General features: G+C 51.1%; 1 protein-coding gene across 4 annotated transcripts; it reads left to right on the top strand.

The window, feature by feature from the left end:
• The first annotated feature begins 20,818 nt into the window (after positions 1 to 20,818).
• Positions 20,819 to 103,825, top strand: Ptprf (protein tyrosine phosphatase receptor type F). Of its 4 annotated transcripts, XM_029475899.2 has the most exons (34): positions 20,819 to 21,010; positions 27,312 to 27,391; positions 34,679 to 34,814; positions 42,834 to 42,979; positions 43,141 to 43,282; positions 54,775 to 54,963; positions 63,177 to 63,287; positions 74,070 to 74,339; positions 75,605 to 76,186; positions 76,414 to 76,550; positions 76,998 to 77,142; positions 80,330 to 80,635; positions 81,222 to 81,415; positions 84,295 to 84,321; positions 85,580 to 85,697; positions 85,774 to 86,352; positions 87,026 to 87,123; positions 87,221 to 87,474; positions 87,560 to 87,653; positions 88,213 to 88,431; positions 88,768 to 88,922; positions 91,567 to 91,682; positions 95,012 to 95,109; positions 98,133 to 98,256; positions 98,369 to 98,544; positions 99,186 to 99,305; positions 99,549 to 99,703; positions 99,781 to 100,066; positions 100,152 to 100,330; positions 100,545 to 100,671; positions 100,904 to 101,029; positions 101,271 to 101,425; positions 101,531 to 101,666; positions 102,153 to 103,825. In XM_029475899.2, the coding sequence occupies exons 3-34, from the start codon at positions 34,724 to 34,726 to the stop codon at positions 102,219 to 102,221; spliced, it is 5,724 nt and encodes a 1,907-aa protein (XP_029331759.1). In that variant the 5' UTR covers positions 20,819 to 21,010; positions 27,312 to 27,391; positions 34,679 to 34,723; the 3' UTR covers positions 102,222 to 103,825. The 4 variants fall into 4 exon arrangements, with proteins under 4 accessions (XP_029331759.1, XP_021015177.1, XP_029331761.1 ...); XM_021159518.3 differs by lacking the exon at positions 84,295 to 84,321; XM_029475901.2 differs by lacking the exon at positions 80,330 to 80,635.
• The last annotated feature ends 19,998 nt before the right edge of the window (positions 103,826 to 123,823 follow it).

The following is a 123,823-nucleotide window of genomic DNA, read 5'->3' on the forward strand; positions in this document are numbered from 1 at the left end:
CCAGTCTGCAGCCCTGGCTCTGCAGCTGGGTGAATTTGAAGGGACATTGAAAAGAACACTCATGGGCCGGATGGTGATGGCACAAGCCTTTAATCCCAGCATTCAGAAGGCAGAGTCAGGCGGATTTCTGAGTTTGAGGCTAGCCTGGTCTACAGAGTGAGTTCCAGGACAGCCAGGGCTACACAGAGAAACCCTGTCTCGAAAAACCAAAAAGAAAAGAAAAGAACACTCACACAGAGTAAAGCAAGAGGGAATGTATTGGCTTCTGAAGTGGCAAGTCACCATGGTTTTAGCTTCAGACTTAGCTGGATCCAATTGCATAACTGTGACAATTTGTATATGCTTGGCCCAGGGAGTGACACTATTAGGAGGTGTGGCCTTATTGGAGTAGGTGTGTCACTGAGGAAGTGGGTTTAAGACCCTCACCCTAGCTGCCTGGAAGCCAGTATTCTGCTAGCAGCCTTCAGATGAAGATGTAAAACTCTCAGCTCCCCCTGCACCAGGCCTGCCTGGACACTGCCATGCTCCCAACTTGATAATGATGGACGGAACCTCTGAACCTGTAAGCCAGCCCCAAATATATGTTGTCCTTTATAAGACTTGCCTTGGTCATGGTGTCTGCTCACAGCAGTAAAACCCTAATGAAGACAGTAACCAATGAGAGGACACACTCTCTGTGAACCTGAATGTAGATGCCTCCCCTTGTTCCAGAAAGTCTGACACCATCCAGGAAAATTTGGTTAAACTGGCCTCTGAGCCAAATCTCACCCACCACCTTCCTTGTAGATACTTTCTTTGGAGCATTAGTCATGATGACTTGTTTATATATGGTCCACATATGCCACAAATGCTTTGTACCTATTTGCATATCATTTATTTTCATGGTACCGAGTGGTTGCAGCAGAGACCCTATATGCCACTCAGCTAAAAATATTCATAGTAGGTTCCTTATATCTACCCAGGCTCTTTTTGTCGACCCAGAGTTCAAACAGTATCATCAGGAGTCTACACTTAACCCTTTCTTGCCTGAAAGTTGTTATCAGGTCCCCTCCTCACCCCACTAAGCTGTTGTTCCCCCCACTCCCACTCGGGAGATAAATGAGTTCTGAGTGGACCAGAATAGCAGATATCCTCTCAACATCCATTTGTGTTCTGTGCAGCATCTCCCTGAGCTTCCATGGTGATCCTGAGACTGTCCCTGAGTGGCCCCTTGGTTGTCAAGGCCAGACAAGATCAGTAAGTGGACCTGGCTCCAGCTGACTCTCAGGATAGACAGCGTACTTCCAGCAGCATGAACAGGACGCCTGTGAGCCACCCCACTACCTGTTCCAATCTGGATATGGCGCTCTGAGAATGCTTAAAGACGTTCTGTTAAGTCCTTTGGGTCAGGGCAAACCCTTTGGGAACAGGATCTTCACCTTGCCAGGAGAAATTGTGATAGTAAAACAAACTTCATAAACTTCACAATGTCCCTGTAAGAAGGTCTCAAAACAGGAGGCTCGTAATTCTTGACCCCCAATGGACTGACTACCCACGGGCACAGGAGAAATCACTCCATCCCCTTCAGCCTGGCTTTCAAGGACAATGATCAAGTGCTCCAGTTCCTACGCGCATCCGTTTGGAGTGCCGTCCAATGGGCTGGTGAGTGAGCAGTGATCCCCATGTAGCACGCTGGGCGCAGGTGTCCAGCTTTATTTGGATAGTCTCTGCCATCTTGGACCAGAGGAACCGTGCCCTAATTAGCCCCAGCATCTGTTCCCTCCCCAAGGCCTGAACTCATCATGCGTGGACCTCTGTGCTGCAGGGCAGCCTTTTGAAACAGTACCAACTGTTTCCACCGTCCATTCATGATACACACAGCATCCCATGCAGGATCCAGTAACTAGGGCACTCTCAGACGTTCCCGGAGTAGGACTTTCTGGCTGCTGTGGAGCCTTTGTGTCTTCCCTGCCAAAAGGCCTTAATTCCTTTTACACCATCAACCACAACTCTACACCTTCCTACTGGGTCTCTTGGGTCCCCACCTAGGACAGTGAGGTAGATTTGGGTTATGATTCAAGGTTATAAATATAGCTTCTGAAGGTGGCCCTCCCTGCCAGCCAACCATCTTTTCCAGACCCCTTCCCCATGCCCAATAGCCTACACTCCCTCATGAGATGGCCTCAGCCACTCAAGGCCTTTGGAACAGAGCAGCTGCACCTCCAGATCATATGATAATAACAGGCCCAGGAGCTTACACCCTATGAGGTTTCTGATACCCAGTTCAGCCCTGGAAGTTGAAGAGTGTAACCCGGCACAGCTAGACGGGTGCTCCACACATCTTAGATGTAGCCCTTATCATATACACCAGAATTAAAAGCTCCAGTCTGTCTGTGGGTGTAGTTCAGGAGCAGAACACTTGCCTGCTATGCACAGGTTCCCCCACTCTAGTACCTGCAAGAAGAGGAGTGTGGGTGGGGGGAGCCCTCTCTCGTTATTAAAACACTGGACCTCACTGCTATGTGGGCTTCAATGAGCAAATACCACAATGTCATTGCATCTTTCAAACTAATAAAATACCACCTCTCATCTATTCCTCCTAAACCAGGGTTGGTCATCTGCCTGCACCCCTTCTATTAGTGAATGCCTTCTGTTTATTGCATACTGTCTGAAGGGTGTCTGATTCCCCACTCAGTCCTTCTTCCAGGCCCCGAAAGTGTGAGACACCGGCCTGCAAACCAGCTTATGTCATTTCTCTAGCTATAGCCTGGAAATGAGCACGCAATGGAGTGGGCCAATTAGATCCTTTTCTCAGAGTCTCTCCCTCTCCCCATCCAAACTGTCAAGAAAGTGCTCTCGTGCTCTGAGAGTTCAAGCCAAAGCTCCTAGTGGCCTTTCCCTGTCCACACGAAGGACTAATTTCACAGTAAGGAGAATGAGGAAGCCGGGTGTGGTGGACATGCCTATAATAATCCTGACATTTGAGGAGACTGGAGGATCAGGGGTTCAAAGCCATCCTCACCTACACAAGGAATTTGGGACTAGCCTGGATGACATGAAACATTTCTCAAAAAAGAAAGAAAGAAAAAGAAAGAAAGAAAACAAGCAAGCAAGCAAGCAAGAAAGAAAGGTTTGTAAAATAAAGAGAATGAAGCCAACAAGCAAGATAATCAAGAAAAGAAGCAGCGATGAGAAGTGCGGAGGGCAGAGGCGAGTGCCGAGTGTTCCTCCAGCACATGAACTGAGCCGTTGTGGGATAGCCACTTTTAAGACATTCCCTAAAACTTTATAATCCACCAATCTACCATTTTATCTTGGTTCTAAGGCTGTAGCTGAGATCACATGTTCCAATAGCAATAGATAAGAAAGAGATAAGGAACCCTGAGAAGTTAGTTATTGATACAGGGACTGCGGGAAGAACGTTGAACACTGGCCTGAATATAATTATTTTTGTGTAGCAAAAACTAGGAATGATTTGAATGGAGGGAGAAGGAGGTAGAAAGGGAGGGAGGGAGGGAGAGAAGGAGAGAGAGAGAGAGAGAGAGAAAGAGAGAGAGAGAGAGAGAGAGAGAGAATATTAACCATATGGAGTTAAGATCTTATTTCCAGTTACATCCCTTCTTATGTCTCGCTATCCTGATATTGAGTAATTTGTATGCAAGGAGCTCTCCTGTGATAGTCTACTCTAATTACAATATTTTATTGTTTTATAACCCTTAACCTTAAGACTATGATGCTTGTTGATTGTAGAAAATTGTATTTACACACTGTAAGTTTGTTATAGGAAATTGAACTTTCCGTCAACCTTGTAATATTTAACCCGCTGAGCGTGATGTCGCTGTTCTTATTTAAAGCGGCACAAGAGTGAGAGAGTTTCTCACTATTTGGGAAAACACTTGTAAGGTTTCTGCTTTCTATTTGCATAAATATGCAAGGACATAACTCAGGAGACAGAGTTCTTGCCTAGCATACACAATGCCCTAGGTTCGATCCCTGGCACCACATAAATTGTGTGGGATGGTATAAGCCACACTCTTGGCAGCTAGAGGCAAAAAGACTAGAAGTTTAAGGTCATCTTCAGACTGTGTTATAAGTTTGAGGCCAGCCTGGGATGCTTCAGAAATGGCCTCAACAATAATATTAAAATTAATTAATTAATTAATTAAAAGAAAAAGAAAGGTTCTGCAAGAAAAACAAATACTGATTGTAACAGACTCCTATTAAAACCCAATGTAGTAGCCGGGCGTGGTGGTGCACGCCTTTAATCCCAGCACTCGGGAGGCAGAGGTAGGCAGATTTCTGAGTTCGAGGCCAGCCTGGTCTACAAAGTGAGTTCCAGGACAGCCAGGGCTATACAGAGAAAACCTGTCTCAAAAAAACAAAAACAAAACAAAACAAAAAAAAACCCCACAATGTAGTTCCCAGGAGCAGGCAGCCTGGCAGTCTGAGTTCAATCCAGGGAAACCACATTGTACAAGGAGAAAACTAAAGCCTAAAGATATCTTCTCACCTTGGTGTGTTTGCGCCTCCCCTGCCCTGCGCAAAAGAAAGAAATGTGATTTAAGAACTTAAAGCACGATGCAGAATTTAAGCTGGTTTTTCTACTTATAAAAACAATACATTGTTCTCACGCTTCCAGAAATCACGGACAGAGTCCCCAGGTATACACGCACCTTCCAAGGAATGTGGCAAGGGTGCGCAGATGCCTAGTGTCCTGAAACTGTGCCCTTCCTGGTACGCCTACTCCAGACAACCTTATCATCGCCTCTAGCTTGGCACTAGCACTATTTCTAGGGCTCCAGGATGCTCCACGACCAGCTAATGAGAGTGGGGCTATATGGGATCGGAGTGAACCCAATCCTTTCCTGTGCCAGAGCCCATCTTTCAGAAACCCAGTGAGGCCCCACCCCTGCCCTGCCATCATTCTCCCCGCTCATGAGGGTGTAGCCCCCGACACCGGATCCCTGACCTGTGTGGATTTCAAGTGGCTTGGCTGTTTCTTCAAACATCGGAAAGTCCTAATCTTTTTCTATGAAAATAAAAAGCAGAAAGTCATACTATATCCTCGAAACCACCAGTGATTTAAAACATGTGGAATGAGTAATTCCCGTCACGGACTAGCTAATCCCAAGGTGGCCACAGTCCAAGAACGAACTTGGAGAGGGGCAGCGGATCACTACTAAGGGTGAGGACTGCTCACTACTCTTGTCCCAAATGACATCCCCACTGTGTCCACGCTGCTGTCAATCGCTGGATCCCTCTGCTGGAGGTTGGGGCTGGAGGGCTGGACGCCCCTCTCAGAAGATCCAGGAGCAGGCGTAAGGGTTGACACAGCTGCCACCATGAGCGGCTTCTCTCCCCAGCCACCACTCTTCATCCCTCAGTGTGTTCTTAGACACCCCTCAGACCCCATGAGGGAGCACATTGCCTAGATTCTGGTCACAGCTGATGGTAGCCATTCTCAAAACTTCTAGATGATTCTACTCTAAACATGGAAGAAAGTTTACTCTAAATAAACCATGCTACTAATGCTAACCAAAAGAGGAAAAAAAAAATCCTATCTAAAGGAGAGAAAAATGCATGAGGTCACTGCTGACTCCTGATTTGAAGGTACTTGACTCATGTGACAATGTCCCCAGAACTCTTGGCAGAAGTAGCTGAGCCCCAGTAGCACTCTGTATAAAAGCCTTTCCGTGACACCTCCCACAGGACTGGCAATGTCTATGTGCTCAAGATCAGAAGCAAAGGCCTTCTTCTACCCCCAGCCCTGCTCTCTGGTGTCAGGTATTTCTTTGCCCTTCTATGGGTCCCTGCTCTACCTCCTGTGGTACAAGCAGGCTCTGTGCCACCTGGCTTCACTCTAGAGGGGAGGGTAAGAGCAGGAGAGGGACCATTGGCTGGTAGAATATCACTGTCAAAGACACACTTCTTAAGTTTCCCCTTCCATCCCACAGGCCATGTGTCCTGTATGTTTGTCTCTGATCAGGGGGTCCAATGGCCACATGGTCCTGTGTTGTTGTGTATTAGTTTTTGTTCTTGTTATTTCACTCAAAAAATCTATGTTCCCAGGGCTGGCAAAATGGCTCAACACGTAAAGGTGCTTATGGCCAAAAGATCACCAGGCCTCACATAGTGGATGGAGAAAATCAGCTCTTGTCCTTAGCACACTCTATAAATAAATGTCATTTAAAATTTAAGATTAAAACCTATACTCTTGCTCTTCAGTACCCCCAGAGGCAGAGGTCAAACTTTCCCAGTTTCTAGCCATCCCCTCCTCCACGTCCGGCTCTCTACCAGCTCCCAGCTTCCCCTGCCAGGCTGGCTCTGCCTCTCTGTTTTGTGTATCAGCATCCTGCCAGCCAGAATATACCACTCAGCAAAAGAGAAGCCAGCCAAAGGGCGCTTTGCTCAACAAAAGCCCAGTCATTAGCTAAACAGCGAAACTAACCAAATATTGTTCCTGGAGTGTGTCCTGGTGGGTCTCAGCTTGTCCTACCACTCCATGCAAGCGCTGGAAAAAAGCTGGAATATATCCTACTTCAATCTCTGACCCACTAAGGAAAGGAAGGAAGGAAGGAAGGAAGGAAGGAAGGAGGGAGGGAGGGAAGGAGGGAAGGAAGGAGAGAAGAGAAAGGAAGAAAGAAGCCGGGCGTGGTGGCGCACGCCTTTAATCCCAGCACTCGGGAGGCAGAGGCAGGCGGATTTCTGAGTTCGAGGCCAGCCTGGTCTACAAAGTGAGCTCCAGGACAGCCAGAGCTATAAAGAGAAACCCTGTCTCGAAAAACCAAAAAAAAAAAAAAAAAAAAAAAAGGAAGAAAGAGAGAGAGAGAGAGAGAGAGAGAGAGAGAAAGCAAGCGAGCTAAAGTTTTGAGTCCTCTACTCCCAAATCCTTCTCTCTATTCTCAGTGTGTGATGTGCAAAAGACTATTTAGAAGTTATTGCTGAAAATGGGACAATGTTACTCTCTTGCTGACATTCCAGACCCAAACCTGTATTTGTTCTTTCGCCGCTCTCTCTCCATGCTCAGTGCAGTGAGCAGTGATTGGAGCTTTCTCCAGGGTCCTGTTCAAGATGGGAACCTTGAGCTCTTGTGGGCGAGTGCAAGACTTAGGGGGAGCCAGAAGACTCCACCTCTAACTTTAAACAAACAAACAAATGGTGCTGGAGGTCGGAGCCATGGCCTTAGGCCAATGCTGAACTACTGGGCTGTTACTCGACCACAGGAACCATCTCTTTCTAAATGTTTTTGTGTGCATTTGGTGTATGTGTATGATAGAGTGTGGGTGCGCGTGCAGAGTGGGAGGCGGTGTCAGAAGACAACACTCGGCCTGGTTATCTCTCTGCTTCTGTGTGATGGTTTCTCGCTCCAGGCTAGCTGGCCCACAAACTTCCCCCTAATCTCAGTGCTGGGATTACAGACGTGAAGCACTGCATCCAGCTTTTTATCGGGGTTGCTGGGCTTGAATTCATGCTTGCAGGGCAAGGACTTTTGCCTTCTGACCCATCTTCCTACCCCCCCCCCAATTGTTTTTAGTTTTATTGAATTGCAATTGCTCTCCATTTAAATAGCCACAGAAAGATAGTGTCTAATGTGGCAGCCCATCGGGGCTTAACTCCTTCTCTCCTCCGACAACAAGCCGCGAGCCACTCTGAGGCAGCTGAGTAGCTGAAGGTTATTCTTTGTTTTATTTTTAATCGTAGGCACCACAGCAAACCTCATTTTCAGTCTTGTTCCCTTTTCTCCTCTGGCTATAGGAAGCTCAGCGGTCCTCAGTTTGCACCTTTCCGTGTGTACCTTTGTGGGGATGGTTTTTATGCAGTGCTGGGGATTGACCCCAGGACCTTTGCACATGCTAAGCATGTTTTAAGACATCTCTATATTAAGGATATATATTATTACACTCAGTCCGTTTCTCTAAAAACCTTTTAATCATTCTGTTTTGATTTTGAAGACTTATTTTTATTTTTGTTGACCTTGTGCACGCGGGCACGCACAACATGTGTGGGTGCCTACAGAAGGCAGAAGTGTTGGACCTCCTAGAGACAGACTTAGGAGAGGTTGGCTGTGAGCCACCTGAACTAGATGCTGGGAAAAGAACGAAGTGCTCTGAAACCTCACTGAGCCACCCCCCCTGCTTCTGTATTTGTTCTGAGACAGGCTCTTGCTGTGTAGCCCAGGCTGACCCGAGACTTACCATGTAGCCTAGGCTAGCCTTGAATTTGTGGCAATCCCCACACCACTGTTCCAAGTGCTGGGGTTGTGGGGACTGCTGGTGTACACCACCACACCTGGCTTGTGTTATATTTTTCATGTTTACAGTACAATGATTTTTTGGTAAATTTATAAAGTAGTGCAGTAGTAAGCATAATTTAACTTAAAATTACCTGCATCACCCTAAAAGAATTTTCAGTCAGTCGCCAGCAATTACCACAGCCAACCACTGTCCACATCCTGCCTTTAAAATTTCTTCTTCTGGAAATTTCACAGAAACAAAAATCACACAATCTGCATGTCCCTTTATAAAGTCTAGTACATTTTTTAGCCAGTTATAGCAGGGCATGCCTTTAATCCCAGCTCTAAGGAGACAGAGGCAGGAGGACCTCTGTGAGTTCAAGGCCACCTTGGTCTACACAGTGAATTCTAGGACAACAGAGCTACATAATGAGACCGTGTCTCAAAAAACAACCAAACAAAATGTATTACACTTCTTTATTAGTTGTGTCTGTGTGTGTGTGTGTCTGTGTCTATGTGTGTGTGTGTGTGTGCATGTGTGTGTGCACATGAGAGTGGCTCCCAATACAGGTCAGAGGACAGCTTACAGACCTCAGTTCCCTCCTTCCATTGTGTTGGACCCAGGGAACAAACTCAGGTTACCATTTACAGCAAGTACCTTTACCTGCTAAGCCATCTCACCAGACGCCCTCCTTGATTTAAATCTGTCCCCCTTGAGGAGTGAGCCCAGGGTCTATTGCATGCCAGCCTTTGCATGCTGAACTTTACACATATCCCAAGCCCACCATAAGCCTTTTATGTCCCGTCTCTTCCTCTGAGTATGCGCCTCAGGTTCCTCTGTGGCCACCACTTGCTCGGCGCCTGCTCCTTTTATGGCTGAAGAGTGCAGTACGCTATGGATACGCTATGTTTTGTTTAGTGATTCACTGAGTCATAAACGTTTGGGTTGTTTCAACTTTGAGCCATTTCTGCCGCTTCTGCTCTGAGCATCAACGTTATCAGTTCCTCTATAGGCGTGGGCTTTGATTTCTCTGGAGCAAATACCTATAAGCGACATTGCAGGGTCGCATGGTAAAATTATATTAAAAACCTGACAAGCCGCCTTTCAAAGTGCTGCAGCGTTTCCCATTCCCATAAGCTATAAGCATGAGGAAGGCTCTGGTGTCTCCACACTCTCATCAATGCTTGCTATTGCCTGTCGTATTGATCAGAACCATTCTGCTAGGCGTGAAGTGCCGGCTCGATGCGGTTTTGATTCACACTCTTTCTTTTTACTGTGCCTGAGATTGCATCCAGAGCTTGTTTGTGTACAAGGCTCTACCAAGCAAGAGCCCGGCTCCTTTGCTCTGCATTTATCTAATGACTAATGTTGATACTAAACATCTTTTTTCTTCTTTCAGACAGAGATTCTCTGTGTCGCTCTGGCTGGCCTGAAATTCGCTCTGTAGACCAAGCTTTCCCTGAGAGATCTGCCTGCCTCTGCCTCCCATGGGATTAAAAGGCATGTGATACCACGCCCACCCAGTTGATGGGGTTTATTAAGTTAGATTTTGTAAAGTCTATTTTCTTTATTATTGTGCCTTCATTGTCAGAACTAGGAGCTCCTTGCCTAATCAAGGTCACGGACACTTGATCCCATGGCTCCGTAGGGTTTCGTAGATTTGGTTCTTGTGAATCTGACTCGTGAGTGAATTTTGGCACTAGTCTAAATTCACATTTTTGCATGTAAGTATCCAGCTTTCTGAGAGCCATTTGTTAAAAAGATTGTCCTTTCCACACCAAATTGCCTCGGCACCTTTGTAAAAAAATCAATTGGCCATAAATATAAGGGCTCCTTCCTGGACTCTGGATTCTGTTCCGTTGATTTGTAAGCTTGTCCTTAGACCCACACTCTTGATTACTGTCCTTGTATTTTTTTTTCTTTCTATGTCTTCATACACTTATCTTTAATTTTATTTAACTGGGAGAATATATCATTCCCAAATTGATATTAGCCTTTGGCAAAAATGTAATTGAGGCTTCCTAAAATCAAACCATCAAGGCCTCTCTCGCGAACATCACTACAAAGCCATTAAAGGGACTACAACCATATTCTTATTCAAACAAACCCCAAAGGGGATCAAGAAAGGAACAGACATCTACCCTTGCCACAATAATCGGATTTGCTGATTCTCAGGGAATAGGAAAGACACACTGCTAATTAGGAGGCAGTTAAGGAATTACTTCCCGTCTCACTATAGCTTTAGAATGTACTAGACTGAAGAAGTAATGGCTGTCTTTGAGCTACGAGTATGAAAGTATTTTATTTAGCAGGTTGAATAAAGAAGCCAGCACAAATAGCAGGCATTGAAAAGAAAGCCCTATACAGTGAGCCCACGCCCACTCGAAGCTCAGGGAACGGAGCGCTCTTCCCTACTAAAAAGCTCTGTGAAAAGTGGTCCCAATCCCAGTATTACTCAGTTTTTAGATCTACCCTGCAGATATGACCCGGAAAAGTGACTGGGGAAACGGAAGGGCTCTGGGGAAGAAGATATTTTGTTTTGCTGTTGTTTGATACAGCGTCTTACTCTATAGACATGCTGGCATATATATATATATATATATATATATATATATATATATATATCCCATGATGACTTCACAATTGTGGCAATCCTCCTGCCTCGGGCTCTCAAGTGCTAAGAGTTCAGGTCTGAGCTACCTGAGCTGGGAAAGAGATTTCTGAAAACAAAAAAATTCTCTGTTGTGGGGGTGGGGAGGATTGAAGGACTATAAGTAAGAGGATAGGCAGGAAGGCTGAGATAGTTCTGCAGCAAAGGGGCCCTGAGGACCTTGGTTCAATCCCTGGAACCCACAGGGTAAGTGGTTGAGCGTCTGTCTGGTGGAAGGAGAGGTGACTCCAGGAGAGATCCTATCCCCAGTAAGTTGTCCTCTGGCTTCCACAAGTACACGTAGGCAATGCATATCTCTCTCCAATCAAACAAATTCATACATTTAAATTTTAAAAGTCTTTAATAAAAAGAAGCCAGGAGTCTATAACTAGCTTTTACCCCAGCCCCTCTTATGGTTTTAAGACAGAGGTTTGCCATACCATTGAGACTGGTCTCCAGTTTGTGACAATCCTCCAGTCTTAGTCCCAAATGCTGTTATCACAGGTGTGAGTCACCATAGCCAGCCTTGTTTGACTTGAAATTCTTTTCTTTTTGGTCTTTGGAAAGTTCTGGTTATAACCCTGATGTCATATTCTGTCTTCATCGTGAGTTGTCTTTCAAGTTACATTATCGGGGTCCGGAGTGTAGCTCGGTTGACCTGGGGTTTCCTTAGCACTCAGGAATCCTCAGTACCACATAAAACCTGGTGTGGTAGTGTATGCCCATAATTTCTGTACTCTAAAGTGGAGGGATGGAAGGTCAGAAGATCAAGGCTAGCATGAGTTACATGAGACCCCTCCCAAAACCAATCAATTAATTAGTAAAAGAAAATGTGCACTTATCTTCTTTAAAGGGAGTCACCTGTGATAGCTCATGCTCGGGTGTCTGGTCTTGGAGAGGATAAAGGTGATGTGGTGAAGGGGAGGGGCTGCTAGGGCTCAGGGAAGGGAACAGTATTTTCTGTAGATGGAACGTCGTCAAGTTCCAGGTATTGGGCCACATCAAGAGGTGATTCTTGGGCTGGTGAGATGGCTCAGTGGGTAAGAGCACCCGATTGCTCTTCCAAAGGTCCAGAGTTCAAATCCCAGCAACCACATGGTGGCTCACAACCATCCCTAACGAGATCTGGCGCCCTCTCCTGGAGTGTCTGAAGGCAGCTACAGTGTACTTACATATAATAAATAAATCTTTAAAAAAAAAAAAAAAAAAGAGGTGATTCCTGCAGAGCTTAGGGTATACACACACACACACATATACATATATATATATATATATATACACACACACATACATATAATTTAATATATAATAATATATATAATTTAATTTTTATTTTATGTGCATTGCTGTTTTGCCTGCATATGTCTGTGTGAGAGTGTCAGGTCTCCTGGAACTGGAGTTTCCGACAGTTGTGAGCTGCCATGTGGGTGCTGGGAATTGAATCTGGCTCCCTGGAAGAACAGCCAGTGCTCTATCCACCCAGCCATCTTCCAGCCCAGCTTAGGCTATTTATACCACGGCGAATGAGTTCCTGACCGCACAGCTCAACCAGAAAAGCAGACTGGATCTCCTTCAATGATGAGAGCACTAAGAAGATATATGGCTGTCTAACTTTTGATCTTTTCCAAAAGTTCCCACCCTCAGTAGCATGCTCGATGCTATTGTCTAGACTTCCTTCTGGGTGGCTTGGACTGTTCACAACTTCCATGTGAAGCAACAAAGATAACACCCGAATTCTACGTTACTCCTGTTTTATATAAAATAAATTCATAATTACTTAAAAGACAGATTCTATTTCCCTGTTTAAGTTAGCCAAAACTCACATATATTGGGGAGAGTTTTTTCTTTGTGTGTGTGTGTGTGTGTGCCTCTTCACAAATACTGAGGTCAGAGGACACCTTTTGGGAATCAGTTCTCTTGTATTCTGGTCACCAGACTAGCATGGCAAGTGCTTTTACCGTCTCAGCTGCCCCATATGAAAATTTAAAGTGTAATTTATAATGAATATACTCCAATCATAAGCCAAACCTTTTTGGCAGGGATCAGCTCTCTTGAAGCTGGTCAGCACCTAGACACTGATGTCTCCTCCCCCTACCCTGAGCCTAGCAGCTCCCTCCTGCCCTTCCCCCCACCATCGCCTTTATCCTCCTCAAGACCCTCCCCAGAGCCTACGTTTTGATCTGTCTCATTTGTTTATTTGCTTGCTTGTTTGAGATGGGGTCTCTTTATGTAGTCAGGTTGGCTTCGAACTCATGATCTTCTTGCTCCATTTTGAGGAAGCCACCATGTCAGTGTACCTGAAGCCCTTTTGAAAAAAAAGAGGGAGGGAGGGAGGGAGGGAGGGAGAGAGAGAGAGAGAAAGAGAGAGAGAGAGAGAGAGAGACTCTGAAACTCAATAAATCTTGGTTGAGTGAAGGGACTGTGTGAGCCAGATGGCAGGAGCCTGAAGGGAGCAGGGCTTTTCCTTGAGGCTGCAGGAATAATGATCGGGGAGTGGCTTTGGGAGCGGGAAGGCTCTGCTTGGACTCTGCTCTGTGATTGTGGAATGGCAGCCCCCCACCCCCACCCCCTGGGACAGTTGCTGCTTTCTTGGTTAGGCAGGAACTGGAGGGAAGCTTATCTGTAGGGGCCTGAGAGTTTAAGGCATAAGGAAGGGAAAGTAGAGTTAGACAAGCGTAGGGCATGTGCCAGAGGAGGCCGACAGGGGTGAAGGCTGAGCTTCCGGTGGAGGGTAGTCAGGGTTATCCAGTATAGGAGACCCCGTGAGATGAGCTTGTAAAATGCTTCTCCAAGCTGATGCTATTAGAAGCCTGATTATGCTAATTCTAAAACCATCAAATAGCTTCTAAGCTCTAGAACCTAGGGTGTGCTCTGATTAAGTGCTTTACAAACACGATTTTGTGTCCCGCTTCCAATTCTGCTGTTTTATCCCCTTTCACAAAGAGGAAAGGAAGGCGTTAGCGAGGGGAAGTGATCTGTGCTGTGGGTGTTACTCAGACCTAGGTCAGCTGCTCTTTAAATGTCAGGCTCCCCTTGAGCCGCTGCTCTGTGCTCACTGAGTCTTGGGGGTGGAGGGTAGGATGGCATGGCAGTGGATGGAGAGTCCCTGAGAGCTAGAGCATCCAGCATCAAGTTTCTGTGCAGCTTCTGGAGGCCCCTCCTGGCGCCTGAATTCCTTCACCCGTGTTGCCTGGTACTCTCTTAAGTTCCGCTCCACTTTCCACAAAAGACCAGGAGCCTGCCTGCGGGGTGATGCTTGTCGTCCAGTGGAGAAGTGCTGACCTTATATGTACTCCTGGCTGTGGGTATGGCCCCCTGTGTCCATCGCTGGTACTCCAGTCTCCAGAGACGCTAGGTGTTCTCGCTCCCTTCTCTCTGCTGCGTGCACTTATTCCACTAGTTCATCCCTTCAAAAACCAAACCAAACCAGTGTCTCTTGGTTGCTTTAGCACAGACAGGAGACGTCAGGAAGGCTCATTCAGAGCTGGGCTTTTGCCATCCACACATGATGAAGAGGTGGGAGGCAAAGGAGCGAGGAGGACTGATGAGAGCATCATGAAGTGTTAGGCTTTGGGACCTAAATCAGCCGTGGAGGAGAAGGGAGGGAGGGAGGGAGGGAGGAAAAGAGGCAAAAGAGGCGGTGCATCGGGAGAGTACAGGGTCACTCGCAGAGGGACCTGATGTAACAGTGAGGTGCAGCAGGGACCAGGCCCAGTGTGTGCTGCTAAGAGGGGGCTTTCAGCTCGGGTGGTGGAGTGCTCCGTCAGGATGAATGAAACTTGGAGTCTGAGCCCCCAAACCGCATACACTGATGATCATTGTGGTACTGGCCTGTAACCCTAGCATTCAGGAGGCAGGAGCAGAAGGAGAAGTTGCAGGTTATCCTCAGCTGTAGAGAGAGTTTGTGGGCAACATGAAACCCAGGAAAAGACAGAAAGATGGAGGGGGGGAGACTGAGATGAGGAGAGGGAGAGAGAGGGAGGGGAAAGGGAGAGGAGGAAGAGGGAAAGGAAGGGGGAGGGAGAGGGAGAGATTGATTCACACTTCTTATAAGAGATGGACAGCAAGGTCAAAGAACTGTGTAATGGGAATGAAAGTAACTCAAGGTGGAGCGGGAAGCAGCCGGAGCTGCTGGGACACCCACCAAGCTAGACATGACACGGAGGTACAGCCATCTGACATCATTACAGGGACTGGGGAACCCATATAATGCCAGGTCAGCACTGGTGAGATGCGAGGCGGAGGCAGGGGAATCCCCCACAGCATAGAATGCAGCTAATGTGGCATATAGGTGAACAACAAGAGACTGTCACAAACAAGGCAAGGACAGACACTCGAGGTTGCCCTCTGGTTCCCATACGCTCACCTGCATTCCCGTCCACACATATGATGCACACGCACGCGCACACACACACACACACACACACACACACACGTTGTACACACAGAAAGTGATTCAGAAGAAGAAGTTAGTGGTCATCCAAACCTGACCCACAGCAGACCCAGAAGTGAACAAGAGGAAGAGTGAAGAAGGTTGCCAGGAGAGAGTGAAGAAGAGCCCAAGTCTCTCCCACTGTGGAGGGGGGCTGTGCCCGAGGGGGGTGTGGGCCTGAGGGATCGGGGTGGGGGAGTTTTGTTCAGGGCAGGAGAGGCTTGGGCATGACAGAGAACAGGAAGTGGCAAAGAGGAAGCAACGAATGGGGAAAGGAGAGCAAAGCCTCGAAGAAGTCAGAGCACCGGCTGGACAGCAACCTCCAGTCCCTTAGAAACCACGGGGATGGGCAGGAAGGAGCAGGTGTGGGTGGCCTCACTTGGCGATAAGGACATTAGGGAGTCCTGCTAGGGTGAGGTCATCATCAGCTTGTTTCATTGAGAAATCAGCTCCTGTATCATGCTCCACCACAGTGACTCACTGGCAAGGAAGCAGAGACATTAGCCAGGCTTTTGTGTTCTAGGGACTCAGCCTTTCTCTCCCATCTGTACCGGAGAAGGCGAACTGGTGATTGTGTCTTCTGAGCTCTTCTTGACGTCCATCCGTCGGAGGCATGCGAGAGGGCAGGTAAACAGCACTGTCTACCCCACCACCTTGGAAAGCAGCTGTCGGTGGCTGGGGGTGGGGGGGCGGACCACGCCAAGGACTAAAGGCTGCAGCTTTGTGAAAGGTGGAGCTGCCTAGAAAGAGCCTGGGATGAAGGGGGAATGAGGATGGGAAAGTGAGGCCTTGGAGAAGCGGACAGTGCATAGTGGGATACCCCATTACAGTGATGGCCACTGTTCGAGTATCTGTTTAAAGTTCTCCCTGAAAGGCTCAGGAGCACAGATGGACCAACTTTAATTCTTGCACTTTCAGTAAGGGGAGGGTAAAGGCAGCTGTGAGGGATAACAGAACTGCTGCTGATCTGGTGGGGTGGGGACTCAGGCTGAAATGTAATTCGATTTCAACCAACTAAGAGATGTACTGACGTCATGAACTTGAGGGGCATCCAGTGGGCCCAGGATCTGGACAAAGGGTGAATAGAGAGTGGGAACTGACATCTGGCGCTTCCCTCACCCTGCACCCTGGGGCTGGGACACAGCAGACACAGCACTGCTGCCAGGAGACATCACTTGGCCTTCACATATGAGCACAAGGACATGCCTCCCCTCCAGGCCTCGGAGCAGGGCAGCAGGGGCAGGTCTGCATGGACCCTGTGCTCAGAGTTTGACAATCTGGTCTGAGACTTGGCTTTGTTTCTTCATATGCCATCTAGTCCCACCCCCCTAAGACTATTCTCTCATCCTGTGGCCTCAGGGCCTGAGCCTCTGGTTTCATTCCCTTGAGTTTGTGGGCAGCCAGGTGCTATACACTCTGAAATTAGAACATAGGGGTCCCAGTGTTCTTCTGCCCAGCCTTCATATGTACTATACCAAATAGGGGCCAAAAGGTGGGTGAGAGATGGGACAGAGACCAATAGTTTGAGAGTCTGAGATGGCTGTGGTGGCCCCAGAATGTAGCTCCGAGTGACCCAAAGCAGAAGCCTAGCTGGTTTAACAGTGAGTGGGTCTGCTGCCTTCGGCCAGGGGGTGGGGGTGGGGCGGGGCTTCAGCCCTCCTACCTGTGAGCATCACAGCCACTAAACTGGGCAGAGGTACAGGACCACCAAATAAACCTCACATTACTGACATTCAGGGTGGTGAGCAGAAAAGACAGGTGGGCTTCTCTATCCATAGATGCCAAGACCACCGAAGATTGTGGGGTGACTGCCTAAGCCCTGGTGAGGGAAACTTTCTTTACCTAGTCATTCACATCTGGTGGCTCCTTGTGAACAGAAGGGAAAAATATCTTCACTGTTTTTTTTTTTTTTTTTTGGTTTTTCGAGACAGGGTTTCTCTGTGTAGACCCGCCTGTCCTGCAACTCACTTTGTAGACCAGGCTGGCCTTGAACTCAGAAATCCGCCTGCGTCTGCCTCCCAAGTGCTGGGATTAAAGGCATGCACCACCATGCCCGGCCGTTTTTTTTTTTTTTAATTAATTAATTAAGTGTATATGAAAGACTCCAAAACTCCCAAAGGGAGGCACTTACTCAAGCCTCGGGTCAGCCGCGTACCCAAGAAGACACTGAGACCGGTACTTAAGATGTATAGAGAGTAAGATTTAATACAGCAACGACAAGAAAGCAAACAAAAAGCACATATACCAGATATCTGGGGTCGGATCTCATGCAGCCTGCAAGGTGCAGAGGAGATTCGGCGATTAGCCCAAACTTTTCACAAGCTTTTATAGGTAGGAGGCAAGGGGGGGAGCAGGGCAGGGAAAATACAGGTTTTACGTCACTAAGTGATTCAACCAAGGGTTTTTCCAAAGTGCTTTTGCAACCGCGTCCCACACTTTGGCCATGTACTTGATTCATTGGGACTGAGGTTTTTACTCACACCCTTATCTCAAAAATGTCCCTGGCACAGTCCTTAGTTGGGAGGGGTTGGACTGGGTTCGTTCCAGGAAACCCTTATCTCAGAAATGTCCCCGGAACAGTTTTCATTTGAGAGGGGGTCTGACTCTGGTGTGAGAGTTCAGAATGTACTCTGGGGTGAGAAGTTCTGGTGGTCAGTAATTTTCCTCTTTCATATATGAGTACCTTGCTGCTGTCTTCAGACACCAAAAGAGGGCATCGGATTCCATTATAGTTGGTTGTGAGCCACCATGTGGTTGCTGGGAATTGAACTCAGGACCCCTGGAAGAGCAGTCAGTGCTCTTAACCGTTGAGCCCTCTCTCCAGCCCTTCACTGTTTTAATAAATACATTCCAGTCACCTGCTGAGTGCCGGTGCCCTTGTTGACCACTGGAACAAGGCAGTGGATGAAGCAGACACATCCCTCCTGTCCTTAGAGTCTTAGATGAGGGAAACATAAAGATGTAGATGTGGTGACAACTCACGAACCCAGCCCAAGGCTTAAGTGTGGCTTTCTGGAAGAAGCCAATGTCCCTCAGCAAGCATGAAGCTGAAGGGTGGGTTATCATATAACTATGTACAAGAGCGTTTAAAAATTGAGTTTGGCTTTGGTTGGGCTAATGTGGAGGTCAGAATTAACCAGTCTCTCCTCATCCCATCTGTCTCTCTGTCTCCTTCACGAAGTTTGCAGGACTGACGACCAATTGGGCAGGAGATCTATATTTCTGGTCCAGTGACTGAGTTCCTTGCCTGAGATGAACGGGGATAGACCTGAGACGGGAATTCTATCTATCTGAGGGACAACTGAGACATAGCATAGAGAAGGGGCTTAGTACAAGGAGCTGGAGCTCACATGAGGGCCAAGGGGTGGAAAGAGGCAGGAGAAGGAAAGACCTAGTACTGAGCCGTGGAAATGAAGAGACGACGCGGGCAAAGTAATTGGAGAACCTGTGGTCATGGAGGGCAGGGTAGGCCGGTAAAGCCAAGGGAAAGAGCTGTTTCCAGAAGTCAGCGAAAAGGAGGTCAAAAATTATATGTTTTTAAACTGGGGAACTAAACAGTCAGAGTTCTGAAAAACAGACAAAATATATTTAAAGATGCATAAAAAATTGCAGCAGCTCTCCCACAGCACAACAAAATTACCCGTGGGTGAAAAACCACTGCCTTAGGAGTATTCATTTTGATCTATTTGTCATCTGGGCCGAAGTGCCCAGATTCTCGGAAGCCAGGCCTATTGCCTTATCGTACACCAGGGGGCGCAAGCGTACTGCTTGTGACTGCAGCTCCAAGACAAAAGCTGCCTTGATTTAGCTGTTCCCCTGAACTTGATCCTCAACCCAGATCCCTAAACCTAGCAGGTAACCATTGAGAATCCAGGAGCCTCAATAGTCCCCAGATCTTGTTTTTATTTCTCATCTGATTTTAAATTCTCAGGAAAATCGGAGAGATGCTATGCAGAGATCAGAGCCTTCACAAAGGATCTCACCTGATCCAGGCAGCAGAGGCCAGAAGGGTCTCACCTCTCATCTTAACGGTGAAGCCTCGTGGTGTGGGATTGGGAACAGAAAATGGCTGGCGTGGCCTTGATGACTTTCTAAGTGATAGTTTCACGGGAGGAGCCTGAGGGCTTTGGTGCCAAGGCTGGCTCTTGTTTGGAGATCACCAAGTCCCTATAATCACAACTTGGAATATAAATCTTCAAGCAGGTTATTGGTTTAGTCCATAGCAGTCCCTAGCACTGCACACACTGGACACGGTGGCACGTGCATTTGAATATGACGTGAGGTCAGTGAAATTCAGATGCAAGAGGATGGTTTCAGGGTGGTGTGGCTGTGGACAAGGAGTCTGGAATTCAATGCTAAGGCTTATACTGAACAGATCTTGAGACTGGGGAATCATTTATATCTGCTAGAATTAGTGTAGATGTTGGGATATTGGTCAGCCTCTGGGTGGGGTTGACCTCAGATCAGAGCACAGGGGAAGAGCAGTGTAGAGATAAAGGTTCGTGTGGAGTTTCTGTAAAGCCAGTCCTATCTCAGGTTGCACAATTATTAGAGTTGGATCAGATTATTGTACTAAAAGATCACTAAGAAGGGAGAGGTACTGAGATCAGTGTCTGTATTAGGGTGTGTTCCCCACCTCCTTTGGTGACCCAGTTCCAATTTTTCTATTGGAATTGAGAGTTTCAGCGTTGGAGCACTCAGCAGAGGGCTTGAGTCTGGTTCCCGGCACCCACACTGGGTTCCTCACACCCTCCTGTAACACCACAGGGTGAACATGCATATACAAGCACACACACACACACACACACACACACACTGGTGCACACACATAAATAAATAAATGAATAAATAAATAAATAAAAAATCTTCTTTAAAAATCAAGAATCCCATCAGGGAAATGTTCTTGTCTGGGATAGAAATAAAGCAGAGACTAGAAGACATGAAAGCATTGGGCTCCGGTGTGAGGCAGCTGCCTTAGCGTAGTATTTTCTTCGGTGTAAGGATCTCAATATCTATACCGGACTCCATTCAGAACAAGGGTTGGGGCTGCTATCAATATCAAACTTAGGCCAGGTAGAAGAAATGAAGCCATTTTTTTTTTTGTGTGTGTGTGTTCGAATCTGTAATTGGAGTCCATATACTATAGGCATTCAGTTAAAAAAAAATTATTACTTTTTCTGATTGCTAGGCAAATTTTAGGGTCTGGACTCAACATTAGGTTTAAAGGTGGCTCTGGGTTGGATTGGCGGCAGGGGACCCTAGAGAAGTTCATGTGAGGATTTGGGAGGGTCTGGACTTTTGTGTCTAAGTTTGGTTCTATCCACGCTCGTTCCTGAGGTTTAAGCTCAATTTTGGTGTTCCAGGCGGTTTAGACTTGGGGTTGGTCTGCAGCCTCGTTGGGCCTACAGCTCCACTCCTCTACAAGCGAGAGTGCACGAGGGGAGGGGCGGCGCCGGGGACGCGCACGGCAGGGGCAGGGACGCGGGCGCGGGCGGGCGGGCGCGCGCGGCTGGAGCTGGCGCGGGAGCGGTGGCGGCGGCGGCGGCAGAGGCGGCGGCTCCGGCTCCAGCTCCGGCTCCGGCTCCTGCTCGGGCGGCGGTGGAGGTGGCGGTGGCGGTGGCGGTGGCGGGAGAGGGCGACGGCGGCGGCGGACTGAGAACGGCGGCCTCAGCGGCTCGAGGGGGGACATGCAGACCGACGGCCCCCGGAGAGGCGGTGAGTGACCCCCCGAGCCCCCTTCGGGCCCCTCGATGCGCGGCCCTTCCGCGCCATCCCCACCCTGCCCCCGCGTCCGTGGAGCTGAGCCGGGGGCGGGCCCGGGGGCGCCCGGAGGCCGGGCCGCGCCCCCACCTGCCGCGCCCGTGATCTCGTCCGAGCCCCCGCCGCACCTGAGCCGCAGCCCGCACCCCCCGTGCAAAGTTTCCCCGCGCCGGTGGGCGCCCGGTTCCCCATCCGCCGCGGTCGCGCACCGGGGGCGGCCTTCAGCCTCCCCCGCCGGCCCCGGGCGGGTCCAGGCCGCCTCCCCCGTCCCACGGCGCCCCCTCCCCGCCGGCGGAAGAGCCGCAGCCGACGCCGGGGCTCACGGGCAACCGGGCGCACGTGCGGCCCCGGGACGAGCGGGGCGTGAGTTGCGAACCCCCCTTCCCTGGTCTCCGTGCGGAGCGCGGCCCGGGGAGGGGCCGGCCGGGCGGTCCCAACCCCCACCTCGAGCGGCGCCCTCGAGGCCCCAGAGCGGCTCGTCCCGGGAGGACCGGTGCGCTCGGACCCGCTCCGAAAGTTCACTCAGTCGCCTCCCGGCGTCCCGCCCCGTCCCGTCCCGTTCGGGTGTGCCCGGTCCCCAGTCTCTGCGCCCGGGTTTTCGTCTCGGCGCCTTTCTCGGTTTCCCTAGGTGTCTCCGGCTCCCTGTGTCGCTCATTGCCTCCCGATCTTCCTCCCTGCGGTCCCAGCTTGTCCAGCCGTGGGTCTCTCTCCCTTCCCAGTCTCTCCGTTTCTCTCCCCGAGTATCGGATTCTTTCTCCCTGGTCTTCCTGTCCTCTTTCCCCAGGTCTCCGTGTTCCCTTTCTTCAGGTCTCCCTGTTCCCTCACCCAGGTTTCCATGTTCCTTCTCCCCGAGTCTCCGTGTTCCTTCTCCCCGGGTCTCCCTGTTCCCTCTCCCCGGGCCTCTGTGCCTCCATGTCTCTGTAGCTCCCTCCTTAGGTGTCTCTGCTTGGTGTCTCTGAATCCCCCTCTGTCAGGCCCCCTCCCCCACTTCTCCGGAATGCGGCCCCTCTGGTTCTTCTTACCCCGGGAGGGGGAGGGGCTAGCCCTTCTCCCCACTTCTCCCCCTCCCACTGCAGGGCCCCTGAGTTGGAGCAGGTGGGGTGGGAGCTCTACCTGCCTGTAGCTGTGGAATGGGAGGGAGGACCACCCTGAGAGCAGCCAGGGCCGGCCTGGATAACCAAGGGTTGTTGTTGAGGAAGACTCCACTTGTGCTGCTGAAGGGCCCAGGGTGGCATCCTGAGTGACCCGGTGCTGGCTCTGGCCTGGGAATACGGGGAAGTATTTTCTGGTTGGTAGGCCTGGGGAAGGAAGGACAGTCAGTGGTAGTTCCTGGATGAAGGGGCCAGTCTGGGATCCTCTGGGAGGTACCAGGAACCTGATAGGATCCAGGGGAGAGGTCTGACAGGAAATCGGGGGGCAGTGGAGGGGGGTTCTGTTTTGGCTCCGTTTTAACTCTTGCTTCAGGGAGCGTGAAAATCCCTGTTTTTACAGATTATGTGGATATATGCCTAGGGCTCCAACGACTCTTTAAGAACAAGCCTTCACTCTCAGCCAGGGCTCAGGCCACATACCCCATAGGCCCCACCTTCCCACCTGCCTTCTGGGTCTCAGCTCACCCTCCATTCTGCCAGTGCACTTCACCGTCCCTGGAAGGAGGAGCCCCCTTGCAGAAACCCGCTGTGCTTGCACACAGGGCACACCTGTCTGTGTGTGCGCCCTGCACACTCAGTCTCAGGCCTTGCTGCACACATGCTTTCTTGAACTTTCTAATACAGTTCCTTCTTGGTTTTGTTTCATTTGAGTCACCATGGTCCTCTTCCCTTCCTCTAATGGGGACAGTTTAATAGGATCCTTCTCTTCTTGCAGCCACATCCCCTTCCCTCCGTCCAGGCCCATGTGTTTAGGGCTATGGGAAGAGGACTTTAGTTCTGGGTGCCAGAGAAGCAGTTTGCTGGGGGTGGGGTGAGGTGGACTGCAGCAAGGCTAGGTTGGCTGGAAACCTTGCCTTGTGAGTTGTATTGATGTGTAGCAAGATACTGTCCCCGGTGCTTTGTGCTGTCTCTATACTTCTTCCCAGTCACCTGTACTAGAGTCAGTTTGAGGACCTCAGTGGGAGGAGGTAGCCCCCAGCCTGAACAACCTCTGGGCACCAGCGTGACAGGGCAAGGAGATCCTAGTTTTGCAGTCCTAGTTTTGCGGGTCCTAGTTTCAGTCCCCTGTAGAATGATAATCAAGACTAGGGTGGGCCTCAGGGCTGCTATGAGAAGCCAAGAGAACTGTGCAGCTGTGGGAGTGAGCAGGCACTTCGTGGGGAAGGAAAAGTGAGTCGGTAACCTGTTATTGATTGCTGTCTGTGTGCCAGGCACAGGCCTAGGCACTTTGGGCCTGGCAGTCTTGCTTCCTGTGGGACTAGCAGCTGTGTAGAAAAGGAAGCCTCTCTTAGCAGCTGCTGAGATGGGTGACAAAATCAGCTGTCACTCCAAGCCAAAGTGAGAGGATTGGAGCAGTTCCTGTGTGACAGGGCAGAGTTGCAGGTTCAGTGTGAGACGAGTCTCAGAGACTACGGAAGGGCTCTCTGAAGTGGGCTTTGACAGATCAGTAGGAGTTTGCCAGCTGAAAAAGAGAAAGGATGCTTTGGATGGAGGGAAGGGAATTAATATCAGCAGCACTGAAAATAATGCAGTGGCAGGCCTTACATTGCAGGCTGGAGGCCCTGGATTCAGTTCCCAGCACTGCAAAATTAATTAGTTAGTTAATTAAAAAGTTTAGATGGTATGAGTAAAGATGGAGAGATGTTATCTTTTGCGGTGTGTTCAGAGACATAGCAGCTCACAGGACCTTGGATGTTCTGTGAGGTACTTGTGACTTCTGAAAACCCAGAGGGGAGAGGCCAGGAGCTTAAGGTTCGGGTGGAGACCGTGGGTCATGCTACAGCCGATTTCTTTCCTAGAAGATGGTTCTGGGCTATGGAAAGTTCTGGGTGGAGACAGTATTCCAAGTGAGAAAGAAGGATGGCGCGGCGCATGCAGAAAGTCAGGTGAGAGAAAGCTAGTTTGACAGGGAGGAGCAGCAGGCCACGGAGAAAGCACAAGGACAGGACAGGGTGGTGGGTGGGATGTGGAGGGAGGGAGGAGCCCAGGCTTTGCTGAAGTCCCTGAAGTAGGGCCTGGGGAGGAAAGGCAAAGGCCAGGTGGATGTTGAGCTCAGGCCCCGTGGGTTGTCTCTGAAGCACTTGAGTTTGGGTGAAGGTGCAGCTCCTACAAGAGGATTTGGTCTGAAGATAATGTCTAAGCCAAAGAAGGACATCCGGAGTTCATGAGGGCTAGGAGTGACTTCTCTCAAGCGAGACAGCTGTCAGTAGTGGCCAGGAGCCCACATTATGAACAGCTGGAGTTCGACTTGACCTTGAACAACTTGCTAACCATCTCTGAACCTCATGTCTCAAACGGGCATGAGAAAACTGCATGCCCCGTTGGGTTGTTAGGCAGATTAAAGGTAAGCACGGCGTGTTTGGGCCAGGGCCTCACGTCCTATATCGGCCGCTCAGTGGTAGCAGTTGTTTTGATGTTTGTGCTGAAAATAAACTCTTCCCTCAGAATCCATCACTAAGTCCCAGAGTTGTCTTCGGAAGCACACACTGTCCAGACAGAGGCACCTGCATGGCTGCCCTGGGCTGGGGCTTTACAGGTGGGGTGCTCAACCAGGCAGGGCTTGTCCCCCAGCCTCCTGGTCACTGTGGGACTGTGTTTTGTACCAGTGTATTTGACCTTCAGGGCACAGGCAGGTGTGAGAAGGCTGGAGGTGGGGCCCTGGAGAAGAGAGTTCCTGAGGTGGATGGCGAGGGTTTCTGAGGAAGGGCATTTTCTGTGGTGGTCTAATGCCCTCTTCCTCCTAAGATTCTTTGTTCTGCTTTTGGCTCCAGGGTCCAGATGTACCAAATCTCTGTGCTCTGGGTCTGAGAGCTCAAGTTTATTTCCTTGGCTGTGTATTATCTGCCGCTTTCTGGGGACTGTTTGTGGTGCAGCCCCAGGCCTGCCTGGAGGTTGCTTCAGTCCCTGTCTGTGCTCTGGGTTTCTACTTGTTCCTGGTCCCACTGGTGGGCCGGGTTTCAGCCTGGCTGGCAGGTGACGCAAAGCCCAAGCAAGGCCAGCCAGGTTGATGCAAGGGCCTTCCTTCTACGCGATCTGATCCCTAAGCCTGGCCAGAGACCTTTCTGGGTTGAACTCGTCGAGATTCCTCACTGAAGTCATATCCAGTTAGACCCAGTCCGTCTTCCAGATGCCTATGTCAGTTTGTTCTCTGGGTAGCTGCCCATCCTGACTGGTCTAGCCTTTGTCCCCTTGTGGGTTTAGAGTAGCTGGTGGTGACTTGATAGTCTGGGTTGGGGCTCTTTGATCCTGGACTGGTGTGGTCCAGAGCACTGTTCTAGAATACTGCCGTGGGCTGTTCTGTGTTCCCTGGGGTCTTAGTAGCCTTGAGGTCCTGTGTGTTTCAGAGACCTGCCTCATGGCTCCTGCTTTAGGTAGGGCCTGTCCCTGTCATCAGGCAGGAGGTCTGGTGCTGCTGGCATGGGGCGTGCCACCATGTGGTGCCTTGAACACTACTCCTCTGCCTGGGTTCCTGAGCAACGGTGGTGCTAACAGCCCCATGGCAAGCATTGTGACGCTGGGCAGGCATCTCCAGACAAACGGGCCTTTGAGTTTGCAACTCAGGAGCTGGTTTCTCTGGCCAGACCTGCTTGGCAAGCCTGCTGCCGGAGAATGTTGTGGAGAAATGCAGTAGACTGGGGGAGTAGGAAGTCCATACTGACATGCTAAGGCCCAGGGCCTTTGGTTCTGGTCTGGCAGGGGGTGGCTGGGTCGGTAGAGGCTGGGTTGGTGAGATCTGGGTGAGGCAGTGTCTTTTAACCTACGAAGACTCCCTAACTTTCCAAAGGTGACCAGTCTAAAGTGAGGACAAAGGCTAGAGAGAGAGAGTTCAGCAGTTAAGAGCACTGGCTGCTCTTGCAGATGCCTGGGGTTTTGGTTCCCAGCACCTACATGGTGGCTCACGACCTTCCATAACTCCAGTTCCAGGAGATCTAATGCCCTCTTCTGAACTTGAGCCCCCCTCATATATTTACAGAGATGGTACACATATGTAATACAGGCAAAACACTCATACACATCAAGTAAATCTTTTAAAAAAAGGTGAAAGCAAGGACAGGTGTGTGTGGAAGTTGTTAGTCTGTGGACGGTGAGGAGCATCAGTCCTGGGTCGGTGAAGAACCAGGTGGCAGGACTGGGAGTGTGGGGTGAGGCTGCAGGATGCTCCCCGTGGGTACCAGCGGAGTAGCTGAGCTACTGATGAGATGATAAGGGGGTGGCTGAGCTCTGCCCCACCAGGGCTGTGCACAGTGCTAGTGAGACCTCAGTAATAGTTTTAGAAGGAAGGGGCGGGGCTCGGATGCGCCGTGCGTGCCAGTGGAGGAGGCATCCAGGGGCACACCTTCATTTTAGAAATTACAGAGAAGCAGAAAGTCAAAAATAAATATTGCTCCTGAAGCTTCTTTGAAGGCTGCTGTGTGTGCTGGGGCGTGTCCTCCAGGCTGGGCTGTTTCCTGGGAATTCACCTTCTCACCATGCATTGACTGAGCTCCTACTATGTGCTGGGTTCCCGCTGGGCACTGGGGGTAGTGAGTTGAGCCAGGCAAGTGTGCCCCATGTGTCTAATGAGCTTATTTTGATGACTCAGAGTCACGTCAGTAAATAAATAACGTTTGCGGCCACTGCTTTGAGGTAGAGTCCAGGCATGAACTTGACGATGTCATGGAAGGCTTCCCAGAGACGTGTAGGATCTGAACTCTGAATGCTAACTGGTCAGCATGGGCAGGGCAGGAGAAAGTAGGGCACACTGAAAGATGGGAAGAGGGTGCTCTTGTGGCTGGCAGGTGGGTTCCAGAGGTAGGTGGGTGACTGCTCTCCTCCAGGATCACTGTGGAATTCACACTCATGGTCTCACTTGGCCTTGAGTCACTCCTGGGTATAGGGAAGTGGACAGATGGGCAGGCACATAGTAGGTGCTTCAGGAACATCAAACAAATGCAGTGAAGTAACCAGATAGGTATTTTTACTAAATGGGGATCAGCCGGCACCCACAGATCTGTAGCCTGCTTTCCTTTCCCCTGCATAAACAGTTTCAAAAGTCTGTCTGTGTCGGTTTATATTCTGCCTTGATGAAATTCTCAATGTTTTCTCATCTTTTCATCCCTGTCCAGGAAGGAGCGGAGGCCCTGGTGCCCTGCCCTCAGTGCTGACTGCCCAGCGAGAGTGACTGGTATAAGCAAGCAGAGACCCGGTGAGTGTGCCCCAGTGTGTGGCCGGGGCTGCAGAGGTGGCTGTGGGCCGGGCTCAATGACATGGATTTTGCTGTGAGATCCATATAAAGTTGTGGATGGGATGTCCTGTGTGCACGTGGCTGAGAGACGCTAGGGTGGGATGAGGGAGAGAAGGGAGCTGAGCGTTGTTTAGGGAGGTGGGAAAGACAGACCACCACCATGAAGGGTGGCGGGGTGGGACGTGAGGGAGGGGAGCTGTCTGGCTAGTGTGGGGGACAGAGGTTGGTGGGGAATGATGAGGTTCATCAGCTGCTGTAGGTGTGAAATAGGCTTCCGGATGACACCAGAGTCTGCCTGCTTCTCCATTCCCCATGTTTCTGTATGGAAAACAGACTGCCTGTGAACTGAGGAGTATGGGAGGAGGAGCAGGGTACTCAGGGCGGTGGGCTGGAGCTGTAGGGAACAAGGTTAGGCAGTTAGTTAGGAGTCTACATGGTGGGTTTGGTTGTGAGGCCGGAAGGCTGTAGATGTCTGCCTCAGGGGGCTTTGGAAGAAGGAAAGTTTCTAAAGCAACAATGTTCTTACACTCTTCTGTCACTTCATTCACGGAACACTGGCAAGTGGCACCTCCTGCAAACTAGAGCAGCAGACAGAGCACGCCCCGTGGGCATGATTAGATCTGCATTTAAAGCTGGGCAGTGGTGGCCCGCACTTTAATCCCAGCACTTAGGAGGCAGAGGCAGGTGGCTCTCTGAGTTTGAGGTCAGCCTGATCTCCAGAGTGAGTTCCAGGACAGCCAGGGCTACGCAGAGAAACCCTGTCTCAAAAAAACAAGCAAGCAAACAAACAAAAATATCATTTAAAAAAGGATTGTTTTTATTTTATGTGTATGTTTGCCTACATGTATGCATATATTTCCATGTGTATGCCTGGCACTCGTGGCGGCAGAAGAGGGGCATTGGATCCATTACAGAGTGTTGTGAGCCACCATGTGGGTATTGGGAACTGAACCTGGTTCGCCAGCAGGAGCTTTAAAACACTCTTAACTGCTAAGCCATGTCTCCAGCCCCAGGTTTGCATTTTTTGTGAGCTAAAGGCACCATTGGCTTGTGTTCAGGATGAATTGGAAGGAAATGATGGAAGGCAGGGTGCCCACTGAGAGGATGGGAGTTAGTTGGGATAGATAACGGAGGGGCGAATTCAAACTCCCCACAAGTTGGGTGTTTAGAATGAAGAAAGGGCCTTCAAGGGTTTGCTGACCTGGATAACAGGGTGTCCTTGAGCTTGGTGGGCCTTTCTTTGTAAGCTTGAAGACAAGACCCATGCCTCCGGCCATCACCCTGTTCATTGGACAGTTCGAGATAGATGGTTAAACAGAGGAAGCCATGACAAAGATTGATGTGAGCAGAGTGAAGAGGCTCAGCAGGGAAATGTGCTTGCTGCCTGACTGTCCGCGTTCCCTTCCCAGAACCCAGTGGTAAACGTGGAAGCGGAGAGTTGACTCCACAGAGCTGTCCTCTGACCCCTGAGTAACCGCACACAATTAGAACGAAAACAAGAAATGGATCTGGTCTCGATGGAGAGGAATGTGGATGCTGTGGGTGGTCACACTTGGTGAAATGGGCAGTAGGGTTATGTGGAAGGACAGAAGGGGGCTGCCATAGGCAGGAAATGTCAGCTGGGGAGGACGGGGGTAAGGAAACCATGCGCCCTTCTGTCCGTCCTCAGGTGAGGGGGCTGATCTGCTTAAAAATCCAGAAGAGGCTGGGAAAGAAGAGCCCTTTGAGCTCTGGGATGCTGCTTGTTAATGGCTTGTCTGGAGGGTGGAGATGGGGTGTGTATGGATGGGGCCCCGCTCCTGGAGGCTGAGTTAATTTGGGGGTAGAGAGATGCTTTGAGAGTCTACAGACCAGGAAGGTGCTGATGTGAACATCAGGCAAGCTAGGATAGGACTGCCTGTGGTTGAAGGTGTAAGTGATTCTTAGGGGACTGTGTTCTAGAGCTGAGTCAGCCTGTAGGCCAAGGGCTTGTCATGTGTCAGGGTTTCTCAGTTGTGGTACTGTGACCTTTCTAGACAAGGTGATACTTCTTTGTGTGTCTGGTCTGATGTTGTAAGATGTCACAAGTATCCAGGGATTCCTCCCATTAGATCCTAGCTAATACCACCTACCTCTATCCCCAGTCCTAACATTCAGAGATGTCTCCAGATATTACCTCACGTCCCGTGGCAGGGCAGAGCCACCCTGGACTGAGAATCACTGGTTTGTATTGCCTCTTGTGATTTCACTAAATATCTATACAACCTGGAAACCTAGGGGGAGTCACTTGGAAGGTGTGTTTATGGATCACTTCAATCCGGTTCTGAAGTGGGCAAGAGGAGGCAGGAAAGATGGTGAACACTAATCTAAGGGATCCCTCCCCACACCCCCAAAAGGCTGAGGGGTTGTAGCTGTAGAAAGAAATCTACTTTGATTTTTGTTTGTTTCATAACGAGGCCCTTGTTAGGTTCTTGGCTGCCACTCACAGAGATTTTGACACCTGTGGTTTCCCCTTTGACTTCCCCAGACATACAGAAGCTGAGGGCTACAAAAAGGGCCTCAGTGTAGTTAGAGGATCCCTAACACTGGAGTGGGAGGGGATGTTGTTCCTGGCTGTTCACATGGAGTCTGGCAGCCCGGCTGGAGGAGGTAAGACAGTCTCAGGCTCTTTCCTGCCAGCCACCTTCTCTGGGCCTGGGTCAAGGACAAGGTTGTGATTTAGTCCCATCATAATCCAGCAGTTGGGTTGGTGAGAGTTGGACCCATTCTGGTTTTCCCTTCCCAAGTGTGACAAGGCTTCAGCGGCGGAGGCTGCAGTACCACTCGGTGAACTGTCCAGGGCATGACAAAAGGGCTCGGTTAGCTGCCGCCACAGGTTAGAAGATGAACAGCTCACAGTTCTTCCGCCCCATGTGCAGCTTGTCGCTTAAGCCCTGGCCAAGCACACTGTAAAACCCCGGATGCCCCCTCTTCTGCCCATGGCCATGTTTGGTCTCCAGTCTCCTGGGAGCCAGGGTCCTGGCCTGAAGAGGAGTGGTGAGGGAGGCTAGAGGAACAGGTGGTATTTGAAGACTAATTAATATTTGTGAATAATAATCCATGCCCACAGGAAACAAATCAACCTGTGTTTGCATATTCATGAGGGGGGCCTTTAGAATGATCCCAGATGTTTTCCATCCGGGAATCCCTGGGTCCTGGCGTCACATGGTCTCTTGGGGGTCCTCTTTGGCCTTGGCAGGGATGGCTAGGGTGGATCTCATGGAAGTGACACACATTTTCCATGAGACACATATGCGACTCCTGTGGCTTGGTGTGCCTGCTGATCCCTCTTTCCTCAGAGCAGTGGTTCCCAGGCTCTTTGGTTTCACACACAGTTCAGTTTCCAAAAGTGCTTACGGCCAGACAGGGGGTTAGCAGGTTTTTTTTTTTTGCCAAGTAAGGACATTATAAAAAAAAAAAACCAACAACAACTGCTATCTGCTGTCCCTATCACTTCATACAAGAAAGGATATTTTAGCACCAAGGACAAAATTTGAGAATAAAGGACATTTCTTCCTAAGAAAGGGCAGTTGGCAGCTTTACAGTGGTGTAGCAAGGAAAAGAGATATATCAAAGCCATTCTGAATGTAGAAAAATTACACTCAATTATATCCTATAATATCGTATGGCACATAATTGTTTTCCTGACCAAGTATGTCAGTTCGGTAGAACTGGCGGTCCTCGGTGCAATTCACAGATAAGCTTGAGTGTCCGAGGGTTTAGGCCTTGAGTCTATCTGAATTGTCCCGGGCACAAGCTCATCTGTCCATGCTGGTGGAGTGACTATCTGTTCCAAGTACCGCTGTGTTGGGTGGGTGCACGAAGCCATGGCAGTCCAGCAAGGCAGACTCGTTCTGCAGGGGACCTGGAGACCAGGGTGTAGGCAGGACCAACATCTAGACTTTTAAGCCCAAGCGTGGGACTCAGGGTGCTCACCTCTCTTCTGATGAGGGAGGAGGCCCTGGAGCTGGGAGCAGCCTTGAACTGCCTGACACCAGCATAGGCTCTGTGCCCAGAGTCCAGGGGTGGGAGTTGCTGAGAAGGAGAGGCCCTGACTCGGGAGACTGTGTAGTTGCCAAAGCAGTTCCCTGTTCGTCCCTGGGGTCTTCTGGTGTTTCTAGTTGTCTGTGGCCTTGCGTTTAAGGACCACTGGAAGCAGCTCTCTTTGGGGGGAGATGTCTAGATTTTTCAACTGAAAAAAGAACAAGGTTTAACTATATCCTGTGTATGAGTGTCTGCCTGCCTGTGTGTCTGTGTACCATGTGTGTGTCTGGTGCCCACAGAGGGCAGAGGAGGGCGTTGCATCCCCTGGAACTGGAGTTGGACAGTTGTGAGACGCCCTGTAGGTGCTGGGAAAACTTATGCAAGTCTTCGGGCAGCCTGTGCCTTTAACTCTGAGCCAACTCTCTGACCCCTGTTTTCACCTCGTCTGCCCATTTGCGACACCGTGGAAGTGTATACAGTGTTCTGAACACTCCCCCTGACATACATAGAGGATCTTGAATCCCCGAGTAAGAGCCGCCGGCCTTTGCTATGCTGGGAATTGGGCTCAGATAACACTTGTGGCCAGATTTTCACTTACCTGTTCTGGGAGTGAGACACTATGGTGGCTTTACTGAGAGGAGCTTTGCTCCCCTTTAATAGTTAATATCCACATCCCCATCCCATGTCTGTGACACCTCTGGACATCCCTGTGATGCCCTTATCAGGCAGCTGTACCCGCAGATGTCTGTACCCTCTGTGTACCCCCACATGATGTCTGGACCAGACGCTGTTACCATGATGTTTGCACCTGGGAGTTAACCATGCTGTGATTGCTGTACTAAGGCAGCTACAGAGGATTAAGGCTCTGTAATTGTACTGGGGAATTGTGCCCCATGATGACTGTGCTGTGCATTTTTGTACGGCGTAACATCTATTCTGTCTCATCCCTTTATGTCTGTACCAGGGAGATGTGTCCCCATGACACTGGTACTGAAGATTATGTCCATATGGTGTCTGTGCTGGGGGTGGGGAGCGTGCCTGGAGTACCTGAGCACAGAAGTTAAACTCCGGCTTTTGTGATGTCTCACCCACGAGACCTGCCTCGACCACTCTGCCTGACTTGTGGGGTGTCACACTTCTGAGTTGTAACCGTGGTAATGGTACCAAAGCAAGAGTCCTATCTGAATACAGTGTTCCCATGGTAACCTGGCCAAGGCAGTTCATCACCTGGTGTCCTCATAGCCACACTAAGATAACTATGGTGCTGTGATGAACAAGCCCAGATAAGACTTTAACAGAATTAGAACCCCTATCCTGACATGGCAGTGTGTGACCTCACTGTGGGCTGACCCACCTCAGCTCTGTGGTCCCTCAGAGGAACTCCTGGCCTGGAATTAGGAGTTCTGGACACTATGTCCTGTCCCTGTAGCGTTATGGCTCTTGCTGCTTATCCCTTGCTTACAGATTGGGTAAGCGTCTAAGACAGGGAACATCTCCCCTTCCCAATGGTCAGTAGCTCCTCACTCACTTCACAGCCCCACCTGCCTTACCTTTGCCCATTCACCTCATGATCGTGGCTATCCTAAGTTCAGATAAGGGTTCAAGTCCCAGGGAGGGGCAGAACTGTGCTTGAACTATCCCTCTTGTTCACCTGTCCTCTCATTTTGAAAATTCTCTTAGCCCTATAAGGGGCCCATTGGGTCCCAAGTTGTAGTGAGAAATTTGTGAGGTTTTTGTTTTTCAAAAATATAGAAATATTATGGGAATGTTTTTGTTTTCATCCCAGGTGTGGGGTAGGTGTGGCTTCAGACTGTCCACAGCAGCTGACTATGATTTGCCTCATGCTTTAGCAGGAGCATGATTTTTGCCAGTGGCAGATAGCTTCTGCGATTGTATGATATTTGGAATTTGGGGGTCTTTTCAGAGGGTATTAATTTGTGGAGAGGTGGGGTGGGTTGTTGGTTGGTGACTGTTTGTTAAGTAGTTGTGCGTAAAGAAGGAACGAGAAGACATTAGATATCCTGACTGTGAAGATTAAACTTGCCCCAAGAAGCTCAGCACCCCATTCAGCAGGAAGCTCTCTAGTGAGATTTTGCCCTTCCTCCTCTACCCTTTTTCTCTCTCCTATGTTTAGAGGATGAAAGGGTGGCAAGAAGGGCAGAAGAAAAAAACCCCACAAAATAGCAAAGGTCCAACTACACTAAGTTGTGTCCGGGATCACTCCTCCATTAGACCCTGTTGTATTTTCAGAGCATGGGTGAAGCCTGGCCATGCACCCGTGGCCTGTATGTAGCAGTGTGAGCAGAATTGGTGGGCCCTGCTGCATGTCACCTAAGCCCCCAGACAGGCAACGTGGCACAGGAACCTTTAGAAGCTCACCCTAGGTACATAGTGTGGCCACTTAAGGCTTCTGCATGGGTTTGCAGAGTGAGAAAGGCATGTAGACAGGAGGGTGAGCAAGGTCTGGAAGGCTTCGGTTAGCCCCAAGCACAGCCCTCCCCCATCTGCTCTGGACACCCGGAACAAGGGAAGAGGAAACATGGATGTTGAAGCTCAGGCTCTAGAATTCCAATCCACAGCCTCTTTATAGTTTGTCTTTGGGATAGGAAGGTGCCATGGGAATTAGGTAGGTTGAGAGTGACCGGGCAGGACAACTGTAACTTGTAGAGAGCAGTCCTGGCGAGCCCCAACGGGTTGTGGCTTTGGCTGTGAGCCTCTGACGACGTGGAACCAACTACTGCTAAGTCTGTGTACTGGGCTTTTCCTGAGTGTGCCGGGGTCTGGCCACTTGCTTTCTGAGGAAGGGATGCCCCAGGGACTAAGATGGCCCTGGACGGTGTAAACCTGCCTGGCTGCTCTCTGTTCCTGTCTCTGCCTTGGTTTTGTTTGGGTTTTGTCCCAACCTGTATGTATCTTTGACTCCATTTCCCTGCCCTCATCCCCTTAATGGTGTGAGCCGGAAACTCACAATCTGGAATGGACCTGCCTCGTGCTAGTTTCTAACTAGCTTTCTTCCTCATCCTGGCGCTTAGAGGATGCCCTGAAGGTCTCTGCACTCTTTCCATAGGATGGTTGACCTTCAGTGGTGAGGGAGTTTGGGTAAGCCATTGCATGGTCCAGTGTGGGACTGCTGAACTGTCTGAATATGGGCAGTGAGGGTGGGTGGGAGTGGGGTAGGGAGGAGCATGTGCAGTGGGGACTCCGGGGGACACAGGCTAATTGGCTCTGCCTTTCTCTCCATTACAGGTGGATTGTCTTAGGCTGTGGCTGGCTGTGGAGCTAGAACCCTGGATGGCTCCCGAGCCAGCCCCAGGGAGGAGGATGGTGCCCCTCGTACCTGCCCTCGTGATGCTTGGTTTGATGGCAGGTGCTCATGGCGACAGTAAGTCTGACTCCTCCTCATACAGATACATCATGTTGTTGAAAATCGACTTAGCTCCTAGCAGGTCTCTAGAATGCAATACGGGACCAGGTCCCAGGAAAAAGAAACAGGATGACCATAGAAAACCCTCTAGTCCTCCTGCCCTAGAGACCTGCACTGGGAAAGCACTCTTCTAGGGAGTACCTGCTCCTACTTCCTCTGAACATCCTGCTGAGCACCTGGGTATCCCGTAGGCTCTGCACAGTGGTGCATGTCTAAGCGTGACCCTGTTATATAGAGCTAGGGAGCCGTGTCTTCGATTCATGTGATCTTTGTGTGACGTGCATAGGCATGTACTTTGTCCACGTTGCAGATCTCTGTAGAAGGCCCGGAGCAGAAGGAAGCAGGGTACCCATGTGTGCAGGTCCAGGGAGGATTCAGAAGCAGTTACCCATATCCTTCCCTGAGGCAGGCCTGCAATCCCTGGAAAATAGGGAAGGACTGTGTCACTTGGCTTGCAGGAAGGAGAGAAGGGGCAGGGAATGAAACTGAGTCTGTGTGTTTGTGTGTTGGGGGGGGATGATTTGTCCCCTACTCCAATCCAACTCTGAACTTTGGTCTCTTCCCTGCTGCTGCCCTTCCCCCTGCCTGGCACTATAAGACTGGCCATAGCCCGCCCTGTCACCATGGTTACCACTGCTTGGTTACTGGTAGGAAGGCGGAGCACAGGACAGGCTTAGCCAATCTGCAGACTGGGGGGAGGGGCAAGGTCGGAGCTGAGGTCCCTTGGGGGGAAGGGGCTATTCCCAGCCTGTCCTGAACCCAGAGGCAGTCCAGGGCCAACCCAGGGGTCAGGCCCCAGGATAGCAGGCCATAGGGATCCCTCTATCCCCTCTGGGTCTCTAGACAAGAGCCTTGTCCCACCAGGGCTCTATCTAAATGGCTCATTAATAATTCAGGAGCCGGTCATAGAAGAGGGTGGCCCTGGAGCACCCCTCCCTTTGTCCTCAGAGGCTGGGCCCTGGATAAGGGAGAATGGGAGGGAGAGGGCCTTTCTCTGGAGAGTCTAGCCAGTGGGGTGCAGGGCTAGGGGTCTAGAAGAGAAGTCAGGTGGAAAGCCTTAGAAAGGGGGAGTGTGAAGGTGATCCTTAGCCCTGGCTGGGGCTGCAGAGGCAGCAGAGGGAAGTGAACTGGGGCCCAGCACCCTAGGTGTGTGACTGGCATTGACATGGTGAAGGACTGTTGTCACTCTTCTCAGATAGTCTCAGGGCCCTGACAGCAGGGGAGACATGCCACTGAGTTTTGAGAAACAGTGAGGCCTAGGAGAATAACTGCCTTCTCTATCTTCCCTCTGACCTAGCACACCCCAGCCTGCGCCCGTCCGTCCCACCATCCTGCCTGTCCCCTGGTTTTCTCTGTGACTGGCATTACTGTCCACCTGGTCACCAAGTCAGAAAGCTGGGCCTTCTGGCAGCTCCTCTCCCCCTTCCACCCCCCCACCCCCCACCCTGTGTGATCCGTCCCCAGGTTCTGTGGCCTCTAGCTTCTGAGTGTCTTTGGAATGCACTCTTCGCTCTCCCTGCCCCCTTCTGCCAAGCCTCCTTCGGCTTCTGCTTGAGTTTGAGTGTGCACCAGGGAACCTTCTGATGGTTCCCTGCCTCCAGTCCTATTCCTCTGAACCCGTTCTCTAGTCTACAGTGGGAATTGGGTTGTGTCTCTTTGCTCCTCAACTGCCTGGAGAGTGAGCTTTAGTGTCTGACTCTCTGCTACCCTACCCTCCACCTGCCCCGCTGTGCTCTCTCCTTTCGGCTGCACAGAGCTCTGTGTCCAGGCATCCTTTATGCCTTCTGTTTGCACTCTCGCATTCAGGTGTGATGGCGTGGGCCTGTATTCCTAGCATTTGAGAGGTGGAAGCAGGAGGATTAAGAGTTCTAGAGGATCTTGGCTCTGTAGTAAGTTGAAGACAAGCCTGGGCTACGGTGACTGTCTCCAAAAACAAACAAGGTGTGGAGGGGGTGTGTTTTCCCTCCCTTTACATGACCAGAACTGACTCAACTGTCACTGCTTCCTGTAGCAGTGTGGTCATGCCCTGGTCCTCTGCAGTCCTAATATGCTCTCGTGGCGCTTCGCCCTCAGTCTGTCTGCCCTGGCAGGCTGAGAGTTTAGACATTTCCAGCTCAGGGTCTAGAGGGGGTTGGTGAATAAGTAAAGGGGGCAGGACAGTCCTGACCACCATAGGAGTTGGGGTCAGTGAGGGGAAGCTGCTTTTAGGGCAGAGTTCCAGGATCTTCCTGCTGGCACCTTGGTAATTTGGTTACAGAGACCAGGCAGGGACTTGATGGTGGAAACCACGTGAAGAGGCTGGGACCCTGCCTCTGCTAAGGGTGAACCCTAAGGTGCTATGACTTGGGCACTGTCCCAGGCCAAGAGCCGTCAGCTAGGGGCTGTGGTAAGCCAACCTTAGGAGTCAGGGTCTGCCCTCCTAGCCTACCTTTAAATTACTCTCATTTTTTTTGAATCTCCCCCCATCGTGACCAGTCTTGGACTGAACTTGCAAGACTTCTCACTAGGGGCAAGCAGCCAGACATGGACAGGGCTGCTGCAGAAGGCAGGGCGGGTGCCCCCAGAGAATTGACGACCAGAGCAGTGAAGCGCAGAGCGGACAAATGTGTTTCTATAGGCCTCTTAACGAGACAAATGAATGGGGGCCCTGGCCTCAGAGGGGAGTGGAGAGAAGCAGGGGAGAGAAGCAGCTGCCAAGAGCTAGCCTGGAGGCCTAGCAGTGATGCCTAGTCAGTTCCAGTGGAAACCTGGATACGAAGGGATGTTGCTTGCATGCACGGACCCTTCTGGAACCTCCCTCACCTCATCTCTCCAACCCAGGGTATTGTGCCTTCTTGGGAGGGAAGATAGAGATGGATGTGGGCATAGAGGTGGTCTTGGTCCAGCCCTCAGGCAGAGGTTTCTGCTGACCTCATGTGGTAGGTGCTAGGAGAGAAAGAATCTGCCTAGACCCATCACAAGACAGAACCCACCGAGCTGGGCACACGTCTGTGAGCTAACAGATCAGTGGGGGCAGGTTGGGGCAGCGCTGGCACAGGCAGCAGCCTGATTATCTTGAGAGGCTTCCTGGAAAAGAGGGCCCCTGAAGATGAGTGGGCATTTGCTAACATAGAGGATTGCCCAATGAAGGAATGAGGCTGGCAGAGTCATGCCCCTGCCCTGGCCTTCTGAGCTTACGAGAGAGCCAGAGTGAGGCCTGAAGACAGCACAGGCCAGCGACGGGATCCCCCAAGACCAGGTGTACGTTGGGTCCTGGCTATGACCAGGTTATTTGCAGGCATTAACGCTGAGCAAGGTGCTTGGTAGCTGAAGGGGTCAGTGATATGAAGCAGAGATGCAGGAAACTGAAGAGTATATGTATGTGTGTTGCCATCTCTCCTTCTCCAAAGCCCCTATCTTGGAACATGGCAGGGCCCTCCCCCTCATGTTTATGGGTGGCCCGTCTAGACCCTGCCCTCTGGAGCTTCCGGCACAAGTGCTTTCTCTGAGCCTGTTTTCCTATTGCACAACAGGGGTAATCACTCCTACCTGTAAAGGTTAACCGAGGTCACATGGGCAAGGCACCTGGCACCTATTAAGTTCTCCCCCTGTTGCAGTGCCTCCTGGAGCCAGGATTGCCCTTGAGTGGATAGGGCTGGGGGAGGCTGCCAGGAGCAGTCACAGGAGCTCATTAAGTCCCCAGCTCATTGAGTCTCCAGCTCAGAGCCACTCAGGGCCTGGGAAATCACCTCTCCAGCAGCTCCCCTGCCCTCGTGGCCCTAAAGTGCTGTGTGTGCCTCCTCCGTGTGCAATGCTGTTTGTGTGCCTGTGTGCATGTGCTTCTCAGGGGAGGCACAAAATAGCAATCAGTCTCCCCATGGAGGAGCCTTGGAGGTGGCCCAGTTTAGCCGTCTCTGGAGTTGCATGTCTGCATGTCTCCAGGGGCTGTGCCTCCCTTTAGCCCAAGCCAGCCCCTCTCTCTGGTAACTTCCTCTCATGTACAGGGTCAGCGGTTGACATGTAAAGCATGGCCCAGGGTATCCTACTGTGAGTAGCTGCCCACGGGGTTGGGTGACACAGCAGGTAACTGTGACACAAAGCTGCTCCTTGCTTGTTCAGATGACACCCTGTTTTCTGGTTCAGAAGTTTTGCTCATAGACCAACAAGATGGCTCAGCAAGTAAAGGCACTCAACCACCCATGGCGCGTACACACACACACCACCATCACCATCACCACCACCACCATCACCACCACCACCATCACCACCACCACCAGCACCACCACCACCAGCACCACCACCACCACCACCAGCACCACCACCACCACCAGCACCACCACCACCACCAGCACCACCACCACCACCACCACCACCATCACCAGCACCACCACCACCACCACCATCACCAGCACCACCACCAGCACCACCACCAGCACCACCACCACCACCACCAGCACCACCACCACCACCACCACCACCACCACCAGCACCACCACCACCACCACCACCACCACCACCACCACCAGCTGATAAGGCCCAAGGCAGGGTGGCCGCAGTAGCCTGGCTTTGCCTGCCTGCCTGCCTGGCACCCCAGCTGGCAGTGGGGTGTGGGCCAGGCTTCCACAGTCTGGAAGAGGGGCTAATAAAGGATGCAGGGTACACACAGAGGCAGGCCTGGATTGTGAGCAGGCTCAAGCTAAGTTCTCAGCCGAGTGCTTGCTTGGCCTCTGGCAAGTGCATACAAAACAAGATCCTTGCTGGAATGGAAAAAGGGGGAATTTAGAGAAGCTAGCAGGAGCAAATTTGGGGAGACAGGGTAGAAACAAGATTTGACTGTGATCTCTGAAAGTCTCCTGAGGAACAGCAGGAAGATCCAAGGCCAGCTAGGGCGCTGGAAGGAGGAAGAGCCAGGTGGCCCGGGCCTCTGCAAGGTACCCTTAGTAGGAAGCAAGGTAGGGCCTAGGCATAGAAGGGGCCCCTGTCCTAGGCAGCCTGGGACTGGAGGAGCAATGCCAGCCTGATCCTGGGCAGCACCCTGGCTCTTCTCCAGTCTCCAGGGAGAGGAGTAGTTGTTCCTCCCTGATGGCCCCAGGCCTTGGGCACAGGCCAGCCCCCACACAGCTTCCAGGTTTGTTCCTGCTGGCTGCTCCGAGCTACCTGACTCCTGCCCAGCCTCGGCTCTTTGTTTGGCTCAGGAGGCCCCACCCCACCCCACCCCACCCCAGCACACTCCTAGTCTTTCTGGTTCTTCAGGTTCCAGCCTCTGGTTTCACTGGAGACACGTTGAGGCAGGACCTGGAGGGGCACTTATTCCCTGGGTTTCTCTCTTGCCTAGAGGGAAGGAGTACGTGAGGCCCCAGCCTTCTACACTCCTCTCTCTCCTTCCTCTGTCCTCTTCTTCCTGGTCTGCACCCCTGGGTGTCAGGAACTGGGTCAGACAGTGGGACAGGGCAGAAGACAGGATAGACATGGAATCTGCTCAGCCCAGGGTCATGGTCTGTTTGAGAAGCAACTATTAAACCCCCAAAAGGTGGGAAGGCATTAGCTTCCTGTGTACCCTGAAACTGTGGGCATACTGTGGGAGGCAGAGCGAGTTTAATGGGGGGTGGGGGGTAGGGAGGGTTAGGGGATAGTTTTCTGAGACGATGATGTTCAGAGGTGACTTAGGATGTTAGTGGGTAAGGGGTAGTCGATGAGGCCCTTAGCAGAAGGTGCAGCTTACGCAAAGGCCCTGAGGCAGCATTGCTTATTCAGGGCTCTAAAGCCAGGACTCTGGGGAGCATGGTTGGGTCAGACCTGGCCGAGCTTTGTCTGCAGTGAGAGGAGCTTGCTCTTTGTAAAGAGCAGTGGGAGGCCTTTGGAGAGATTTGATCAGGAGGAGGCTTGTTCTCTGGCTTCATAATAGAGAATAGAGGAGGTGGGGTGGGGGTGACAGAGGCAGGGCCATCAGCCTGTTCAGCCAGCCGAGCCACCATTTGTCCCATGGAGGAGAGGCAGAGCTGGAAGCTACTGGGGTGGGGGAGGGGTTAAGAGATAACCTCAGTAGACCCTGGAGGAGGGGGCTTCCTCTCAGGCAGGTATTGTCACTGTTGAGTGACAGGCTTTGTAAATTCTACAGACTAGGAAAGATCCACACCTCTCTCCAGAGGCTGGGGTGGGGGTGGGGGTGTGGTGTGGTAGAGGCAGAAAGGAGTTCAGAACTTTTGGGTCACCTGCATGACTTCCCCGCCCCTGCACTGGGCCCTCTGAGTTGCTCAGCCTCCCCCTCCCCAGGAACAGATTGTGGTGGGTCCTGAGTTTTCTTCCTGGGGAGGACACAGGTTATTTAAAGTGAGTTTAGGATTTAGAATGTAGAGTGAACCCCAGCTCTACCCCAGAACACTGACTCACTGGTCCTTGTTCCTTCCACCGCTTGGATGTCTTTCCCTATCTCTAAAATGAGGGTGATTATGGATCCACTGACCCACAGGGCTGCTGATGTTAACAAGTGACTGCCTGCCCTGGGTGAAGGCCTGCCACTGACACATGTCCTAAAAAAAAAAAAACAAGACCAAAACAAAACCAAAAAAAACCAGAATTGGTGCTGGAGAGCTGGCTCAGTGGTCAAGAGTGCTTGCAGCAAATGATCTTGCAGAGACCTGGGTTTGCTCCCCATCACCCACATCAGGCAGTTCACAGCCACCTCCAGCTCTAGAAGATTTAATGCCCCCTTCTGGCCACTGTGGGCATTGCACACACGTGGTGCACATACAGACAAGCAGGCACGTATACATAATACAGATAAAACTCCAAGAGTTTCCAAACCTTCCTCCAGTTGGCATCTCTTTCCTAGTCACAGCGTGCTGTGACAGTCACCTGTGCCCCTCCCTTACCTCGGCTACTCTTCTGCTTTTGTCTGACTTTTGCCACCACTGGCTGTTCTTTTCAACAAGGTCCCCTGCCTCCTGTGAACTTTTTGTGTCAGTTGTTTTGGACTTTGATGGGCCTAAATTTGGGTCCCAAATGTGTCAGTACTCACTGGCTGTGTGACTTTGGGCATGTGACTTGGTCCTTCAGCCTAGAAAGTGGAGGCACTGGTTGTGCATGAAGTGACATAAAGTACCTGGCACACAGTGGACACTTTTTAGCCAGGGCCCAAACTGAGCCTGGGTTATGGGCAACAAGCAGGTTTTCTGAAGGGCCAGCTCCCAAGGCACTGGCTTTCCTGCACCATGCACTGGCTGGATTAATAGGAAATGGATCCACTGTCAGGATTAACGAGGCATTGCTACATCTCAATGAGCCAGGTTGCTTGGGGCTGTGACCCTGGGTGGTGGGACATGGAGGGTATGGCCAGGCCTTGGCTGAGCCCCTGTCCTCCTCTGGAGTAGGAACTCTGGAGCTGCCCATGCTGTGGAAAGGCAGTTGCCAAGCTGGTGGGGGCAGGGAGTTACAGGAAAGCATCCCTCTGGGAAGCCATCCAGAGCCTCTCAGGAGCTGGAATGTCCAGGCCTTTGGGGCTGTTGGAATGTAGGGGTAGGGAAGAGGAGGAGTCCTGGGGTCTGCCTAAGGCTTAGGGTAGATGGAAAGGCTCTAGGAGAGTCTGGGGCGCTTCCCAGAAAGCAGTTCTCCAGTATCTTTTTTATTTTTTTTATTATTCCCGGAGCTTGGAATAACCAGGAGCCGGAGACAGACAGAGAGGCAGAGCCCAACTCCAGACTCTGCTCTTGACCAGCTGTGTCCCAACGAACAAATCTCTTGACCTCCCCACGCCTTGACTTCTTCTCTGTAAACAGTAATTATAGCACCCACCTCCTCGGCTTCAAAGAGTTACAAGGGTTCTGCTCTTTGAACAGAGCTCGGCACTTATTAAGCACTATATAAAAGTTAGGTATTATATTGTTCTCTCTAAGTCTTTCTTGCCCCCTCGTCCCCAAGGCCTGCTACCTGTAGCATGGTAGCATTGACCATGCCTAATGTGATCATGCCACTTGATTTGAGTGTCTCTGTCTCTTCCAGGCAAACCTGTCTTTGTTAAGGTCCCCGAGGACCAGACTGGGCTGTCGGGAGGGGTGGCCTCCTTCGTGTGCCAAGCCACAGGGGAACCCAAGCCTCGAATCACGTGGATGAAGAAGGGGAAGAAAGTCAGCTCCCAGCGCTTTGAGGTTCGTCCTGGACTGGCCGGGAGGGCTGGGCAGGCTTTGGAGTTGGCCTGCTCGCTGTGTGGTCCTTCTCTTGTTCCTCAAGGGTCTTTTGGGGATGTGAGGAAAACTGTAGTAGATCCCCACACCCCTAACAGGCTGTGACCACATCTGTCCTGTGACAGGTAATTGAGTTTGACGATGGAGCAGGGTCAGTGCTGAGGATCCAGCCATTACGAGTGCAGCGAGACGAAGCCATCTATGAGTGCACAGCCACGAACAGTCTCGGGGAGATCAACACAAGTGCCAAGCTGTCAGTGCTTGAAGGTATGTACCAAGAGGGACAGGCCACCGTGGCCAGGTAGACTGAGATGTGGGTGGGGCCCTGGCTGCCCTGGGGTGGGTGTGAGTCAGTGTTCAACAGGCCAAGGTCACTGGTCTGTGTTGAAGCCAGCAGCAAGCTTGCCAGCTGTGTGATCTCCAGCTGGGTCATCGCTCCCTTGGGTCTGGGTCAGGCTGGAGGTATGGTGCTGCAGCTCTGTGGCCCTGGGGTTATGTGACGGTGGCAGTGAAGCCTGGCGGTTGCTGGCAGTGTTCTCCTGGTACCCTGATGAAGGAGCTGGAGCTGGGCTCTCCATGTGAATTTTAGTGTCTCTTCTCATCTGGCAGCTCGTTCATTCATTTAGTCATTCACATACTTTGCTTGAACTGCCGTTAAGCCCAGAATGTCACTTGATACGTGCTACCCTCAGTCAGCGTCCAGTAAATTCTGTAAGGAACGTGGACACTTTGCTTCTAGGCCTTTGCCAAGACCCAGGGTGTAAAGGGGAGCAGAGCTTCCAAAACTCTGAGTGGTCAATTTGAGGCTTTTCAAGTGGCGGCTGGAGAGCGGAGGGGAGGGAGAGGAGGGAGAAGGTAATTCAGTGAGGCTGGAGGATCAGGCTGAGGAACGGGCCCTTTCTTGAGGACGTAGAAAGCCACAAATAGGGTGTGAAGTGACATGATTAAACCTTGACCACAATGGATACATGAATCTGAATGTGCGTTTTCAAAATACCGTATTGATTGTTGCTTTCATTTTTGAATGCAATACCAATATCTGTTCACTGTTAAAGAATTGAGAAGCATAGGATAGTGTGTAGGGAGAAATAATAATCTTATTATCCTACCCCTCGTGCTATTAGTTATTTCTTGGTGGCCCATTTTCTGTGTGTATGTTTTATATACATCTATGTATATTTGTATTAATATATATAAACAGAATAGTGATCCCACACTGTTCCGTGACTTTGGGGTTTTTTGTTTGTTTGTTTGTTTGTTTTCCAGCTAGAGGGCAAACCTAGGGCTTTTCAGACAAGCTCCCTCACTGAACTTGGAGCTCACCTATTTGGCTAGCCTAGTGGCCAGCGAGCTCTAAGAATCCACCTCTCTGCCTGCCTCCCCAGCACTAGGGCCCAGGCACATACTTCTATACCCAGCTTCCTCCATGGGCTCTAGGAGACACAACTCAGGTCTTCACGCTTGCTCAGCAGGTCCGTTACTGAGCCACCTTCCCAGCTCCTGCTTAGAAAAAAACGTAGTGTGAAGATTTTCCTTGCCATTAAATATTCTTCCACACCATTATTTTTAATGGCTGTGGTAAGCTGTCACATGGAAGCACCCTAATTTATTTAGCTGTTCCCTTTTTGTTGGGTGCATATGTTCTCAGCTTCCAACCTTTGTAAGTAAGGTGTCACACATGTCTTTGAAGATGCTGTTGCTTTGCTGGTCATTTCCTGACTCTAGGTTCATGGAGTAGAATTGCTAAGTCAAAGGGCACATGCATTTTAAAGCCTTCAATATTGCTAGAAGATTGTATCTGTTTATATTCTTATCAGGGAGGGCATACGAGGGCCTCTTCTCTGCACATCTTCACCAGCAGTAGAAATTACCATTAAAAAAAAAAAGCTTTGCCAAGTTAATAGGCAAAAAGTGGCATCTCAATTTAATTTGCATTTCTTTGATTACAAGAGCAGTGGAACATCTTTTCACATTGGCCATTTTTATGCTTTGGCTTTATGTGTTCACACATGCATCCATTCAGTAATTCTTGCATCTGTGTGTGTCTCGTGTGAATCAGTGGGTTCTAATAGAGCTGTGTGCGGCCCTCCCCTGTAGACAGGAACGCTGGGCCTCATTTGTTCCATCCGGGATCCAGGACATCGTACCCACAGTCCAAGCTAGTGTGGAGCTTTCCCTATATCCCAGCATCTCAGAGTCCATTCTGAAGCGTAGACACCTGAGCCGCTGCTGCTTTGTGTCACTGGGCTGTGTTAGCCCTGCTGTCCGTTCCATTTGGGGACAGGGGGCCAGACCACCAGGTCTGAGCTGAAACCACTGGCTTGGAGGTCCCTTCTGGTCATTTCTGACCTCCAATTTGTGACCCAGGAGAAAGGATTTCACCTGTTGGCATGAGAGTCATGTACCCTGCCTTGTATTGGTGTGGAGTCTAAAAGACTATAATCCCTATCATGGCGGGCAACCTCTGAGGCTCTCAGGCTAGGGAGTAGTCTCCTTGTGAGAATGGAGAGCTGATCCTCTAAGACATCCCACTGCCCTGTCAACTTTACCCTTTAAAGGGTCTCTCAAGGCCCGGGGAAGAGAACTCACACTTGGCCGAGGGTTGCCATTAGAAACGGCCTTCCTGGTCAAGGGTTTCTTTTTATGGATTAGAGGTGGTTCTTTCTTATGCGGTGTTGGGATGGACCCCGGCACTAGACATAGACTTTGATCCCCAGACCTGGGCTTCAGGCTATATGTTGATGCATCTGGGGACTGGAAGATGTCTGATGACGTGTGGGACAGACAGGTCCCTACTACACCAGAGTGGTTGGAATTGTGGGCTTCGTGGGCCCCTCCTGCTCCTGAGATATTGCACCAGCGAGGCAAAGTGCTGACCTGTCCTGTTGTCTTTGTAACCTTGACCAGCTTAAGGCTTGGCAGAAAGGAATGTCACAAGGGATAGAACCTCAGAGAGGCAGCCTAAAGCAACCCTGCCTCATTTCCTCCCTGTTCTTCCTGGGATGGGGTGGGGGGCAGGAAAGCTGGGGTGCTTGCCTGCAATAGATGAAAAGATGGCTTTTTTTTTTTTGGAGCTCTGGGGTTGACAGGAGGGGAGAGCCAGGGCCATTTTTGTGAGACTACCATAGAATCCTAGTAGTGAGAGATAAACTTGGCTTAGGGGCTGGAAGATAGTGCCTGGTTGCTTTGCTCACGTCTCACACACATGTGCCTGCCTGTGCATCAGGAGACAGGTGCTTTGGGGAGTTCCTGGGTAATGCCTGGGGAACCTGGCCCAGGTGCAGGAGCAGTGTGTCTTCAAAAGGGAACCCCAGTATTATACTTCCTTCGGGGCCTTCTGCCCTTCCTCCTACCACCCCAGGCCCAGCTCAGTCCACTCTCACTGCAGCCTCTAGGGACACCGCCATGCCAGGTCCCCCACGAGTCTCCGTACTCTGCCGCTGCTGGTGCAGCTTGTGAGACCTAGCCCACTGTGCTGGGACAGCCAGCCGGTGTGCCAACATCCCTGTCAGGGTACAAGGTGGGGTGTCCAGCACAAGCTGGCTGGGGGTGGGCCTGTCCTGTCCTGGGCTGTGATGAGTACCAGGGCCCTGCCGCCCAGCGTTCCTGTCTGAGTGGTAATTGAAGCCATTAGCGCGCCAGCCTCTCCCTCGCCGGGTAATGGCAGGAAAAGCTCTTCTCGCTCCGCACTCTTGAGGCGGCGGCTGAATCATTCCCCCTCCAACCCGCCCGCTGCCGCCACTGAGACAGGGAATCTGACATTTTCCCTCACAAGGGAGGGGAGGGGTGGGGGAAGGGAGTGAGGCCTTGATTCTGGGCTTTCCCTTCTGAGGTGGAGGGGGATAGTGAGGGTGTTGAGCTCAGTTTGGAGGTCATTAGAGTCCCCAGGGTTTGCAGAGTCCAGGCCAGGCAGAACCATGGTTGGGGAGATCCCCAGGGAGGAGGCTAGACAGCCAAAGCTGTGGTGGAGCCCTAGTGACTGGGTAAGTTCTGGAAGGGACACCGAATGCCCAAAGGAAGATGGGGACAAGAGGCAGTGGAGTAGGAATATACTTGTTTCTGACTTGTCCTGGGGGGCGGGCTCAAGGGCTGGATGTTTGTCATTTTGTGCACATAGAAGATGATGTGTTTACAGTGGTGTGAGCATGTGTGAAGGGTTGTGTAAACCAGCAGTGTGCCTCAGGCAGCTGGGGAGGGGCATGATGTGTAAGCAGGTGGTATGTACTTTAAGGGCTCTGTGCAGTATTGAGATGTGTGCACGTGCACACATCTATGCATGGCAGGTAGTATCTGGGGTGTGTGTGTGAGTGTGTGTATGAGTGTGTGTGAGTGAGTGTGTGATGCGGGTGTATAGCAGGTGGTATTATACCTTAGTTTTGTAAACAGCGAGAGAGAGTCAGCAGTCTGAGCTAGATGTGTAGGGTCAGTCTGGTGCTGGTGGGATGTCAGGTGCTGTATTCAGATTTGTTGTCTCTGGGATCCCACAGAGCAGCTGGACAACAATGAATGCTGGTCAGTGTGTTTGGGGCTAGAGTGTTGTTGTCATCTGCTGCCATCATACTCAGCAGCTCCTCTGTGACCAAGCCAGGAGGAGGGCACACTAGAAGTACTGACCAAACCTGGCCTTAGGATTTAGGACTTCTCCTATCTTCTCCACCCCCCACCTACACACTTGTCCTTCTACCTGCTTCCATCTCGGGCTCTGTGTCTGCTAAGTGGGCCAGACTGTACCACCTATGCCATTTGGCTGGATCCAGCTAGAGTGCAGGAGAGCAGGCAAGAGAGGGCGATTGGATTGTGGGTTCTGCATTTGCTCTCACCCTCGTGGGTTCTGAGGCTTTAGGGTGACAGATAACTTCTTGCCACACACGCCCGTCCAAGTGTGCACGCACGCTTACACACACACACACACACACACACACACACACACACACACACCCCTCCCCCAACACACACATAGAATCTTTGGAAGCAGCTCCAGGGGAAAAGACTGATGATGACCCTGACCTGAGCTGTCCTGCCTGCGCTGGGCAGGATGAGTGCTTTCCTAGGGGTCATTTTTCCCTGCCCCACCTTTTTTCCTACCATAAGCCTTTCTATTCATTTCACTCTCAGTGGAAAGATGAGGGTGAAAGAGCTACTACAGGAAGTCCCAAACCTAGAATTCTAGGCAACCCCTGTTCTCCCCTGGCAGCAGTGACACTGATGTACCTCTGGTCCAGTGGCCTTTAGGATGTAACCTCCATTTCCTGTGACCATAACAGATCTCAGGACCATGAAGATATGAAATGCTATAGCCAGATTTTGGAGGTTCAGACAGAGATAGTCTTAGGTAGGAAGGCACATCTGGAATGGGGCAGTAGAAGCAGCTGGAAGGTCAGACACGGGGTTTCTTGGTTCCTGGGATCCTCTCATGGTTTCCAGTTCTGAGAGTCTTGGAAGAGCTCAGTGAACTCCTTTTGAACGGTGTCCCCTTCTGTGAGCTGTGGCCTGTGCCCACCTAGTTCCCCACGCCTGTGCTCACAGGTGTCTTGTCTGTGCTCTGTGCTTTTTGACCTCCCACCCCCCACCCCCGCGCCCCCTGCCTCCCCGCCCAGCTTATGATCATGGGCTGAACCAGCATCGCTAGAAATAGCTCTCAAAGTTGGAGGTCTTAGATGCCCCTGGATGTATATTCTCCATCCGTGGTAAGGTATCCTCCTCACCCTGATTGCCAGGGGAGAAGAGGGCTTACTAAGGGCAGATTCGTGCTTCAGAGAAGTCCTTGTTGATGCAAAGTAGGGCGGAAGTGTATCAATGAGAGGTAGGTGTAGTCAATCCAACTAGCAAAAGCCAGCATCCCCTGAACCTTGTGAAAAGAGGAGGAAGGGAGATAGGCATGACAGGTAGCATCCGGCCCAGCTGCCTGGGACACCCCAGGGGTGGTTGGCTCTGCATTCCTGGTTCAAGGCTGGTAGACAGCGGAACCAATTTTCTATCTAAGATTGAAATACAGGAAGAGGCCCAGAACTGAAGGGGTGAGTTGATAAGTCTAATTTGAAGTCTGTCAAGTCAGGTGTGTGCAGGCATCCGAGGAAAGATGTGAGAAGGCCTCACCTGGGTTTGCCTGGCACTCTTGAGGGGCTGGAGATGGAACCGGGAGAGCCAAGAAGCCAAGCCAAAAGGATCCCCAGGAACTGGCGTTCACTGTTGGGAGGAGGTTCCTGGAAGCTAAGGGGGAAGCCAGATCAGGGGAGGCAGTGGAAGAGTATGAAGGAGGAGAAGCCAAGCAAGATGAGTATTGGGCAGTGTCCTTTGGATTTAGCTCTGCAGTTGGTACTGACCTTGGCGAACAGGCTTCCGGAAGCCTCGGGGGTGGCAGCAGGGCTGCAGGGGGCTGAAGAGTGAGTGGGAGGCTGTCAGTGGTCTGAAGTGACTGGGAGCAAGGGCTGAACCTAGAGAGGTAAATGGCTAAAAAGAAAATTCCTGAGCAGGCTTGGGGTAGAGGAGCCTCCGGAGGGAGAGCCCAGCATGAGCAGAATCTGAGTGTGGGGACCAGGCAGTGGCTCTGGGGTCCAATGAGTCCGCATGGTGGGGAGGCCTCACCTGCCAGGTTGAGTAGGACTCTGTGGAGTGCCAGGGAAACCCAAGGGAGGGGGCATTACTGAGGGGGGGCCGTGGCTGCCGACAGGCCCCAAACAGCTCAGACTCAAAAACAAAACAGGCTTTTAAGATGCCAAGTTTGATGAAATCTGAGTGCTGGAAGAGGTGGGAGTTTTCTCTTGGAAAAACAGCTGAAAGTCGAGACTGAAAGCTGCGAATGGAGATGGGCGCTGAGGCCCCTTGGGCCCCCCCTTACCGCCTGGGAGCCTGGGGGTGGGGTGCAGGCTAGGTACTGAGCGGGAAAGCTTACAGGTTTGGGGAGGGCTCTGTCTTGACCCTGTCTCTGCTGAGGATGGAGCTGTTCTGGGGGGCTGAACTGAGGTGGCCCTGGACTTCCTTGGAGTGCCAAAGGGCAGGGTGGGGCCTGGCCACCCACAGAGGTTCCTTTGTGGATTTGGTCTTACTGTGTCTCCAGGTGCGTGTGTCTCTTCATGTGTGTCTGACTTTTCGTGTCCTCGCACCCATGTTCCCACACCTCTGCATGCCGCCTCTGGATCTGCCTGCAGGAGTCTGCTGCCACAGGTGCTTGTCACTGCAGATGCCCCGCCACAGGCACATGGAGGTTTCTATTTTTGCACCTGTCTCTTTCTCCTCGTAGTTCTCTAGGTCCCTGGCTGTGCGTGTTTCTAAGGTGTCTGTGTGTTCAGGGACAGGGTGATACACTCATGCATAGAGGAGGGGTCAGTCTCACAGACTGTGCCACCCCGGGGAGCCAGTCTATGTGCATGCGCATATGTGCCTGTATTCAGAGATGCCATGAAGCTGGGTAAACACGGGTGAAGAGGTCTCGCTGACAGCCGGTGCCAGTGCTCTCCCTTACAGCCACCACCCTCCCCTCTAAGGCATCTCCATCTGTTAGCTTTCCTGGTGCAGCCCCCTGCCTCTGGCCCAGACTCCGCCCCAGGCATCCCAGGCTTCATGGACAAAGAGACCTGTGTGTGTTCTCTAGAGGCCTTCAGCAGCCTCCCTCCCCCAGTCCTTGCAGCCTGTCGGTCTAAACTTCCCACCCACCCCTGCCCTGTCCTTGTCTATCAAAACTTCAATACATACCCCAGACTCACCTTGCTGTTTAGTGTTCCTCCATCCTGGCTATAGCGTGCAGGAAAGCTTTTTGCTTTGCATCATTCTTGATCCTCCTTCCTCCAGGAAGTCACCAAGATAGCAGATGAGAGGTGGAGTTACAGTAATTAACTCTACTGCTGAGGGACATCAACCATGCTCCCTGTCTCTGTCGTTTGTATCTTCCCCACCCCACCCCTTAGACACGCCCTCCCACATGCCCTGTCATCTCTGAGCTCTAAGACAACAGGACCTCTCCAGGGAAGGGTCTCTCAACCGCAGTATCTGAAGGGCCAGTTGGGTACAGAAGCCATTCATGAATCACTTGGATGCTTACTCTAGGTGCACAGATCTGTGCCGGAGGGGCAGACTTTCGATTGTGTGTGGTACTTATGTATAGAGGCTATCCAGGTCTAGGCTACTGTGTTGGTGCCTCTCCAGAGTCCCCCAAAGCCAGGGGACTTCTCTTTCTGCTCTGGGAACAGTGCAGTGGAGGACCTGACACTGCGGACTGGATATGCAGAGGCAACTTACAGCCTTCTGCACTGTTCTGGACCCTAGCAGGCGGGAGCTGGGTGCGCTGCGTTGGTGGAGCTGGAATGCCTAAGGGGGAGCACCCCCCCAACTGAGGCGCAGGGTCCAGGGAGGGGGCGCGGCTGCTCCGCCTAGGTGGGGGCGGGAAGGGCGGCGCCCAGTAGGACTTGGACGCGGAGGCGCGCACCCGCTCGGACACAAGCGCGCGCAGCCCTTCCACCGTGGCACCCGCCTCTTTGCCGTCGCCATGGTTACCGGGTGGCCTGGAGGGGGGAGGGGCTCTCCCGCACCAGCAGCCCGTGTTTGGAGGGGCTATAGTGTAACCCGTGCACCCCCCCCCCACACACACACACAGGCGCGTGCCAGGGGTGTTCACATGTGGGGAGCATTGGGCTTCCTTTACAGCACCTGAAAACAGAGGCGTATGTGCATGGGGGGTCTGCAGTAGAGTCCGCAGCCGGAAGCCGGTTAAGGGCGGGGAGAAGGGGGAAGGGCGTGGCTCTTTCCAGGGACGCCCCTCCCTTTTCCTGCCCTGCCCACCTTTTCGTGAGTGCTAGTCTAAAGCACTAGGGTCCTACCACCTGCTTTCCTCCAAGCCCCACCTCCAATTTAACTGAGTGACCTTGGGCAGGTTTCCAGATTTCTGCCAAGTCCCCATTTGCTCATATGCCTCATAGGGTTTTGGTAAAGATTGTCATTTTGTAAACCTGCAACAGAGGGACTGCTTCATGCTTGGAACCTTTTATCCCTGTGTCCAGAGGCCTCAGTTTTCTCAGTTGTTGATGGGTTGGAAGTGACAGTGTGGCATGCATCCTCTTGAGAAATTTGCCTTGGTCATTAACCTGAGTGGTTTGGACTTCTATAGACACGCTCTGGTGTGGAGTGGGGAGGCTTAAGGTGGCAAGGGGGCCAGTAACTCCACAGGCATCTGGGGAATGTCTGTTGTCCTTGACTGATAAGAGTGTGCTGAAGGCTCCCAGGTGGGAGAGGAGGAGGCTGCTGCAGCAGCAGGTCAGCCCTCAGGGGCTGACTTCACCTCCTGGAGTGGCCTAAGAAGCAGCCTTGCCTGCGCTCACTGCTTGGGAGCCTAGCTGGCCCCAGGGACTGGCTTTTGGGTCCTGCTGTTCAGTAGTCGCTCTTCACACTCCCTGGTTTTAGGCTTTGGCAGTGGTGCCTGAGGAATGATCTGAGCCAAGGACGGAGCCATTTGAGGGTGTGATAATTGAGGGAGGAAAATTAATTGTCCTTAATTTGGCGTAGGTCCCAAAGACCTTCCCCGTGTCAAGAATTCAGAGTAGATCCCTGGGACACTGGGCTGCAAGCATGTGCACTGCTTTCATTCTAGATCAGTGCTTTGCACGTAGGCCGTAGAGGCTGGAGAACTCCTTGGCTCTGACTCTGCCAGGACCTAGCCGCCCCTCATCCTGCACCCCAGTTGTTCAGACAGACAGGAGTAAGCCTGGAAGAACATGCTTGATGCCATGGTCAGTGATGATAGCTGTAGCTCTAGCAGCCTTGGGATCCCCGATGCTAGATGGGGATGGGGAGGATGCCCTAGGCCTCAGGGCTTACTCTTAGCTTCCAAGCAGTGCCAGGCCACGGAAGCTCTGCATCCTCACCCCCTCCTCTTTCTCTTCCTGCTGCTGTTTAATATGGTCCTTTCAAGAATCAGCTGAGCCGGGCAGTGCTGGCACACGCCTTAAGTCCTAGCACTTGGAGGCAGAGGCAGGCAGATTTCTGAGTTCCAGGACAGCCAGGGCTACACAGAGAAACCCTGTCCTGAAAGCCCCCCCTCCCCCCAAAAAAAAGAATCAGCTGAGAGTCAGAGCCCTGTGGCATCATACTTATAGCCAAAGAGACCCAGGGTTTACATCGGAATTTATAGGGCTCCAAACAGGGGAAGTGTATAGCCAATTCCTGGCCAAACCTGGGGATACAGGGCCATGATGAGAGATCTCCTATAACCCCAGCCAGACACCCTTCTAGGATATCCCTAGAAGTTGCAACTTTGATGGGGGTTCCTCTGCCTGCCGTGGCTCCTCCAGCTTCATCTTGTCTGTGCCCCTAGGTGCTCCCCTTAGGTTGCCAGAGTAGGCAGGGAAAGTGGGTGCTGTCACCCTGCCCTTTACTTTTCTCCCTCGGAGGCTGAGTCTTCCTGGCATGGGAGCCTGGGTGCAGCAAATGTTCCTGCACACTGACCTGTGCTGGGCATGTGAGAGGGAAGAGCGAAGTGGTGCCTCTGCCACCACCATACTGCCCAGCTTTCTTGCCGAAAGGTAAACAAAGGGCAGACATTCTCTAGGCCCTCGTTAGGTACGCCCAGAGCCAAGCTTGGGAAGAGGAGAGGTACTGTTGAATTCTGGAAAACACTTGATGGTTTTGTTCCAATGGGAAACCATAATGGGAAAGGGGGCCCCAGGCTATAGTTCTGGTATCTGTCTGCCCCAGTGGCTCAGGTCTGGTTAATTATAACTTCTAACAGTTACTGGGTGCCTGTTCCGTGTCAGATACTCCCTTAGCACCCTGGATTCTTTTTTTGGTGGAGTCTTCAAGGTATCTTTTTGAGGTAGACACCTAAACCCAGTAGATAAATCAAGCATCAATGAGTAACGAACACGCATAGGCCGTACAGGTGGTAGTTAGTGGTAGAGACGTCAGTCCCAAATGGTCTATACTGTTCCAGGGCTTGTCTTCCCAGCTCCTGTTGCTTCTGAGAGGTGGGCATCGGGCAGCTTTGTCTCAGCTTGTGGGGACTGCTTCAGGAACCTTCGGCAGGAGGAAATGGGTCAAGTGAAAGTGATGTCCTTTGTGAGTTGCTAACTCCAGGAAATATTGGGAGGGTTGGTTTTGTTGTTGTTGTTGTTTTTACTGTTTGTTTGTTTGGTTTTTTTTTTTTTGTCTTCTTAGCCTATACATACTCAGACATGGCCCTGACACCTTATCCTGGTTCTTGGGGCCAGGAATGAGTAAGAAAGACCAAGGGTCAAGACTGTAATAGAGAATGGTCAGAGGCAAGACTAGAGTTTGGTCATCGGTAGGGCAGGGCTCAGCCACATGGAACAGCTGAAGGGATGCAGGCCAAGGAGAGAGAGCATGTGTGCTGACAAGGAACTGTGGGCTGGACCAGCACGCCTGGTGGGGTTGTGGCTGTTGATGCCTGGGGAACTTTACCTCCCTCACCGCCCCCACCCCGAATCCATAGAGCACTTTGCCACAGCCAGCAGAGCATCGATCCCTGTTCTTCCCAGGACCTAGAGAGAGAAGTGCTGATGTCTTCAGTCTGTGCTTCCAGACTTGGCAGGGATGTGGTGCTATGGGCCCTCCTGCAGCCCCTGCCTTGCCCAAAGGGACCTAGGACTCTTGACTCCTCATTTGGGGTAGGGCTTGTGTTTAGAAATCAGGGGTGGGTAAAGAGAAGCGTATCATGGGTTCCCGGCTAACCTGGAAGTCAGGAGAAAGCTACACAGAGAGGCCCTCAGTGGCGCAGAGGCAGTCCTAATGCACGCGTCACTCCTTGTTTGCAGAGGACCAGCTGCCGTCTGGGTTCCCGACTATCGACATGGGACCTCAGCTGAAGGTGGTGGAGAAGGGTCGCACTGCCACCATGCTGTGTGCAGCCGGTGGGAACCCAGACCCTGAGATCTCGTGGTTCAAAGACTTCCTTCCTGTGGACCCTGCTGCAAGCAACGGTCGTATCAAACAGCTGCGATCAGGTGAGCGGAGTTAAGGTGTCCTGAGTACCTTAGGGAAGACACCTTCCAGCCTGGTCCAGCCAGGTGCTGGGGGATGAACTTTCTAAGAAAGACTCATTAGAATGTCCCTATTGTCCTGGGGGACAGGATGGGGTGGCTAGCACTGTCCTGATCCTTCTGGCATTGTCAGGCACCACACTTTAGGCCAGTTTTGCTCCTCCAGGCATGCGTGACACGCTAGCGTGGCAGGCCTGAGGAAGGTGCCCTGGCTTTTCATCTACTTTCCCAGAGCCCAGTCTACATCTCTGCTTCTCTAGGCAGCAAGGTTTGCTGGGGAAGGGGCCAGTGATACTTAATTCATCCGCCTACGAGCCTGAAACAAGGGGCATCTGCTTCTGTGCTGTGGCCAACCAGAGCCACCTGTCTCCCTCCCGTGGATGTCTCAGTCGAGCCACCTTGGAGCCCTGGGAACAAGGATGCCATTGTGACCAAGAGGGAAGTGTCGCCCCATTGATCGATCTGCCTGTGAGGCTCCCGCCAAGAAAATGGATTTTGATTTTGTAGGGATGGAGTGGGTGGGAAACGAGACTCAGAATCAGCTGGGCTGCGTTCTACACCCGCTAGCAGCTCAGGACAGACCCACAGACTTGGCTCCAAAAGTCCTGCTATCTGGGAGAAGGTAGGCCTCTCTCCCATGACTTGACTTCCTGCTGCCTATCAGCTGTGATGTCAACACCATGAAGGATGGTGTGTCTGCCTCTCTTAGGGCTCTTCTGGCTTCAGAGGTACACACCAGTCCCAGCCCCTCCTCAGCCCCTCCCGTCAGGCCCACACCATTTTGGTACCCAGGAAGAGGAGAGAGTGATGAGCCACCCAGCAGGGCAGGATTCCGGCCCCAGCCACGGCCGCCTGAGACAGCCCACGAAGTGTTAGCTCATTTAATTTAATTAAAACTCAACAAGATGGAGGCAGCTGTAGTGCAGTTAATTAAAACAGCCATAATCAAGGCAGGAAATGGTCCGGCAGTGTTTGTGGCTGCTGCCCAGCACAGCACAGAGGCCGGCATGGCTCCGCTCCCCTGTATTTGCTCATGGGTGCCCCCAGGCAGGTTCCCCATGCTGCCAGACGGTCCTCCCCGCAGGCCTGACTCCTCCCCGGAATGGCATTGACTGTCTGTGGCAGGCAGCAGTTCTGGGAAGGCCCGCTGTCTGCAGCATTTGTTCATCAAGTATTTATGTAGCGCTTGCTGTGTGCCAGACCCCGTGCCACCCCTCCCCTGCCCATGACTCCCCGGGATGCTGCGCAGGCCTCTTCCTTCTTGTCCGCACAGTGGCCAACAGCCCTTCCTCCTCCTTGAGCAAACCTCCTGCCCTCCCTCGGGCTTTGCCACCCCTGATTTCCTCGAGCTGTGCTGTTGTCTCCTTGCCTGAAGCACGGGTGGGTTCTTCTAGCCCAGAGACCTGCCAGCCTCACCTTTGCTCTAACAGTCTGTCCTCCAGCAGGCAAGCCCATTGCCTCTGGTGCTTCAGTCACCGCCTCCTCATCTGTCCCGATACTGGTCAACCCAGCCCAGGTATCCTGTCTGAGCTCCAGGTCCCACATTTGATGGGTGCCGTCTGGATTTCACCCTATCATGGATAAGCAATGACTTCTTTACAACAGCCCTTCCCTGCTCCTGTTGACCATTTGTCCATGAGTAGCAACCCCACCCCCACCCCCAGAGGCCCAGCCCTCCCATTTAGTAAGGAGCCACATCCTCTTCATGCCTCACCAAATGGATCTCAAATTGGTGCCTTCTTCTCTTTCTGTTGCCTCTGTCCTAGCCTGGGACATCATTACTGTTCTCCCTGCCTCTAAACTTGCTCTGAAAACTCTGTCCTCTGGCAGCTGTTGGTGTTGCCATTCATCTTCCTCCTAGACTCGGAGAGCCAGTGCTGGACCCTGGGCTCCTAACCCTTGCCTCTGCCTGCTTGGTCAGATATGTGCTCCTGGTCAAGGGACCCTGCTCAATCACATGCTGGCTTTATCTCGTCCTGTCCTATCTACATGCACCTTATTAGTTCTGTGGCCTTAGTTAACTTTGTCAGTTTTCATATCTTGCAAAGTAGCTGCATTAAAGACACAGTGACACTTTGCAGCCTGGTTTGTGGTAAAGGCTCTGTCCCCGCCTGCTGCCACTTACAGGTAACCATGATGACCCATCCTTGCCCACCTGGCCCTCCACTCACTTTAGCTTCTTCCACTGGGCACCTGTACCCAGCTTCCGACTACTCCCTCAGGAGCCACCCTGCTTCATGCTGTCAGCGTTTGTCTCCAGCCCTACTTAACTAGGCTGGATGTGGGAGGAGCTGGGACAGATTTGCTTGGTAAGGTGCCCCTCCCCAGCATACCCGGCTCTCTGCAAGTCCTCATTGAGGAATTACTTTATTGACCTTAGGGACTTAGGACTGAAGATGATATCTACTCATTTGACCTTTCCTGCTCCAGGAAGCTGTGACTTAGGATCATAAATAGGCAGGGAGGGTGTGTGTCCAGTGCTTGGGATGAAGCCGTGTGAGGACATCCCTTCACAGAGTGGGCTCAGGCCTCTATTATACACTTGCCTATGTTCAAGACCCCTTGTGGTTTTCATGTCACCCACAGTTCACAGGGTGCTTTCCTACCCTTTTTACCTCAGAGTCTCTTGCAGCGTTTCTGCAGCAGGACAGGCCGTGTTGATTATGTCTACTTTCCGCAGGTCAAGGGGTCACACGTGGAGGTCCTGGGAGGTAACCTTAGTGCCTTCTAACAGCATCTCCTAACCCTGGAGTCTGAGAAGTAGTTGTATCCATCAGAGCTCCAGACATTAGCTCTCCAGACCTTAGGTCTCCCTGGCGGTCTCTACAGTGCCGCCAGCCTCTGTGAGCCATAGCACATCTGTACACATCAGCTCTGTTTGAAGGGCTCTTTTCCTGCTGCAGCCATGGGATACACCACCTCGGTACCCCATGGGCCGCTTGAGCTTGAGACCTCAGGCAAGCCCATGCAGAAAGGACGCCTGCTGTGGCAGTGGCAGAATTGGGGCTGTCAAGTGGAGATGGCAGCTCTGCCTGCAGGAGGAGGCCTCTGTTCCCTCTGATGAGATGCTCCTGGCTTCTCCCTCTGCTGGCTGGCCCAGCTCTGACTGGAAGAGCCTATCTACCCTGCCCTGCTCTGTCTTTGACTGGGTCTTCCAGAATGGTGCAGTCAGCATGTGAGCTCATTGGCACGAATCTCTTGGGGAGGCTGACACTTGTACCCCTTCAGTGCCATATACCTGTCTAGTGAAACAGAAAAGCCAGATTCTCAGTCAATGGGTTAAGTGGAGAAAGAACAGGAACCACAGGCTTGGCTTCTGTGCCAGGCTGTGTACACTACAACCCCCGCCCTAGCTCCAGCCTGGACTATAGGAGGTCAGTGGTTGTCAACTTTCTGGTCTTAGTATTGCTAACTTTAACTCAGAGGACCGTAAGGTAGTTTTGTTTAGCTGGCTTATACCTATTGATCTTTACCGTATCAGACATTTAAGATAGAAGATTTTAAATGTTTACTAATTATTTTAAAATAATTTAAAAACTATCAAGTGTTAACATAAATAAACATTCTAAAATAAAAAAGATAATTGTGTAATCTAAGACAAAAAAATATTTACTTAGGAAAACCTCACTGTTAATTCGGAGCTTCAATGTGGCTGCATTCGGCCTGTTAACAGTGTTACAGGTTGTGAACCCTTCAGGAAATGACACTGTACGTTCATAAGAGAAAGCATCTAAATAAGGCAGATAGTTCTGGCTTTGAAACAAGACCTTTACTGTATAGCCCTGGGCATGATACTCTATAGAGCCCAGCCTCCCAAGGGCTAAGATTACAGGCAGACTCCACACCCCCTCCCCAGTCTTAGTATTGTAGGAACTACTAATTGTAGGCTTTATTCTGGTGGACTCCCTAAAAGGTTCTCAGGGATTCCCTCTCCCCCCAAACACATGCACACGCACACACACACACACACACACACACACACACGCACGCACGCACGCACGCACACCCCTCTGGAGCACACATGGAGAATCTCTATGTTGGTCTAATCTCACTTTCCTATATGAACACATCACTTCCTCCCCAGCCCCCGCCGGTGCCTTCTAGCTTTCATATCTGCAGGATGTCCGTCAGGAAGGCTCCAAGTTAGACTGGTTCAATCCTGTTGCCTCACGTAAAAGCCTTTTACTGTTTCCAGGCCTCCTTTTCCTCATTCGTGCATAGAGATGGGTATTTTTTCCAGATGGGTGTTGCCAAGTTCGGTGAGACAGGAACTGATGTCTGGCCCCAGCACTTCCAACCCAACCCCCACTGAAGGAGCTAGAGGTGGATAGACTTGGATCTGGGTCAGTCTATAGGTTCCTGGCCCCAATGGTTGAACTGGAAGTCTCAGGACAGGCACCTGTTGGAAGGCAAACCTACTAAGGGTTCAGAACAGGCCTGGCTTAGGAAGACAAATGCCTGCCACTTTTGGGTGCTGACCCTTTGCCTCTCACCAGATAGGCTGAGGAGCTCTGACTACTCTATCTTAATAGAGGCAGGTGGGTTTTACAGGCTATTAGCCACCAGGTTTTGAGCTGAGTCCCACGCCTCCCCTGTTGGATGCCAGGGCTGCTCTGTGTCTCCCCTGTGGGATTCCTGATTCATCATGGTAACCTATGTGAGCTCTCCCCTTAACCCTGCCTGCTTAAATGCCCTGGTTTTGTTTTGGTAAGTGCTCTCCTTGGACGCTTACCCTGTGGGATTTGGGCGGTCTTTGGGGTGGTTGCTGCTCCCGTTTCTCTCCATCAGCCCAGCCAGCAAGGGTCATAGGAGCCCAGCCCCACCTCCCTGATTCCTGTCAACACCTCTGCCAGCTCCAGCTCTCTACTTCCCCCGAGCAGTGCTAGTGACCCAGGGAACATGCTTCACCCACACTCAGCCTGGCCCAGCCTAGTGCTTGCTCACACAACACTCGAGTCACCTACACTGAGGCCGCAAGTTCTCCATATATATCGTTAAAGCCCTTTCTAGTGTTTTGTTTTATCTGATTTGGCTTTGTGTGGCTTTCCTTCCTTTTGTACTAATGTTTCTCTCTGATCTTATTTGCATTCAAATTACCTCGCCAGGTGGTTCACCAATCAGAGGTAAGAATGCTGTCCGTGCATTTCGCCACGCCACGCCACACCACACCACTACTGTCGCCGTCGGTCACCTCCACTCCATCCCGTCCAGTCCGTCACCTCCCCATACCCATCCTGCCCTCTCCAGCCTCTTCATCTCCAGCTCCAGCCCCTTCTGCCACCAGCCACCACACACCTCCACTCTCAGTCATTCCCTCCTGTGGACTCATCCATTATAAGTCTGCATTGTGGACATAACCAGCTGAGACCACCCAAGATGGCAAGCCCTGCTACTCAGGCTTTCTAGGCTAGTCACACAGAATGGACCCATTTGGTTCCCATAGTGAATCCTAGCCTGAACCTAAGGCTGGCCTAGGTTGGGGAGCATGACAAAGTCTGGCCCTTCCCCTGAGAGTCTCCCTTTTTCTTAGCATAGTTACTGCTTGACCTCTCCTGTAGTATTTTGGTCCCGCAGTCAGATGAGGATCGTCCCTTATATCTCTTCAGCAGCAAGGACTAGGATTTTAGATGGCAATTGGGAAATAAACAGACCCATCTATAACTAGGTCAGCTGACCTGTCAGCTTGCAGCCCCCCTGAACTGCCTTCACACAACAGGGTTCTGCAACCTACTGGTGAGAAAGCATAGATTCTGGGCTGATAGAGGTCAGAGTTCAAGTCTGTCTCCTCTTAGAACTAGAGCCAGGACCACCTTCCCTCAGGCTGTGTGACCTACAGGAGACTGAAGACGGGTATGAACAGTTTGTCACATACAAAATGGTAGTTTGTTTCTATGCCACCATTTTCTTCCCATATTCGTCAATATTTGTGGGCACATCTTGTCCCTCTCTTGAAGGCTAGAGAGCTCAGGAGAGAAGCTGCGGCTGGGGAGTAGCTATTTGTCACTGATACCAGGACTCAGTTTCCCTTCCCTCTCTGCCTCTCCCTGCACATCTGTCTCCTTAGCACACGCCCACCCTGCTTTCCCTACTACTGGATTTGGGTGTCAATACCAGATTTGGAGATATCTGTGTGCAGATAGATCCAGTGTCTGTCCTGGGTAATGTCCTAGTTCCCTTTTTATTGCTATGATAAACACCATGACCAAAGGCGGCCTGGGGAGGAAGGGGTACATCTGACCAGCATGTCCCAGTTACTGTCTATCACTGAGGGAAGTCGGGGCAGGGATTCAAACAAGCAGTGAAAGCCAGTGGAGGAGAGCTACTTACAGACTTGCTCTCCTTGCCTTGCCCAGCTTGCTTTTTTCTCTATACCCAGGACTACCTGCCCAGGGGTGTTACCACCCACAGTGAGCCAGGTCCTTCTACATTAATTGCTAATCAAGAAAACATCCCACAGACTTGTCTACCAGCAAATCTAACGGGGGCTTTTTTCTCAACTGAGATTCCCTTTTCTCTCATGACTCTAGCTTGTGTTAAGTTGACAAAAATAACTAGCAAGCACAGGTCTCCTAACCAGACCTAGGCTCTTGTCCCAGGGGAGCTTCCTCCGTCCATCAGCTGCAATCCCGGGCACTCTTTCCCTCAGCTTGTGGCACCAGCTGCCTGTCTATCCCCTAACTTCTCTTGAGCTGACCATGGGCAAACTCCACCAGTCAGGGCCCTGATCCTCACCTGTTTAAGTGAACGTCTGCTATAACGGTGTCCATTCATTTCATGAATATGACCCACTGGCTGCCAGTCAGCACCATTGTTGCAGTTGCTGGGCATTTGCCTTGTGCTCTGATGTCCATGGGGAGGCTGAGGTCAAGGCTACGGACAGGCCAGCCCTTTTCCTCTGTGTTAGTGGCACACACAAACACACACACACACACACAGACCACCACCACCACCCTCAGCCTTCTGATGTGTACAGCTCCTGCTGCCATGGTGCTGACGGTGGAAGGGGGAAGAATGGGGTTTGAAGAAGCTGAAGTGTGGACCCAGAGTGTCTCCCCGTGGGCCTGGGCTGTGAGGACACAGCTTGAAATTGCCTCTGAGGTTCCTGTCCAGTCCAGTTAGGTGGGACCTGGCAGGTTCTGTCTGTCCTGTGTGGGCGTGATTGTCAGTCGGGGTGGAAGCAGAAGCTCTTTAGAGATGTTCCAGCTGTTCGTGAAGGAGGTGGTTTTCTGTCAGACTGTGTCCTGTGGGGGTTATTAGCTGTCCGTTGGACTGTCCTGTGTGGGTGTAATTGTCTGTCAAATTGTTCCAGGGAGGGGCGTGGTGCTTTGCCCTGTGGGTTTCTCTGTCATAGATAGCTATCCCAGTTTGCTTTCACTAGCAGTTTCCAAGTGTTTATTGCTGGGGAGTGGGGTGGCATCAATGCGAGTGATCCTCCACATTGGGGTCACTCACTTGACTTGACATGGCAGTGTGGGTCCCAAATGCTAACTTCATCCATCCTCTCAGAGGGTCCTTTCAGCTACCCCTACCCCCAGTCTTGGCTCCTGTCTGTCCGCCTGTGGCCAGGAGCAGCCCCTCAGGGCGCTGCCCCAAGTGGGAGCTACAGTCTCCATTAGCCTTGTGAATTATGCAGAAGCCTTGGTGGGTCGAAGCACTTTAGCAGGACCGAGGAAAGCCGAGGAAAGTGGCCGGAAAGGGTGGGGCTAGCAGGGTGGAGGCAGAGTGGGAGACGATGGTGGGAGTATGGGGCCGAGGCTGCTGTGCGGCCAGCCCCAAGGCAAGCCCCTTCCTTCCGAGTAGATGATAAGTGTCTCAGGCTCTTGTTTGATGAGGACATTGCTTCTTTAGGAATTTTAGACCTGTGGGTCTGTAGGCTTCGAGGACAAGAACATTGATAAGCATGGTTATTGGCAAATAGCCTTAGGACTCACTCAAACAGTGGTGGGCGCTCTGTGGACCGCCCCTGGGTGGATCTTGCTTCTAAGTACAAGTCCTTGACTCTTGCTTAGAGGGACCTGGCTCGTCAGAAAGAGCTAACTGAAAGCCACACACAGGCCCTAGGCTGTGGCCCAGGAGAGCCCCTGTCGCTGGGGCTACACTTGTTGTCGAGGCTGCCATGTCCCAGGCCACAAACACCATGGACCGTGACCGACGTCTTCTCTTGTGTCCCCCCACAGGTGCATTGCAGATAGAGAGCAGCGAGGAGTCTGACCAAGGCAAGTACGAGTGTGTGGCCACCAACTCTGCAGGCACACGCTACTCGGCCCCCGCCAACCTGTATGTGCGAGGTAAGAACTTGGCCACACCCGGCTCTGTCAGCTTGGAGCCAGGCGTCACCTGCCAAGCATTGCTGCCTAGAGGAGACCTTGGTGCAAATACTGGAGGGACTCCGCAAGTCTCTCCTTCCATCTCTCTCCACAGCAGCACTAACAGCCACCACCTCCGTAGCTCCCAGGGGCCATTCTACTAGCAGCCGCCACGACTTGCCTTCTTTCCCTTCAGGCCCTTGGGGAAGCAGACACTCCCTCCACCCTCTCACCCTTGGGAGCATTTGTATCTCTTGTAGGTCTTTGCTGCCCAGTCCCAGAGCCCTATGGGAGTCTGGAGCCTTCTGAGCAGACATTGCTGTTCGTGTGTGTGTGTGTGTGTGTGTGTGTGTGTGTGTGTGTGTGTGTGTGTGGTGTGTTGGGGGTGGGGAGTGAGCACACAGACACATGCAATTACATGTGAATATGCATTTTTGACCTGACTTTCCCTCCTGCTACCCCAGCAGGCTGGACTCTAGGACTCTGGTTCTAAACTTTAGATCTGGCTCAGGAATGGCTTTCAGATCGGCCTTCCAGGAGGAGCCTGCTGTGGTCTACGACCAACGCCTCCCCTCATGTTGTGGTAAGGCTGAGGTAGCTGAGCCCCTATGGGTATATTGCCTTGAGCATTCCTAGTTGGGGCGAAATGGACTGGGGGCTATTTACAATTCGGTCCATAGCTGAAGGGTCTGGGACTGTTTTTGGTGTGTCCAGCCTTTGTTTATAGCCAGAGGGAATGAAAGTTGGCCGCCTGGGCCTCCCTGAGACCATGAGAGATAGTCTAGAAAGATGGAGCCCTCACTGGGGATGGCTCAAGGAAAGAGAACAAGCTTCCCTGTAGCTCCCTGCAGTAGTCACTCTGTCCCTTAAAAGCTTCCTCCCCTCTTTCTGAGGATGGTATGACATCTCTCCAACTCATGGAGCCCAAGTGATGGCAGTGGCCTGTCCTTGTCTCAAGGCAGTTCAGTAGACTTGCTTACCCAAGGTAGAGAGGTGCAAAGCCACCAGCTGCTTACTGAGGGCCAGCCATGCCCCAGGGCACAGGTTTTGGAGGGGTCAAAGGTGTCAGCTTGTTAGTTGACCAGAGGGGCTGTTTGTATTGGGCTAATTGTGTTCCTTCATGGGAGTTGGGAAACCCCTCTCACTGTCCTTGTTGTTGGGTGCCCTGTATACCCATCAGTGAGATGACCCACGGCCAGTCTTGAGGAACACCACCAGGACAGAGACCAGGAACCCAAAAACTTCCTGAAGGCAGAGAGGAGTAGAACTCGAGAGAGCACACTTAACCCAGGGCTGATCCAGGCTGGGTATCTTAACAAAGGCCCAGGAGTCTGCCAAGTTCCCTCTGGGAGATTAGCAACTGAAAAGACTTCACAACGACTGGCCTTCTCCCCCCTCTTCAGCCAAGGCAGCCCCTATCTACACAAGGCTACCCTTAGAGAATCCAGCAGGGCCTTGGTAAACCCCAAGCCAGCTGGCTGTTTAAGCATTGCTTTATGGTCGTTTCCTAGGGTAGAGCTGCCAGAGGCAGTACCAAAGCAGGAAAAGGCCACCCAGATTCAGAAAGGATGATACGGGCATCCTAGCTAGGCACCACACCTGTCCAGCTCGCACCGACCATCGGCGGGGCCATGGTTATCTCTGGAAATGGACTGAGGTGGCTGCTAAGGCACTCCTTGGAGCATCCCTACCTGCAGAGTCCCCGCTGTCCACACATGATTGACTTGGACATGACCCTAGCTGGAGCCTGCCTTGTCCCACCTCGTGGCATAAGATCCACTTGGAAGAGCTTTGGGAGGTCAAGGGCATGGGAGCTTCTTTACCCCTTTTACACTCAGCCAGACGTAGCCAACCTGGCTTCTATAGCTCACCCTCCAGGCCCTGCCTCATATCTAGAACCCATCTAAATCTATGAGGGACCTTTGGGTCTTGGATCTGTACCGTAAGGAAAGCCCTGCTCACTGAGACCCTGGCCTGTAGTGTTTGCAGCTTCCTTTTGTGCCTAGCAAAGCCCCCTCAGCCCCAGGAGTGCTCTGGGACCGCCTTGTGTAGTAGTGCTAACCACCAGCTCTGTATTTGTAACTCTGTATGTGGGTGGCCTGGCATGGAAGAACCCCGCCCCACTCCAGTGCCTATCTGCTGGACTCTTTGTCTCCCAATATAGCAATTTCAGTCCATAATGGTTCCTGTTATCACCCAGAGATGGAAGTCCCCAACTCTTGTCAGGCCTTAAGCCTCCTGATTCAGGCTAGTGTGAATTATAGCTCAGGTGTTTCTTACCCTTCGCACTGTTGCCATTTTAGACTGAATACATCTCTGTTGAGGGCCATTCTACGCATAGTAGGATATTTAGAAGCATCCCTAGCCAGTCAGGAACCAGTAGCAGCACTTAATAAGACCAGTCTAAATAGCCACAACTCTCTCCAGACGCTGGCACCCAGAGGCAGCTTGCCCCTGTGGATACCCTTTCTCAGGATTGCAGCCTCCTGAGGGCTTCTGCCTCCATCTCTAACTTTGTTCTTCTGTCTAGTGATTCATCTTCTCAGACTTAGTGTCCCTTCTCACGTTCTTCCTCTGTCCCCCAGACTGTCGGGGCTCTCCCTGCCTCTCTGAGGCCTTAGGCTGCTTCAACCGATGGGGCAGTACATGGGCATGCAGAGCTCCCCGCATGCTGCCAGGAGCACAGGAGGCGCATGAGAGTCAGCTGTCTGGGTTCTGTTGGGCTAGCGCTGGGGCACACACATCGTGCATTCACAGCTGACTTTATTCACAGTTGCCTGCAGTTCCACCCACCGTCTAGCAGGCCCAGGCACGCTGGGTGGACCAGCCTCTTTCTCCATCACCATCTGACTCCCTCCCTGAGTGACTCACTTTCTCCTTCCATCCACGGCGTCTCTCCCCTCCGGCTCTCAGGCATACAGCTTCCCAGGCCAAAGGCAGAACTCTGCCCTTGGCAAAGCTTGCCTTACCTGTACCAAGATCACCAGCCTCTCCGTTCTTTTCAGGAACCCAGCATCTGAGACTCAGCTGTATGACTAGAGGACATTTCCTCTTAGCCTTTCTTCCCACAGGCATCCGGGTGTGCTCCTCACACTGGTGTTGGCGAGGCGTGGGGCTTCCTCACAGTGGTGGGGATGGAGTGGCTTGTATGCCTCGGTGGGTTTGTGAGCTGGGTGGACCCTGACCCCAGAGCCTGGTAGGGTCTGTCTGAGCGGTGAGGGTGTGTGAGGCATGGGGACTAGCCCGTGTCCCACTTCTACCCCTACCCGCTCTGCCCTCATTGTCCCTGGCACTGCTGGTGGGCCCTACCCTGTCCACTGTGTCTCTCCATGAGTCCTAAGTCCTCTGTGAGCGGCGTGGTCCGTGTGCACCTGTGTGCACGTGTGTGTGCGAGGGGCACAGGAGTCCTGTCTTGTCTCTGTGCTGTGTGGGCAGATGGAGGTTGGCCTGTTTTTACTCTCTCTGTGTTTCTCCTTGTCTTTTTTTATTCCCTCTCATCCTCATCGCACTCTGCCATCAACCCAAACTCTCATCTCTCAGATCAGCGAGAAGGTTGGTCGTTTTCACTTCTTATCCATCTACAGTTCGCCCACCGACTGTGCCCATCAGTTGGGATCAGCGGGCTTGGTCGGCTCCCTCAGGCTCGCTCCAGCCGCGCCTGCCCGCCAGTTGGCCTCTTCTTGGTGTTTGGGCTGGCTGGCAGGCAGGACCAGGGATGGGTGGGCAGGCCTTCTGCCCTGCATGTTCCTGTTGCTTGACCCTGATTCACTGTGTGTCTGCATGTCCCCTTAGCCAGGCTCCGCTGTTGGAGTGGCCACACATGCACGGTGCACGGCATAAAACTGTACCCTACAGAACTGCACTCAGCTCTGTACCCAGACCAGGCTGGCTCTCTGTTTCAGGAATGGTCGTGGGGATCTCTGTCAGAGAAACTAAACTACATGCTTGGCATGTAGGGGTTCAGGGAAGCTTCTACCATTTCCCCACCCACCCTTATGTAGGCTGCGGAACTAAGAGAAGGCTGAACTGCAGGAGACAATAGGAGGAGGCTAATTTAGAGTGAGTTGTCCCCTTGAGAGCTCGCAGTACGCAACACAGTCCTGCAGTGTCTGCCCTGCCCTTGAGGCCCCCAGAGCCTTACCAATGCTCCACAAAGCAGACTGGCTGTACTGAGACTTAAGACCAGCCTTGGTCTGCCTCTCAAAGACCCTGATGGCCGTAGTCCAAGGCAGGTGGCATCATTTTCATACACTGAGTAAGTGTCCCGACATTATATCTTTTCTGTGCCCTACCAGGTCCAAACCAAGGTCACCCTGCCTGCCCAGACCCCTCTAACCGAGCTTCCAAGCCAGCCTCTGTGCCTCTCCGAGGGTACAGCGTATGTGGCTCGCTGACCAGCTAACAGCCCTCAGTCCCATGCTGGGCAGTGGCACTGAGCGTTCAGATCCAGTTTGCTTATGCCTGGAGTGACTGAATTGTCACTGCAGTCTCCTTAGGCCTTGAGTATCAATCAGTCCAGCTCAGCCTTAGGTTGGGCAGGGCTTTTTGAAACTCCCTGGATCCCCTCCCAGAGCTGTCCCCTTGGAGCCAGGCCTCTATTTCCCAGTACTGGACCAGCAAGGGGCTAGTGGTCCTTTATATATAGTGTGGTGTAAAGGGTTAATCACTGGGCTTTGGGGGTCCAAGGAAGAAGCACAGGACAGACCCCAGCTACCAGGTGGCCTCTGCATCATGCTCTGTGGTTTTGAGTTTACTCAGTGAGGACAAGGGAGCCAGTCAGGAGGAGGGCTGCAGCCCGGGCTCAGATATCAACATAAGCCTCCATCTGTATGCACTCCTGAGCTCTGGGGCATTTCGGTTACACCGTTTCGCTGACCAGGCGGATCTGCCAGGGCGTTCAGAAAATAGTCAGCAGCAGACAGCCCAACCCGCAGCCACTCCCCCCACACCCCCTCACCTACCCTCTGCATCCTTTGTTCTTTCCCCTCCCACCCTGTGGTCCCACCAAAAATACACACATACACAAATATTTAACGGGAAGGAGAAATGAATTTCTAAATATTCCGGGGGGATTTGCCGGGCTGGTAATTTGTTTGGTGCTGATAATTGCATCTTACATTTTTCTAGCTTTACTTAAAACTGTGTGCCGGGTGTGCCAGCATTTAATTACTGCTCTGCGGCAGCCACAAGGTTATTCATTAAAGAGTTATTTTATCTTGATACAGTGGATCCTGCCCCTTATCCCCTCCTTAATGTTGTGTTATTTTCATCAGAGAAATTTCTGCAAGTGAATGCAGATTGCGGGGCTACCTCCCCCTGCGATTAGGCTGTCACTCCACTGAATGCGGATACCTCCAGGCGCCGCACCACCCTATTATAGGGGGTTGTCAGCGCAAATAATTAGACTTAAAAGTTACAGCTGAAATATAATCCAGAAATGGCAGGGCCCTGTTTTGGAAATTGTCTATAAAATGTCAGCAGTAAGGATGCACGGGGAACAGTAATAGACCGGCATTGTTGGAGCCTGAGATTAGACCCTAAGTGCATTTTCCCCAGCTCCAGTTTTTCCTTCCCTGCTGTTGCTTCTGTCAATAGACCAAGTCCAGGGAGAGTCCTGTTCCCTTTGGAGGCCCTGTGCTTGTGGCGGCTGGGGGAGGATGGTGGAGATGCTATGTTGGAGCATCAGCCACTTGCAGCTGTTGGCACAGGAGTAGCTGTCTAGGCTGGGCTAGGACACAGGGCCTCTAGCATTTGGGGCACTTTGTTGCCTCTTTCCCCATTTTCAGTAGATATGCTGGCCTACCTGAGCTCTAGCAGATCAACTTCCAGGAGTCTTTGCATGTGACTGGACCCTAGTGCCCTTCTATAGGAATGTAGTTATCAGTGGAACACCTGGGGCCTCTGGCTGAGTTCCTTTCCCAGTGCTGAGGTGACCCTGACCTCATACCTGTCTGTAGCCCCCAAAGTTCTCCCTGTAGCTTGCATCTTGGAGGGAAAATAAAAGCCATTCTTAGCCGGGCGTGGTGGCGCACGCCTTTAATCTCAGCACTCAGGAGGCAAAGGTAGGTGGATTTCTGAGTTCGAGGCCAACCTGGTCTACAAAGTGAGTTCCAAGACAGCCAGGGTTATACAGAGAAACCCTGTCTCGGGGGGAAAAAAAGCCATTCTTAGTGTCACTTCCCATGGGGGCCCAGTTTTCTGACAGCGACTAGAGATGGAGCCTTTGAAAGGATCGGCCCAGGGCATTGGCCTGGCTCCGAAGCTGATCCCTGAGGACTCTGCTGGCTTGGAAAACACTGTCCACCATGGACTATCCAGGGGTCAAAGTTTGGACATGTTTAGGTATAGGCCCCAGGTATATTAGCCAAAGACCTACTTCCTACTGCATAAACCCAGTGGCCCCTCTTTCATTTGGGTTCCACCATTAACTAGAGCCACCATTAACTAGTGTCACTGTCAAAAGTCTTATCTGTATGCCATCTGGAGCGCGACATTATGCCAATGCTAATGGCATAATGGCTTTCATGGGCTTTCGAAGATAGAGTTTTTACCACACAGACCTGATCTTCCTGAGGATATAAAGGCAGATGTGTCACTTCCTGTGTCAGCATTGACTCTGGCCCTCATCTGCAATTGAGACATGGTGGCACAGGCACCCTCTGTACAGAGTACAGAGTGGCTTTCCACTAGGCATGATGTGCACGGCTTTAATCCCAGCACTCAGAGGCAGAGGCAGGTAGACCTTTGTGAGTTCAAGGCCAGCCTGGTGTATACACTAAGCTTCAGGATAGCCAAGGATATATAAACCCTGTCAAAAAAAAAAAAAAAAAAAAAAGAGTGGCTTCCTCAGTACATGACTGCATGCCCTTCAATGAAAAGGAAATGACAGAGAGGCTTGTTCAGTTCCAGCAACTTCTGTGTTCTGAACTCCTCCATTCCTTGCTAGGCCTGGACCAGGCTTACATGCAGCACTGTATACTATTCTTCACCTTGGAGTGCCCAGCTATTAGACCTGGTATGAAGCCCAGGAGTGCCCATGCCCTGGGCTAGCAAAGCCTGCCTGTACCATCTGCCAGTTGAAAGGTCTTGCTTGCAAGGGAGTCTGTTACCATGGGACACTTGGTAGGTATGACCCCTGGGATATACCTGTCCCTTGTCATGAAAACATGTGTCTGTGATACCGTGTCATCAGCCATGTGGACTCCTGATAGTAACATACATGATGCCCGACAGTGGTGGCACACACCTTTAATCCCAACACTTAGGAGGCAGAGGCAGGCAGATTTCTGAGTTTGAGGCCAGCCTGGTCTACAGAGTGAGTTCCAGGACAGCCAGGGCTACACAGAGAAACCTTGTCTCAAAAAACAAAAATCCATACATGATAAAAAGGCTAGGCATGGTGTCACACACTTAATCCCAGCACTCAGGAGACTGAGCTGAAGGCCAGCCTGCTCTCAGAGTAAGTTTCAGGACAGCCAAGGGTATACAGAGAAACACTGTCTTTAACAACAACAAAAAGCATCAATGATAAGGGGTTTGGAGAGAAGGGTTAAGAGCATTTGCTCTTGAAGAGGTCTATGTTCAGTTTCCAGCACCTACATAGTGGCTTACAACCGTCTGTAACTTCAGTTACAGAGTCTCTAACATCCTCTTCTAGCCTCCGTGGGTTCCAGCATACACTTATGATTGTGCAGGCCTACATACACATACACATAAATTTAAAAAAAAAAAATTAAGGTCAAAGATTTGGCTGAATGGTTAAGACTACCTGTTCTTGCAAAGGGCCCAGGCTCAATTCCCAGTCCCATCCTGAAAGCTCACCACATCCTTGGGTATCAGACACCTAAAATAATAATAAAATAAATCTTTAAGTGAATAATAAAGTAAGTTTTTGTTGGACAGTGGTGGCACAGACCTTTAATCCCTACACTTGGGAGGAAGAGGCAGGCGGATTTCTGAGTTCAAGGCCAGCCTGGTCTATACACAGTGAGTTCCAGGACAGCCAGAGCTACACAGAGAAATCCTGTCTCACAAGAAATAGATACGTTTTTTCAAAAGCGTCTTAGGATAGAAACCCAGGTATGCTAGACTAAGCAAAATAAAGAGTCTTATGGTCCAAAACTAGGAGGTGTAGAAATAGATTCGGTGTTGGGAAGCCCTGGAGCCAGGTCTTCAGTGTGTTCGGGCCGCTGCTCACCATCGCCTCGCTCTGTTCCTCCACTGCTCTTACCTTTGTACTGCAGTAGGTCCTCCCCAGCCTTAGGAAAGGAAACCCTGAGCTCAGCTGCCCCTGTAAAGTGTGTTGCTGCTCTCACCCGCTGTGCAAACATCCAAAGGTTGCTACTGGTGCAAAGGTTGTTACTTATTATCCAGATCTAGATTACATGCTGTGTGCCAAGGATGGAGGGACTGTTCCCCTAGAGAAAACAAAGATGGGGCTGGAAATGGTGCTCAGTGGTAGAGTACAGCACCTAGCATATATGAGTCTCTGAGTCTTCTTCCTCTAAAAGAAAGAGGAGGAGAGGCCTTGGGGAGGGAGGGGAGGGGGGAGAAAGGAAAGAATGAGGGTGCTGCTGTTTCAGGCCAAAGGTGGAAGTCTAGACATGTACGATGCACTCCAGGTAAATGTCTGCCGTGAGTGTAGGGAGCAGACCCAGCCTGCCTTTCGCTGTGACTCACTTGGGGCTGCCAGTGTTGTGACCCCACCCAGGGCTTAGGGAACCTGGCATAGAAGGTGTGGCAGCAAGTTCTACCCAAGGTCCTGCAGGCTGGCCACGGAGGGAGCATCAGGAACCACACAGAAGCTTGTTAATCAGGGGGTGCCAGCTGTCTGTGGAGAGCTCGGGAGTTGGTTAGGGTGAGAGGTTAGAGGGACTGCAGGAGTGGTGTTACTTAGATGTTACTAGTGGGGGTGATGGATTTTTTTGTACCCCATTTTTTAATAGGGTTATGTGATTTTTCTGGAGTCCAGCTTCTTTTTTTGTTGTTTTTTTTCTTTTTTGTTGTTGCTTTTTTTTTTAATTGGGTATTTTCTTCATTTACATTTCAAATGCTATCCCAAAAGTCCCCTATTACCCCCCCACCCCCCACCTGCCGCCCTCCTCCCCTACCCACCCACTCCCACTTCTTGGCCCTGTCGTTTCCCTGTACTAGTGCATATAAAGTTTGCAAGACCAAGGGGCCTCTCTTCCCAATGATGGCCAACTAGGTCATCTTCTGCTACATATGCAGCTAGAGACTTGAGCTCTGGGGGATACTGGTTAGTTCATAATGTTGTTCCACCTATAGGGTTGCAGACCCCTTCAGCTCTTGGGTACTTCCTCTAGCTCCTACATTTGGGGCCTTGTGTTCCATCTTATAGATGACTGTGAGCATCCACTTCTGTATTTGCCAGGCACTGGCATAGCCTCACAGGATACAGATATATCAGGGTCCTTTCAGCAAAATCTTGCTGGCGTATGCCCTGGGTGGGGCAGTCTCTGGATGGTCCATCCTTGGGGTGATGGATTTTGAAAGATGTCTTAGGCAGACCCTTAGTACAACCCCGGTGACTTTTACTAAATGTCTCAGCTCTAAGCTTCAGTTTGACCCCTAGGAATTGAGGTGAGATTGAACCTTGTGTTCTTTCCTGGGATGTCACCTCTGCTTCTGTGACCTGGAACTGTGTGACATGCTTCTTACAATGGGTCCTCTGCATGTCTGGACCCCCCAGCAAGAGTCCTCAGAGACCTGTGCTCTCATAGTGGCCCTCAGGTCACTTGGGCTTGCTGCCTGTCCTCTCTGGCCCTTTGTGTAGGATGGCCGTCTAGGATACACATGAGCCTCTGCCAGCAGCTGCATGACCTGCCTGCGTGCCAAGCATGTCTCTGTGTAGCTAGCTCTTGTCCACCTTACCCTTTCTGCATGCTCTGTCTGTGCCAAGCTTGCCACTGCGGGGTTGGTTCTGGGCTTTGCCCTGGACTGAGAAGCCCAGGACAGCTTCTGGCCAGGGGAGTCCAAGGCTGAGGGTCACGGCTAGGCACAGCCACCTGCCTTGAGAGCTTTACTCACTGGTGCAGAAAGCCGTCTGCTCGGCCCCCTCATCATGTTACTGCCATCCTCATGTCCATCCTGCCCGCGGACCACGTCCCTGGCCCGCCCAGCCCCTTGTCCCCGGACTAGCCCTCCTAAGGGGCCATCCACATTGTGGGTCCCAGGCTGACCTGCATAGGCAAGGCCCAGCAGGTACTTGTGCCATTTTCTCTTCTCTCCTGGGGCCATGGCCTAGAGGTGGAGACACTGACTCCAGAGAAGGTTGCCATGGTACTCTCAGACTGATCCTTTGCCCCACCCCCCACCCCCAGCCATGCTCTGAGGACCTGGATTGCTTTCATTGATGGTCCCTCTGGAGACACAGGAGGAGGGGAGTCAGGAATAAACAAGGGTGGTCATTGGAGGACCACCTAGAGTGTGGCCCTAACCAGGCCTGGCTCTTGCATTGAGTCCTGTGTGACCTTGGCTGAGTGTCCCATGCCATAAGATGGGAGCTTGGTTATGCAAGTTGTCATTAAGAGGTGTTCCAGATGGTCCCTGAGTGCAGGGACGACTTCTGTTCCCAAAGTGAGGTGGGAAATGATGAGCCAGGCCCCAGGGACGCCACTCCTCCTGTCTCTGAGCATGGGCTTGGCTCTGACAAGAGAGGCTTCCTTGATGAGGGGCCCCTGCCCTTCTGTCCACCCTTGCATCCCGCCCAGCCTGTGAGTGCCTCTCTCCCTCCTCCCACAGTGCGTCGCGTGGCTCCTCGTTTCTCCATCCCTCCCAGCAGCCAAGAGGTGATGCCGGGCGGCAGCGTGAATCTCACGTGTGTGGCAGTGGGCGCGCCCATGCCATATGTGAAATGGATGATGGGCGCCGAGGAGCTGACCAAAGAGGACGAGATGCCAGTCGGCCGAAATGTTCTGGAGCTCAGCAATGTCATGCGATCTGCCAACTATACCTGTGTGGCCATCTCTTCATTAGGCATGATAGAAGCCATGGCCCAGGTCACAGTAAAAGGTGAGTGTACCGATGCCTCAGCTAGCTGATGTTCTCCTCTGTCTTGAGGGCTTTAGATCCTCAGGCCTGTGGCAGATAAGTAGGAGCTGGCCTTGAACTCATAGAGCTCTTCCTGCCTCTGCTCCCCAAGAACTGGGGACCCAGCTCAGTTGATAGAGAGCATTTACCATGTTGGAAGCCCTGGATTCAGTCCCCGGTACTGCCAAAAGGAAATCAGGCTGTAAGCTAGGATTAATCATGTCACTCCTCCTGGTCCTCTTTGGGAAGGAGCCCAGGGCCTCACACACACTAGAGAGGCGCCTTCACTCTGAGCCTTACACCGGTTCCTTTTATAAAAGCAAAAGGTAGCTTTCAGGGGCTCACGTTGCTCTGGGAGTCACCCAGAAACATTAGCTGGTCTCCCACTCTCAGTTTCCGCCAGCTACACTAAAACACACAGTTCTAGTCCCCTGCCTGCTCCTCCTCTGTCAAAGTAACTGGCTCAGCACTGTGAGACTCTTCCCGTCCCCCAAGCCCCACACCCATCCAAGGAGAGGCTGTGCTTTCCTCCTGTCCTTGTTCACAGTGTGAACATCAACTCATTTGCTGATTATTTTCCCAGACGATAAATTCCAGAGAGCAGGAATGTGACCACGAGCCATTGTGGCACCGAACGGGGACTTAGTGGCCATTCATTCTTCATGCAGCGATCGCAGGCCTGGGATTGTGCCACCTTTGTTTTGAGCCAAGTCATGGGGCCTGGTGGCGGGGCTAGCAAGTTCATGGCTCTTTTTGAACTCTAAAGGCCAATTCCTTGGGAGATCGTGCATGCGTGTGTGCGTGCGTGTGTTACACTTGGTACATGTGCGTGCGTGTGTTACACTTGGTACAAGTAAGAGTAGATGAGCAACAGGTAGGTCTCTGCCTAGTGTAGGCATGTGAACTGTGTGAGACTTGATAGGACCAGGTCTGTTTGTTGGGTGAATCACGTGCTAATGTGACGATCCAGAGTGTGTGTGTGTGTGTGTGTGTGTGTGTGTGTGTGTGTGTGTGTAGGTCCTAAGGGTGATGTGTTACACACCAAAGGGCTTAAGACTCCTTGGACCACCATCAGACCTGGCTGCACTATCTCAGTAGCTGCCCTAAGAAGTCACCACAAGCTTTTCAAACCGTTTTTGAAGGAGGGTTGTGGGCATCAACCACACTCGGGTGGCCGTACCCTGTGTTAGGATGATGCCTTGTGTTTGTCCTCAGAGTCATGATATCTAACAATTCTTTCTCCTCAGCTCTGCCAAAGCCTCCAATTGATCTTGTGGTGACAGAGACAACCGCCACCAGTGTTACTCTGACATGGGACTCTGGAAATACCGAGCCTGTGTCCTTCTACGGCATCCAGTACCGCGCAGCTGGCACAGACGGCCCCTTTCAGGAAGTGGATGGTGTGGCCAGCACCCGATACAGCATTGGTGGCCTCAGCCCCTTTTCGGAATATGCTTTCCGAGTGTTGGCTGTTAACAGCATTGGGCGAGGACCACCCAGTGAGGCAGTGCGAGCACGCACGGGGGAGCAGGCACCCTCCAGCCCTCCGCGCCGTGTGCAGGCTCGAATGCTTAGCGCCAGCACAATGCTGGTCCAGTGGGAACCACCTGAAGAGCCCAATGGCTTGGTACGGGGATATCGCGTCTACTACACCCCAGATTCCCGACGCCCTTTGAGCGCCTGGCACAAGCATAACACCGACGCAGGACTCCTTACCACCGTGGGCAGCCTGCTACCTGGCATCACCTACAGCCTCCGAGTCCTTGCCTTCACTGCCGTGGGTGACGGCCCACCCAGCCCCACCATCCAAGTCAAGACACAGCAGGGAGGTAGGTAGGGGCTTCGTTCTAGATGGACAGCTGACAGCAGAGGCTCCGGCAGAGTCCCTCCTATTTCCTCACGCTGTGAAATTTGGAGCTTGGGAGGGGGGAGGGTGTCATACTCCACAGATAGGTGGTCACTGGGGATGCAGGCCAGGCTGGTGAGAGCTTGGCACCCTCTCACTGGGCCCTTGGAGGTGTTGCGAGGCTGACGTTGCCTGGGGTGGACATTGCAGTGCCTGCACAGCCTGCGGACTTCCAGGCTAACGCTGAGTCGGACACCAGGATCCAGCTCTCGTGGCTGCTGCCCCCGCAGGAGCGGATCGTCAAGTATGAGCTGGTGTACTGGGCAGCCGAGGATGAGGGCCAGCAGGTGAGCCAGGAGGCCAGGAAGGGTGGAAGGAGGATAGCCCCCGGTTTCTGGTGGTGTGTGATGGGCACACCTAGGCAGGCTGCAGACCCTAGGTTTGCCCTACAGCTTTGTAGCTCTCACAGCCTATGTGGTCTGCACCACCCCTGTGCTAGAGGCAAAACTTCTAAAGTTTGCCTTTGTTCTCTTGGGTTAGTGGCCCGTGTGATACTGTCCTAGCCTTGAAGCTTCCCCTGGGGACACAGATCCCTGGTGGCCTTTGTGATCTTTGAGGTGGCTGTGGAATGAGTCACGCCATGCATTTCTTGCAAGGCTGTGTGACTATGTGGGGTGGGGCTGTCAAGAGAACCACAGTGGGTCCTCTGCCAGCTGCTTGCAGCCCACGTGGGGAATAACCTCTGAGTGGCCTTTGAGATCTGAGCAGTCAGTAAGTGCTCTCTGCTCTTCCAGCACAAGGTGACCTTCGACCCCACCTCCTCCTACACTCTGGAGGACCTGAAGCCTGACACATTGTACCACTTCCAGCTGGCTGCCCGTTCAGATTTGGGGGTGGGCGTCTTCACGCCCACCGTAGAGGCCCGTACAGCACAGTCCAGTAAGTGTCTGCTAAGGCCACCCTTGTCACATCTGGGCTGGTACACTACACACGGGCACATACCATTCCCTTTCAAGCAGGTGGGTGGTCAGGTCTGCTGAGTCCAGTATTGGACTCCAGTCTGGGCTCTTGAGTCTGAACCCCAAAAAAGGGACAGGTAAGTGCCCTGTTAGTCTGTGTCCAGGCAGTGGTTGCCTTCTCTGCTCCCTCTCTTACCCCTGTGACTCTTATGTCCTGCACAGGTAAGTTCTGTGTGGCTGTGACTCATCTCTATCCTCTGTCCTTCTCCTTCCATACCTAGATAGATCATAGCACTGATTTGGTGGTCCTGCCACGTTTGAGACCTGCCTAAGATGCTGTCCTCCTCTCACATCTCATCAGCCATGTTCCCCTCCTCATACCTCACCACCACAGTTCTTTAGGAGCTGTGTAATCTCTGAGGCCTCTGCACTTGCGGACAGGTCCATGAGAATGTGACTGTGTGCCAGTGTGTGTGTGTGTGTGTGTCCCCACATCTGCCTGTGGGAGCACATGGCTCATGTGACAACGTGACTGTTTGTAGAACCACCTGGAGTTTGTGTGAAGACCCAGCCAATAGCACCTGAGGGTGTCAGTGTGTGTGGGCGTGACTCTGTCGCACCCAGATTGTGATTGGCACAAGATGGCAGATTGTAAATGTGGCTCGGTGTGAGAGTAAACTAAATTCATTCTAGAAGCCTGTACTCTAGGTCTGGTGGTGCAGCCAGAATGCAAGGCCAGTATCCATAGGGCTCCTGCAGTGGACTGAGACATACAGTGGTGCCTGTAATTACCCAAATGAGTTCTTAATTACATTTGTGCAGAGTGAGCTGGGAGGGTGGAGAGATGGCAGGCAGTACAGGAGCTACTGTTGTTGGTGCAAGGTCAGAGGCAAACACTGTTGGTACAAGGTCAGAGAGAGTTCAGTCTCAGAGATATGACACGTGACCTCCACTGAAGCTAATTAGGTAAAAGGAACAGGGAATATGGTGGCCCTGGGTAGGGACTCTGCAGCCACCCAAGCTGTACCAGTCGGGGTAGCTCTGAAAATGGGCAGGTGACCTAAGATGCAGAGACCACTTAGAAACCTCTTTTATGGACTAGGCGAAGTTTGCTGCCTTGGCTGAACTGGTCAGGGGGTGCGGGGAGGGTTACCCAGGACACTTCCTGGTCTGGGCTTGGTGATAGATTGCAGGTGCAGAGCCGTGGCTTAGACATAATGGAGGTGCATCGTGTTCCTGATAGGAGGCTCCAGCAGTGCACACTCCCCCCAAGTCAGATGATGCATGGAAGCAGGCTCGAGCAGTGCACCTGGCTTCAGGCACCCAGATTCAATCGCTGTGTCTGTCAGCAGTAGAAGTGTGGAGGTGTAGGGCCTGAGCTGGAGGAGGCCATCCTGAGAAGACTAGAAATGAGATCTAGGGCTGGGGAAGAGGACAGAGAGAAAGACAGAGGTGGGCCTGAAGTTGCTACTGAGTGGCCGAAAGGGACTAGAAGTAGTCAGAAAGCAGGCTTGGGGGTGGGGTGGTGGTGGCAGGCTGTGTGGTAGCTTGGCAGGGGCTCAGAGTGGATGAGGAAGTAAGCCAGCATGCTAAGATGTCATTAGGAGCTAGGGGGGGCGGGGGGGGGGCTGTAGCAATGAGGATGGGATCTTCTTTGAAGGCAGGAACTCTTGAAGTGCATCCGTATGCTTTTGTGAGAGTTAGGAGGACCACGCTGGAAGCATGGATGGAGAGGGACAGCTGGGAAAGTCTCTGGAGGTAGAAGGAAGGAGGCAGAATGTGGGTGAGGTGAGAAAGAGCTTGGCCTTGGACTCCACTCTTGAGGTTGTACAGGAAGAGGGGGGCTGGGGCTGGAAATAGAAGCAGGTACTGTTGGAAGGCAGGCAGGCAGGCAGCAAGCTTATATGCCTACAGGTGAAGGGGGTCTGGAAGCTGTGCAGATTGACTGCGTTATTTGTAAAGTGGCAGAGTGAGCAAGATAGAGTAGATCTCAGCAGGTAGCCCAGAGAGCCCAGGGGGAGCCCGCTGGAGATGCCTTGTCTGCCTGCCTCAGGACTGCAGTATCCATTAACTAGTGTGGCTCAAGCGATGGTGGGAGAAGGAGGGGCTGAGTGGATGGCTCAGCAGGTAAGAGAGCTTGCTGCGTAATCATGAAGAGTTGGGTTCAAATCCTCGGCACCCACATAAACAATAGGGTATCATCGTATATGCACCTTAGCACTAGCGCTGTCGGGAGGCTGAGTCGGGAATCTGTGGGGCAGGTGCACATACTCACATATACATACACTACACACACATACAAAGATGAGAAAGTGAGTTTAGGGCACTGGTGAGAATGGTAAGCCAGGGCGCTTTAAGTCACAGCTGAATATTCAGGGCTGTAAGGATTGAAGTAAGTGATGGGATCCCCAGGAGTAAGAGTAGAATGCCGGGGCCCAGGGAGACCGAACTGGGACAAGAGGTGGGCGCACAGGGGAAGGTTAAAGGTCATTCCCAGTATTGGTGTGGTGCTTTGCCACCGGTGAGTCGAAGGCTGTTGAAGTTACCCAGCCAGTGAGTGGCAAACTTGAGGTAAACGGAAGCCCCTGGATTGGTAGCGGCATGGTGTCACCAGGCACAAAGAGAGCACACACTTGTCTCCTAACTCATAAGGAATCTGTTGAATACTTTGCTTCCACACTGCAGAGGCCACTAGCCACTGTGACTAGCCACAGACGTTCACAAGCTCAAGCACAGAGCTCTGTGCATGCAGGCACAGGCTAAGTAGTCTTAAACCAAGGGAGGCCTTTGCATCACGTATCCCCAGAAGAGAATTATATTCTCCGAGTGTTCTGGGGTGTGTGTGTGTGTGTGTGTGTGTGTGTGTGTGTACTTGATACCATGTTTGTGTGAGACAGCATATGCATAGGAAAGACGCTGTTAGAACTCCATATGTGCGTGTGAGACACTGCACATACTGTGTGTGTGTGTGTGTGTGTGTGTGTGTGTGTGTGTGTGTGTGTGTGTGTTTAGAAAGCTAGTTCTGAGGGAGTTAGGCTGTCTCAGCAGCCATATGCCTAGAGGGCCTCAGGATGCCTGGGTGAGTCTCCAGTCCCTTGTTACTTGCTCACTGTGCCTGTGGTCCCCTCCCTCCATTTGCCTGCTTTCCCCCCATTTGTCTTCCCCAGCCCCATCAGCCCCTCCCCAGAAGGTGACTTGTGTGAGCACGGGCTCCACCACGGTCCGGGTAAGTTGGGTTCCACCGCCGGCCGACAGCCGCAACGGCATTATCACCCAGTACTCCGTGGCCTATGAGGCAGTGGACGGCGAGGACCGTAAGCGACATGTGGTGGATGGCATCAGCCGTGAGCATTCCAGCTGGGACCTGCTGGGCCTGGAGAAGTGGACGGAGTACCGGGTGTGGGTGCGGGCTCACACAGATGTGGGCCCTGGCCCTGAGAGCAGTCCGGTGCTGGTGCGCACCGATGAGGACGGTAGGCTGCAGTGGGTAACATTGTTGTGAGGAGGGGTGGGGATGAGAGGCTGTCTGCCAAGCACCCAGGATCCTCCCTCCACAGGACCTGACAGACTCATTTTCTAAACTTAGGCTTAATGGTCTAAACTCTGGGGCGGTATAGTTGGTGGGGTATCCCATATCCAGGTCCTGGCTTCTGAGCCGTCTCCAAGATAACTGAAGCTTTAAAGCCGTAAAGGGCTGTGGCAGAAGCAGCAGCCCCACCTAATATGAGAGCCAGGATTGGGAAGATGAGTGCAAAAGACTCAAGTGGGCTTTGGCTGGATACTAATGAAATTTGTTACAGATGGTGTGAGCCTAGGTAGTTGAAGGTGTGGTACCTCACTTCCAGCTGTTCCCCACATCTATGTTTCCCATGAATAAGTAGCCCTGCTAGAGGGACCCGTAGGGATGGCCCACGGCAGGCAAATCAGCCAGCCAAAGAAACAACATTGGAGCCTTTCCCAAGGGGGCAGGTGCAGAGTCACGGCCCTAAAGTTAGCTGTATGTGCCTAAGCCAGGCGCCGTTGCTCCATATCTGACTCTCTTCTCTGCCTGGCCCCTAGTGCCTAGCGGGCCACCACGGAAGGTGGAGGTTGAGCCTCTGAACTCCACTGCTGTGCATGTCTCCTGGAAGCTGCCCGTCCCCAACAAGCAGCACGGACAGATTCGTGGCTACCAGGTCACCTATGTGCGGTTGGAGAATGGTGAGCCCCGAGGCCAACCCATCATCCAGGATGTCATGCTGGCTGAGGCTCAGGTATGTCATTGACGGTGCTTGGCAGCAGGGTAAACAGTGACCAGTGTGTCACAGTGACTCCCTAGAGCCCAGATTTGTCTGTCCAATGCCTGCCCTCAGAGGTGGTTTTGCATTTTATGGTCATTGGAGCTGCCTTGGACTGTCTGGGCAGGAGTTATTGAGATCGGGAGGTGAGGCTCATGTTCTAGAGAGACTTTGTCTTCTTTCTGTTAGGATTGTTAAGCTGTGCTAACCCAGATCCTGCCCCCTCCACCCAGGCAGCGTCTTAGTTGCCGGTGCTCACGGGGCTGCTTCCAGAGACCCCCAGGCTCCTTGCACACCACACTGGCTTCATCCTTGTGGTTTGCAGAAAGCACATTTGCTGTGGCTTTGAGCTGAACTGCTGTCCCAGGCAATACTGTTCTGAGCATCACCTGGACTGCACAGCCAGGGGCAGACAAGACTTTTCTCCGTCCTCCATGGCCTCAAGCCAGTGACTGAGGCAAAGCTTTGCAAATAATGACCTGAGTGTCACTCGGCTCCTGACGCGAGTGTTTCTCTCCAGGGCTAGACCTGCCAGCCCTTTCCTGTTGGAAGCTTCTGTCTTCCTGGGGCATCTGCCCACAGACTTACAGTGAGGTCAGCGTTCTGACCCCCACCTTGCTAGTCCATCAAGGAGCACCGAATACTGTGAGATTATATGTATGGCCAGAATGAGCCAGCATGTGGGTGGCAGGGATTGGATAGGAACCAAGTCTCTACCCTGGGAAAGGACTAATCAAGTCTAGGAAAAACTGTGTTGTCTGCCCTTGGTCTCCCTGTCCAGAACCAGGTCCTGATGATTCTTGGGCCAGCATCAAGTTCCAACAGAAAGATCCTAGATTCCCTCCCCAACCAAATGGGAACCCCATATTCTACAGGCTGTGCTGAGGGATGAACCCCCACACAGACAAACTGCTTTCATACCTTTGGCTAAGCTCCACCCTCTGAGCCAAAATTCTTTTCTACCCAGAAGGTACCCTCTTTCTTCTCCCAACCTGTCTATGCTGAAGGACCCAAGGGTGGGGGAGGTGGGTGTGTTCACCAGCCTGCATTCCTGGGGCAGGTTGAGGGCTCCTCACAAAGTCTCAGCAGACACACCCGCCCAGAAACATCCAGAGAATGACTCCATCCAGCCCCTCCCATCCTAGGAGTCTGGCGCCACAGCTGCAGCCACTGTGGTTCCAGGAAAGTCAATTCGAGTACTTTTGTGTGTCGGTCCCCAACAGTTTGAAGGGGGTTGGGTAATAAGATCAGGGACATTGTCCCCATATTTGTGTTCTTTACAAGGAATATGCCCAAGCAGGCTCCAGGGAGGCCACGGAAGACAAGGCCTGCCCTTGTAGCCTTCCACCCCCTGGGACTTTGTCATTCTGCTTTGGGCCAGTGGGAGACCAGATGGTGCACTTATCCAACCTGGCCCCAGGGCCTAGGTATCCCCTGTGTGACTCTTTTCAAGGACACCCCAGTCTGCCCTTATCCACCCAATAGAACCATCTGTGCAGCCCTGGGCCCCAGTAATATCAGAAGGAAGCATGTGATGGTATCCCCACCAGATGTGCATAGCCCAGCCTGCCTCCCCTGTGCTCCCTCTAGATGAGACTCGCCACCCTCCGCCCCCTTTTGTCCCTTCCTTCCTTTTGGCTTTTCTCTCACTGGAGCTATTCTCCATCCCCTTTTCCTTCTCTCCTCTCCCTACTCCTCTTTCAGCCTCTGTCTTTCTCTTCTCACTACCTGATAGAGGAGGGGCTACCTGCGATAACTTCACACCAGGGCTCCCCTCAAGTAAGGAATCCTAACTAGACCTGGTTCCAGCCCGCTCTGCAAAGTAGACACGATAATTCCAGGACACTATAGCCTCTCTATATTCTGTCGCAAAGACTTTGTGACAGAGCTGTCTCGAATAGCAGGAGCTCAGGCCACTCCAGCACCAGGCTAGTGGACAGGCCAGACCAGCTGTATGAGTGTGATCTGGCTAGAGGACTCCAAACAGGGCCTGTCCCTCACTAGCCAACTTCTAGCTTCAAGACCATAAGGCTTCACATTAGAGTCCTCACTCCATATACCTGTTCACCCAGCATACCAGTGCACGCTGGCATTAGAATTTACCACTGTCAGCCAAGAAACTAGTTTTCCTGTTTTGACTCCAGGCACCTGTAGAATCGAAATCAGGGGTGTGGGGTCTCCCTGTGGCTTTGGGGTAATGCCCAGGCTCTGAGCTGGCTACTTACCCTTTATTATCTCTCTGGCAAGCCTGACTCTTGGCCCACTCCAGCGGTAAGTCCAGCACTTGTGTTCTGGGACACTCAGCTCAGGTGACTCTAATTTAGTGTCTCAGCTGAAAGCAGGATGCATGGATAAGTGGATGGATGGATAGGTAGGTAGAAAGATAGAGATAGATAGATAGATAGATAGATAGATAGATAGATAGATAGAGGTAGGTAGAAAGATAATATAGACAGACAGACAGAGGGAGAGAGGGAGGTAGATAGATAGAGTAATCTGAACAGCCATAGATAGATAGATAGATAGATAGATAGATAGATAGATAGATAGAGGGAGCGAGCTGAACAGCCATAGCAGGACATTGGAACCCTAAGCACATATCTTCCCTCTGCCTAAGCTGTCAAGTCTATCTCTACATCTGACAGTCCACACATGTCTCCCTGCCCTCGACAGGCCTGGCGTACACAGTTGGTGCTCAATGATGCAGGGACTTGTGTCTTTGAGTGGGCACTGGTCCTGGGCTATCACCTCAGTGGGTACTTCAGAGCTATCTATCAGTTCTCCATGGGCCAGGTCCTCTCCAGGCCAAATCCTTCACCATCCTGTCTCCCTTTTTCTCCTTCTCCCGCTGTCAGTGGAGACCAGAGGAGTCCGAGGACTATGTAAGTAACAGGTGTGCAAGCACGGGCAAGACTGGGTCAGACTGGGCTCATGGGACACTCCCCCTCTCCCAGCCTGTGTTGCCGAGATCCACAGGGCACCAGCCACATCCAGAGAAAATTGGCGTGTAGACATGAGCACCAGGCTGAGCAGTGATTGGCGTTTCCTCTAATCCGTACTCCTCGCCTGTCGAGCAGCAATTTGAGGCCAATGTTCACAATCGACCAGGACCTGGCCCCTGCTCTGGCCAGACAGGGATGGAGTTAAATCCAATCCCGATCGTTAGGCCTTATTGATCCCTAGAGTGAAAAATCACCTGCTCAGGCCCAGGCTGGGAGAAGTACTGGGAGCCAGGTCCAGCACAGGCACTGCTGGAGCCCGAGCCCTGGGAGACCCTCCAGCTTGGCCCTGCAAAGGGTTGTTGGCATCTACAGTTGGCCCCACCTGAGGCTTAGAGCTGGAAGGACACCAGGGCTGGTGCTGACAGCCCTGTGCCTACTCCATGGTGGTACTCTCCCCTCCTCCTCCTCCTCCTCTCTGTGTGGCGTGGCTTGGTCTCCTATGGTGTTTCTCCGCATGTCCGGAAACATTGCCTTTGCTGGATGGGTGTGTGGGTAGGATCCACCAAGGTAGAAGGAAGTGGAGTGGCTGACTTCTTGGGCATCGGTGGAAACAAGAGGGGAATGTGTTCCTGGGTTTGGGGAATTCTGTGTCCTGTCTTTTTCTCCCTCTTATGTGGTCTCAGGAGGGTTTGGATATCCCAGTCACCGGAGTAGATAGGGTCACTGTAACTTACAGTGTTATAGGTTGGGCCCTCTCCTTTACCCTGCTCTTTTATAAGTGGCCTTGCACCAGCTAATTCCAGAGGGATGGTGGCCTGTATGCATTTGCGTGCCAAGAGGCACGGAAGGTGCCTGGTGCATGCAAGGCTCTGTCTGTGTGTAAAGACCTCATGAGGTGTCACTCACAGCACAATGGCGAGAAAGTAACAGTGTGGTCCTTTGTTCTTCTCTGAAACAAAGAATGAGCTATCTGCCCCAGGCCTGGGGCTTTTGGGTTGGGTGGCATGCTCCTAGCCCATATCCCACCTGGCTGTCCTGCCTCCAGCAAAGGAAGCAGAGGAAGGATTTATCCAGCTTCACCTCCCATGACTCTGGTCCTGTGTACCTGGGGCACCCTAGGCTCCAGTCTTCAGGTGACTGATAGTCTAGCTTCTTCTCACGCAGTATGATGGGACCTGCCTTTCCCCTTCTCCTTCAGGAGACCACCATCAGCGGCCTCACCCCCGAGACCACCTACTCCATCACCGTCGCTGCCTACACCACTAAGGGGGATGGTGCCCGAAGCAAGCCCAAGGTGGTTACTACGACAGGGGCAGGTGAGTGAGGGGTTCATGGACAAAGCTGGGTGGGCAGCAGGGAGGATGGCACCAGAGCCCAGTGCGTGCTGTTCAGTCCCAGGACGGCCCACCATGATGGTCAGCACCACGGCCATGCACACCGCGCTGCTGCAGTGGCACCCACCCAAGGAGCTGCCTGGAGAGCTGCTGGGCTACCGTCTCCAATACCGGCGGGCCGATGAGGCGCGGCCCAACACCATAGACTTTGGCAAGGATGACCAACATTTTACAGTCACCGGCCTGCACAAAGGGGCCACCTACGTCTTCCGGCTCGCTGCCAAGAACCGGGCTGGCCCAGGAGAAGAGTTTGAGAAAGAGATCACCACCCCTGAGGATGTACCCAGTGGCTTTCCTCAAAACCTTCGAGTGACAGGACTGACCACATCTACCACGGAACTGACCTGGGACCCGCCGGTGCTGGCAGAGAGGAATGGTCGCATCACCAACTATACCGTGGTCTACCGTGACATCAACAGCCAGCTTGAACTCCAGAATGTCACCGACGACACACACCTTACACTCTTGGGCCTTAAACCGGACACCACTTACGACATCAAGGTCCGTGCACATACCAGCAAAGGCGCCGGCCCTCTCAGCCCCAGCATCCAGTCCCGGACCATGCCCATGGAGCAAGGTGTGTGCTGTGGTCATGGCATTGGCTGCCCAAGCGTGACTGCTCCTAGGGACCTGTGCTGTCCTTGACCCACTGACCTCTCGCAGCTGATCCACCAGCTTCTGCTGTGTGACACTTCACGCTCTCATGACCACTAACCTCTAATGGACAGGCACCACATCCTTGGGTGTGTGGCCCTGACCTCTGCTGTCCATGACCTACTGACCTATCTGCGTGGCCTTCCAATCTCTTGTGATCTCGATCCACTGATCTCTTTCTGCTACATCACCTTCTAGGGTGTGCAGCTCGCTCTACTTTGCTCTGTAGCACTAACCTTTTGGGGCCTAACCTACTGACATCCAGAGTCCGTGTGGCCACGTACATCTTGTGACCACAACCCACTAATCCCTGGCTACTCTGACCCGGTGTCTGAGCCGAGGCTTCCACCCCTGCTCTTTCGGAGGTGTGGCCCCAGGCACAGTGACATCCCCAGCCGGTTCAGTGCTCACTGTGGAAGAACCTGGGTTAGGAATTGGACTGTGCCATGTGAAGCTGCCTGGGGTACTTGGTTGTCACCCTCAGTCCGTAGGCCCTCCCTCCCCTACTCCTGTGCTACAGCCATTGTCACATCCTCGGGCCCCTTCACCCCAGCCCAGCTAGTCACAGAGCTCACTCCCTCCTCGTGCTTCCACAGTGTTTGCCAAGAATTTCCGTGTGGCCGCTGCGATGAAGACATCTGTGCTGCTCAGTTGGGAGGTCCCCGACTCTTATAAGTCAGCTGTGCCCTTCAAGGTGGGTAGGACTTCTGCCAACATAGACCAGAGCTGCCTCCCATGTCTGCTCTGCGTCGCCATTCCGACCCCATCTGCTCCTCCCCCTCCCCCTACAGATCCTGTACAATGGGCAGAGCGTGGAGGTGGACGGGCACTCAATGAGGAAGCTGATTGCAGACCTGCAACCCAACACGGAGTACTCCTTCGTCCTGATGAATCGTGGCAGTAGTGCCGGGGGCCTACAGCACCTGGTGTCCATCCGCACTGCCCCGGACCTCCTACCCCAGAAGCCACTGCCTGCCTCCGCCTTTATAGAGGATGGCCGCTTCTCCCTCTCCATGCCTCAAGTGCAGGACCCCTCGCTAGTCAGGTGTACAGAGGAGGCTGGAGGCTGGTGCAGATTGGGAGTGTAGCAGAGGTCGATGAAGGTTCTGATGGTTGCTCTGTCCACACAGGTGGTTCTACATTGTGGTGGTGCCCATTGACCGTGTGGGCGGGAACTTGCTGGCACCAAGATGGAACACACCAGAGGAGTTGGAGCTGGATGAGGTGCCTAGGGGAAGATCAGTACTGAGGGCAGCCACATGGTGGGCAGTGGCCATCTTTCCCTGAGTATTGCCCCAGGAGTCCGAATCTGTCTGTCAGCCGCTCTCTCTCTGGGGAGAGGAACTCTGAGGGATATCCCCAGGAGAATTTTTAAAACTCCGGGAGGGCCTACAGGGACTTCCCTGGAGATATTTGGTAAGAATCCCATGGTATAGGAGTCACTAGAGACATTTCTGCAGCTCTCAGTGTGGACCTCAGAGATTGCCTGTGGTGTGGAGCTTTAAGCCTAGGTTCTCCTGAACAGATGAAATCACCTCTTTCTTCCTCACAGCTCATGCCAAAACTGCTTTCTCTGCCTAGGATAAGGTTATTCATGTGGCCCTTCCTTATAGGCTACAAGGAGGGTCTCGCTGTGATGTCAGAAGTATTCTGTAATGGCTATGGCCAGGCCAGGCCCATGAGGGTCCTCAGGAAGAGGGAACCTCTATATCTGCCTCAGTAGCTAATGCCCCAGGGGAGGAGGCTCCCAGGCCTTGTGTGACTCTGTGTTCTCCTCTGCCAGCTTCTGGAGGCCATCGAGCAGGGCGAGGAGAAACAGCGGAGGCGCCGGCGCCAAGCAGAGCGACTGAAGCCTTATGTGGCAGCCCAAGTAGATGTGCTCCCTGAGACCTTCACCCTGGGGGACAAGAAGAGCTACCGCGGCTTCTACAACCGGCCCCTGTCTCCAGATCTGAGTTACCAGTGCTTCGTTCTCGCCTCCCTCAAGGAACCCATGGACCAGGTTGGCCTGAGCTGGCATGACTTTCAGAACCCCAAGACCCCAGGTTTAATCTAAGACTAGGCCAGCTTCAGACCTTAGGAGACCCCGGGTCTGCATTATCCTGAGACTCCAGCATCCTAGGACTAGGACACCCCTGAGGACCTATACTGGGTATCCCATGACACTAGGCCTCAGGGTGTGAAGACCAGACCTAATGTGGCTTCAGTAACCTGCTGACCCGCCACATGTCGGTCTCACTGGTCTCGGTGCCCTCCCTGGGTTTGATGGATGAGGGCGGGGCTTTCTTGCTGTGCTGTGCTCATAGCCCTTGCTGTTGCTTCCTTCCCTGGACCCCAGAAGCGCTATGCCTCCAGCCCCTACTCAGACGAGATTGTAGTCCAGGTGACACCAGCACAGCAGCAGGAGGAGCCCGAGATGCTGTGGGTGACAGGCCCTGTCCTGGCAGTCATTCTCATCATACTCATTGTCATCGCCATCCTCCTGTTCAAGAGGTGAGTGCCGCGCCTGGTTCTGGGGGACAGAACCTGCCTCCTGCCTTGCTGGTACCCTCTGGTACAGTGTTAAGTGCCCCGATGGACGGAAACAGCGGGTCTGTGTGTGTGTGCACTCGGCTGTGCAGGTCCGCCTTTATGAAGAAGGACTGAGGTGAACTGTGTGTGTTCCGAGGCATGTCCGTCTGTGTCTGTGTGTGTGAGTCTGTCATCTTCAGTTTGAAGGAACCACAGCTTCCTGGTGTCCTGCTGTAAGCACTTTTCTTCTGCCACCGAGTGACAGGCTCTGTCACGGCTATCACCAGCCCAGGCCCTCCTCTCCTCCTTAGGCCCACAAGAGGTACAGGCTGAGTTGCAGACCCACATCCCCATGAGAATTACACAACAGACATTTACTAAAGACCCATCATAGACATGGCTGTCAACACTTACCTGTCTTGGGTAGTTATTGCACCTGTCCTTGGAGGTGCCCTGCTATCCTGTCAGCTTCCAAGCTGCTTCCAATTATTTTACTTGGTCTTGGTCATTCCCAATATATATATATATTTTTTTTTTCCTCCTGATATTTTTAAGACGAGGTCTCATTGTATAGCCTTGGCTTCCCTACCATGTAGACCAGGGTGGCTTCAGACTCAGAGACCTGCCTGCTTCTGTGTCCCAGGCTACTCTAGAAACTGAGGTAGAAGGATCCAGGCCTAACTTATCTAAATCCTATCTCAAAAAAATAAAAGAAAAATAAATAAAGGTTTTGTTTTTGAGTCAGGGTTTCTCTGTGTAGCCCTGGCTGTCCTGGAACTCACTCTATAGACCAGGCAGCCCTCGAACTCAGAAATCTGCCTGCCTCTGCCTCCCAAGTGCTGGGATTAAAGGCATGTGCCACCACTGCCCAGCTTGTTTTGTTTTTTAAGATGTTCTTTGGCTCAGTAGGAGTGCCTGCCTTTGCATGTACAAAGTCCTGGATCCAATCCCCAGTAGCACAAAAACTTAAAAAGTTTTTTTAAAAAACCTAACCTTTGAGCCTGACAGTTGAAGTGCCTGGTTAAATGTGTCTTTAGCATTTCCTTTGACATCATTACACCAAATAAATACAATCCCTTGGCCCCCGGGCTCCTGCTCTGCAGCAGTGCCCCCCCCACACACACACACACACAGCCCCAGTGCCCCCTCACCTGGCAGCTGTTCACACCATGTTCTTAATTCTAGTCTCTGGTGCTTCAGAGACCCCTGGCTCTTGGTCCCATCTTTATACTGCCCCTCATCTACCCCAGAGTGCCCCACTGGATATGTGCTGAGCCCCCAGCAGCTAGCACATGGCTGGCTGTTGAACGTGTCCTGTGCTATGTGTGATGTGTCACCTCATGGAGGTACCCACTTCCCTGTCGTCACCCTGCCCTCGTCTGGACCCCATAATCCATCCTGGCAAATTCCCTCCTTCCTCTTGCAGTCACAGACCTATAGGTGTCACTAAGCAGTGTCCCTCCACCCACTTACCCTCGCCATCCCCACTCGGGTTCTGATGTGTGTCCATGGAGGCGAACCCCCGGAGGTTGTCCTATGGGTACCTTATCAGAGTCCCACGGTTCCCTTGTCATGTGAGGGCTGAGTGCTTAGCAGCAACAATGACCATTCCTTTCTTCTGTCCTTGCCTGTCTCTCGGGACCTAGTAAACAAGAAAGGTAGGAGTCGTTCCTTCTCTCTGTACACGCCTCCCCCTCTACTTATCCCTGTGCACATCTTGGGCCTGCAGGAAGGGGTGGAGCTCTGACCAAACCCTCTTAACCTGTGGCTTTAATCAGCAACCTGCCTGCTCAGCACAGGAGGCTTCTCCAGTTCTGGATGGATCCTCATGGGCACGAGGGGGCAGTCTCGATGACACTCAATGTCAGTCCAACTCTGTCCCTTCCGCAGAAGATGCTCCCCCCTGGAGCATGTGCACGCTGCAGCCCCCATTGCTTCCCTGAGTCCACAGAGCTCTCCAGAACCCTCCTTAGGTTCCCATTTCTCCATCCTAATTCCTACCAGAAGCCACCTCTGCACTCAGCAGAGCAGCAAGGAAAGGTGTGATGCAAACACGTGCGGGCGTATTTCCAAGTTCTCCCCGGACACTCCTGTGCAGGGGCTGCACGTGGTCCCCCGTAGTCTGTCTCTGACCCTGTCCTTTTTAGATGGGCAAGGTGACACCAGTGAGAGAGGACTCTGTCTGGCTAGGGCCCTGCTGTTCCTGCCCCTCCCCTGCTACTCTGGACATCGGCCCTGAGAGCCAGGCAGCTGGGACCCAGGCCCTCGTGATGACGTTTGTGTGTTCTGTGTGCCAGTGCATGTTTTCTTTTCTCGTGGTGGTTTCTGCTGCATCAGCTGTGGTCGAGTTAAGGACAGCGGCCACTGCCCAGCGGTGACCTGCCTCCTGTCCAGAGGAACCACCAGCCTCTCTGGCCTTCCTCCCTCGCTGCACTGCTCCCAGGCCCACTCCACACCTGCCGTCTCCCTGCCCTGTCCCTACCCTGTGTTCTCTCATGTTGACGCTGCTCTCCCCCTTGGCTCACACCCAGAGATCCCAGGATAAGGTGGGGTGGTGGGGAGACATCTGCGGCTGTGGGAGCTGCCTATGTTCCCAGTTTTCACTAGCCTCTTCTTGCTTCTTTAGGAAGAGAACACACTCCCCATCATCAAAGGATGAGCAGTCAATCGGGCTGAAGGACTCCCTGTTGGCCCACTCTTCTGACCCTGTGGAGATGCGAAGGCTTAACTACCAGACCCCAGGTAGGGTTGATCCCTCAGCCTCTTGGCCTCTAGCTCAGTCCCACAGGTTGTCAAAAGACCTTAGTGCACGCTCACTTCTGGCTGCTTCTCTTCCTTTTTTGTTCCATTTGGATTGACATGATGGGGCATCCATATTGAACAGGTGGACAGGCTAGGAGACTTCTAGAGACAACAGAGGTCTCTGTGCATCTATCTCCAGGCTCTGAATAGACGGACCGTAAGAGACCTCTTGAAGCCCTCAGCTCTGGCACAATGGTCAGTCTCTATATCTGCTCTCTGGCCCTTGACAGCACACACACACACACACACACCACAACACACACACACCACAACACACCCCAGGCTGTGTTAGAAGTGAGAAGCTGCAGCAGACAGAATGGTAGGTGAGGGGCTCACACCTGGCCCTTCCTGAAGGCTATTTCAGGTTCACTGTGCAAGGATGTAGGGTTCCTGCTCCAGGCTCAATACCTGTCCCTTCCCCTGAGCTGCTCTTATGTGACTTCGAACTGTTCCTTCCACCTGGAATATCACTCCTTCCCTACACCCCAGAGGTGTCTCTCAGAGAGCGAAAGTCTCTGTAGCTGTAGCTCCAGGACCTGGCTGGCTCAACCCGTCCTTGTGTTTATCGTGTGGTAGATTCTCGCTGGATGCCTGAGCACACAACAAAGGAATGAGTGAATGAAGTCATGTGTGCACTCTGAGAGCTTGTGTTTGTGTGAGGTGGTTATCACTGCGCATCAAATTACCCCTAACCTTCGAGGCTTAAAACAACAGTAATTATGTCTTCTCTCTCACAGTTGTTATGAGTCAGGAATTGGGGCAGGGCATGGTAGGATACCCAGCCAGGGTAGGCCTTCAGCCGGAAGATTGGAAAGCTGGGAACTAGAATCTTATAAAGTGAGACTGGCAAATTATGGCCTGGAGCCAAATACGGCTCACTGTCTGCTTTTATAAATAAAATTTGCCCTGCACACCACCACACCCATTCATTTCTGGGGACATTTGCACTACAAAGGTCAGTTGACAACTAGAAGGTGGAAGAGAATCCTGGGTGTCTGCAGGCCTTTAGCACTGGTTTTCTGGCCTTTGGTAGTGAATTTTGCCAACCCTAGGGTGGTTTGTTCCGGTGGGAGGTAGTTGGCAGATGAGCTAGCCTCTTTGTGTAGCCTGGACTTCCTTATAGCATGGCGACTGAGTTCCAAAGACATGTGTCTTGAGAAAGTGTTCTATGTGGACCCAGCGGGCTGTTGTAACCAGTGCGTGAATCTATGTGAGGAAGGCAAGCACAGAGTGGTTAGAGGAGGCTGCTCTCAGAGGGTGCCTCGCTTCGTGGGCACCATACAGAAAGTTGGGTTGGAGGTGGTTCTAAGTAGAAGCACAGTGTGTGTACATCAAGCTAAACCCCTGAAGGGTATTTCTGCAGCGTTGGAGCCAAGAGGTAACCGGGGCTAGGCCTTGACCAAGATCATGACCGGCAGTCTGAGCAGCTTAGACTTCATCCTGACTGACCAAGGGAGTCATTGAAGGTCTTCATCAGAGGAGCATCAGAGCTGGCTGCTTCTGTGGAGAGCGGGCAGGCCCTGGGGAAGACATCAGGCAGTTAAGTGGTAGGAAAGGGAGGGCAGGAAAGAAGAGTCTGAGAAGCTGAAGGTGGTAAGGCAGAAGGTGAGCTGAGCTCACACAAGGATGCAAAGCCAGTTCTGTGACTGCGGCCATAGAGGATATCCAAGTGGCAGTAGGCCTTTGTGTCTGGACTTTGTGCTGACCTCAGCCCGGGAGCCACCAGTGTGAATGGTACCAAGGATCAGGCAGTGGTCAAAGCTTAGAATGGCCAGACTCTCCGGGACGAGCAGGAAGGGAGAAGGGAACAGGCCGCAGGATGGTGGTGTTATAGGGGAGCATGCAGGCAGAGGTGTGGGCAGAAATGTTCCCTGTCTCAGGTGCTAGCATAGTGCGGCACCGAGAGGGTGGGGCCCATAGCTTTGTTGAGGTATAGAACCTGAGCCTTCAGGCAGGAGTATTTCCATGGGTTGAAGAGCAGCAAAAGGGACTGCAAAACCCTTTTCAAATGTCAGTGTGTGAAGGATACCACGGGCACGACATCCCTGAGAAGGGAGGGACTTGAGATTTTAAAAGACTTTTCATTTCTGGTATGGAGACCATCTGAAAATGGCCAAGGTCAGATTTTGAGGGGGTGAGGGCTGGGCTGGACTGACTGTTTATTCTAAGGTCTTAAGAGGCCACTCAGACCTATGTTGCTTGGAAGCTCTCTCTTTGGGGGAGGGGACTGACTGTTACTGGAAGGCACGTGCGCTTATAACGGGACCTGACCCACTCTCCGTCTATGCCCCCTCCTCTTGCCCTTCACCTACAGTCCCTTCAGTGTCGAACCACAGAACCAGGTGACCAGAAAGAGGGTTCCTGAGCTCTGCTCCTGTCCCATTGTTTTCTTTTGGTTTGTTTTCTCTGCAGGTTCCAGTGCCCCCAGTTGCCCGAATATCTCAAGTTAGTTTTCAAAGTTCCCACGTTCGTTTGGGGACACTTTGGCTTCAGTGTGTCTCCACTCTTCTACTTCCTCACATCTCCCCACTTTCTCCTTGCTCTTTTTCCCCTTGCCTTTATCCCCTCCCTCCCCTACCGGCCATCTCCCTTCTCTCTGTCCCCTCCTGTGCTCACTGGCTTCCTCCAGTGTCTGCTCTACCACCCTCTCTCCTTGTCCCTGCCACCTCTGGTCTCCATCCAACCCCTCTGTGAGCCTCTGTCCTGATACCTTGCCTGTCTTTGTATCTTCCTCCCCATCTCTGCTTCTCTTTCTCCCTCCTTCTATGCCACTCTGCCATTGTCTTTGCGCTCCATGACCATTCCGCTCACACACTTGGTGCCCGGGGTGACAGGGTCACCAAATCTCTGAGGTGACTGGCGTCAATGAGGGGTCGGGGTAGGGGGGTGTCTGTCTCAGACAGGGGTGGTAAGAGCTCAGCTTCCACCCTGTTCCTGAGCTCGCAGCCCCGTCTTCATGGGAAGAAGCCCCTTGCTCCTTTTAGGCGGGCCTGGCAGGCAGAGAGCCCTGTTGTCCCGTGCAGCACCAGGTCACCTGGACATGCTTCTGTGTGCTCACAGTACACACACCTCCATCTCTGGCCTCCCCTGATGCCCAGCCACTGTGTGTTCTCCATTCCTGTCGCCGCCGCCGCATGTGCTGTTGTCTCCATGCCACCAGTGCTGAGTACTTCATGATCACACATGTTCACACATGCCTTGGGCTGTCTCTACCACCCTGACCAGAACTCACACTAATGCCACCCGTGTGTCTGCCCCACCTCCCCCAGGTATGCGAGACCACCCGCCCATCCCCATCACTGACCTGGCAGACAATATTGAGCGCCTCAAAGCCAACGATGGGCTCAAGTTCTCCCAGGAGTATGAGGTGAGACACCCACCACTCCCACCGTGTGTCCTCAGTCTCTCCAAGTCTGTTTTTGTTTTGTCCTGGGTCCCACCTGAGGTTGAGGATATTGGGATGTAGGCCAAGGAGATCAATAGCAAAGTTCAGTTGGGGAACTGGCCTTCATAGGTGCTGGGCTCAGCCCACAGGCTCACCATAGCCCTCTGGTGGTCACCCTAGGACATGCTTCAGAAGGCTCTGCTAGGTGCCCAGGCAAATGTCTTGATGCCTGCAGAAGCAGACACTGATTTAGTAGCAATGGCTATAATATCTAATCTCCAACAAGAACAGGTCTGCACTTACCAGGTACTGGACAGCATCCTCTTACTCAGTCCCCGGTGGAGTGGTACTGTCACAGTCTTGTCTTACATACCAGAAACCAGGACTCAAACAGAGGTGTGAGTTACCTAGAGTCAAACATCTGAGGAGTCGTGGAGCCACCCAGACCTTGCCTGTGCTGGCTTCATGAGTCTCCATATGGTAACCATTGTGAGGGGTGGGAGGCTCTGTTCTCAGCCCGGCTTCCATTCCCACTCCCACATGTGATCATGCATGCCGAAACATGCATGTCCCCAGGCAGGACACCCAAATACAGTCAGGGGAGCCTTGTGAGAAAGGAAGTGCTAAGGAGACCCCCTTTCTTTGTCTCCCTGCTGTACTGGCCGCTCTTTTGTCAGCACTTGGCATAACCTCAGAGGATGACTGATGGACAGATGATGGATGGATCTGTTCAGCTGGACCCAGGGGGTTGCTCTCTTTTAGTCAGGTGTCCACTCTTGAGTTATGTTTAGGGGATATATCCCTGGGTACCGGATTTCCCCTTCCGAGGGCACTGGGCCAGGTAGATCCTAAAGGCGACAGGCCAGGTTTCCAAAGAAGAAAACTGAGCTTGGCAGGTAGACAGATGAGCATGCCTCTGCATAGCAACAGTGCCACCTCTGCTGTGGAGGCAGAGCCTGTCAGCTGGGTGGCCTGGATTTAGCTTAACTTCTGGACAAGGAGGCCTTCCTTGTTTTTTACCAGTATTCGCCCTTGTCCTGCCCCACGCCTTGCCATCCTTCCTATAAGCCCCTGCTCACAGCCGTCACCTTACCACCTCTCCTCCATCCCTCCCATCTGAGCTTTCTTTAAAGGCCCTTCTTTGTCCTAGAAGCCACCAGATCTATTGTGGGCTTTCCTGAAACTTTCTCTTCATGGTCTGTAGGTCATTTGTCAGACTGTTGCTAGCACCTAACTGTATGCCAGTCCCTATGCTGACATGTAGAGACAGATGGCCTTGGGACGCAGTCACTGAGAAACACAGGCAGAGCAGTAATCGTTACTGTGAGTGTGTGGTTCCGACAACATGCACTGAAATCATATATAGCAAACACAATGGTGGGTGTGTCCAGTGGGTGGGGCCTCACAGAAGTGATGAGCCAGCCTCCTTAGAGAATAAGGTGGCAGGGACCAAAAACGGAGGAGACTGTGATACGGGCGTCGATTCTTTCCATCCACGAAGGAAGGACAGTAACTCACACCTCTCTTCAGTGAAGAGATGGAGAAATGCACGCAGTGGCTTAGGACAGTGCTGAGCACACCATGAGCTCACACAGAAATGTAGCTGTTAGCATTTTTGTGTCCTGAGCCAGTCAAGAGCATGGGAGGCCTCTGAGCAGGAATTTGATACTCAGATCTGCATTTTTTTGAAAGACTGTTCTTGCTGAAGGACAGAGAGAGTTAGAGCAGGGCAAGAGAAGAGGCCTGGAGGTACCAAGCAGAGCTCGCTGCTAGCTGCTGGCAGCAGCAGCAGGTTGAGAAAGACAGAGGAAAGGGGTGTGGGGGTGTGGTAAGCAATGGGAGGGACCTTGGGAAGGTCCCAAGATGGACTTTAAACCTGGGTGCTATCCACTGAGGGGGTCACAGCAGAACCTGCTTTGACAGGAAACAGATGAGCTGGCCTTTAAAGGGACTGGGGTGGAAAGAGCTGTGAAGCTTGCGCATGGAGATAGATGTCTAGGGGGCTGCAGGATAGTAGGGGCAGCTCTGAGATGTAAGCAGGAGAGTCCTGTGAATGGGGTGGCGATGGCTAATGGGAGTGGTTCAGTCAGCAAAGATTGACTTACGAAAGGTGAAGACTGCAGCTATAGCTGTGTAAAATGGCCACTTGTAATCCAGAGTGGGGAGACAGAGACAGAAGCCACCATGTTACTACTGGCTAGCCAGCCTGGCTTACTTGGTGAACCTTGGGCCACTGAGAAGTCCTGGCTCGAAGGCAGAGGGTGTTGCTAGGGTTGTCTACCACACAGGTACACAAAACATACGTGTACACACGTGCATTTTAAGAGAGAGAAAAGAAAAAAAAATCTTGTGAATGGGCGATGGATGAGACTAATTTGGTAGAGTGCTTGCCTAGAATTTGCAAAGCCCTGGATTTCCTCCAGCATCACATAAATGGGGTAGCACACACTTTAATCCCACCACTCACCCACACATAACATGGAAGTAGGAAGATGAGAGAGAACTTTGGAGCCATCCTTAATAGTACCCTATATAGTAGGTAGTACATTCAAACCTAGCCAGGTATACATGAGACCCTATTCAAACAAACAAACAAAACATTTCCTGAGCAACAAAGTGAGAAGAGAACCGGGAAGAGGTGTAGAGGAGCTTAGATCCTGCCTACGGGGAGGGCAGGGAACAGACAGAATAGGAAAAGCCAGAGATGGAGAAGAGAGCTGGGCAGCATGGTGTGTGGACCTGTAGCCTTGGACAGTCTCCAGCACGGCCCAGGTGACTGCATCATCATCATCTCCATCTCATTCCACTGGTTGGATGCAGGGCCTGACCCATGACCCACCCGGTCTTCATTAGCTCTACAAGGGGCTGCCGTGGAAGTTGAGTCCTCAATTTATCTCTTTCCAGACTTGGGCTGGGGGATGTAGGTGTTACTTGACTGCAAAGCACCATGGGTAGGCCTCCCACAACTTGGCCCTCACTTTCCCTGTTTCTTCCATTTCTGGCAGTCCATTGACCCTGGACAGCAGTTCACATGGGAGAATTCCAACTCAGAGGTGAACAAGCCCAAGAACCGATATGCAAACGTCATTGCCTATGACCATTCTCGAGTCCTCCTCACCTCCATTGATGGTGAGCCCGGGGCACAGTGCCCCCTTGCCCTTTGCTGTCCTGTGCCCTGCTCTCCAGAATGCTCGTCCGGGGCTCCAGGTTAACACTCTCGAATCCCTTTGCATTCCTGTAGGTGTTCCTGGGAGTGACTACATCAATGCCAACTACATTGATGGCTACCGAAAGCAGAATGCCTACATCGCCACACAGGGTCCGCTGCCTGAGACAATGGGCGATTTCTGGAGGATGGTGTGGGAACAGCGTACAGCCACAGTGGTCATGATGACCAGGCTAGAGGAGAAATCCCGGGTGAGGGGGGTGACGCTGGGTACCACCTCCTGTGAGTGTTTTAAAGGGACTCCCCAAAGGCTGTGGTTTTCCTGGAGTATTGTCTCATTCCCTAGATAGAGGGGAACTGCTGGGATGTAATGTAGCGTGGTCCCCAGGTGTTTATGGGTTCCCGGGATGTTAATATGTTTCACCAAATGCTGTCGTTTTCTGGAATGTTAATATGTTCCCCAGTTTCTGGGGTGTTCCTGGGGTATTCACATGTTCCCCAGATGCCAGAGTGCTCCTGGGGTGTTCACACATCTAAGTTAATTAGTGGAAGGAGCTGCTGATGTCTGCTTTTGCACTGCGAAGCATTGACTGGAACATAAAATTTACAGAGCTTGAAAATGGGGCATAAACGTTATGGGTAAATTTGGCAGAAAATGTGCCTGGTACGATCTGGTGTTGAATAAATAATTTTCAATTATGGTCCTCCTTCAGCCAGTGAGGGCCAGGGTGGTAGCTTAGTGTGAGGAGGTTTGGAGAGGAAGAGGGAAGTGAGAATCGAGAGAGCTGGGGCCTGTCTAACCAGGTAAGCTGGGCCCTTCCCCCTACATCTGCCTGTTTGAGCCTTTGGGCATCCTATAACTTTGACCCCTGTCCTGCCCATCCCCCTCCAGGTTAAGTGTGATCAGTATTGGCCAGTCCGTGGCACTGAGACCTATGGCCTCATTCAGGTGACCCTGGTGGACACTGTGGAGTTGGCCACATACACCATGCGCACCTTTGCCCTCCATAAGGTATGGCCCTGAGTTCCCAAGCACTAGTCCATCCCTTAGGTTGTAGCCTGAGTGTGATGGGCTGGCAGAGGGCAGCCATGGGGTCAGCCATGGGGCCTGGGAGGTGTATGAGGGGTTCTCACGGCTTGTGTTAGGTGACTGTCTGCTGTGGCTTCTGAGTGTCACTGAGAGTGGCTGGTCTGGCCCCTTCCCTGGGTGGGTGGCAAGCAAACCTCAAACCTCATCTCTGTTGACCTTTCCCAGAGTGGCTCCAGTGAGAAGCGTGAGCTGCGTCAGTTCCAGTTTATGGCCTGGCCAGACCACGGCGTTCCTGAGTACCCCACTCCCATCTTGGCCTTCCTGAGACGGGTCAAGGCCTGTAACCCACTAGATGCGGGGCCCATGGTGGTGCATTGCAGGTGAGAGTCCAGAGCCACCAGAGGGGAGGGGTGGGGGGTGAGGGGACCCCTGCCCCAAGCTCTGCTCTTCTCCTCAGTGCCGGTGTGGGCCGCACGGGCTGCTTCATCGTCATCGATGCAATGCTGGAGCGTATGAAGCACGAGAAGACGGTTGACATTTATGGCCACGTGACGTGCATGCGCTCACAAAGGAACTACATGGTGCAGACTGAGGACCAGTATGTGTTCATCCACGAGGCCCTGCTAGAGGCTGCCATGTGCGGACACACTGAGGTGCTCGCTCGGAACCTCTATGCCCACATCCAGAAGCTAGGCCAAGTGCCTCCCGGGGAGAGCGTCACGGCCATGGAACTTGAGTTCAAGGTGGGACTCCAGAGGCCTGACTTGGTCGGTCGTGGGAAGCCTGTCTGCAGCAGGCCGGGCCTGACAGAACCTTTGCTCTTCACAGTTGCTGGCCAACTCCAAGGCCCACACGTCGCGCTTCGTCAGTGCCAACCTGCCCTGCAACAAGTTCAAGAACCGCCTAGTGAACATCATGCCCTATGAGCTGACCCGAGTGTGCTTGCAACCCATCCGTGGTGTGGAGGGCTCAGACTACATCAATGCCAGCTTTCTAGATGGCTACAGGTCGGCATGCTTCTCCCTGCTGCCCCACTGTGCCCCTTCTGGTACCTTGGTCTGCTTCTGGTTGGGAGAGTTAAGAGCTAATCCAAAAGATCAGAGTGAGTTGGGGACAGAAGTGAGGGCTTCCTGGAGGAAGGCTGCTCTCTGAGGAATTAGGCAGTGTCAGGATAGGTGGGGGCAGCAGCACCTCCAGCATGTGAAGTCTTATGTCACCCAGACAGCAGAAGGCCTACATAGCTACACAGGGGCCTCTGGCAGAGAGCACCGAGGACTTCTGGCGCATGTTATGGGAGCACAATTCCACCATCATCGTCATGCTGACCAAGCTTCGAGAGATGGGCAGGGTGAGCCCACCCCTTCTCCTAGGGCCCCTCTCATACCAGGGAGGACACCAGCTACCCTTGGGAAAGGCGAACCTCTTCCACCCTCTGCACTCACGCCCCAGCTCCCCATCAGCATGGCCTCAGACCTTTTTACCAACACCTGAGGCACCCCTTCCCAAAGTCCTCTGAAACGTGGCATTGTCTTCTGGCCTCCCCACCTGATCTTGGGCGGTGCCTGGTGTTCTGTCCACAGGAGAAATGTCACCAGTACTGGCCAGCAGAGCGCTCCGCTCGCTATCAGTACTTCGTTGTTGACCCGATGGCTGAGTACAACATGCCCCAGTACATTCTGCGTGAATTCAAAGTCACAGATGCCCGGGTGAGTGTCAGCCAAAGAATATGCACACAAACGTGTCCCTTGAGCTACCTGGGCACACGTGGCTCCATCTGCCCCAAGACACTGCAGCTCACACTGCAGGGATCTGAGTCGTGGGCGAGTTGTTTGTGTTACCTCCTAAAGTGTCCTTGAGAGTGCGTCCCTGGGTGGTTGTGCTCCTGGTTTAGAGGGCCTACTACCTAACATCCAAACCTTAATTCTGACCCCTGACCCTCTCTCCCAGGATGGGCAGTCAAGGACAATCCGACAGTTCCAGTTTACAGACTGGCCAGAGCAAGGAGTACCCAAAACTGGTGAAGGCTTCATCGACTTCATCGGGCAGGTGCACAAGACAAAGGAGCAGTTTGGCCAGGATGGGCCCATCACGGTGCACTGCAGGTTGGGACGGCCCCCGTGGAGGGATGGGGTGGACGGTGGTCCCGAAGACCCGGGGAGTTGATTGTGTGAAAGGAGCAGGACTCCTGACAGCCGTTCTCTGATCAGTGCTGGTGTGGGCCGCACCGGTGTGTTCGTCACCCTGAGCATTGTCCTGGAGCGCATGCGGTATGAGGGTGTGGTTGACATGTTCCAGACCGTGAAGACCCTCCGCACACAGCGCCCTGCAATGGTGCAGACAGAGGTATGCAGACCAGAGGGAGGGACCCACGTGTCTTCGCTACAACCCACAGCTGCACCTGCAGCTGGCCCCCGTGTATTTGTTCACGTTATAGCTCTTGCGTGTTCACGTTGTCGCACATGGCGTGCAGGGGAGAGGAGAGGGAGCCGTGCTCATTCGGTAGCCCCTTCCTGAGCGCTAGCGTGCCATGTTGCCTGTGGGGTCAGAAGTAGCCGTAGCAGTCTGTGTAAGATAAGATGGTGGGTGTGTCTGGGTACAGACAACTGGTTTGAGTAGCGGAGGTGAACACAGGCCTGGGAGAGGCAAAAAGGAGATATGGCCTTTCGAGGTTTCAATTGGAGAGTACCTGGGTAGTTCTCGGTGTTCAGCATCTACTCTTAGCCAACAGAGGCCATTTCTGTGGCCACTGGCGGCAGCACATGCAAACCCTTGTGTTTGGAATAGCTATTGGCTCTGTTCACACTGACCAGTCCCCCTCTTTCCTCAAAGGACCAATACCAGCTGTGCTACCGTGCGGCCCTGGAATACCTCGGCAGCTTTGATCACTATGCAACGTAACTACTGCTCCCCTCTCCTCCGACGCTCCCCCGCGGGGCTCCGGAGGGGACCCAGCTCCTCTGAGCCATACCAACCATCGTCCAGCCCTCCTGCACGGATGCTGTTGCCGGCAGAGCACAGCCCACTGGGATCACAGCATTTCGGGGAACATTGCCACACCAGTCAGAGAGCCCAGAACACCTGGGCAAGTAGGTGGACTGGCAGCCTGGCTCTGGGTCCTTGTCCACCGGGCCAAGTGGAGCCCCCGCTTCAAGCTCTCTGTTCAGCTCCGCGTTCTCATGCTTCTCATGGGGTGGGAAAAGGGGGCAAAGCCCCCACTTTTTATACACTAGGCGGGGTAGACTGCGGGGTCCTAGCCTCTTCCTCCGACCTTGCTTTTGCAGATCTTTCACTGCAGGTGGGGCTGCTGTGGGAGTTGGGACTTGTTTGTTTTCCTTTTTGAGTTCACGTTGGATCCTTTCTTGTACAACTTCTGCGGAAGGACACAGTACTCGCCTTCCTTGTGCAGAGCTAGGGCCCTACCTGAGCAAGTCGGCTGTGGCCCGGGAGGCAGCGCGACGCCTGCTGTCCTCCAGCCTTTCAGATGAGATCCTATTCCAGCCAAATGCAGGGAAACACTTTATTTTGTTTGTTTTAGGTTTTGTTTTTCCTTGAAAGCCTTTTTTTAGGCCCCACAGACAGTGGTGGGTGGGGAGGCGATAGGAAACACATTCCCCAGTGTGCATTTAACATTCATAGCCTACAACCACAGACGTGTCTGGGGGAGCCTGGCAAGGCGTTCCTCGTCACCATCGTGTTTGCAAAGGTTCAAAAAAACATAAAATCAAAAAAAAAAAAAACATAAAAATATTTTTTTTTAAGAAAAGAAATAAAGATTCATCCCCTGGCCTCTACTTCAGATTCGAAGTGGGAGGCAACTCAATGTGCCTGGGGCTCGCCATGGGCCCACAGAGTCTCGCTCTCATCCCCAGCGTCGCAGTGTGGCAGGTGTTTGTAGGCTGTGGGTTCTGGCCACCTCGGGAAATGAATGGCACAGGGGAGGGCCTGTGCCACGCCCCACACACCTCAGGGCCAAGCGGGGGCGTGGCTGGCCCTTCAGGTCTAGGCCAGTGGGCCTGGTAGCACATGTCTGTCCTCAGCCGGACAGATGCTTTCTCTCCTGGTTTGCAGCTGTCTTCAAATCCCCCCATGACCCGCTCTTCCCACTCCTTCAAGTTGCCCTCACAAACCAATGTGGCAAGACTACTGGACTTGTATCCATGGTACTACACTTAGTCCTCTTATCTCAGCTTGCTGAGGGGCAGGGAGAGGGTCTCTTCCTCTGGGCAGCACTATCTAGATAGGTAAGTGGGGGCGGGGAAGGGTGCATAGCTGTTTTAGCCGAGGGACTCGATGCCGACGTCCCCAGATATAGCTAGGCTAAGTCAAGATCAACAGTCCGGGGTCGGTGGTGTTGGATGAAACATTCATTTTTACCTTGTGGATGCTAGTGCTGTAGAGTTCACTGTTGTACACAGTCTGTTTTCTATTTGTTAAGAAAAACTACAGCATCATTGCATACTTCTTGATGGTAATAAATTTGAATAATCAAGATTTCTTACACACTAGGCCTCTGTCTCAGCTCCTGTATCTAGAGTGTGGTATCTTAAGTCTATGGCTGGGGTGGGTTCTGAGGAGTCCATTCCAAGAGGACTATGAGCCCCAACCTGGTGAGTGCCTAGGACGGGCCAGGTTCCAGCCATGGCTGCCTGAATGGAGGATGGACCCACCTGCCTGAGCTGCAGCTGTGGAGAGCACCCAGGGCTCTCAGACCCTCCTCTCCTCACCTTGTGCTGCTGTGAATTGACAAATGAAGGATGTAACACACACCATCACCACCTTCAGCCTCTCCCATGCTCTAAGGAATGGGATAACCCTGTGGACTTAGGAAATGACTATATGGAAGTTGATCAGTAAAAAATCTTGTAATTCTTGCCATGTGGGTATTGGATGCACACAGTGAAACCCCCTGGGCTCAGGGACACAGCAAGGAGGGTTTACTGACCCTCGTGGTTAGAGGGCTCTGCCTGATCCCTCAACATCCTGGACAAACCAGAGAAGAAATACCCAAGTCACCCTCAGCAGAGTTGTCACAGACTCACTGTGGCCCTGGGGAAGGCCTAAAGGAGGTGACAGCTGCATTTTGTGTTTTTAGAGGGTGAGTAGAAGTTAGTTGTAAGGGTGGGGGGGCCGTGAAACATGAGAGTTCCTAGTGGAAGAAAAATTGTGCAAAGGATTGGAAGCTTAAACCATAGTAAGCAGGAAGTTCTAAGAAATGAATTGAGACCCTAAGGCTGGAAAGGGGGTGGGGCCAGACAACGAGTTGGTTGTGAAAGGGCTGCAGATGTTATGCAGACCACCTGCCTTGCATTGTCCTGGCTCAGCAAGAATAGAGGCCCTGGGGGAATTCCAGAGTTAGCAGCCACCCACCCCCAGGGCTTCAAATAACCAATATATAGAACCAGTCCCTTGGTTTCCCAACAGTTTAGTGCCCAATCCATTTGTATTCAGAGAAGGGCAACCTGCGTGCCATGGTTTCTGATGGGATGAAATTTGAAGAAATACTTGCAAAATCAAAGATTGAACCATGAGATGTCAAGGGAAGAGTAAATGCCAGGCCTACTCTTGAGGAATGTCAGCATGCAGACCTGCTCCCGACCAGGCTCAACAGTCAGTGCTTTATAGACTTAAACCACAAGGGTCGCCGCAGAGCAGGGAGTCCTTCAGTAAGGGTTTCCACCAAGGAGACCATGTGGCCGGTTAAGCACCAGAGTTGGAACCCACACACACTAGTGTCTGTTTCAAGATCTTTTCTCCATCCCCAATGGGATCAAATCTCCACTGTACTTTGTGTTGGCTGGTTTGTTTTTTGAGACAGGGTCTCACTATGTAGCTCTGGCTGGCCTGGCCTGGAACTCACTGCATAGTCCAGACTGGCTTCAAACTCCATGATCTGCTTGCCTCTGCCTCCTGAGTTCTGGAATTAAAGACATGCACCACCATGCCCATTTTTTTTAAAGGTGGGGCCTCATAGTTCAGACCTCAAATTCATGTAGGTTGGGATGAACTTCCGATCCTCCTGCCTCCACATCCCAAATGCAGAGATCACGGGGTTGTGACTACCATTCCTGGCTTCTGGTTTCCAGGCAAGCACTCTGCCAGGTGAGCCACACCCTTCCCTTGCCCTGGTAGCTTATGCCTACCCTCAAGCCTGCTCCTTAGAGGTCTCGCTTTGCAGAGTTGAGCACCCCAGGCACTGTTTGCTAATCAAGCATCTCTCCTGTACCCCCTCATTCCACCAACGAACCCCACCCATGTGGCCTCTGGTACCTGTGTGTCTACATTCCCACTGCTTCTGACCCAAGTCATACACTAGGCCCTATAGTTTGAGACTAGAATCTCGCTCACCCTGTAGCTCAGGCTAGCTCCACATAATACTGATCCTGAGCACTGGAGGTACAGGCATGAGCCACCATGCCCAGCCCTGAGCTGTCCTTTCCCACTTGGCATGCTGTCTACATGCCCTGCTTGTTCCCAAGCCTGTCCTAGCCAGCTCAGTCTCAACATGGCAGCTAGAATGCTCATACCAAGTCAACCTGACTGGAGAGACCCACCAAGCCCTCAAAATCAGCTGTAACTCCCTGCTTTTCCAGGCCTGGAGGATCTGGCCTTTGGCCTAATCCTTCTTCTCCCTTTACCCTGTTCCCCAACCATGACAAAAAAAAACCCACTTTTTTGTTTGTGTATGCAGTGTTGTGGATGGATCTTGCACGTACTAAGCAAACTCTACTCTAGCCCCAAACCAGTTCTCTGAACGTTGGACCCGACTGTCCACTCAGCCCCAGATCTTTCTACAGGCATTCTTCCTGTCTACCTGGATAGCTCTGTTTTTCCTCTCATTTTATTTTAATTGCAAAGCAGTTTTTTTCACAAGTATATTCCAATCCTCTCCCCCGCTCCCCCCACCCAGATCCTCTCTCTCTCTCCCTCCACCCACCCAAACCCATGCACTCCTCATTTTTTTAGTCTCAGCTGAAAATAATTCCTTCAGAAGACAGCGGTAACCATCCTAAAAGAGGCGAGAGGGTCTCACTATGCCAGGCATCTGAAGTCTATTATTTTATGTAATCCTCCCAACAAGCTATAGGGTCGCTTCAATTACGCCAATTTTATCTCTTGGAATGTTATGTTTCTCCACTTCTCCAGTACCTAATGAGAACCTGCCATGTGGCAGTCACCATTCGAGAGTTCAGAGGAAACACGTCAGTGAACCCCACAGATGGCTGCCTAGAGGCAAGCGTTCTCGAGGGGACAGAGGATGCATATAAAAATCAGGGAAGAAATGTATTTGTAATGTGTCAGAAGGTGGTAAGGGCCCTGGTGGTGCTGTAGGAGGGATTAGGGAGTCTTCAGTGAAAACTGGCATTATTAGCTGCTTTCCTATCCTAAGTGCCCGACAGAAGCACCTCAAGGGCGGGTGGGGGAGATGGCTCGGTGGGTAAGAGGGTAGTCAATCATGAAAGGTAGCCACTTTTTTAAAAGGCAGGCATGGTGGTGGGTGTCTGTCCCTTCAGACCTGGAGGGCAGTCACAGACTGACCTTCAGAACTCTCTGGACAGCCAGCCTAGCCAAATGGCTTCCTGTTTTTGTGAGAGACCCTACCATGAAGTAATAAAGCAGAATGTTAGAAGATGCTATTTGAGGACTTGTACATGTGCACACATGTAACATGCCTGCACAACTAACATGCCTGCACTATGTATACACACAACACATTCCCACCACACACAATTTTTTTAAAGATTTATTTATTTGTTTTATGTATGTGAGTACATTGTTGCTCTCTTCAGACATACAAGAAGAAGGCATCGGATCCCATTACAGATGATTGTGAGCCAACATGTAGTTGCTGGGAATTGAACTCAGGACCTCTGGAAGAGCAGTCAGTGCTCTTAACCACTAAGTCATCTCTCCAGCCCCACACACAAAATTTAAAAGGAAGGAAAGAATTAATGAACTGAAGGGGGAACTTTTTTTGTTGGCTTATGGTTTCCATATGTTATGGTAGGACAGTGTAGTTGGTCATGGTGGGCCACAGACTAGAGAAGGGTGTCTCCAGCTCTCTCCTTCCTACCCTTAATTCAGTCCAGATCTCCACATTCAGGGCACATCTTCCCTCTCAGTCCATCTTGTCTGGAAACATACTCATAATTGCACTCAGAAATGTGCCTCTCAAACCAGTCAAATGGACCATGCAGATTAATGCTCAGAGATGGGGTTGCAGGAGAGATTTGAACACTGGAAAAGGCTGCCCACTATCTTCAAGATGAGTTTCCACAGTCTGTAGAAATGGGTCAGCCATTGAGAGCACTTGCTGTCCCAGAGGGCCCAGGTTCAGTTTGCATGCCCATGTGGTAGTTTGTAAACCTCTCTAACTTCAGATTCAGGGTAGCTGATGCCCTCTTTTGACATCCAAGGATGCCAGGCATGCAATTATACCGACAAGTGGGCAAAGTACTCCTACACATATAAAAGGGTGGGCGTCCAGGCAGAGGGGGTCACTGGAGCAAATGGGGTAGAGAGTGTGCTGTGCTTTGAGACTAGGATGACTTTAATACTCTGAGCCAAGGCCAGAGAGTAGCAGGAGATAAGGTCAAATGGGAAAGAGGCACGCATACAGTCATCATTAGAAAGCTCCTAGGCCTGCTGATGCAGACCTGAAATCTTGGCTCCTCAGGAAGCTGAGGCAGGAGGACTGGAAGTTAAAGGCATGCCTGAATAGTACAGGAGTAAAACATGCTGAAGCTCTCTTTCTACCCAGCCTGAGAAACTAGTCACAGTTTAGTGTGTATCCTTGTGTGTGTGTGTGTGTGTGTGTGTCTGTATGTATGTATGTATGCATGCTTGCCTGCTTGCCTGTCTGTCTGACTCTGTATGTCTGCCTGTCTGTCTCTGCCTGTCTGTCCGTCCATTCGTCTGTCTGTCCGTCTGCCTGTCTTGGTCTGTCTGTGTCTGGATGTCCGTGTCTGGGTGTGTGCTGGGTGCGTACACCTGCCGAGGATCTGCGCTGCGGCTTTGCACCTGCTAGGCAATAGTTCTCTGGCTACACTGCTGCACCAGCACGGTTTTAAAGGGTCCACATAGAAAGGTAAGCCTCGCCTTTGCACCCAGCTCTCCTGATGGAAGACTTGGTATGTCTTTAGCAGATTAATGTCTGTTGACTCCTTGGCTATAAATGTGACAGGTTTAGCAAATTTACTTGACCCCTTGCCTCTACCTTTCTTCTACCTCCTAATTCTGTGAGATATATTACTATTTTTAATTCATCTTAGCGCTCCCTGCATGGCTTTTAACGTTGATGTTTAAGCGTCTGTTTGCTGACTTATCACCTGTGGACCGTCCCTATTGATTACCCTCAGAGAAAATGAGGATGTCAGTGTACCTATTTCCCTCCACCTCCTTCCACTAAATACCTCTCTCCTGATCTCATATTGTTGGTGTTTATAATACTGGTTCGTCAACACAACCAAGCCTCTCATTCTAACAATTAAAAGCCAATAAATAGCATTTTAATTGTATGTTTATGAAAAAATCTTTTGCCGGGTGTGGTGGCGCACACCTTTAGTCCCAGCACTTGGGAGGCAGAGGCAGGTGAATTTCTGAGTTCGAGGCCAGCCTGGTCTACAGAGTGAGTTCCAGGACAGCCAGGGCTACACAGAGAAACCCTGTCTCAAAAAAAAAAAAAAAAAAAAAAAAAGAAAGAAAGAAAGAAAGAAAGAAAGAAAGAAAAAGAAAAAAGAAAAAAAATCTTTCAAGTATCCATTTCTTCCCTTTTTCTTTTTTCTTTCCTTTTTGTTTTGTTGTTTTGGTTTTCTGAGACAGGGTATCTGTCTTCCCTGGCTGTTGTGGAGCTCACTCTGTAGACCAGGCTGGCTTCGAACTCCAGAGATCTGCCTTGTTGAGTGCTGGGATCAAAGGTGTGCACCGCCATGGCCTGGCTTCAAGCAGGTCTTCTGATGATTTTCCCCTTGTCCCTTGCATTTCAGAACTCATCCCCACTGTTGATCAGGCATGCCGGTCCCCTTGCACTAAGTGCCGTCTGTGGAGCACCCTTCCTCACAGGTGTTCCACACAGGCTGGCCTAAAATTTCTGATGCTTGCATGCCCGAGATTGTCAGCATTCATTGTGGAGTTTGCTTACTCCAGGTTCTTTACAAAAGAGCTTGCTGCAGACTTTTTTTTTTAATTTAATTTTTAATCATGGTCTTACTATGTAGCCTTGGCTGGCCTAAAATTTGCTATGTAGACCAGGTTGGCCTTGAACTCAGAGATCTGCCTGCCGATACCTTCTGTGAACTGGAATTAAAGGCATTCAACACCACAAGTGGCCTTACATTTTTATTATTATTATTATTATTGTTATTGTTATTATTATTATTATTATTATTATATAGGGGGCATATGGGCCATAGCATGCGGACTATAACTTTGTGGGGTTGGTTTGCTCACTTTAGTTTGTTCCCAAGGATGAAACTTAGGTGATGGCAAATGCTTTACCCCCTGAGCCATTTCACTGTCTTACTGTCTTAGATCCTTGTTTTCTAAAACTACTTTGGAGTGGGACTCAGTGGTTATTAGGAGTGTTGGCTGCTTTTCCAGAGGGCCCACGTTCAATTCCCAGGAACTCACATGATAGCCCATAACTGTCTGTAACTCCAGTTCTAGAGAATCCAACGCCCTCACACAGACGTACTTGCAGCAAAACACCAATGCATATAAAACAAATAACTCGTTGAAAAAGATTTTGAAGGGGCTGAAGAGATGGTTCAGTGCTTATGAGCACTTGCTGCTCTTCCAGAGGATCAAAGAGATATTCCCAGGACATACATGACAGATCACAACCGTGTGCTGCTCTAGCTCCAGGGAATCTGATGCCCTCTTCTGGCTCCCAACAGCAGGCATGCACGTGGCGCAGACATACAGGCAGGTAAAACACCCACACATATAAAATATAGGTTAATTAATTAAGTAGTTTAAAAAAAAAGAATTAAAGGACAGGACTGGCCGTGGTAGCACACTGACCGTGGCAACACACTGGCCATGGTGGCACACACCTTTATCAATCCCAGCACTCCAGAGGCAGAGTTCAGGATGGCAAGGTAATCCCAGTCAGAATAGCATTTTCAAGGTTAGCCTGCGTCCCAGGAGACCCTGTCTGAGGAAGTGCTTCCCTTACAAAGTGAACAGAGCAGACTGCTGGCTGGGCAGTCAAGCCGAGCCAGAGCTAGGCACCTAACTTTACTGGCTTGCTTCATTACACAGCTAGCCCACTACAGTCATCATTTTATATTTTTAAAACTATTTTGACTAGTCCCTGGTTTTCTTCCAAATGAACATTGAATTATTTAGGGAAAATTCTCTCTCAATTTTTATCTGTTTTCTTTCTTTCTCCCTTCCTTTCTTTCTTTCTTCCTTTCTTTCTCTTTTCTTTTGGGGTACGGTATTAGTAGGGGTTTCTTTTTCCTTTTTTATATTTTTTTCATTTTATATGTATGAGTTTTTTTGCTTTTTTTTTTTGGTTTTCTGAGACAGGGTTTCTCTGTGTAGCCCTGGCTGTCCTGGCACTCACTCGGTAGACCAGGCTGGCCTCGAACTCAGAAATCTGCCTGCCTCTGCCTCCCGAGTGCTGGGATTAAAGGCTTTTGCCATCATTCTCTCATTGCCTTGCTAATTTGTGTATATGATATGAATATTTTGTTTGTATGGATATTTATACTCTCCACGCATGTCTAGTGCCTGAGTAGGTCAGAAGAAAGAGCGGGATCCCCTGGAAATGGAGTTATAGACAGTTATGAGGCGCTATGTAAGTACTGGGAATCAAACCTGGGCTCTCTGCAAGAACAAGTGCTCTTAACGAGTGACCCATCTCTCCAGCCTTACCACCCCCCTTTTTCTTTCTTTTTGAGACAGGGTCTCTCTCTCACATGTAGACCAGGCTGACCTCAAACTCCCTGTGTAGCTGAAGATGACCTTGAACTTTCAATCTTCCTGCCTCCAAAGAGTCCTGAGATTGCAGGATTGTAGTATCAAGCCCAATTTATAGAACCTATGAGGTACTGAGAATCAAACCCAGGGCCTCCCTCCCTCAGTTTTCCTAACAGATTTTTATTGTATCTTTAAAAAATCGATGGGAACACATCTGAAGAATAGACATGTGTGCTGGTTGGCTTTTGTCAACTTGACACAAACCTAGACATATCTGACAATAGGAACCACAATTGAAAAAAAACGTTTCCATGAGATCGTCCTGTGGGCAAGCCTGTCGAATATTTTCTTAGTAGATGGGAAAGCCGAGCTCACTGTGGACAGTGCCACCCTGGGCAAGAGGTCCCGGGGACTTTAAGAAAGCAGGCTGAGAAAACCATAGGGGCAAAGCATTAAGCTGTGCTTTTCCATTGTCTCGCTTCAGTTCCGGCCACCAGGCTCCTGCCTCGAGTTCCTGCTCTGACTATCCTGGATGATGAGCTAACTATAAGGTATGAGATGAAATGAAACCTTTTCTTTGGGTCACGATATTTTATCACAGCAATAAAAATACTAAACCGGGCGTGGTGGCGCACGCCTTTAATCCCAGCACTTGGGAAGCAGAGGCAGGTGGATTTCTGAATTCGAGGCCAGCATGGTCTACAAAGTGAGTTCCAGGACAGCCAGGACTACACAGAGAAACCCTGTCTCAAAAAACCAAAAAGAAAAAAAGAAAAAGAAAAAGAAAAACAAACAAACAAACTATGGAGGTGTCAGAAGAGATGGCTCAATGGTTAAGAGCACTGACTGCTCTTCCAGAGGTCCTGAGTTCAATTCCCAGCAACCACATGGTGGCTCACAACCATCTGTAATGGGATCTGATGCCCTTTTCTAGTGTGTCTGAAGACAGCTGCAATGTACTCATATACATAAAATTTTAAAAAGTAAATCTTTTTTTTTTTTAAGATTTATTTATTGATTATAAACTGTCTTCAGACACTCCAGAAGAGGGAGTCAGATCTCGTTACGGATGGTTGTGAGCCACCATGTAGTTGCTGGGATTTGAACTCTGGACCTTTAGGAAGAGCAGTCGGGTGCTCTTACCCACTGAGCCATCTTACCAGCCCAAAGTAAATCTTTTTTAAAAAGGAGGGTTTGGACCTGGAGAGACGGCTCAGTGCTTGCCGCTCTTCTAGAGCGTCAGAGGTCAGCCCACAACACTCAGCTCCTACTGCTCGCAGTGTCCTGGAGCTCAAGATGATCAGGCATCGCTTTCTGGCACCCACACTCACGTGTGTGCACACATTCACACACACAAACACAAATACACAAATGCACACAGAGAGACACAAACGCATATACACATACACACATGCAAACACAAATTAACATTTAAAACTCTTTTTAAAACGTTAATTTGCAGTCTGGTGGCGGTGGCGCACACCTTTCATTTCAGCACTCAGAGACAGAGGCAGGTGGATGTCTGTGAGTTTGAGGCCAGCCTGGTCTACAGAGTTCCAGGCAGTCAAAAGCTCTGTTTTGAAAGAAAGCAAAAACTTCTTTATATACGGAGTCTTCAGTTTCTTTATATACAGAGTCTTCAGTTTCTTTATATACGGAGTCTTCAGTTTCTTTTTTAAAAGGGAAAGAAAAAAAAAAAAAAGAGCTTGTTGATCGCACACACCTTTAATCCCAGAACTCTGGAGGTAAAGGCAGATGGGCCTGTGAGTTCGAGACTAGCCTTGGCTACATATCGAGGTCCTGACCAGCCAGAGCTACATAGTGATATCCTGTCTGGAGAAAAAAGGTGTGTGTGTCGGGGTTTGGGGGGTTGTGTTTAAACCTTGACCCACTAATTAAAGGCTCTTTCACATCAGTCGCAAAAAGTAAGAAGAGTAGGTGTGGGACAAATAGGTAAATTCAGAGGAAAATTACAAAATCTCATGATAACAACAAAGGCCCCGCTGCCCCACTCAGTAGTCAAAGGGATGCAAATGGAGACAAGAATGAGGTGCTGATGTTTGACTGTCAAATAGGCAAAAGAAAAAAATAAATCAGCAAAAGTTATACATCAATATTGACACAGGGAATTAGACCCATGTTGCCAGTGGGAATATAAACCAATTCTACCTTTTTAGAGAATATTTTACAATATTTGTCGAAGGTCATATTGGATGCAGAGGATGTAGCTCAGTTAGAGTGCTTACCCTGCATGTACAAGGCCCTGAGTTCAATCCGTGACATCACAGAGACTGGGTGGAATTTAATCTTGCCACTCCCAGTACTCCTGGGGCAGAGACAGGAAGGTCAGGAGTTCAAGCTCATTGTCAGCTACATAGTAAGTTCCAAACCAGTGTGGGAAACATGAGACTCTAGGAAACAAAAAGGCATGCTGGGGAGAGTGGTCTCTCAGCGGTAGAGAACTGCCCTAGCGTCGTGAGTGTGTGTGTGTGTGTGTGTGTGTGTGTGTATATGTGTGTGTGTGTATGTGTGTGTGTGTCTGTGTGTGTGTGTCTGTGTGTGTATGTGTGTGTCTCTGTGTCTGTGTGTGTATGTATGTGTGTGTGTGTATATATGTGTATGTATGTGTGTGTGTGTATGTGTGTGTGTGTTTGTGTGTGTTGGGGGGGCACTTAATGCCATCTCATGCTCAGTATTGAACAGGGAGAAAGTTTTAGTTGGAACGACAGAACGTTTTTAGCCAGGCATAGTGGTGTACATGCTATTTTATAACAACCTCCTCTCAGCTAAAGCAGGGGTGATGGCACACATCTTCAATCCTAGTACCCAGGAGGCAGAGTCAGGGGGATGTCTGTGAGTTCCAGAACAGTCAGAGCTGCATAGTGAGACCCTGTCTCAAAAGCAAAACAACAATAACAACAAAACAAATAAACACAAACAAGAACCAACAAAATCTTCCAAAGCTCATCATGCCTAAGATTGTTCTAGGGCTGGAGAGAAGGCTTAGCAGTTTGGGGTATCTGTAGCTCTTGCAGATGGCTGGGATTCAGTTCCCAGCATCCATGTAGTGGCTCAAACAATCCTTAACTCCACTTCCAGGATCTCTGATACCCTCTTCTAATCTCTGAGGACACCAGGCACACTTGTGATATACATCTGTACATGTAAGCAAAAACTCATATGTAAAAAATAAATGTTGGGGCTGGAGAGATGGCTCAGTGGTTAAGAACACTGACTGCTCTTCTGAAGGTCCTCAGTTCAAATCCCAGTAGTCACATGGTGGCTCACAACCATATGTAACAAGATTTGGTGCCCTCTTCTGGAGTGTCTGAGGGTGACTACAGTGTACTTATATATAATAAATAAATCTTTAAAAAAATGTTTAAAAAAAGACTAGGCCAGGCGGGGTGGGATTAAAGGCATGTGCCACCACGCCGGGCAATGCCAGGCAGTAGTGATAAACATCTTTTATCCTAGTAATCAGGGAGTAGAGGCAGGCAGATCTCTAAGTTCAAATTCAGCCTGGTCTACAGAGTGAGTTCCAAAACTGCCAGGGCTACACAGAGAAACCCTGTCTCAAAAAGTTAAAAGATATGCCGGGCAGTGATGGTGCACGCCTTTAATCCCAGTACTTGGGAGGCAGAGGCAGGCCGATTTCTGAGTTCGAGGCCAGCCTGGTCTACAAAGTGAGTTCCAGGACAGCCAGGGCTACACAGAGAAACCCTGTCTTCAAAAACAAAACAAACAAAAATGGTCAGTAGATAGAAAGACAGACAAACAGACAGATAGATTAAAAATTTAAATGTGTTTCATCACTTACACAACTATACATATTTAGGAATTTATATAAGGGAATCACACAAATAGTTTATACACTGCAGCAGCATTCATAATGCTGAAACGTTGGAAGCAACCCAAATTAGAGATACAGAGACACGTTTAAAGGATTGCTATCTCCTGGGTCCTCTTAGCATGCAGAATCTTAGCCCCTGCCACAGACCTGCTGACTCAGAGCCTGTGCTCTGACAGTGCCGTATGGCACTTGTATGAGCGTTAAAATTAGAGGCGGGCTGACAACGACGTGTGCCAGCGACATTAGCAAGGATCCAGGGATGCCTCCCTATCTGCCCGTGCGCTTTCCAGCTTTTCAGCCTTTGACATGCACTTCTCATGATAAGTGTCAGTGGTAGAGAAGGGCCGTGCTGTACTTGCAGATGTCAGTCCCACTGCCTAGCTGCCTTTCTTGGCATGCCTTACACAAGTCTTTTTTGGAAGTCTCCCTGAAGCCCTTTCCTTCTCTAACCTCACAAGATTAGACTCTAGTCCAGCTGCCTTGTCAGTCCAGTGACCATAGCTCTGAACAGGCCGGGCAGTGGTGGCACACGCCTTTAATCCCAGCACTTGAGAGGCAGAGGTAGGTGGATTTCTGAGTTCGAGGCCAGCCTGGTCTACAGAGTGAGTTCCAGCACACCCTGTCTTGAAACCACCCCCCCCCCAAAAAAAAAGAAAAGGGGGTGGGGAGGCTGGAGAGATGGCTCCGTGGTTAAGAGCACTGACTGCTTTTCCAGAGGACCTGAGTTCAATTCCCAGCAACCACGTGGTGGCTCATAACCATCTGTAATAGGATCAGATGCCCTCTTCTAGTGTTTAAAAAAAAAGTTTAAAAAAAAAAGTCTTGCTTCTTCAGCTATTCAAATAGTAAAAGGTAGGAAAATATCAAGGAAATTATCCAGGTTGCAGGGCACAAAGGACGTGCAAACTGGCGTAGTGATTATTGCTTGTCTTGTCTGTCCCTACTAGACTGTGTATATGGAGCCAGGAGCAAGTGTCGCTCACCTCCTGACTTAGAGCCTGAGTTAAAGCCATCCATGCTTGCTAACTGGATAAAGGAGACCTGCTTCTCTTGCCTTCGAGTGGGAGAGAAGTTTGTTGTAAGCATTGCAGCTCGAGGTGAGTGCTCAGAATCTCTGCCTCCATCCTCAGTGTCTCCTCCAGCTCCCATAGGGAACACACACCCTCTTCAGATCTGAGAGCCACTTCCCAGCCCCACCAAGTCAAGTCCTCTTCTCAAGGACAAACTGCTTTTCTCTGCTGGCCTCCAGCACCAGTGGGTAGCAATGGCTCCCATGGCAGGGGTGAGATGGGTGGAGTGGGTGGTTTACCTGGTGGCAATGTCATGTTTCAAGTAGATGACCCCCCCCCCCAGGCTTGTGCTATTTTGTTGAGTATGCCCAAGACTTTTTATGTCCCACCTTTTCTAACTCTGGCCTTTTCCAGCTCTCCCGGGTATGTGTCAAGAGACTTCTATAGTGTTATTGCTCAACATTTGAACTCCTGTAAGATCTTAAATAATTATTCCATGCTATATCCCTCTGTTATTAAGCATAATAATATCTGCTAGCATTTCTAAGCACCAAATATGAGAAGTACTTCCCCTGTATTATTTCTACCCCGCCCACCCCTGCTCAGAGACAGGGTTTCTCTCTGTAGTCCTGGCTATCCTGCATCTTTCTCTGTAGACCAGGCTGGCTTCGAAATTGTAGATCTGCCTGCCTCTGCTTCTCAAGTGCTGAGCTTAAAGGCATGCACCACACCCAGGTTTATTGTTTCATTTTGTTTTACTGTTTTCTCCTCTTTGTTCCCTGAGAAGTGTCTCACTATGCAGCCCTGATTTTCCTGAAACTCATTATATGCTTATTAGTTAAAATAGGCTGACCTCAAATTCACAGACATCCTCCTGCCTCTGCTTCCCAAGATTAAAAACATATGCCATCATACCTAGCTCCCCTTCCTTCCTTCCTTCCTTCCTTCCTTCCTGCCTGCCTGCCTGCCTGCCTGCCTGCCTTCCTTCCTTCCTTCCTTTCCTTTCTTCCTCCTTCCTTCTTTCCCTTTCTTTCTTTCTTTCTTCCTTTCTTTCTTTCTTTCTTTCTTTCTTTCTTTCTTTCTTTCTTCCTTCCTTCCTTTCTTCCTTTCTTTCTTTCTTTCTTTCTTCCTTCCTTCCTTCCTTCCTCCTCCTCCTCTTCCTCCTCATCCCTCTCCTCCTTCTTCTCCTCTTTCTTCTCCTTCTTTGTTTTTTTTGAGACAGGGTTTTACTTTATAGACGTAGTTGAGTCTGAAACTTGATAAGACCAGGCTGTTCTCAAATTTGCAGCTACCTCCTGTCTCCACTTTCCACATGTGAGACTACAGGCATGAACTTCCACACTCAGCTAATTTATTGTTGTTCAGAGACAGGCTGGCCTGGAACTCTGTAACTGAGAGGACTTTGAGCTTTCTCCATTCTTCCTTCCCGAAGCAGGGGGTTATAGGCATACATTTCTACTCTTAGCCAGTGGGGCTTTTAAAGAGGTTTCAGTGGGGTGAGGGGTTTACGGGGTTCATTTTTAAATGAAATGTTCCTATTCCACGTGTACATGCCATGGTTCACATGTGCCAGTCAGAGAACAACTTCTGGGGGTCAGTTCTCTCCTTCCACCACGTAACGTAGGTCCCAGAGATCAGATTCAGCTCACAAGGCTGTGTGTGGCAGGCAGGCATCTTTACTGGTTGAGCCGTGTTGCCAGGCTAATTATGCAAATGTCTATTTGGATTTCTGTATTTCGTTGTCCAGGATGCCTAGACTTTTCAACCGCCCTTTGTCTGCAAGGTGAAGTTCAGGCCAGAGTCTTTCCTTATTTACATGAGTGGGCTGGCTGCAGAAGTCCCCTGCCCAGTGAACTGGCTCAAGTGGTGGGGCTGACTCAGAGAGTTCCTGCTGCTTACTATTCTTGTGCCCAAAGCCTCCAAGGGTACCTGGGGAAAGTGTTTACTTCCTGCAGCTAATGCCACGGGCAAGGGTTAGGTGTGACTGAACCAGGGGTGAAGGCCAAAGTCATTAGTATAGCCACAATCTCTCACCTACACACCACGGGTAATGAGTAATATTGCTGACTTCCAAATTTGAAGTTCATTGTGCAAGCAAAAGGAAAAGATACCACTCAATAGATATTTATTTAACTTACCTGGCAGAACTCAACTCAGGGCCTCACAAAGTCTCTACCATTTAGCCACAGCCACAGCTTTTTATGCACTTTTAATTTTTTTTGTTTGTTTCTTTTGTTTTGAGACAGGGTCTCTCTGTGTAGTCCTGGCTGTCTTGGAACTCTGTCACGCAGGCTAATCTTAAATTCAGAGATCCACGGAGCTCTGCCTCCTGAGTGCTAGGATTAAAGGTGTGGGCTTCCACACCCAGGATTCACTTCCTAACTTTGTACATGTATGGAGTAGCTAATGGAGACAGTGTCTCTCACTCACAGCCCTGGCCAGCCTGGAACTGTATCATCTAATGGAGACAGTGTCTCACTCACAGCCCTGGCCAGCCTGGAACTGTATGTGTAGACCAGGTTAGACTCTGTCTGCCTTCACCTTTCAAATGCTGGGATTAAAAGCGTGTATTACCAAGCACCCTTCCATCCCCATTTTAGACAAGATTTCATTATGTGGTCCTGGCTGGCTTGGAACTCACAAAGCTTTGCTCGCCTCTGTCTCCTAAGTATCTTAAGTGCTGGAATTAAAGGTGTATTAAAACTCCATTAAGCCGGGCGGTGGTGGCTTAATCCCAGCACATGGGAGGCAGAGGCAGGCAGATTTCTGAGTTCGAGGCCAGCCTGGTCTACAGAGTGAGTTCCAGGACAGCCAGGGTTATACAGCCAGGGCTATACAGCCAGGGTGAGAAACCCTGTCTCGAAAAAACAAAAACAAAAAACAACAACAACAACAAAAACCCAAACAACCAACCAAACAAACAAAAAACCCAACTCCATTAGTAGCCGGACATGGTGGCTCATGCCTTTAATCCCAGCACGTGGGAGGTAGAGGCAGGCAGATTTCTGAGTTCGAGGCCAGCCTGGTCTACAGAGTGAGTTCCAGGACAGCCAGGACTACACAGAGAAACCCTGTCTTAAAAAAAAAAAAAAAAAAAAAACAAACCAAAACAGCAACAACAAAAAAACCCAACCCCCCAAACAAACAAACAAAAAACAAAGAAAAAGGAGAGAGGGAAAACTCCATTAGTTTCTTTATGGTGTGTTTATATGTGATGTCACTGTGCAGGTGTGAAAGTCGAGGATAGCTAGCTGGAGTTGGCTCTCCTGCTACCGTCTTGATCCCAGAGGTTGGACTCAGGTCTTCAGGCTGGCAACAAACACTGCTGGCCCATCCTGCCACCAAGTCACTTCTTAAAAATGTATGGGTGTTCTTTGGTGTTTGTGTGTATGTGTGTGTGTGTGCTCTTACTAGCTAATTGCCCCACCCCCATCACTTTTTAATTTTGCCATAGAGTCCCATTAAGTCACTAAGTCAACCAGGTTGGTCCTAAAATCAGTGTAAACAGTGATCTTGAATTTGTGATCCTGCTGCCTCAGCATAGGTCAGGACAAGAGCATAGAACAGAGCAAGCATACAATGGTGGTCCAGGAGCAAGCCCCATACCAGGGAATAAGGAACTAGAGGAGAAAATGGGCATGGGGATGGAGATATTGGGATGGGAGTTGACCTAATGTCTGAAGGGACTTGGCTTTTCTCCAAAACGAGCTGGGATGTCTTTTGATGATTTGGAGAGGAGAGACACGATCTAACTCCTAGGAAAGAATCACGGTCGGCTGTGGCGAGGAGGCTGCAAAGAGCCAGGCGGAAGCAGACACCTCGGAGCCTGTGGTAGAAGTTACCCTAGTCAAGCTCGGGATGGTCCGGACCACCTGGGTACAGCGGATGCAGCGGAGGTTCGGGGCAACGGTCGGTCACTTCTTAGATGTATTTAGATGCAAATCGGAACCAAGTCCATGTTAATGTCAAAGCGCAATTCCTAAAATTAAAGTTGATAAACTGGAACTGCATCGATATGGAAAACTCACATGGTTCAAGAGACACCAGAAGGAAACTGAAAAAGACAAGCCACAGAATCAGAGACAATATTTATAAAGTCTACTATGGCTGGCAAAGGATTTGAATCTAGAATATACAAAGAACCCTTGCAAGTCAACAATAACAATCCAAACTACCCAATTCAAAATCAGACGAAAGATCTGGCTGACGCCCCTGTGTATTATATATTAGTACAGCTAATGAGCACATAAAAAGATGGTCGACTTCATCAGTCATCAGGAAAATGCAAATTATGACCACAACATGATACTCCTTCATGCCCACTAGAATGGCTGTAATCAGAAAGACAGACAATACCAAATGTTGGCAAGGGCGTGCAGAAATGGGAATCCTCATATATTGGTAATGGGAATATGAACATTTCTAAAAACAGTTTTTGCAGTTTCTTAAAAAGATAAACACAAATTTCCTATACAACCCAGCAATTATTCCACTCTAGTTATCTACCCAAGAGAAATGCAAACAGACATCCACACAAAGACTTGTGCATAAATGTTCATAGCGGCCCTATTCATAACAGCCCCAAAGTGGAGACAATCCAGTTGTCAATCAAAACCACAATGGAATGCTATTCACCAGCAGAAAGGAAGGAAACACGGATGCAAGTGCAACATGGGTTTCTCTCCAAAAGACATTATGCTCAGTGAAAGAAGCTAGACACAAAGGACCAACCGCACACGGCACGGCTTTATTTACAGGAAACAACCAGAAGAGGCAAATCTACACAGGCACTGGTTCCCTCAGCTGGGGTGGGAGCCCAGATCACTTGTAAACAGGCTCTAGAAGTGAGATGAAGCCTCTTACTGAACGGATAAAAGTGGTCCAAAATTAGACAGGATATGTTGGTGATTAAGATTTTAAGACTTACCATTTTAAACTATGTCCATGCATGTGTGTGCATGCATGGACTGTGTGATGTGTGGAGGGAGCATTTGCACGGGAGTGCAGTTGCTGGTGGAAGTCAGAGGCTCATAGAAGCAGGGGTACAGGCAGTTGTAAGCCACCAGATGGGGATGTTGGGAACTGAACTCTTGGGTCCATCTGCCAGAGCTACACCACATGCTTTTTTTTTTTTTTTTTTTTTTAAAGATTTATTTATTTATTATATGTAAGTACACTGTAGCTGTCTTCAGATACCCCAGAAGAGGGCATCAGATCTCATTACCGATGGTTGTGAGCCATCATGTAGTTGCTGGGATTTGAACTCATGAACTTCAGAAGAGCAGTCGGCGCTCTTAACTGCTGAGCCATCTCTCCAGCCCCACCACATGCTTTTAACCACTGAACAATCTCTCTAGCTCCAAGCAGTATGAGTAGAAGAATATTTTTTAAAGAGTTATTTATTTATGTATATGAGTACACACTGTAGCTGTACAGATGGTTGTGAGCCTTCATGTGGTTGTTGGGAATTGAATTTGGGACCTCTGCTTGTTCCGGTCAACCCTGCTTGTTCCGGGATTTATTTATTATTATAAGTAAGTACACTGTTGCTGTCTTCAGACACAACATGTGGTTGCTGGGATTTGAACTCAGAAGAGCCTTTGGAAGAGCAGGCTTACTCGCTGAGCCATCTTGCCATCCCCGAGGAGAATCTTAAATTCAAGAATTCAAGACTAGCTTAAAACAAGAACAACAGCCAGGCGTGGTGGCACATGCCTTTAATCCCAGCACTCGGGAGGCAGAGGCAGGCGGATTTCTGAGTTTGAGGCCAGCCTGGTCTACAAAGTGAGTTACAGGACAGCCAGGGCTATACAGAGAAACCCTGTCTTCAAAAACCAAAACCAAAACAACAACAACAACAAAAAACCAAGAACAACAACAAAAGAGTTAGCAAGATGACTTAGCTGGTAAAAGATGCTTGCTACCAAGACAGACAATCCAGGTTGAATCCCTAGGACTCATAGGGGTAGAAGGACTGAATCTCGAAAATTGTCCTCTGGTCTTTGTATGAATATGCACTGCCCTTCAACAAATATGTGAACATATTATTATTTTGGAGAAAGAGTCTCACCATTATCCCTGCCTAGTCTGGAACTTACTCCTTAGACCAGGCTGGCCTTGAAGTCACAGACGTTCACCTGCCTCTGCCTCTGCCTCCTGAGTGCTGGAATTAAAGGCATTGTACCATCATGTCCACCCAAAATAGATGTAATTTTAAGAATTAGAAAAAAATGAATACTATCAATTAAAATATTGGGAGTGCCAGGAATCAGGAGGCAGAGGCAGGTGTCTCTCTGGGATCTTGGTAAGTTTGAGAGGTTAGCCTGATCTACAGAGCAAGTTCTAGGACAACCAGAGCTACACAGAAAACCCTTATCTTGAAAAATCTATCTATCTATCGATTTATCGATCTATCTATCATAATATATGATCAATATAAATATCACACACACACACACACACACACACACGATAGTTAATGTCCCTTCTCTTTTCTCTTCTTCCTTCTTTTGGAGTTGGGGTTTTATGTCGTCCATGTTGGCTTGGAATTTGCTATGTAGCCCAGGATGTCCTTGAACGACTTTTTTTGTTTTGTTTTGAGACAAGTTCTAAAATGTACCCCTGGCTGTCCTGAAACTCCTTATGTAGACCAGGGTGGCCTCAAACTCACAGAGATACACCTGTCTCTGTCTCCCAAGATCTGTAATTAAAGACATGTGCCACCATGCCCAGCTATGAACTTCTGATTCTCCTGCCTCTACCCCTCAAGGGCTGAGATTGGTAGGGTTGTGCCATGATGTCCACATATCTATCTCTGCATCTCTCCCTCTTATATATAGAGACAGGGTTTCTCTGTGTAGCCCTGGCTGTCCTGGAACTCACTCTGTAGACCAGGCTGGCCTCGAACTCAGAAATCCGCCTGCCTCTGCCTCCCGAGTGCTGGGATTAAAGGCATGCGCCACCACGCCCGGCTGCATCTCTCCCTCTTAAGAAATAGTCTTACTATGTAACTCTGGCTATCCTGGAACTCCCTATTCCAGGCTGGCCTCTCATTTTTTTAAGCACCCTTTTCATCAGATATGTGCCTAGATATTTAACCCATAGCATTCTATGAAGTATCTCCTTTTAGTTAACATTGGTAAACTCTTGCCGTCCATCTCAACTCTTCTGAATTTGTTCCCCTTGAAAATTCCAGGCATGGATGAGAAGTTGTTTAAAAACTTTCTTTCTTTCCTTTTTCTTTTTATTTATTTTTTCTTTTTCTTTTCTTTCTTTCTTTCTTTTTTTTTTTTTTTGGTATTTTTGAGACCGGGTTTCTCTGTATAGCTCTGGCTGTCCTGGAACTCACTTTGTAGACCAGGCTGGCCTTGAACTGAGAAATCTGCTTGCCTCTGCCTCCCAAGTGCTGGGATTAAAGGCATGAGCCACCACCGCCCGGCTTACTTTTTTTCTTTTCTTTTTTTTTTTTTTAACCTATTTATTTAGTGTGTTTGTGGCGGCGGCCGCACTGCAATCCACTAAAGTCGGAGGACATCTTGTGAACTTGTATTGATTCTCTCCTTCAACGGCTTACCTCAGATCATAAGACTTGTGCCTTTCCTCTCAGTCATCTCTCTGTACCGAGGGGTTGGTTTTGAAAGCAGTTCAAACACAATACAACTCTTTCCCGGTGCTATCGGGAATTTTGCTCATGTTTTATGCCCTAGTGAGTCCTC

This window comes from Mus caroli, unplaced genomic scaffold, assembly GCF_978045245.1.
Source record: "Mus caroli unplaced genomic scaffold, Mus_caroli_1 scaffold_6, whole genome shotgun sequence".
Lineage (NCBI taxonomy): Eukaryota > Metazoa > Chordata > Mammalia > Rodentia > Muridae > Mus > Mus caroli.

Excerpts from the sequence above, each read along its gene's own strand:
- Ptprf (XM_029475899.2), top strand. The coding sequence starts at position 34,724 with ATGGCTCCCGAGCCAGCCCCAGGGAGGAGGATGGTGCCCCTCGTACCT. Across the intron at positions 88,432-88,767 it reads TCAAGGAACCCATGGACCAG|AAGCGCTATGCCTCCAGCCC; the intron begins GTTGGCCTGAGC and ends CCTGGACCCCAG. Across the intron at positions 99,306-99,548 it reads GCACCTTTGCCCTCCATAAG|AGTGGCTCCAGTGAGAAGCG; the intron begins GTATGGCCCTGA and ends GACCTTTCCCAG.